Genomic DNA, 132631 nt, shown 5'->3' with positions numbered 1-132631 from the left:
AAGCAGACACAGCGAAATTTGAGAGGGAAAACATTATTTTGAAGTAAGAAAGTATTTTTTTTTGTTCAAATTATTTTTGTGACAGCATGGTCTGCTTTGCAGTTGAACTCATCAAATATATATCATGTTGATTATGTGTCTGTTTAGCTATCTTTCATTCACATTGTTTGTGGTAATGTTTTAGCTGTTAGGTGGAAACCAAGTTAGCTCATTGCTGATGCACTCAGGGACAATTGTAACAAGCTTGCTTGGGGTAAGGTGTAACATACAAAAAATGTTTAAAAACTGTAATAATAATAATAATAATAATAGACTTAATAATAATGATGATAATAAATACAGCCTACCCCAAGCTAAATATGATGGAATGCATTAGTGTATTCCATACTATACAATATTATTATATAACTATACAATAAACTGAGCCACAGGAGACAGAGTCGTCTGATGATGAGAATTTCTGTATCATCTGCATGGAGCACTTCAATAACTCAAAACCAAAAGAAACCAGGGCTAAGTACATGGCATATCATCTGTGGGCCCATGAAGCATGCACTCCAGGAGTGCCATACAACACACACCTACATTCAGTCAGTGTATGTTATCACATTTTGTTCAGTTTTATCATTACAAAATTTTAGTGTTAGACAGCACACACTAATGTTTGATTGTTAAAGGTAGTGCACAGCTGAACCTTTTGTACTGTTTTATTATCAATGTTCAGATGTTAGTGTAGTTTAGGTCTGATACTCTACAGAATCACAGCAGTTTAATTTAAAGGTTTTGCAGAAAAAGCTTTCAATATCTTGAGTCATTGTCATGGTCCTTATTTAATAATGTTAAATTTTGCCCCGAGGTATGTTACAACTGACCCAGACTATGGGGTCAATTGTAACGTTTCACTCCTTTTATTTGAGATCAAGCCATGCATTTTCTGTTGATATTGCACAGGCATTTTCTTGGCCATTTATTAGCAGGCACTTGAAGCTAGTTTGTATAGTAGTTTGAACACACTGGGTTTAAAGAGCTCAAAGCTAGAGACAGAAATTTTAAAAATGTTAAAACTGTCTCCAGTCTCCCCTACCATCTATATTGCAATGATGATTCAATATTTATTTATTGTTGAAAAAACGATATAAACCAGTCTCACAGCTCAGATCAAATATCAACATTTATTCAATGCTGTCTTGCATGCAGTCTCTTTGTCAACCATAAATCGATGGTTTTTCAATCAATGTATTTTCGAGGTCAACCATTCTTCAACTGTTTATCAACACTGGTGTCATCAGATCAACCAGATATAGATGCTAAATCAACCACAGTAGGCCATCATAAATTAATGTTGTTTCCATGTCATAGTCATCAACATCAGGTACCATCTATATTGCAATGATGCTTCAATGGTTGAAAAATCGATATCGACCATTCTGACGGTTCTGATGAAATATCAACATTTATTCAATGTCGTCTTGCAGTCTTATATAAGACGGGAAAAAATGTGAAAGTGCTCAATTCAGTGGCGGATCTTCCGTGGGGGCACTGGTCTCCCCCATGATCTGATCACTAATTCACTAATTCAGGTTTGACATTATGATGTTCTGGACCTTTGCTTTAATACATTTTATCAGACTGGACCACTTTGAATTTTAGTTGAATACCCCTGCTCTACTGGATTGCAATTGGTTTTTTTTTCCAACTTGTCCAGTTTGTTTAGGTCTCTAGGGATGTTTTTGAATTTTTGTTCTGAAAATCTGACCTCTGTCAGTTTTTTGTCATTCAAAAATTAGTGCTTGATTCAGTCAACCGATAATGTTGTGGGTCGGTCTGGGCCAAAAATGCCAGAGCTGATTTTTTGCCCCAGTCCACCCCTGGCGGCATGCCATCCCATCCAATTTGCATTTAGTTGGACCATCATATATTTTTGAACAGGACAATGACCCCAAGCACAGCCCCCCTCCTTCATCGACTGCTGCAGGTTCAGCTCTCTTTTCTCCAGCCCTACATAGGCATTTTTTACTGGTAGTGTACATTCACCCTGAGCCAAATTTAGTTTTCAACTTGGAAAACATATTTTAGACTCACCATTGCCGCACAAGATCTGCATAGAGACAAATGATCTTCAAACATACCAGCTGATGTGTAGCATTGATCAATACTTACTGAAAAGGTTCACATACTTTTTTCATTCACACATTTGTAATATTGGATCATTTTTCCAGTGATGTAATGTTTTGGTCGCATTTCTTTAACTGGACTGGACTTTATTATCTGTAAATAAATCTGATGATGTTTTTGGTAACTTTTATGCAGAAGCATAGAAAATTCTAACAAGCAAACTTTTCACTGCAGCAAGTTAACAGCACAACCAATCAATGGGTCAGTTTGCATCATTTCAGACAGAATTCAGGAAATATGCTGTTGAGAATTGACTAAACCTAAAAAGAAAAACCTTTGAAACTATTTACATGGTTCAAGATCTTCAGAAATAAAACTCCTACAGCCATGAAGTTTGGTGAGAAGAGAGAGAGAATATTTTCCAGCACTTTCAAATAATTAATGGGCCCTTCAGTTACTGATACTTGTGTAACTAACACCTAGTCACTTTTTAGAAGTTTTTTTTTTATAGTGCACAGTGAAGAGAGACACAGGACACTTGGGGAAAGACATGCAGTAAATGGCCAAGGGTCAGACTTGAACCCATGACCACAGCATTGAGGACTATAGCCCTGTTTAGGGGTTACCTGCTCAACCTGTTGAGCTACAGGGGCAACCCAGTGGACACCTTTTTAATCTCTGGCTTTTTGAAAAGGAAAAACGTACCATTATACCTTTAAGGTAAATGGTAAGTTCAGCTGTTTCTGTGTAGTTTCCACTGACAACCAAAGCGATGCAGCTTCTCGTATGCAGATCACACTCTTGTTTCTATGAAGAAAAAAAAAAAAACTGAAAGTGATCAAAGGTTTCGGCTACTTGAATCTGTTTTTTTTTTCAGAATCAAATATGAGGAAATGTCTCCACCTGCTGGATCAAAACAGTCGGCCTCTCCCATCACGTCGAATATTCTTCATCAACCAGCATTCAGTGAGATACAAACACTGCTGCAAAGTAATTGAGTACATATAGTCAGGTCCTGCACTTGAGTGTAGTTTTGAGATACTTTATTTGATTATTTCCATGTTGCACAACTCTCTTCTTTCCCTCTCCCAAATTTCAGAGGGAAATATTGTTCTTTTTGCTCCACTGCCGCAGCCTTTTTAGGGACACAATAGATAAATAGAATGCAAACTTATGGATTTATTCTTGACATTTTTGATGTTTTGATATTTTTTGACGTTTTGCAAATGTCTTTTGAACAACTTTTAAATATTTTTTGATAAAGTTCTGATATTTTGAATTAAAAAGAAAGTTTAGATTTTTCAAATTTATTTCATCTTATTTTTTAATACCATTCACATTTTTAAATATATGTTTTGGAAAGCTTAAAATGTGTTTTAGCAATTTTTCTAATATGTTTTGCTAGTTTTTTTTTTTAATTTGGGATTATTTAAAAGATGTTTTGGTTTCTGTTTTTTAGTCATTGTGTGTTGGTACAAATATACATTCTTTAGACAGTTTTTCTGTTTGTTACCCTGTTTTAGTCACTTCACTGAGATGTTTGGACCAACAGCAGATTCTAATATTTGGTATATTCAGTAAGTAAAGCTAATTTTCTTAATGGTTACCAGTTTTCAAACATCAACTAGAAGAATATCTATGATAAACCAGGAATACACATTCTGCAATCAACCTAAATAAAGAAATAAACCGTGCTGCATGATTAATATCCAAAACAGCTACTCTGATTTGCTAATTTCTCAGTATCACAATGTAATTTCAATTAGAAATTATATATATATATATATATATATATTATATATACACACGTGGACAAAATTGTTGGTACCCCTCAGTTAAAGAAGGAAAAACCCACAATTCTCACTGAAATCACTTGAAACTCACAAAAGTAACAATAAATAAAAATTTATTGAAAATTAAATAATCAAAATCAGCCATCACTTTTGAATTGTTGATTAACATAATTATTTAAAAAAACAAACTAATGAAATAGGGCTGGACAAAAATGATGGTACCCATAACTTAATATTTTGTTGCACAACCTTTTGAGGCAATCACTGCAATTAAACGATTTCTGTATTTGTCAATGAGCGTTCTGCAGCTGTCAACAGGTATTTTGGCCCACTCCTCATGAGCAAACAGCTCCAGTTGTCTCAGGTTTGATGGGTGTCTTCTCCAAATGGCATGTTTCAGCTCCTTCCACATATGTTCAATGGGATTCAGATCTGGGCTCATAGAAGGCCACTTTAGAATAGTCCAACGCTTTTCTCTCAGCCATTCTTGGGTGTTTTTGGCTGTGTGTTTTGGATCGTTGCCCTGTTGGAAGACCCATGACCTGCGACTGAGACCAAGCTTTCTGACACTAGGCAGCACATTTCTCTCCAGAATGCCTTGATAGTCTTCAGATTTCATGGTACCTTGCACACTTTCAAGACACCCTGTGCCAGATGCAGCAAAGCAGCCCCAAAACATTACTGAGCCTCCTCCATGTTTCACCGTAGGGACAGTGTTCTTTTCTTCGTATGCTTGGTTTTTGAGTCTATGAACATAGAGTTGATGTGCCTTACCAAAAAGCTCCAGTTTGGTCTCATCTGTCCAAAGGACATTCTCCCACAAGCTTTGTGGCTTGTCAACATGCATTTTTGCAAATTCCAGTCTGGCTTTTTTATGAGTTTTTTTCAGCAGTGGTGTCCTCCTTGGTCGTCTCCCATGAAGTCCACTTTGGCTCAAACAACGACGAATGGTGCGATCTGACACTGATGTACCTTGGCCTTGGAGTTCACCTTTAATTTCTTTGGAGGTTGCTCTGGGCTCTTTGGATACAATTCCAACGATCCGTCTCTTCAATTTGTCATCAATTTTCCTCTTGCGGCCACGTCCAGGGAGGTTGGCTACTGTCCCGTGGGTCTTGAACTTCTGAATAATATGAGCCACTGTTGTCACAGAAACTTCAAGCTGTTTAGAGATGGTCTTATAGCCTTTACCTTTAAGATGTTTGTCTATAATTTTTTTTCGGATGTCCTGGGACAATTCTCTCCTTCGCTTTCTGTTGTCCATGTTCAGTGTGGTACACACCTTTTCACCAAACAGCAGGGTGACTACTTGTCTCCCTTTAAATAGGCAGACTGACTGATTATGAGTTTGGAAACACCTGTGATGTCAATTAAATGACACCTGAGTTAATCATGTCACTCTGGTCAAATAGTTTTCAATCTTTTATAGAGGTACCATCATTTTTGGCCAGGCCTGTTTCATTAGTTTGTTTTTTTAAATAATTATGTTAATCAACAATTCAAAAGTAATGGCTGTTTTTGATTATTTAATTTTCAATAAATTTTTATTTATTGTTACTTTTGTGAGTTTCAAGTGATTTCAGTGAGAATTGTGGGTTTTTCCTTCTTTAACTGAGGGGTACCAACAATTTTGTCCATGTGTGTAAATAATCATTAATTTCAACAGAATATGCTACTACATGTTTTGTTTGGCAGAGAATCAGAATCACTTTATTCATCCCCGAAGGGAAATTCAGTTGTCAGGGAGAAGTTATTATTATTATATTATATTATTTAATATTAATAATATTAAATTATCAGAGCAGAAGTATGTTAGGCTCTCTGACTTAGCATTTGATGCCTACATGAAAGAAGGTTAGTTGGAACATCAGAATCAAAGAATATTACAATTTGTACTTGGTCAATACACCTAATTCATCAAAAAAATAAAAAAAAATCCTTCTGAGCTACCTAAAATCCAGAACCTGCGCCTCTGAAAGTGACTGCAAATTTTGGTGTCTCTTAAGTATTTTAAATTTTTGCAAAATATTTTCATATTTTTGAAAACTGGGAAACTCCCTTATGGTTCTTTTGGGAATAGTGTCCTCCACTAGTTTCCCAATAGATAGGTTTCACTGATGTCACACTTCCGGCTCAGTAAGTAGCTCAGCGCCATGGTGAGTGGCAAACTTTGTTGAGTCCATTTGTTGGCTATGGCTGCCACTCAGCAGAAAAAGTATATTGACACACTTGCTATTGCCTGGAAAATCCAGACTGACTTTATTTATGTATTAATATAAATACAAATAAAGGTAGTCTGGCATTGCGATGATACGAGACGATTTCAAAAAGGAGGAGCTAACGAATGCAGCTTGAACGAGAAAGAACCAATCAGCGTAACACGGATGTGACGCACAAACAAATCGACCTTGTAGTCCATGTAGTCCAAACAACAATGGCATGCAGCTGAGAAAGTGTCGCGGTGAATGATTACTGCCGTTTTTGTCACAAAAATCTGCAAATACATGGGGTACTTACTCTCAAGTACAACACTTATTTTTGAAAAGGCTACGCAACAAAAGACTCCTTCCGAACGATTAGCGGTGTTAGGAATAACTTTAAATCGGAGCCAAACCAAGTCAGTACGTATGTGTAAAAGTTGATTAAATTTACTCACACGTTTGGAACGGGATTTTCCTCTGTACAAACAATGGCAAGAAGCCGAAAGTAACGAGCCATCCACTGCCTCCTCATCGTCGGAAACGTCAAGTGAAAAGAGGCAACGACTAACGCCATCCAAAACGCCAAGAGACCACAAAAAGATTCGCTTTGGACCCCCTCCTCTCTCTCTCTCTCCTTCTTGTTTCACGGCGGTGGCCGCCCTCCTATCACACTGACCATGCACTTTTTATTCTTTTTAACTGTTTTAACTTATCCTTTTTTGTGATTTTTATTACATGTATCTTGCACTGATGGAGATGCTCTAAATCTCATTGTACTTGTGTATAGTGACAATAAAAGGCATTCTATTCTATTGTATTCTATTCCTCCTCCTCTGGCATCATCTGTATGGGTAATCCAGGCGCTGAAGATGACGCAGCATTAACTCCCGCCTCCCGTGCTATGATTGGTCGTACCAAACTGTACCGGGAGGGAAACGCGATTCAATTCGCACAATGCCAAACTGACTCTCCTGTATCTCCTAACATGGAGATAGGAGATTACATGGAGATTCAGTTTGGATTTTCCAAGCTACACTTGATAGCACTTCAAAAGACCGATATCAGAGGAAGTTGGAGTTAATTGAGTAAGTTTCAGCCGTTTGCGCCCATAATATGAGGAAGTAGCACTTCAGACACAGATTTTTTTGCCGAGATTTTGAACACAGTTTGGTGTAGAATTCGTCCGAAAACAGCATTAATTCAGGTCGCCGATTTAACTAACAATGAACCTAATTATTTTTTTCTATTAATTAGCGAATCATTGGTCTATCTAAATTAAATTAACTGGAATAAACAGTGGAGTCGGGCAAGGATCACGCTAATGTGAGCTAACCTCCCAGTATGGTGTCCTGTTGGGGCAACGCGAATCCTTGCTTTGAGAAGCAGCTATTTTGGAAAGCTCTTTAGGTCAAAGCAAATAATAACGGTTGAAACACCTAATTTCCACAATTTTCTAAGTTATACATTTGTTATCTTTCATTTGGCATACATTAAAACTCCCGAAATGTATTTTTTTTTCAATAAAATAATTAAATTTGAGTAAGACTTTTGGCTGTTTGCGGGATTTCAATTGTGTTTTCAAAGCAATTCATGCACTAAAAGTTTATTTTACCACAATAAGAAGACGAATTGAATGATAGAATACAAAGCAAAAGTGAAAATAATTTCTTAATAACGGACCGCTTTGTTTAACTGGGCCTTCTGCCCTGTTATGGCAGCCGTGGACACAACAGGCATGAACCATTCTTGTCCCCAGTCACACTGCAAACGATATTTATCTTGCTCAATCAACCACTTGTTCCCCCAGGCTACTTCAAACTACTTATCTTGCTCGCTGACTCCTGACCACAACAATTTCAACACTCGCCACACAATATGGCGGACCTAATAGTGTGACGTCATCTGAAACCTATCTATAAATCCCACAACCGTCTCCGCAAACAAGCTGACGTCATCACCAAAGCTGCACTGAAACATTTCTCAGTCTGCTGTCTCCAAGGCGGCCTGCAGGGCGGCCTCTGATTGGTCAGACCAGCATGTCACTTCTCTCTCTGAAGGGGCTGTTAGCTTCAGGCGCTGCTTGTACCTAGACAGAAGGAGGACGGAGGCGTAGTCTGACCTGCCGAATGGTGGTTGAGTCTTTGTTGCATAGCCATCTCTGAAGGGAGAGTAGCACTGATCCAAAGTTCAGCCTCTGCTTGTGGGGAAGGTGATGTGCTGGCAAAGTTCTGGCATCATGTTCCTCAGGTTGGCATTGTTAAACTCCCCAGCCACAATAAGGGAAGCTTCCTGGTGGTTAGCCTGGTAGCTGGAGATAGCCTCATGTAGCTCGGCTAATGTAGCCTGTGGGTGAATGTAGACGGCACTGAGAACGACAGAGGTGAATTCCCAGGGGAGGTAGAAAGGCCAGCATTTGATGGTTAAAAGTTCCAGACTGGGCCAGCAGGACTCTGAGCGATAAACAACATCTCTGCACCAGTTGTTGTTGGTCATGAGAGAGACACCTCCACCCCTAGACTTTTCCGTCTCAGCCATTCTGTCCATATGATGAACTGTGAATAACTCCACTGGTTGAACGGCATGGTCCAAGATTCGTGGGGGTCAGTCATGTCTCTGTGAGGCAGATAATGTTGCAGTCTTTTGTGTCCCTCTGGTTCCATTTCCTGGCTGAGAATACTGTGTTGCTCCAGTGTGACGGTCTGGGGCTGTTTTGCTGGATCCAGGGTCAGTGACTTGTCCAGAGTGAGAGGTACCCTGAACCAAAATGGCTACCATGGCATTCTGCAGCGCCATGCAGTAACCTCTGATATGCACCTAGTTGGTCAGGGGTTCACCTTACAGCAAAGTAATGACCCAAAATATAAGTCCTAGCTATGCCAGAACTACCTCAGGAAAAAAAGAACAAGATGGTAAGCTTGAAAACATGGAATGTCCAGGACAGTCTCCAGACTTAAACCCCATGGATGTGGTTTGGGATGAACTGGACAGAAGAGTGAAAGCAAAAGAACTTTCAAATGGCACACATGTATGGGAACTACTACAACAGAGTTGGGAGGAACTTTGTGAAGAATATTTGATTTCCATTGTAGAAAGAATGCCACGAGGGTGTTCAGCTGTTACAGTGCCTTGTGAAAGTATTCGGCCCCCTTGAACTTTTCAACCTTTCGCCACATTTCAGGCTTCAAACAAAGATTTTAATTTTTTGTCAAGAATCAACAACCATTGGGACACAATCGTGAAGTGGAATGAAATTTATTGGATATTTTATACCTTTTTAACAAATAAAAAACTGAAAAGTGGGGTGTGCAATATTATTCGGCCCCTTTACTTTCAGTGCAGCAAACTCACTCCAGAAGTTCAGTGAGGATCTCTGAATGATCCAATGTTGTCCTAAATGACTGATGATGATAAATAGAATCCACCTGTGTGTAATCAAGTCTCCGTATAAATGCACCTGCTCTGTGATAGTCTCAGGGTTCTGTTTAAAGTGCAGAGAGCATCATGAAGACCAAGGAACACACCAGGCAGGTCCCAGATACTGTTGTGGAGAAGTTTAAAGCCGGATTTGGATACAAAAAGATTTCCCAAGCTTTAAACATCTCAAGGAGCACTGTGCAAGCAATCATATTGAAATGGAAGGAGTATCAGACCACTGCAAATCTACCAAGACCCGGCCGTCCCTCTAAACTTTCACCTCCAACAAGGAGAAGACTGATCAGAGATGCAGCCAAGAGGCCCATGATCACTCTGGATGAACTGCAGAGATCTACAGCTGAGGTGGGAGAGTCTGTCCATAGGACAACAATCAGTCGTACACTGCACAAATCTGGCCTTTATGGGAGAGTGGCAAGAAGAAAGCCATTTCTCAAAGATATCCATAAAAAGTCTCGTTTGACGTTTGCCACAAGCCACCTGGGAGACACACCAAACATGTGGAAGAAGGTGCTCTGGTCAGATGAAAGCAAAATCGAACTTTTTGGTCCCAATGCAAAATGATATGTTTGGCGTAAAAGCAACACAGCTCATCACCCTGAACACACCATCCCCACTGTCAAACATGGTGGTGGCAGCCTCATGGTTTGGGCCTGCTTTTCTTCAGCAGGGACAGGGAAGATGGTTAAAATTGATGGGAAGATGAATGGAGCCAAACACAGGAGCATTCTGGAAGAAAACCTGTTGGAGTCTGCAAAAGACCTGAGACTGGGACGGAGATTTATCTTCCAACAGGACAATGATCCAAAACATGAAGCCAAATCTACAATGGAATGGTTGACAAATAAACGTATCCAGGTGTGAGAATGGCCAAGTCAAAGTCCAGACCTGAATCCAATTGAGAATCTGTGGGCAGAGCTGAAGACTGCTGTTCACAAACGCTCTCCATCCAACCTCACTGAGCTCGAGCTGTTTTGCAAGGAAGAATGGGCAAGAATTTCAGTCTCTCGATGTGCAAAACTGATAAAGACATACCCAAAGCGACTTGCAGCTGTAATTGCAGCAAAAGGTGGCGCTACAAAGTATTAATGCAAGGGGGCCGAATAATATTGCACACCCCACTTTTCAGGTTTTTATTTGTTAAAAAAGTTTAAAATATCCAATAAATTTCGTTCCACTTCACGATTGTGTCCCACTTGTTGTTGATTCTTGACAAAAAATTAGAATTTTATATTTTTATGTTGAAGCCTGAAATGTGGCTAAAGGTTGAAAAGTTCAAGGGGGCCGAATACTTTCACAAGGCACTGTATATCTGCCAAAGGTGGCTACTTTGATGAGTCAAAAGTTTAAAATACATTTAGGCTTCTAAATATTTTTTTTTTAATGTCATGTGTTTATTTGTTCTATGCTTTCACTTCAGAGTACAAGGAGACATTAACATGCATAATTTCCAATATAAAACTGGAAAAATTGGGGTGTTCTAAAACTTTTGACCTGTAGTGTACTTCAGTACATGCTGTCTGGCCAACTCAGTCAAAGTTGAGTCCCTGAAGACAGGAAAAGGTACCATGCTTTGGTTTCTGGTAACTTCATCTTTCTGCTGCTGTGGTTAACCGCACACTTTCCACATATTCTGGGACTTGGCATCATGACAACAGTACTCATTTTCAAACTACACTCCTTAAGGACAAAGGTTTGTACTACGCCCAGAGTGATTGCCGTGTAAAGGTTACTGAATACACACTGTCTTAAAGCCAAACAGATGTCAAGATAAAATTTTACTGTTTGGTAACAAAGAACAAATAATTAGGAGGTGAGGGGTGATGGCAAACTTAGATCTGAATAAGTCAGACAGATGTGAGTATTGGAATCAAACAGGAACCTTTTTGCTGGCTGGCTGATAGAACAGTTGGTTATGTAATGAAAAGATAATGCAAAATGTGTGCAGAGGGTGACAAAACACACATGTTGACACAGAGTGGTGACAGCTTACCCACCCTCTATTGAGTACACACCTATATCAAGAGAATGACGCACATAGGAATAGCATTACAGCAACAGTGTGTTTTCACACACGTTCAGTTGCTGACAAGAGGCGAGACCAGTTGAACAGCTAACATGTCAGTGGAACTGGAAGGCAACATTTTAGTAACTGGGGCCAACAGAGGCATTGGTTTAGAGCTGATCAAACAGCTGGCAGTGAAGACGGGAGGAGAGGCTCACATTTATGCCTGTTGCAGAGAGCCTGAAGGACCTGGTGCTGAGGTGAGACAGCATCAAGACACACACACACACACGCACACACGCGCGCGCACGCATGCACGCACGGTAGTTGCTTTTGACTCATCCATGCATCCAATACCCTACAATTGGGTTATTCCAAGCAGTCAGCTATACAGTCTACCCGTGCTAAGTTGAAGACACTGTTGCTCAATAACAGTGATTCCATTAGCTTGTCCAATTGCTGAGAGATCTTTTCATCAGCTGTCTGAATTTAGCCACTTTCACAAAACGTAACAGACTGACATAGTAAATGAAAATTCTGACATCTGAAAGCGACTGCTGACAGTTATATGATGTATGAATAAGATACAGTTTCTTGAGAGTACTTTTTGTTAAAAGAAGTTCTATGGAGGCACCTTCCATTAAAATTTTGATCATCAGTGTATCCGTGCTTGCATCTCCACAAAAATCACCCTGCACAGATTTTACTGACTATAAACTATATTGGAGTGTTGGGAAATCCTATTAGCCTGTTGTTATGAACAAAGAAACATTATGATTTTTTTGCAGTTTAATTAATAATGGTTTCATTTGTTCTTTACTCAATGCACATAAAATGCAATGTTCTGCTGGGAAACCTTGAGTCCTGGCATTCATGTGGATGGTTAACATGTACCACCCACCAAAACATTGCAGGTCAAGTAACCCCCCTCCAACCCACCAAGGGAATTGGACTGTTTAGATCAGTGTATATTATCAGACATCCAGGTCATATTAATATAGCTCCTGGGATTAGATTGTTGACATTTGCTTATATTTACAGGTCAGCAGGGTTAGACGGTTGCTATAAAAATGTTATCCAATACACCGAATAATTACCAGGTAAAAAAAACATACTGAGTAACCAAGCATCTCAAAACTAAACTAATGCAACTTGATTGCTTTATTTTCTTGATTTTTTTATTACTTTAACACCAATTATTAAAATAAAAAAATGGAGGATAGCTCAAATAGTTTCTGAGTTGTGGGGGTCTGAAAATTTTCAGAATTTGGGCTATAAAAAGCCTCGCCAGGGTTTTTTGCATCTTTAAGTGGTTAATTCTCAATACTGTAGTACTACACTAGTACTACTGTACTAACATTCAAGTTAGTACATGTAATTTGTATGTGTATGTTATAATTACATGTATGCATTGCAAATGGGTGTCAACATGTCATGATATCTACAGGTATGGCTCTAAACTAGACCTTGTGACACAAAAAGGGCATTACACTTTTTGAAGGTAGTCACCTTTGACTACTAACATTTCAAAAAGAACAAAACATACAAAATACTACCATTGGAATACCTGTAGCATCAACCTAGGAAGAATGCCAGGTTACGGAGGCAATACAGCTGAATCTCATCTCGTTGAAGGCAGGGTGAATGATCAGGCGGCTCCGGGAGTGACGTAGACTGGAATGGAGGAAACAGAAAATCAATTGAGAGCAAGCACTGGCGGTATGGCTGGCTGGCTGGCTGGCTGGCTGGCTGGCTGGCTGGCTGGCTGGCTGGCTGGCTGGCTGGCTGGCTGGCTGGCTGGCTGGCTGGCTGGCTGGCTGGCTGGCTGACTGACTGACTGACTGACTGACTGACTGACTGACTGACTGACTGACTGACTGACTGACTGACTGACTGACTGGATTTACAGGGGATGTTACAATCCGGCACAGAGAGGTGGGCAGCATCCGTTTATAAAGCGAGAGACGAAGGATGTGATTGGCTGTCCCCAGCTGCTCCTGTGCCAATTGATCATGATCACGAAATGTGAAACACCTGTACCATTCTTGCCTGCCGAACGAACCTAGAAAAAGAGGGAGAGAGAGAGCACAGAGCAGAGCTAACTAGGACCAGCTGCAGCTGGCCTGACAAGAGGCTGAGAATTAACCACTTACAGATGAAAAAAAAAACCCTGGCGAGGCTTTTTATAGCCCAAATTCTGAAAATTTCAGACCTCCACAACTCAGAAACTATTTGAGCTACAGGCCTACAATTTTCCATAGAAAGTACTTTTGTGACTATCTAATGGCATGCAAATTTAGGACTAATTTGAAGATGGTGCGGCAACACCCCCAAGGAATATCTGGTCATTTCACCTGGAATGACCCTACAGAGAAACCAAACAATTCAAAGTTCCCTTTGAATTCCCTTTGAGCAACCAGTCAGTGATGGAATAGAACCAAAAAGTCCCCTTTGATGGCTAGAAAACAGAATGAGATAATTGTTAGTGATTATATCAGTAACAATTGTTTTAATTCAATTATTTAATAGACAGAGACTGAATTCATCCCAAAATCATGAGTGTTAGCAACACTGTATTATATCATTCTGTATTTTAAAATGTGTTTTATCTGTAATTTTGTTTATGATTCCAATTTTTACTCAATATAAATGTAATATGATTCTGCATTATTTGCTGTAGCTTCAATAGAATACAGTTACCTTTTCTTAGATTGTATGTAATTACTTTTCATGTATTCCATTAGCAGTGTTGGAGGTAATTCTTTCTCTCTTGGAATGCCGACAGAAATGAAGTAGAGCTCAAGATATGAAGTCGGTGGGGACCTGCTTATCATTACATTGCACCATGTATACTCGGTCCAAGCGCCTTAGCTTACCTTTAAACAATGAATACTGTTATTTATGATCCTTTTTTGAGCATTATTTGTGCATGTATGTTTACACATATTGGGTATAGATTACTATATTCTAAATCTCTTTAGAATGTGGTGCCTTATCTGATTTTATTGTCAGGGACCAGTTTTTTTAGAGGTTGTGTGGGGATGCACCTGCTTGACTCCTTAAATATTGACCAACCACTTAATACTTAAATGTACTTGAAGGTTTAGTCTGTGATTCTGGAGAAAGACAGCTGATATTTAACTGGTTAGCATGTACCAGATTTGCCGTCCCTACTGCTCCCACTGTCTTCCCCCCCTTTCCATGCACAGACGACCCTGGAATAGGGTTGCGTTGGGTCAGTCCGAGTCACTGTTTTTTTTCCATTTAGAGAGCTAGGGCTGAGTGCACACGCAAGGATTTTTAAAATGTATAGTTTGCCCTCTGACATTTAGGACTGACAGGTAGTGGACCATTCACTGAATTTGCCAGATTTGCATTGAATGACAACTCACCTAAAATTAAGAGATGAGATCATGGCTGCTGCAGCTTATTTCTTTATTTCTGTCTTTGATATTTCATCTTCTCTTTATCATCGTTCTGACTTTCAAACATCATGCTTTGCTCCTTCTCTGTTCCCTACAGGCACTGAGAGAGGTCGCCACTAAATGCCCAGGAAAGATAACAATTATCAAACTAGGTAAGCACAATACACGCCTCTCATATCTCAACAGAAACTCAAATATATACTTATGGAACTGAAATAAGTGCATTTTTATCGAACATCAATGTGTAGCCTTAAATGACTGTGATGCTGGGACACAGTACATAGACTGGGCGTGCCAGGAGCATTAGCAAAATTCAGCACAAAGTGTTCAAATATGAACTCTGCTTAGGTTTGCACATTGTTATGACATTCCCAGGCAAACTGCTGCTAACAAGCTTATTCAAACATGACAGTTACTGTTGATAACTGATCACCAGATTTTTGTTTTTTGAAACCTGGTTGCAACACAAAGACTGTTAGTCTGAATGAATCAACTCCTTTCCTACAAACTGTCATGTTCCTTGAATCACAGGCCGAGGAGGGGGAGCGGCAGCAATCTACCACTCCAGCTTAATAATGAACCAGAGACATAAACTTGGCTACAGCTCTTTTGAAAGTCTTACTCTTAGTCTTTCACATCCCGATTGGAAAGCTCAGAAACCACTTCTATTTGTTATTATGTACCTACTGTGAGTTTTTATTTGAATTCTAGATTCAACTCAATTTATCACGATTTAACTCGGCACCATTTACTGATAAATTGGAGGGCAGTTATTCTAACTTTACTCCCACAGAAGTGGATTATCTTGTTAATAATGCTGCACTGTGTATGACTCAGTAGTGTTGAAATAGACAGCTATGTCTCAGAGAGCACCTGCTCCTTGGTACAATTCCCAGGAACTGAGGAAGAAAGAAAAAAAGGAAGAAAAATTAGTGGCATTACACTACTTAAGAGGAAGTTTATGTAGCTTGGAAAAACAGACTAATGATTTACAAAAAAGCTCTTCATAATGTCAGGATAGCGTATGACTCATCATTAATAGAGGAGAACAAGAACAACCCCAAGTTTCTCTTCAGCACTGTAGCCAGGCTGACAAAGAATCAGAAGTCTGTTGAGCCATGTATTCCTTTAGCTCTAAGCAGCAACGACTTCATGAGATTCTTTACAAATAAAATTTTTACAATCAGAGAAAAAAAAAATCTCTTGTTTGAAGCTACACCTGTCACAGATGTATCACCGAGTACAACTGCTTTAGAATTGGCTGTAAGACCTGATGGATATTTAGACTTCTTCACTTCTATGCATCTGAGCTAAATTCAGCAGTGTCTTCATTTAAACCATCACCATGTCCTTTACATCTTATCCCAAAGGCTGTTCAAGGAGGCTTTACCTTTAATTTATACTTCAGTGTTAGATTTGATCAATCCTTCTCTAGTACTAGGCTATGTAATGTGGCTTTTAAGGTTTCTGTAAACAAAACTTTACTTCAAAAAGCCTACTCTTGATCCAGATGTTTTAGTTAGCTATCAACCTATTACAAAGGATCGCATACACCCTGTTGTGCTGCGACTCTAGAGAGGAAAGAAATGGCCCAGCATCAGCAGCTTGGATCCAAGACTGACTTTTGGACTCAGTCATGACAGCATCTGGAAACTGCTCTGACGTGTCAAGATCATAATTTGTTGAGTGGGCCTTTGTCACCATACAAGCAGAGAAAATGTCATTAAGTGCTTATGCTGTGCTGTCAGACCCAGAGCTTGATGCAGAGCTGTCTAACACCTTAGAAATTGGCACAAAACAAATTTGCCCCCAGTGAGGTCGTTTTCCTTGCTTTAATGGGCAAGGCGGGTCAGACAGCTGCTTTAAAAAAAGCACCTGACCAAAGGCAACTGAACATAAATGTTGTACAAAGGGGCAGGTACAAAGCTCACCCCAACACCCACAACAACTGCACTTAAAAATGACATGATGATTTAAAAAAGAAAGACAAAATATCTTCCCCAATAATAGACTGGGAGCTTCCTGTGTCTCTTAGCATCTTGACTGGCTGTGGACCTTTTGAATATCAAGTTAGAATGAATGACTGGAAAAAGGACTATCGTGCTAAAAAGTTAATTGAGGTTTCATGTTGTTCCATAGTATTATAGAAGATAAATAGTAGTGGTATTTATATATTAGAAGAAATAAAAAAAGCTCTTCACTGTCACCTCTCCATATAACCAGAATATCATCAATGTATCTTTTCCATTCTGGATTCTGCTTCATGTGGGCATGGATCATCACATTTTTTTTGTTATGTTGCTGGAAATATGTCCCCGCACCACCTGACTCTTGCATCTTTGTTGTTATAACATCAAGAAGTATAATTAAATCACATCTTGTATTTAACTGTGCTGCCCTTTTATATTTCCTGATGTACAATGTGAATAATGGTTAAAAAAAACTGAAAACATGTACTAAGACCTTTAAAGGCATTAGAGGAGATTTAATTTCCTACGACTTTGAACGTAGCATGCACATGCGCACATACAACCTCTCCCTCACCCCCCTCTAACCTCCCCTCTCTTAACATTTACCAAGAAACGCCCCCCTCCAGAAACTTGCGTAGGACTCGTGAAGTTGTCTTTTACGGCTGGGTCCCCCTGGATCTTTATCTGCCATTATGTAAATAAAGATGAGCAAAACAAGTCGCCAGCTAACTACGAAGCTATACCAAAGCAACACATACAGAAAACACGTAAGTTCAAGGCGTACGTAATCTACGTAACTAGACCTGAGCCGGAAGATTTTTGATTGACAGGAAAGGGAGCAAACCAAACGCCTCGGTCCGAGCGCATTGATTGGCTGATGTTTCTCAGGTCCTGCCATGTCCACAGTTATTTTTTATTCTTTTAGAGACCATACATACAAGTCCACTAAAGGTCAGTATATTCATTTTATGTGAATCAGACAAATTAAACAAAAAAAACATCCTCCATAATGCCTTTAAGTAAGCTTTCCATGGATCAGAATGCAAGCTAAGGTGCCTCAAAAGTTGGAACGTCAAACAATTATTTCTACTTTTTAGTGCATTATTCATTGATGTGAGTCATAGACAGACTTGTTAAACATTCAGTGGTCCTTATGTGCACCAAAAACTTTGACATTGAATCTTCTTTTTGACAGTCAAGAGGCTCTGCATGTGATCATGTGTACATGTTATGTTTTCTCTTGTCCACCTGCAGATGTGGCAGATGAGGACAGTATGTCAACTGCAGCCCGGACTGTCAGTGAGAAGATCGCAGCTGGTGGGTTGAACCTTCTCATCAACAATGCTGCTATCAACAAACCGGCCTCACCAGCTCCACTATCCACCACCACGAAAAAGGACATGATGGACGTGTATGAAACCAATGTGGTTGGACCGTTTGTCCTTGCAAAGGTTGTTTTTTCTTATTCGTGTCTGTGCTTGTAGTGTGTTGTATAGTGAACATGTGTGATGGTGAAAAGCACTAAGTCTATATCTGTTGGAATTTCTTACCACAAAATTGGCAAGACTGTAAGATAAGGGAAACACTTACACATATGTCTTTGTTGGTAATCATTAAGTGTCTGTTACAGATACAGTTTTACCAGTTTCACAGTATTAATACAAAAAAACAAAACCAAAAACAACAGATAACACTCAAAATATGAAATGTACGCAGTAGCAGTCACGTTCTGACACATGCACACTGATCAGGCGTAACATGCCAAGGTAGCACTTTAACAAGGTGCCTTATCCTGGTGCATCCCACTGATGCTCAGTAAGATTTGGATCTGGGGAGTGTGGAACCTGGGTGAACGCCTTAGCTCTGTCGTACTTCCCGGGCCACTCCTGAGCAGTGTTTGTGGTGTGTTAGTGGGCATTATCCTGCTGAGAGTGGCAACTGGCATCAGGGACTGCTGTAGCCATTGGGGGTGGAGGGTTCGAGGGGTTGCTTGACCTGCAATGCTTAGGTGGGTGGTACATGTCAAACATCCACATGAATGTCAGCACTCAAGGTTTATCAGCAGAACATTGAGTTCTAACAAGATGATGGATGTTATTCACGTCACTTGTAAGTGGTCATAATGTTGTGGCTGATTGGTATATTTTATAGGGATTTTTCATTATTTTGACTATTTTCTACATCAAACTGTAAAGTAAAACATTTACATTTATTCAGTAATATGACTGAAAAAAAATCAGTTTTAATTATAACAAGAAGTTTTGCCAAACTTGGACCGCCCGGCGACAAAGATGACCCCTGTGACCTTGAAAATGAGGTCACGGTCACCAAATGCGAACTTGACCTGTGTCTTATTATGGTACACCTGTGTACCAAATATGGTGAGGCTACATCAGTATTTTATTGAGTTATCGCGCGGAAACGAAATTGTTACAGACAAACAAGCAAGCAAGCAAGCAAGCAAGCAAGCAAGCAAGAAAATGCAGCTGAAAACAATACCTTCCGGAAAACGCAGTTTTGCCGGGCGGTAAAAATGTACAACGTAGCTTTACACACTCTTCATTCTTCAACCAGCTTCATGAGGTCCTCACTTGGAACTGTCTTGAAGAAATGCTCACATATGCTGAACACTAAAAGCTGTTTGTGCTTCACCCTGCATCCCAGATCATCCCATGCTTCTGAGAATTCAAGTCACAGACACATCTTAACATCAAGGCCAGGTGCAGCACTCCATCACTCTGCTTCTTGGTCAAATAGCCCTCACAGAATCTCTGGGTGTTTTCTGGTTTACTGTCCCTCTAAAAAGAACTAATATATGCTCCACTAGGCACAAATCAGATGTGTGTTCATTTATACTAAAATCCTATGCTCCTGATTTTGGCACAGTAGGTCAATGGTTTAAATCCCAGTCAGAGTGCAGTTGTCCAGTGAGGACACAGGGCAGGGTACTTACTGCTGCCCCACCTACCTACTTCGTGTTGTATCTACTCCCGGATGTATGTCGCTTTAGATAAAAACATCTGCTAAAAAAAAATTGTAACTGTTCAATGAAACTGTAACTCACACTCCAAATGGTTCTCTTCTTCTTGATGTTCCTCAGACATGGTTTGTTGCAGCAGATCCATGAAGATCTGATTCACAACAGTTGATGTTAGGATGTGTCTGTTACTTGAATTCTCAGAAGCATTGATGTTTGCTGTAATTTGAGGTGCTGTTAATTGTTGATTTGGGAGGCACATAACTCAAATTAACTTTCCCTCTGCAGCAGAGAGAACTCTTGGTCTTCCTTTCCTCTCCTCATGAGAGCCAGTGTCATCATAGCATTTGAAGGTTATTGTGACCTCATTTTCAAGCTTTCAAAGTCAACATCCAGAGACACCTACAGAGAGCGCAAAACTATAAGGGAGAGAATTCAATTCAATTCAATTCAATTTTATTTATATAGCGTCAATTACAGTCAAATCGTCTCAAGACGCTTTACAGAACCCATATGCCTGACCCCCAGAGCAAGCCCAAAGGCGACAGTGGCAAGGAAAAACACCCTTTTAACAGGGAAGAAACCTCGAGCAGAACCCGGCTCTAAATAGGGGGGACCCATCTGCCTGCTGGCCGGGCGGGTTGAGAAGGACAGAAGAGGGCAAGGGGGAGGGATGGGAGAAGAGGGAGGGGTGAGAAAGCAAGGAAAACACAACACACATTTGAATACATGCATGACAGGATATGTGACACAGACAAAGTATAAGCTAACATTGAAAACTGACTCATAGTTTACTCTTATGATGTACGGCTCTGACATTAAACATACTCCTTATATAGCTAGCAGTAAAATTCAAACAGTATGTAAGTTAGCATAACAGTATATTGAAGGCGATGCAGAGTTGACTCGTGGAAAAAGGGAATTGGAAGCAGAGGGCTGGTGGAAGGTCAGTAGCAGCATCCCACAGTGGACATGGTGGAGACTGGACCAGCTGGTGGAACATCGACCGCAGATCTGAAGCATCCAGCTCTGGGACCAGGGACACTCGGAGAAATAGCACAGGGGGAAACAGAGTGAATGTACTGCAATAACGGTATACATATTAAATGTAAAGGTAGATAGAGAAGGGCTCAGTGCGTCAAGAAAAGTCCCCCAGCAGCCTAGGCCTATAGCAGCATGACTAGGGGCAGAACGAAGGGACGTCCAAGAGGGGGTCAGCTGTACAATGAAGACACAAGCCGAACCTCTGTGGGTCACCCAGTCAGCCCCAACTATAAGATTTGTCAAAAAGGAACGTTTTAAGCCTGGTCTTAAAAATAGAGAGGGTGTCTGCCTCCCGAACCCAAACTGGGAGCAGGTTCCACAGGAGAGGCGCCTGATAACTGAAGGCTCTGCCTCCCATTCTACTTTTAGAAATTCTAGGAACAACAAGTAAGCCTGCAGTTTGAGAGCGAAGAGTTCTACTTGGATAATAAGGTACTATCAGATCTTTAAGATATGATGGAGATTGGTTATTAAGAGCTTTATATGTCAGAAGAAGGATTTTAAATTCTATTCTGGATTTAACAGGAAGCCAGTGAAGAGAAGCAAGTATAGGGGAAATATGATCTCTTTTGCTAACTCCTGTCAGTACTCTCGCAGCAGCGTTTTGGATCAACTGTAGATGTTTGAGAGAGCTATTTGGACAACCCGATAATAAGGAATTGCAATAGTCAAGCCTGGAAGTAACAAAAGCATGAACTAATTTTTCTGCATCACTCTGAGACAGAATGTTCCTGATTTTTACAATATTACGCAGGTGAAAAAAGGAAGTCCTACAGACTTGCTTTATGTGTGAGTTAAAAGACATGTCCTGGTCAAAAATAACTCCAAGATTCCTCACAGTAGTACTGGAGGCCAATGTGATGCCATCCAGAGTAACTATTTGCTTTGAAAGCGAGTTTCTAAGATGTTTGGGGCCAAATACAATGACTTCAGTTTTGTCTGAATTTAGCAGTAGGAAGTTAAAAGTCATCCAGGTTTTAATGTCCTTAAGACAATCTTGCAGTCTAGCTAACTGATCAGTTTCATCTGGCTTCATAGATAAATACAATTGTGTGTCATCTGCATAACAATGGAAGTTAATACAATGCTTCCTAATAATATTGCCTAAAGGAAGCATGTATAATGTGAAAAGTATCGGTCCTAAGACAGAACCCTGAGGAACTCCGTGATTAACTTTAGTCTGCTCAGAAGAGTTATTGTTGACATGCACAAACTGGAACCTATCTGATAAGTAGGATTTAAACCAATCCAGTGCTGTCCCTTTAATGCCAATTGAATATTCTAGACGCTGTAATAAAATTTTGTGGTCGATTGTGTCAAACGCTGCACTAAGATCTAACAAAACAAGTATAGAGACTAGTCCATTATCTGATGCTATGAGAAGGTCATTAGTAACTTTCACTAGAGCTGTTTCTGTGCTATGATGCACTCTGAAGCCTGACTGAAACATTTCAAACAAATTATTCCTTTGTAGGTGTTCACACAATTGATTTGCAACTGTTCTTTCCAGAATTTTAGAGAGAAATGGTAGGTTGGATATCGGTCTATAGTTAGCTAACACATCTGGATCTAAAGTGGGCTTTTTAAGCAAAGGTTTGATGACAGCAACCTTAAAAGCCTGTGGTACATAGCCTGTTACTTGAGAGAGATTAATCAGATCTAACATTGAAGAATTAATTAAAGGTAAAATCTCCTTGAAGAGTCTAGTTGGGATAGGATCTAAAAGACATGTTGATGGTTTGGATGTAGAAACTGTTGAAATTAGTTCAGAGAGACATATAGGAGTGAAGAATTCTAAAGATTCATCAAGTCTAACAGCCAATTCAAAAGCATCTGTGACATTTGTAGGAAGGGCCAGATTAATTTTATCTCTAATCATAACTATTTTCTGTGTAAAGAAGCTCATGAAGTCGTTACTGGTTAAAACTAAAGGAATACAAGGTTCAACAGAGCTCTGACTCTTTGTCAGCCTGGCTACAGTGCTAAAGAGAAACCTAGGGTTGTTCTTGTTCTCATCTATTAAAGATGAATAATAAGTTGTCCTGGCATTATGAAGAGCTTTTTTATAGATTACTAGACTATTTTTCCAAGCCACATACACTACCTCTGAATTAGTGGAATACCACTTTCTTTCCAGCTTTCGGGATGCCTGCTTTAAAGTCCGCAGCTGGGAATTATACCAAGGAGCAAGTCTTCTCTGAGATATAACTTTCTTTTTTACAGGTGCAACACTATCAAGAGTTGTACGCAGTGAGGCTGAAGCATTATTAACATAATAATCCACTTCTGTGGGGGTAAAATAATAATATTTGCCTTCTGATTTATCAGTAAATGTTGCTGAAGTAAACAGTGAGGGTATTATTTCCTTAAATTTAGATACTGAATTGTCAGACAAACACCTACTGTAATGATATTTGTTCTCAGCTGCTAAACAATCCTTTACTTTAAATTGAAATGTTATCATAAAATGGTCAGAAAGAAGAGGGTTCTGGGGAAATACTGTTAACTCTTCAATTTCTATGCCATAAGTCAGGACAAGGTCAAGAGTGTGATTAAAACTATGAGTTGGTTTATTTACATGTTGAGAAAACCCAATTGAGTCTAATAATGAATTAAAAGCTGTTGTAAGGCTGTCGCTGTCTACGTCAACATGAATGTTAAAGTCACCCACAATAATAACTTTGTCTGAACTGAGCACTAATTCAGATAAAAAGTCTGAGAATTGAGATAAAAACTCAGAATAAGGAGCAGGAGGACGATATATAACAACAAATAAAACTGGTTTCTGAGCTTTCAAATTTGGATGAGAGAGACAAAGAGTGAGATTTTCAAATGAGCTGTAATCAGGTTTAGGCCTCTGGTTCAATTTTAAACTAGAATGGTAGATTGCTGCTACTCCTCCTCCTCGGCCTGTGATTCGAGGAATATGACAGTTAATATGACTAGGGGGAGTTGATTCGTTTAGGCTAACAAATTCTTCCTGCTGCAACCAGGTTTCAGTCAAACAGAACAAATCAATCTGGTGATCAGTTATCAACTCATTTACTAGCAGAGATTTAGACGAGAGAGATCTAATATTTAACAGACCACATTTAATTTTCCTGTCTCTTTGCTCTGTTGAAATAGAGGTATTAATTTTTATTAAATTTTTGTGGTTACTATTTCTTTTGTATATTTTTGATTTGATTAATTTATTGAATTTTGGTGGTCGGGGGACAGACACAGTCTCAATAAAATTAACTGAATTAACTGAATTACTGGAGGGTGACAGCTGTGAGGAAACTGCAGAGAGGTGTGTAAGACTACAGCTCTGCATCCTGGTCTTAAGTCTGGGTTGTCATGCTTTAGGAGTACTAATAAAATCAGCCATATTCCTAGAAATGAGAGCTGCACCAGCCAAAGTGGGATGGATGCTGTCTCTCCTAATCAGACCAGGTTTTCCCCAAAAAGAGCTCCAATTATCAATAAAGCCCACGTCGTTTGATGGACACCACATAGACAACCAGCGGCGAAACGACGACATGCGGCTAAACATGTCATCGCTGGTCAGATCAGGCAAGGGTCCAGAGAAAACTACGGAGTCCGACATGGTTTTGGCGAAAGTACACACCGATGCCACGCTAATTTTGGTGACCTCCGATTGGCGTAACCGGGTGTCGTTACCGCCGACGTGAATAACAATCTTACTATATTTACGATTATCTTTAGCCAGCAGTTTCAAATTTGCTTCTATGTCGCCCGCTCTGGCCCCTGGGAGGCATTTAACTATGGTCGCTGGTGTCGCTAGCTTCACGTTTCTGACTATGGAGCTGCCAATGATCAGAGTTGGTTTCTCAGCGGGTGTGTCGCTGAGTGGGGAAAAACGATTAGAAACATGAAGCGGTTTGTGGTGAGCCGGGACAGCAGGCTTGAGTTTAGGACTGTTTTTCCTACGAACTGTCACCCATCCACCCGGCTGTTCGGGCGCTGCTAAGGGACGGCTAACAGATGCTACACAAGCTAAGCTATTGCGGTCCGCACCGGCTAAGGGGGCCTGGCTAGCTGCTAGCGGGTTATTTTCCATGGTGCGGAGCCGCGATTCCAATTCGGAGAGCCTCGCCTCCAGAACTACAAAAAGGCTGCACTTATTACATATATCGTTATCACTAAAGGAGGCAGAGGAATAACTAAACATGTGGCACACTGAGCAGGAGAAAGAGAGAGAGGGAGAGGAAGAAGCAGAAGCCATGCTAACACCACAACACAGTGCTGAAACAGGAACAGGAAATGACGCAATACGCTCACCGTAACGTCAGACGTCCAGAATCTTTCCCAGGACGTCATCCGTCAGAATAAACAAGACACAAAGTTAGTGACATTTACTGGTGGTGTTTAACTGTATGGAAAATAACAGAGAAAAGTAGAAGAGAGGTGTTAAGTGCATCATGGGAGATCCCCCAGCATTCTAGACTGATGCCATACCTGTTGACCCTGAGCCAATCCTTTTTGAAAAGCTTTATCAAAAAACAAAGTTTTAGAGCTAATCCTACAACATATAAACCAACTAATAGATTTAGCTTTTGTTTTTTCAAATTTGGGTATTAGAGAGTATGACTAGGGTGGCACAGTGGGGCAATGGTTAGCATTGTCACCTCACAGCTAGAAGGTCCGGGGATCTTTCAGTGCATGCTGGGTGTCCTGGCTTCCTTCCACAGTCCAAGGACATGCTGAGGTTAACTGGAGACTCTAAATGATCTTCGGCGTTAATGTGACTGTGACTTGGTTGTCTGTTTGTCTGTGTGACCCAGTGATGGACTGGTTACATGTCCAGGGTGAACCCTGCCTTCACCCTGTGTTGGCTGGCGTAGACTCCAGCCCCCTTGCCACGCTGCAGAGGATTAAGCAGAGTGTAGATAATAGGTGGATGAACGGAGACTATGAGTCTCATTACAAATTATAACAAAATTTGGGGTTTAGGTTGATTAATAAGTTCATCATTTCCATGTTGTCAGGTGTTGCTGCCACTCCTGCAAAGAGCAGCAGAGAAGGACTCATCAGCAAAGGACAATGGTATGTATCTTTTCGTATGCAGTACGAGTACTTTATCTCTGATACAGTTAATAGGTGGGAAATGGAAAGAGCAGATTTGGTGGACATTTCATTCCAAATTAATATTGTAGTAATGTACATAGATTTTTTTTTCACTTTTGTTGTATTTGCCATGCCAGTAGTTTACCTTCTTTATCACCTTGTTCATAAAATGTTTAAGTCTTAAGAGACTTGCAGCTGCTCTGGATTCTGCTAGCTTCTTATACTCCTCTCTCAGAATTAGTACTTCTTTTTCTGTTTTTGGGTCACTTTGCTTATAAACTTTTTCTTGGTGGATTCTAATTTCATCCTGCAAATGTTGCTTTTTTGTTGTGCTTTAATAGTCTTAGAGCTTGTGTAGCTCCTTATATGTCCCCTAAGAAAAGCTTTAAATGCTTCCCATTGGCAGAAGTTTGTGTCACATTAAATGCAAAGAACTCATCTGTGTTTTTTCCAAATAGTCTAATTCTGGTCCTGTAGCCACCTGTGCTGAAGTGACATTAATGCTATCATAACAGTATAGTACAGTATTGGAGTGTAATCCCACAGATATTAAGAAGTAATCAATATTGTGTATTATGTGTTCTTCAGTTACATGAATAAGCCTCATCATCAGTTTTCAGTTCCCTTCATATGTCTATCAGGCCTAGTTCTTTAATAAAACACTGAATAGTTGTTCTGCATCGGACTGAACTATTCAGTAACTGAGTGTAGACCTGTAGACCTGTCGAGGATTGGATCCAGCATGCAGTTAAAATCTCCTGCTATTATATGTTGCCCTGGGTATGTTTAGAGAGTACGAAACAGATTTGTTAAAAAAAAAAAAAAAAGTTTGGATTATCTTCATTAGGGCTTCACACATTTACTAAGTTCAGATTTTCTGGTGAGAGTCAACAAAGCTGTGAATGCATCCCCCTGCCATCTCCTTGTAATCTTAATGCTTTCCTCTTCCGGAATGTGTGTTTCTTGTAGGAATATGATTTTAGAATCCAAATTTTTCTGTTGTCTCGTCAACTTGACTTGTGTGAAAACAATCCCTTTCTTTCCACTTATGTCAGATGTCCAGTTAGCTCATAGGATAAGAAAACTCTTTGTTGTTGCACAATTTGCAAACAACCACGCTTTTATCCAAGCTGCCATCGGGAAGATTTTTAAAAGAAAACTTTCCTCCCAACAAGCACAATGATTCTTATCTTCCTTCCCTGTTTACCAAGCCTTCTTGTGCACTGACATCACTCTTGTGTATCTTCCTCACTGCAGACCATAGACCGTATGCTGCAGACAGACTTTAGGCTCATTACCGCCACCAAATGGGGTGGAGTGTTTAACAGTTTTACCAGTGTGTCACAAATTAAGGGACTGGCAGGTACGATTAAATGCGTTAAATTATTTAACGCGTTGTTTTTCCTGTAAATAAGTCATCGAAATTAACGCGTAACAGTCTAAGCCCTATTTATTATCTAACCAGTCTTTGGTTTATTGTCCTTTCAGTTTATCGGATTGACATACGTAACTTCCAGTGTTTTAGATTTTTTTTGTTCCTCAGGTTCTGCCTTGACCTTTTTTCTACTGGATTGTTGTAGTCTTTTTAGTTAATTCCTGACAACCATCGATGTCACTCACTTAGTTTTAATCACTCCACCTTATAGTCCCTGTGCAGACCTGGAGCAGAGGTGGTTTGGCTCCCTATTGTGGGAGGAATCAACATTTTCACTCAACTCTCTCTCATTGTAAATGCTTATATGCATCCTTATATTGTCACTGTGCTAAACACTGAATGTAGGTTTTATCTTTATGCTGCCACATGCTGTGATTTGCTTGACATATCTGTTTAAACATCTGACCTGCTTGTCTTCTTTGCTGGAAGAAAGCTTATTTCACATGAGGGTCACTCATGTTCTGTGTTGCAGCTTTTATTTTAAATCCCTTTAAGAGTGACCCTGAAAATGCAAGTTATGCTCACAATGGCCAGTACATCCTGTCATTAGACATATGTGTTACTTCCTGAAGGAAAGTCTTTGTGCTTCTGGTGCGTTGTGTGATGATTTAGGGTCAAGGTTGTGCTTCAGGAGTCCGAGGCCTTGGATTTAAGGTCAGATTCTTTAGAGCAGAGATGTAGCTGTGCTTTACAAAATGATGATCTTCCTACTGAAGTGGCCAGGTGACTGGATCTAATTGCAGAATGACTCTCTGTTGTTAGAAAAAGTGGCTGCTCTTTAATCAACATTTTGAATCAAGCCATTAAAGGGAAAGATTTGAAGTTTGAAATGTGTTCTATAGTTTTGATCATTTCTAAGTCATGATGCAAATATCTTGGTCTCTCTTTGTGTCCCAGGTAACAAAATGTCCTGCAGGAGGGCAGCCATCATTAACCTCTCCACCATGGTTTCTTCCATTGAGAAATGTCCAGAGACCTTCTCAACAGCACAGATGTACCCTTATAGAACCAGTAAGGTACTGCTAACTTACATACAGTCTAAATAGGAAGAACTGAGTATGAATTTAAGGAGAATTTTATTTACTTTTTAATAGGGCTGTTAAAATAAATGCCTTAATGCAGATTAATCCATCATCATGATTAATCTGATTAAAATTTTTAATGCAATTAACACATCTGCAGGACAGTATGACTCAAAAAATCTGAAACATCTCCAGCAATGCATTTTGTGCCTTTTGTCCAAGTAGACTTGACGTCGCGCATGCGTAAATAGGCAGTTGATCTGCTCGTGGCAGAACTGAGCAACACGCCATAGAATACAGCAAACAGTAGGACCCGGCTGATTTACCTGCCAGCCCATTAAATTGGCCAGTTCTATTTATATATGAATATAAATATTTCCTAATAAGCATCAAGGGCCAGAGTTTTGCCGATTAGAGGCCAATATACTGTTAATTTCTCATAAAACAGTAAATGATGTTATGTGTCGGACTCGCGCAGAATGACATCTTTGCGCTGTTTAAGCTGCAGCCAGGCAACATTACAGGAGTGGGCTGAGCGGACAGGTACGTTTATAAGCATGTTGTGAAATTAATGATGATTCAACATGTCTCCCCTTTCATTTCAGAGAAGAAGTTAAAATTTAATGATACACATTATTGTCTGTCTTCAGCAACCATCATGATGTCACTCTTAGTTTTACTTTGTCAGAAAATACTATAACGTGACCCAGGTTGTAGCAGCAACTCACTGTGTGTGTTGTTACGGAGTAACATTAGTGCCAGACTATTTGTGACCATTAAATATTTAAAATGCAACTCTGTCAAAGATGACATATTTTACATCTGAGAAAGGTGTCTCTGGTTTTAATTTTGGTTCATGTGAGTCAGGATTTTTTTCCCCCCTACCTTTATTAATGCCCAGAGGGGAATTTCTGATTTTTGCGTATCCCCTCAGTTGAGGGGGTCAGAGCGCAGGGTCAGCCATGGTATGGCGCCCCTGGAGCAGGAAGAGTTAAGGGCCTCACTCAAGGGCCCAACAGTGTCCGCACACCTCACAGTCTTCAGTTCTACAGATTTTTTAAAAGTGTTTAATATTGATTGAATTTTTTGGAGTCAAAATGATTGTTTTTGAGTTAAATATTCTTACAGAGGGGTGGTGTCAGGTCGATTTTGGCATCATTTTCTTCAATCTGTGGAGTAATGCTTGAAATGCCACAACTTAATAAATAATAAGCTAGAGTCCTGAAATTTTGTAGTCTCATTGACATGTACAGTTGGTCTTCAATGGGTCAACACTGCTTTGATAGAACAATACAAACCATTTATATGATGGTGTAAATTTGGTCAAACAATGTCAATGTTGCTATTTATTCCAATATTCAACCAACCATAAAACCTTCCTTTTTCAGCCTCTTAGGCTGAAAATGTTTTCTTTGATTGGCACCAACAGGAACTTTAAAAATATAGAGTATGAGGAAAAAAGGATTAAAATTATGCACTGCATTTATGGCCAATATTAGGACTAAAAATCAGCTGGTATGATAAGTGAAACCACTCCAGGAAGAGCTATGACATAGTTTTTGGGCTAAAAGGAAAATGCTTGTTTTCCAAATCACCGTGCACATAGATCAGATTGCAGCTTTGGTTGTAAAGGCACTGTGGGAGTGCCTTAAACCTGCATTCTTTCTAACAGGCAGCAGGGGGTGACTCCTTTACTTGCTTGTGAGATCCCTACAGAGTCTGTTGAAAGCTCTTGTTTATGTTAAGTGATTGTGGTCAGATTTATCAATATGACATGAAGTTATTTACATAAATTGTTCTTGGCTTTAGTTCATTTTTTTCTGATTGGTTTCAAAAACCTGCATTGTCATGTCAAATTTTGCTAAATACGAACGTAGTGTGTGAACAGCAATGAAATCTGGCCTTTCTGTTGTCACCAGGCAGCACTGAACATGCTGACTCGCTGTCAAGCTTTGGACTTTAAGAGCCACAACATACTGGTGGCAGCCATCCATCCAGGCTGGGTTCGCACTGAAATGGGAGGAGCAGAGGTAAGATGATGGTGATTTTAGACTAGAGCTATATGGACTTAGATGAGAAACACAGTCGGGGAGTTGGTTGGGGGCTGCAGCCTATCCCAAAGGCAGGGGACACCCTGGTCAGGTTGCCAGTCTGTCACAGGGCTACATATACAGACAAACAGTCACACTGGCGTTCACAACTACGGGTAAATTAGAATAATCAATTTGCCTCAGCATATTTTTGGACTGTGGGAGGAAGCCAGAGTGCCCGGAGAAAACCCACGCATGCACAGGGAGAACATGCAAACTCCACACAGAAAGATCCCGAGAAGTTGTTGAAAGTGCTAACCACTACGCCACTGTGCAGACCCATTTTATTTTTGATTTTATTTATTTTTATTTTATATGTACTCTTATTAAGGGAACAAAAGTATTGGTGATTTTTATTGTATATATGTATACACATGAATATGCATGTGTATGCACACACACACACACACACACACACACACACACACACACATGTTTGTTTTTCTATACCGGTGGGGACTTACCATTGACTCCCATTCATATCTAACTCCTAACCCTTACCCTAACCCTAACCTTAACCATCACCAAATCAATGCCTAACCCTAAACAAACGTTTTTGCACTTTTACATTTTTATTAACAACAATATGGCCAAGAAAACGGTGTTGCCACCCGTGGGGACCTCATTTTAGGTCCCCACCGTAAGACAAGTCCCCACCTTTATAGCAAATAGTCAGGTCAAAGTCCCCACCTGTATAGCAGAAACAAGTACACACACACACACACACACACACACACACACACACACACACACACACACACACACACACACACACACACACACTATGTTTTTCTATCCTTGTGAGGACTTACCATTGACTCCCATTCATATCTAACTCCTAACCCTTACCATAACCTTAACCCAGAACAAAATCATGCCTAACCCTAAATAGACTTTTTTGCACTTTTACTTTTATCAGTCACAACAACATGGCCAAGAAAACACTGTTTCCCCTCATGGGGACCCAAATGAGGTCCCCACAAATGACATTTCTTTGGTTTTCATTAGGTCCCCACAACCCCTATAATTACCCGCCCACACACACACACACACACACACACAGGCTGCTTTATTAGGTACACCTGTTCAATTGCGTAACACAAATAGCCAACGACATGGCCGCAACTCAATGCATTAAGATATGTACATATGTTCAAGACAACTTCCTAAAGTTCAAACCAAGCATCAGAATGGGAAAGGAAGGGGATTTAAGTGATTTTGAACGTGGTATGGTTGTTGGTGTCAGACGGACTGGGTTGAGTAGTTCAGAAACTGCTGATCCACTGGGATTTTGACGCACAATGATCCAAAAAAGAGAAATTATCCAGTGAGCAGCAATTGTGTAGAAGCAATAGCCTTGTTGTTTTTATTTTAACCTTTATTTTACCAGGAAGTCCCTTGAGATTAAAAATCTCTTTTCCAAGGGAGACCTGACCAAGACGACTCTTGATGTGAGAGATCAGAGAAGAATGGGCAGACTGGTCACCGTGTCAATCCCTTCATAACTACAGTGTATCCATCTTCTGATGCCACTTGCAGCAGGAAAATGCACCATGTCACAAAGCTCAAATCACCTCAAACTGATTTCTTGAACATGACAACAAGTTCACTGTAGTCTGATGGCCTCTACAGTCACCAGATCTTTATCCAGTAGAGCACCTTTGGGATGTGGTGGCACAGGAGATTTTCATCATGGATGTGCAGCCGACAAATCAGCAGCAACTGTGTGATGCTATCATGTCAGTAAGGACCAAAATCCCTGAAGAATGTTTCCAACACCTTCTTGAAAGCATGCCGCTAAGAATCAGAGTAAGACAGTTGTGAGGATAAACGGGGGTCCAACCTTTTACTGGCAAGGTGTACCTAATAAAGTGGTCAGTGAGTGTGATCTATATCTATAGTTTATTGTTTGATTCTTCTGCTGCTGTGGACATACTGTATGTTTCTCCAGTGATGATAATGTGAAATTGTTGACAAAAACAAATAATTGGATTGTTGAGTGAGGAAATGAATAACTCTTAAAAGACTCCTTCTGTTCTTTGTTTTTTTGTTGCTGTTTTTTACCCGGGGGCTACTCAGTGATGTAGTGGTTAGCACTTTCGCCTTGCAGCAAGAAGATCCCTGGTTTGAATCCCGGCCTGGGCCTGGGATCTTTCTGCATGGACTTTGCATGTTCTCCCTGAGCATGCGTGGGTTTCCTCCGGGTACTCCGGCTTCCTCCCACAGTCCAAAAATATGCTGAGGTTAACTGAGTACTCTAAATTGCCCGTAGGTGTGATTTTTTTTTGTCTGTATATGTAGCCCTCGACAGACTGGTGATCTGTCCTGGATGTCCCCTGCCTTCGCCTGAGTCAGCTGGGATAGGCTCCAGCACCCCCTGTTACCCTAGTGAGGATAAAGCGGTGTATAGAGAATGGATGGATGGATGGATGTTTTTTTACCCCTGTTGTCCTCTCTGCATTTCTATTGAATATTCTTTCTTTCTATTTGTGTTATCTCCCTTAGGCTCCTCTGTCTACCCAGGACAGCACACTTGCTCTACTCCGTGTGATCTCATCACTTAGCAACAAAGACAGTGGGATGCTTCTGGACTGGGGGGGCAACGTGATCCCCTGGTAGTGTCCACCATGGCAAACACACCCAACCCAGGCAGTCCAGATTCTACAATGCATCATTCAGCAGGGGTTAATTTTCTGCAGAAGAAACTGCATTCTTGTCATCTGAAATGTAATACTTGCACTTGTTTGGTTCTAAATACTTACTAAAGATAGCTTGTGGAAATAATAAAATTTAATAAAAAAGCTTCACTAGCATACTCCACTTTGTCATGGAAAAATTATTAGACCGCCCTTGTTTTCTTTAATTTCTTGTTCATTTTAATGCCTGCTGCTGTGGGAAATGGTGTGTTTTATAATTTGCTAAGTGTGCATATTAAAGAGTTTTATTGGTTCTGAGGAATAGAAAGGTCAAGATCATCATTACCACGGTGTGACTGTAATGAAACAAAGAAGAAAAGTCCAGAATCGATAAGAAGGAGCTTATGCTTTATTTTACTTATTACTCATGTGATTGAATGCAAGGATGATCAAGACATAAAGTAATTGATAATCAAAGTACAGACAGTTTTTGATAATAAAGGTACAGATAGTTTTTGACGTAAGTCATAATCAGTAAAGAACATGAGCTTGCTGTGTGTGCAGTTTCTAATCTTGCTTTGCAGGGGTGAAGTCATTCCTACGAGAGCGATAATGACAAAACATCAGCTGTGACCATAGACTGTATATATAATGGACGTAGCATCTGGCTCCAAATTTGAAGCCCACCCGGAAGTGTCAAAAACTTGCAATATCACGCCGTCCGCTAGGGTTGGCTCCAAAAAGCTTTTGCTCCATAGACCCCAATTCATTTTTGGAAAAAATAAAATTTGATAGACTGATTTTCTACAGCTCAGGATTTTTTTCCCGTTAGTTTTCATGGTCAAAATGAGAGATCGGGTGGCCGATCTTAAAATAAATCAATACTGAATTTTAAATAAATCGTTAAAGTTGGCGGAGCCAGGGGGCGTGGCTATACTTGATAGACAGCAACAGAAGCCTCTGGGTGGGATAAGAGAGTCCTCAGCCAATCCTGCCCCTAGTTGCTCTCCGGTCCAGTCTGTTTGATGACGCTTTTTACGTCACTGGCTCCAAAAAATCCAAAACGGCGACCAGGAAGTAGCAAAATCCGGGCTTCATTTTCTCGGCGTTGAAACCAACAGGTGACGTCACGGCTAGTTTACGCCTGGCTGTGACAGAGGAGAGCTGACCAACGCAGCACCGGAAGGGACTATATCTGAGACTAGTGGTGGAGATCTAGTAGTGGAAGGGTCAGAATGTTTCCTTCATCTTGAGGTTGCAGTAAGAATGACAGTAACACCTGACTTGAGAATCACAAGAGCTACAGGCTGTAGTTTAGCTAAATAGCACGCCCCACACCACCCCTGGGGGAGATACAAATAGACCCTATGGCCATGGCCCCAAATGTTGTCAGCCGGGCAGGAGAACCCTCCCGCATGTGGAACCACTATATAACGGGTTCAGACACCCATCCCATCACATCGCCACAGATTCCCACTCATTCCCTCCCATTGAGGTTGATTGGTTTTGCCCAACCTTCCTCACACCAAGAATCGCTGCACAGGGGATGGCTCCAAACACCTTCCATAGGAAAGTAAGTCGTAGAGTTTGCCACGCCTAGGTCCACATCTCCCCCAGCACAGCTTCTCCTAAAACACAGTGATGGTGTGTTTGGATAGCGTGCCGTCGTGATTCCCTGTAGGTTAATTTCATTAGTAGTTATACTAAAATTCCGAGGTGTTCTCCAGTTTGTCAAGTCACTGGCATTAGTGCAGCTTGGCAAATACTAAGTGAATTTTCTAAAGGTAGTGATTGGGGTTGTAATTCGAGGTGTAGATTGCTACAACACATATAATTTCATCTAGTGGAACTGGTCTTGGTGTTAAGCATGTATTGGCCCGTGAATGATGAGGTATGAATGAGCACACATAGCAGTCAGACATATTTAAACTTTTTGAGGTCAGGTTTGCCATCTGGAACCTAACATTATCTCTTCTGTCATTAACAAACATGAAATGAAAGGGTTTTTTGTTTTGTTTTGTTTTTTAAATACCGCAGTTGTTGGGCCCAACGGGGCCGTAGTCTTAAGACGTTGAGTCATGACTGCCACTAAAGGTATATTACCTGAAGAAAACAATGAACACGACAAAAAAATGTAGCTGATTCCATAATACTTCATGCCCTATCTGACATCCATCCTCTATACACCGCTTTATCCTCACTAGGGTCGCGGGGGGTGCTGGAGCCTATCCCAGCTGACTTGGGCGAAGGCAGGGGACACCCTGGACAGGTCGCCAGTCTGTCCCTATCTGACATGCTTAAGCTTAGTTGTATTCCCAGGGCATATAAGAAGCCATTTCATGTCATAAGCAGCACTGCACATGCAAAAGCCTAGAGTGGTTTCCTGCTTATATTCAAGCTGGAGCACAACTCAGAAGTTGTCAGCTCTCACATAATGCCTGAAACAAAAGAATTATGTGAAGCCACAAAGGCAGCCATTTTGGAACTGCTGGAAACTGGCATGAGTGAGAGACAGGTGGCCAAAAACTGAAGATCTCCAAGACAGTCGTTCATTACACCAAGAATTACATGAACATGGTACTATTTGCTCGCTAGTCGTGGCAAAAAACACCTTTTTTACCTCATGAGACGACTGTGCACTCATCCGCTCCTGTGTCAGGAATCATCATCAGACCTCCAGGGACCTTAAAAATGAGTGGGCACTGTGGAGAAATGTGACTTGTTCAGCAAGAACAGTTTGAAACCAACTTCTTGAAGCTGGTCTGAAGTCATACAGGGTACGGAAGAAGTCCTTCATCAACAAAAGGCAGAGGAAAGCCCAAGGATAGGACTGTTGATGACTGGGCTAAGGTCTTCAGTGAGGAATCAAATTTTCAGTTGATGCCAACTAAAGCTAACTTACTGGTTAGGGAGAAGCCTACAAACCAGACTGTCTTGCCCCTACAGTAAAACATGGGGGTGGATCAGTGATGATCTGGGGTTGTTTCAGTATGGGTGGAACAGGGCAAATGAACCAGGTCATGTACAGGGCTACTTTTAGTAACAGTCTTCTTCCATCAGCTGGAAAACTCTTTCCTGTCTCCAATAACTGGATTTTCCAATGAGACAATGCTTCTTGCCACACAGCAAGGTCAGTTAAAGCCTGGATGGAGAACCAGAACACCTGAACCATGTCTTGGCTGCTCAATCACCAGATCTAAATGCAATTAAAAAAACCTGTGGAAAATCATCAAACAGAAAATGGAGAACCACAAGCCCAAAAACAAAGCAAATTTGTTGAATCTGTGCAACAGGCATGGGCTGCTCTGACAACAGAACAATGTCAGAAGCTGGTGGAGAGCATGCCAAGACTGGTTATGCAGTCAATCTCCTGTGTGTATCATGTGACTAAACAGACACAAAAGAAAACGTGGAATGCCTAAAAGTACTCTTTTTGGCAGCATAAAGCCATAGCTATTGCTGTAAGAACTTAACTGATTTTGGTTGTTATCAAGAAAAGCATGGACAATGGCTAGATATCAGCTCTCAAATTAAACTCCTATGAGCTGTTTTTGTTATTGTTACATTTGTCCAAAGAAATGTACCTTTAGTTCATTAAAATGAACAAGAAATTGAAGAAAGCAAGGGTGGTCTAATAATCTTTTCCATAACTGTATGTGTGAGACAAACTTTATTTTAACATATTTACATTCTCACATTCGTCACTGTCCACTAATCCTTTCTATGAATGCAACTTAATAAGGCCAAAATTTGTCCAATGTGAGATGTAGGAGCCATGAATGAATTGTTTAATTATATTGCTAAGGGGCATATTAATTGCTGTTTGTGATTGTCTGGCTATAATATTATTTTGTGATCATGCTGAATACAGTAATACACATGGACATGGGCAGGGATTATTAAGCAACATATTTACCTGTTCTCCTGTTTTGACTTTTTTGGAGGCGGGGGTGGGGTGGGGGTGAGTTGGGTCGCCGTCATTTTTGTTGACCGCTATTTTTCTGTGGTTGCTTCGATTACTTTGATTATGACTTCGTGCACTGTCATGGACCCGTCAACAACTGGGACCATGCAGTGTTAGTATTGGTTTTTTGTCATTTCAAACAAATAATCATTCACACAGTTTGGTTAAAAAAAAAATGTTTATTTAGCTTCTTTGAGTTACAAAGTGTTGGTGTTGCCAATTTGAGTGCACGCATTTTGGTTACATACAGTCATGAGTTTATCAAATTAGTTTAAACAATTAAGTCATTGTACCTTTGTTTCTGCTTCTGCTGCTCCACACGCTGCTGAGGTCCTGGCAAAAGAGGAAGTGATGTTTGAGGCACTCTTTTATGCTGGAAGATGGGAATTGGAAGGCGCCAACTCCCGGTGCTGCGAAGGGGAGAGCGGAAGTGCAGAGGCCTCAAGAAAAGCAGCATTTATGCATTTGTTTGAGTTTTGGGGTGGTATTGTTGTTTCATATGTATAGGTATTTGTATTATGTCTTTAAGTAATAGGTGGGTTTATTTTGGGAGTTTTATGGTGTGAAGATTAGGTTTTTTTCCCCCTGTTGTGTGTTGGTAGGCTAGCCTATGTGTATATATACCCCTCCTTTTGAGTCATTCATTAGGTCAGGTTTGTTTAGTTAACACTTATGTTGAGCTTTTTGTTTGGTTGCCCTCAGTTTATTTTAAGGGCCCAGAATTAGAATTTCTGTTGATACTTTTTCTTGATGCATTTTAATCCCTTTGTAATTTTGAGTATTCTATGGACTGTCATTTTGGCATAATAAAGCCTTAAAGAATTTAAAGACTCCTCTTGTGTCCCTGCCTAGCTGCTTGGTCCCTGACAACATATTTACATTCTCACATTCGTCACTGTCCACTAATCCTTTCTATGAATGCAACTTAATAAGGCCAAAATTTGTCCAATGTGAGATGTAGGAGCCATGAATGAATTGTTTAATTACATTGCTAAGGGGCATATTAATTGCTGTTTGTGATTGTCTGGCTATAATATTATTTTGTGATCATGCTGAATACAGTAATACACATGGACATGGGCAGGGATTATTAAGCAACATATTTACCTGTTCACCTGTTTTGACTTTTTTGGAGGCGGGGGTGGGGTGGGGTGGGGGTGAGTTGGGTCGCCGTCATTTTTGTTGACCGCTATTTTTCTGTGGTTGCTTCGATTACTTTGATTATGACTTCGTGCACATTATCATGAGTTGATTATCTTTTTTCTTTAATAAAAGGTTACATTTATTCTTTGGAAATCTCAGTGAATTCTTTTGTTTAGTCAGACAAACATGCCCAACCTCAGTCTCTCAGTGATTCTTGTTCGTTGAAGTCGCCACATGTGACTTTTGGGTTGTTGTGGAGAAGTGAAATTTGCACTGCCCATGAAGTTTGACTTACTTGCTCAGTAGCTACTCAGCACTGAGATTTCAGTTTCTACATATACTAAAAAAATCTTTGGGTATAGACTAGGAAATAATAGTGAAACAGAGACTTCTGTTCATTTGTGAGGAGGGGGAGCCCTTATTCACTTAGATGGAGGCTCACACATCAGACCACAAACAGCAGAAATTAATTTTTTTTTTTTTTTTTGGGGGGGGGGGTTGAGAAAAAAATACCCCTGGTTAAGACTGTACACATTGTGTGCTGTGGATGTGGATTGTCCAGATGATGAAAGACATGTTACAGCTACCGTACATTTCCTGAATGCAAATGTTTCATGCTGTACCAAAAACTAAATTTCACTGAACCGTCACAGATATCTTAAATCTAACTTCCTAAATAGTCAGGTCCTGTTAGGAAGAAGTCAGTCAGATATCATTATTGCAAAACTACTTGTAAATGTGTATGGAGAGTTGTCTGTCTGTATCTCAGTCTGTGAGATTTGTAAATGTGTAAAAGGATTTGTGAAGGCGTACTGAAATTTGTCAGTGCAAATTGGAATCTGCAAATGTCTTTTCAAAATTTGTGCGTCTTTAATTAGGTTTTCAGATATGTAAAAAGTCTCCTAATCTGTTTTAAAATTTGTACATGTGATATGATTTCAGATATGTAAAAAATCTGCTAATCTGTATTAAAATTTGTACGTTATAAGATTTGTTAATGCATACAAAGATATGAATACATAAATCTAAGCATTTGGCTACAAGTGCTTTAAATACAGGCAAATCACCAGTTACAAGTCAAGCGGGCCTCACAATTGGCTCTTTTACACATGACTTTTGCTCCACTTTTGCCTTGAGAGATTTGAATCTGTAGTAATGGGGCTATTCGCTATTAGCAGCATGCAACTGTGTCAGTAATTGTTTAATATTATGCATTTTAACTTTGCATTTCTATATTGTTATGAAATTGCAACATTGTGTTTGTTTTTAAAAAGGAAAAATGTTGCTTAGCCATTAGTTACTTATAGAGCCAGATGGCTGGCAGGTCTCATTGTCAGCCGCCATCATTCACTCCTGGATGAAAACATGCCCAACTCATAGCATCACGTCTGTTACATACCTGCATTTTTAAACTTGACTGCCAAATGATGAGATTTAATAAATGTTACCCTTAAAGAGAATATTCTACCACAATGTTGCGTAAGGCAGAAGTGAAGCAGAAGTCACATGTAAAAAGACAGCCAATTGTGAGGCCCACTTAGAATACTTAGACTTTTCATCCAGCCATATCTTGGTACGCATTGACAAATCTTACCACATGTACAAATTTTAATGCAGACTGGCAGATTTGTTACACATCTGAAAACTTAACTGCAGACACAAATTTTGAAAAGACATTTGCAGATTCTGGTTTGCATTGACAAATTTCAGTAAATGGTTGTATTTATATAGTGCTTTTATCCAAAGCGCTTTACATGATACGTCACATTTACCCATTCACACACTGATGGCGGGAGCTGCCATGCAAGGTGCTAACCACAACCCACCAGGAGCAATTAGGGGTGAGGTGTCTTGCTCAGGGACACCTCGACATGAGCACAACGGGCTGAGGATCGAACCAGCAACCTTCCAGTTACAAGACGGCCACTCTACCCACTGAGCCATGCCGCCCCTAATCAGTACACATTCATAAATCGTTTTACACATGTACAAATCTCACTACGGATACACGGATTGAGAAACAGACACATTTACATAAATCATTTTACACATTTACAAATAGTAGTTGTTGGAGCCTATTTCTATTAATTGATGATATATCAAATTATTATTATTTAGATGGTGATGATTCAATTATTTTAATCATTTTGCTAATTCTGATTATTATTAACTGCTCACCTGCCTCCTACTTGTTGATCCGTCCCACTCCCATGATTAAGGGAGAGCGATCAGCTGTTGCTTGGAGGGCTCTGCTTTTTGTGTTGAAGGAGTGAGACAGTTTATCAACCACTAAATTACGTTATTTTTGCATTTCTAGAAAGTCAACAACGGAGAATACTTATGTTTACGTAAATAAATGTCAAACTTGTTTTTGAATCATAGTAGATCTCCGAGTGTGCTTATTAAATTAGTGAGTCGTAAACCTCCTCCTCAAAAGACGAATCGGACTGTTTTGGACGTCTTGTTTTTGAAAGCAACAACAGCCCTAACAGTAGTATACCCCCATACCAGAGCATTCTAATGCTAATTGTGTTTTATTCTGTATACTTTCTGTAGCTTTGTGTAATTTCGATGAAACATGTTCAATGAATTTGATGCGAGGAAAAAAGCTGAAGCACTGTGAAGCACCAAATGCTAATAATACAACACCACGGTTATATAGACCTAGACTCATATACACTGCAGTCTCAGACCTTTTTCATAACAATTATTATCATATTAAACTGATTTTTTTTTTTTTTCTGATAATGTTAATGGATTCATCCTAAGCTCAACCACTTTGTTCCCAACAGTTTTACTGTAGAAGTTGTGAATTTGAGCATCAGTTCAGCAGTCGGTTAATAAGGCTACCAATGATCACAATAACATGTCAGATGATGGAAACAATAAGCCACACGCAGCCACGCTCTCAATGTGGAGACACAGATTCTGCTACTGTGCGATGGTACAGCTGTCCAATAAACCCAAAGAAAAACATTCTACATTGATTTTTCTAGTGTGAGACAGTGTCTTGATATGAGATTCGAAGAGTTTTATAGAAGTTGAGGAAACTGAAGGAATTTAACCCATGTGCAAACTGCCTGCACAACATGTTCCAGTGGTTCCAGACATTTCACATCATTTTTGACTGCTTTAAAAATCAAATCACAGAGTCAGAGAAAAAAGAAATGCAGGTTTGTATTTGCTGTCTTTAAGTGTTTACTCCTTTTCTCTATTACATGCCTCTTACAAAACAACATATAACTTTCCAAAGAAAAGCATCTGAGGTGGCACGAAGATCATTTTTAAGTGCATCTGCAGGACTGTAGCTGTACAGTTACGCGGACCCCTTCTGGCAGCAGTCACCTCCTGTGGTGGACTGAAATCAGCATGGAAAACGTGTTGAGCCACAGGTGGTAACGTACTGTTTGAACACAGAGGCGTCATGGTAATAACAGGCCATTATTGTGACGTTTGAAGATGGGTGTGTGCTCCAGTGTGTTTTTTGGAAAGTGTGCCTTTGTCAGGGCTGAAAAAAAAGCATAGACTTAGAACAACATAGGGTCATACATATCATCTGGAATTTACACATCCATAACAATAATGATACAAGGATCAAGAATTAGAGCCATAATCATATGGTATAGCAATATTGATAACAATTATTGATATGGTCTAAAAACTACACTAATGTTTTCATCTTTTCTTTTTTCAAACAAAAAAAGAAATATTTATATTTATATAATGGAAGTTCTTTAGACTCTATTCCTTTAGGTTTTCTGACTAAATAGGTGCTTAAATATTTACAATGATTACTTTACAGCCACTGGCCCAGCCCACTGAAGATAAAATGTTGCTTTTAGTTTATCTAGAGGAAAAAGTGCACAGCACAGACAAAGGTGGGATGACAGAGGAATGTCCTGGTGAAAGGCAACACAGGGAGAGAGCAGAGGATGGATGTGAAGATGGTGTCCCTGGTCCCAGACAGGGTCCCAGACCCCCAGGATTCAGGACCACACAGCGTTTCCATGCTACATGTCCAGGGAGCTCCTGGTTCTCTTATCCTGTACTGCAGAGGCCTACAGGGAAGTCCAGCCCATGTTACTGGGACATCTCAGTTCGTGTCACTGTTTGTTTTCCTCCACCCCCTCGCCTCTCCTACATCACCAGCAGTTGTCCCAGCACCATCCTGAACTGCTGTGTACATCCTGCCAGCTCCTTTACCCGCTCAGTCATCTCTCTGGCTGCTCCAGGCGAAGGATACTGAAGCGCTGCTGTCTTTGTACTGATCACAATGTCTTTGAGTTTTTCACAGAGGGTGTTGCTGCTTTGGGCAACCCGGGCCCTCACCTCAGGAGACTTGGCCTGACGGGACAGTGTGTCGCCAATGAACACCAGCTTATGCGCACTGAGAATGACAAATTTGCTGTGTGCCACAAAGATCTTTGGTGGCTGGTTAGAGTTGATGGCCGTAAAGAAAGCATCGATGGCGTTGGTCACTGTGGTGACATTCTGTTCACACTGCTCCTGATAGAAGAGGAGGAGCTGCCGGTCGCCATGACACAGCTTGGAGGAGGAGGAGCCTCCAGAGCCGTTCTGGGCCAGCTGGTTGGCTAGAGGGTGATGTGGGGATGGAACCCAGCCCGTCATGTCGTTGTTGATAGGCCGGCTGACTTCCTGCTCTAGCCTCTCAAACTGTTTAATCTGGGAAAAGAGGAGAGAGAAGAAGGTTAATCCTTAAAAATAATATGCAACGAGAATCCAAATCATCCATCTTTGGAAAAATAATTGTTTTGTTTAGTTCATGAAGAAATATATTCTCTCATTCCAGCTTCTCAGATGTTAAGATTTGTTACTTTTCTCTGTTTTGATATGATCCTGAACACGTTTTAGTCTGGCAAAACAAGGAAATTACACGCGTCTTTTACTGTATTTTGACAATTTATAAATGAAACAGTTTATTCAAATAAACAGTGTTTTATTTCATTTTTCGTTTCATTTAAATGTTTTTTTAGGGCCAAAATGGCTCCTCACAGAGATAGCGAAACAAGCTCACATAAATAGGTACCTGTTGCTGTTCCAGTTGTGTCTTGTTGTGTCTGATGATATTGCCTTTCTCCAGCAGTTGTCTTTGGTTCTTCTCAAACTCTTCCTTTCCCTTACAGATGAACACACAGTCGTTACACCACTTATACACATTTATATATCTTCACAAATGACCAAATTAAAATCAGGTGTCAAAATGATTAGTGGTACTTTGTAACAACGTGGATTAGCTCATAATAACTGTGCATGTTCCAATCTTGAACATACTGCATTAGTAGTGTAACATGTTGGATGTGCAGGAAACTGGCAGGTGTCAGCACCTGAGCCTCTGCGACAAGGGCCAAATCATTGTTTGTGTGTGTGTGTATGTGTGTGTGGGGTGGGGTGGGGGGTTGGGGGGGTGCTTATTGCCTACTGAAAGTAGTCTGGGGAGGGACCAATCATGAACTGCTGACAACTGCCGAAACAAGTCTGATCCTCGGCAGCTCCAGCTCATAACGTCTGGGACTGCTGTGTATTTGGTGCCAGATACCACAGCACAACTTTACTGATTCCTCCTCAGGTTGGAACCTTTCTGGAGGTATGTGAAATATCAACAGTATATTAGGTAGCTGGTAATACTGTGGCTCATCAGTGTTTTGTAATAACACCTGGCCGTGACCTATTTCATATCACTATGTGGTCCATATAATGAGATTGGAACTCTTTCTGCATATCTCAGTATTCGGGGTGCTTGTCATTACTTCTGTACTATCCACCTAATCCAGAAGGAACATTTGTTGCAGTGTCAGCCCATTTCTCTCTAGGAATTCCTGTTTATTCAAATGTGATGTATCTGCCAAACTAGAACGCACTTCATGGTACAGTAAAGGACTTAAATCTGGTGTGTGTTTGCACCTGTAAATGTACGTAGTCATAGTCCTCCATCCAGCCTTCCTCTGTGGTCTCATACGGCCTGTCCACACCTTCCTCTTCCTCTGCTGCTGTAAATTTTGGTGGAGAGGGGAGTGGCCGTGACTGAATATTCACCTTCTCCCCTCCCTGAAGGCTTCCACTTCCTGACCCTGTCATGTGACCACTGATCTCCCCAGGGATCGGAGGAAGCGGCAGCTGCTGCTGTTGCCGGGTCGACCGTTTGAAGAGCAGTGAGGCGTTACCATGGAGAAAGGAGGCAAGCTGCTTGGCGTCATCGGGGATGCCTCGCGCTGTCATAATTAGCAGATCTAAGTCATCCCCTCCTGGTGGTGGTGTTGTGAGTGCTGTGTGTGACCAAGAAATGCTGTCTAAGCTCTGACTGTGTCGAATCAAACTCTGGAAGACCTCCTCCATCTTCCCCACCTGACGGCCTAGTTTGGTCTGTAGTGAGCGGTCTGTAACCTGCGTAGCATTGGCCACAGCACCCCGGGCAAATTCTAGAAAGTCTCGAACAGTGACTCGCACCCGGTCAGCAGCCTGATGAATAGCCGGAAGATTCCCCTCCAGGTGAGCAGGGTTTCTCCAGTTGCCTGTGATGAAGGACATCATGAGGGAAACACTGGACTCTACAGCTTGCTGGAGGCGAGACAGACGCTCCATGGCCTGATCCAGGTCCAAGATGAGTGGTTTCCCTGGAATGGGGCCTGGAGCAGGAAGTGAGGAGGTGTCACGGACAGGGACCATGTCTAATGATGAAGTAGAGTGGTTGCTCCGTGTGCTTCCTGTGCTTGAGGCAGACAGCCGCTTGAAAGACATTGTCAGCTCTTCATTGGTCGACTGGGCATCACGTACAACCTGCAAAACACATCACAAACACTGCTGAGACGTTCTAGACCAAGACAAAATGTATGTAAGCTCAGTCATCCATCCCGTCTCCTGACTTTGGGCTAGGTGGGCTATTCATCAATAAAAGTGTAATGTTTACATTGATTATCTTATTCTCGCAGAGAAACAAAAACACATCTAAATACAAATAACGTAATATGTAATAAATGCTAAGTGACTGACAGTGATAATGAGTGAGCTGAATTCATGAGGAGTTGAGTGAGGCGTAACATTATAAAGCAGAATGACACAAATTTTGGGTTTGAACTACTGCATTCTGCTTTCAAAAAGGCAAACAGCACCTTTTCTGCTAACCTCATCATTAACAAGATGCGTAGGCTGGATGCACAGAAATGACATAGACTGCACACATTTGGATCTTGTTTCATGGGAAACAAATGTCCATCCATTATCTGTACACGACTTAATCCTCATTGGGCTCACAGGAGGGCTGGAGTCTATCCCAGCTGACTTAGGGTGAAGGCAGGGGACACCCTGGACAGGTCGCAAGTCTACTGCAGGGCTACATATAAAGATAAACAAACTCCATGCAGAAAGATCCCGGGAAGGCCGGGACGCAAACCAGGGATTTTCTCACTGTAAGGCGAAAGTGCTGACCACTATGACACTGTGCAGCCAGCAAATGAACACCTGACCCAAAATATAGATGTGGCCTGTTAACTGTCCTACCTGTGGTGGGACATCATAGACATACTGGCCTCCCCTCTCTCCTCCTCGTTCCTCTCGTTCTCGGGGGAAGTCATATACATCCTGGGTGGGGTACCCTCCAGGATGCAGAATGGCTGGGATGTCGTAGATCTCCTGGGGGGCCTGGCTGAGTCCACTCCTGTCTCTGTGATGATGCTTGTCAGTCAGGATGGGGGGTGGAACGTCGTAGACATCCTCTGGAATCGGCGACTCTTCGTCATCGTCATTGAGGTTGTTCTGCACGTACTGGCCAGGAGTGAATGTGACTTGGGACTTTATTTTGGCAAAGTGGGGTGGCACATCGTAGGTCTCCTCTCTTATTGGCTGAGAATCAGGTATGTCTTTACTGACAGATGGTGGGAAATCGTAAACCTAAAGAGACAGAGGGAGAGAAATATCCTGTATTGCACTGTGTTGTACTTTATTCTTTGCTTGCTTTTACTCTATGTACATATAAATCTGCTTTCTAGCACAGTTAAAGTGTTGCTTTCTTTTTGCCGCTTTTATCAAGATTGATTCTAGTTTATTAGTTTCAAGCATAGATTTGTCATTGTGCCTAATGGCACTAAATCAGTCTTTATTACATTCATAAACTAGCTTACTTTTGTAATTTCACAGGCTGTTTTTGTGTAATGCTATGCGGTATATGCATGATTTCACAGTGCAAAAGTCTTAAGCACTCAACTGGGAATTAGACATCACTTCCTGTGTCCAGTCTGTGACATTAGACAACACTCAATAATTCTACTTAATATAATTATTACCATCATGTGCGTCACATAGGACTGATTTTCTGTCATCAGTAGGGGGTGCTATGACTTAGACATGTAATTATGTCCAGACTAGGACTATCCTCAAGCATGAGAACTTTGTGGCAAACAAAACAATGAATATTTGAGTTACAACATTATTTTTTCACAGTGAGAAATCCATATTCCCCATATCGCCATGGAAACCACATTCAAGTAAAGTTCAAAAGTCTCACAATAGAGGATCACAAAGGTCTTTGAACTATACTGCTCAAATCTGATTTAGATCTGGTTATTTAGTTAAGATTTTAACTATTATGTCTATACATGGCAAAAGAAATTGGGTGAAAACTACACAATAAATTTAAATGGCCCACTAAACACATTAGTTTCAAAAGGGTCTTCACACTGGTTGGTGTCCAGGCCCTCAATATTCTTCTCTGGGAAAGAATGGGTATCTAATCTTCTGTTAACTTATGCCAGGTAGCATATAATATACACATACATAAATATTTTATAATTGCATCAAAAGAATTGAGCTGTGTGTATCGAATTCCTCTAAATGAAGCCTTACAGTCTGTTGTGGGTTCTTGTCTGTGCTTGCTGGGATGTCATATATATCTTGACCACTAGAGGGATCCTTCACCACCATGGGAGGAGTATCATACACCTAAACACACAAAAAAAAAACACAGAAGAAAAGATATACATCAATAGCATGTTTTTTTACACACTATACACAGTCTAACATTCACATATGCGGACATATTCATCAGTAAAATGATGCGATATATTAGAAGAAGGCAGCTCAGTTTCTGATTCTATTTCTACAGTACAATCACTACTGATATTTCCCTGTAAACATTCCTGAACTGACACTAGTAGACCTCAGCTGTCACACATTATCTATAGAGTTTTCAGAATCAGAAAGGCTTTATTGGCACAAACACACAACAAAATTAGGAGTGCAAGTCCCTTGGTGCTTTTTTGACATCACAACAATCAATAATAATCTTTGATAACAAGTCGCCCAAATTCTAAAAGATGATAGTCCTTGCCTGTGTAGAAGTTATCCATGTCATGGTAATCATAGCAGCTTCAGTAGAAGCCAACTGGATTTCTCTTTAAGGATCTTGAAGATGTTTCACCTTCATCCAAGAGGCTTCTTTAGTTCCAACTGACCAATGGGGAGATTCAGAATTTTATACTCACTCCAGCTCACATGGCTAATTGACCATTAATGACCCAGGACTCACCTGTCTAAAGGTGTGAATTGTTGTAAAACCAGGACATCCAAACATTCATGGTGATGGAGGTGCCAGTTTACACAACAAAGGATGTCCTTTGTTGTGTAAACTGGAACCTCTATGGCAAGGGTGACTCAAGAGAATTAACGATGGCGAAACTTTCTGAGGAGAGACATTATCACTGCGTTATAGGTATTCGAGAAGTGGTGCTGCAAACCCCTCTTTTGTTTGGAGATGGCTGTTAAAGTTTGATATAGATGTCTTCCTTTATTCAAACCATCTGTCCTCTTATGTCCAAAATGTATACATTGCTGTCCTCAAAGAAATGTCCTTTATCCTACAGATGCAGGTTGACTGCTGTGTCCAGTCCTGATGAGCTGCTCTCCTGTAGTTTATTCTCTCCTATATAAAGGTGCAGGTGTGTGTGATATTTGGAGAAAATCCTTCTGACTTTTTCAGATACGCCAGCTACATATGGGATAACAGTGTTGTTCTTTATGTTCGTCCTTTCTTCACTGTTTGTTGTGGTAAAGTGCTTTCAAGATTTTCTTGTTGATTTGATGAAGGCTCAGTTGACGTAGCCATAGTTCCTCTGCGTTTTGTTTATTTTTTTAATAGGAGAACGCTTTTTCTCCCTTCCCTCTGCATTGGAAGGAACAATCTCAGCCTGGTGCTTTAACGTTCTGATGACCTCCAGTTTATGTTCCAGTGGATGGTGGGAATCGAACAGTTGATATTGGTCTGTTTGTGCAGGTTTTCTATAGACTTTATTGTTGAGGCTTCCATCCTCCTCAACAACATAGTGCAGTCCAATAATGTCAGTTGGTTATCTTTTATATCTTCCATTGTGAGCTCAATATTGCCGTCCACTGGGTTGATATGCTCTGTGAATGCTTCTACTTCTTGGGCTTTGATATTGACCCATGTGTCGTCCACATATCTAAACCAGTAGCTGGAGGTGTTCCCTTAAACAAGCTCAGTGCTTGGTTTTCCACTTCCTCCATGTAGAGGTTGGTCACAATGGGTGACACTGGAGAGCCAATGAACAAGCTTACCTTCTGTCTGTAGAAACCTTCATTACATGTGAAGTGAGTGGTGGTCAGGGGGACATCTAGTTGGATGCATATCTGATTTGGGTTAACTCTGGTTCTGTCGCCCAGGGAGATGTCTTGCAGGCAGTCTCCATTGCCTCAGATGCGAGAATGCATGCAAAAAGTAATGTGACATCAAATGAAACCATGGTTGTATCCTGGACCAGTTTCACTCTCGGAACCTTTCTGGGAGAGGGGAGTTCTGAATTCTAAATTTGAGGCTAAATTCGATGCTAACCATTTTGCGGTGTTGTGGGTGACGGAGCTGCTGCGGCTGCTGATGGTATGAGGGCAGCTCCTTCCTTGTGTATTTTTGGAAGGCAATAGATACATGGTGTGTGCTCTCCAGGATAAATTCCATAGTAAGGTGGGTGGTCAATTGCTTTTTATTTTTTCAGCTGTTGTAGGCAGTCCATGTCCTTCTTTTTCTAGTTGTTTGCGGGATGTCTTCTCAGGTAGTACTGTCGCAGAGTAAAGTTGTTACTTCCCTGTGGTAGTCGGCTGTGTTGAGTATCACAGTGTATCTACCTTTATTGTCCAGCAGGATTATGATGTTCTTGTCTTTGCCCAGAGATGCTCCTGCTTTCTTTCCAGGGATGTCAGGTTGAAAGGAGGGACTTTAGCATTAGACAGAGCTGCTGATACAGTCAACCTGAGCTGTTCCGCCTCTGATACGATTGCTGTTTCTGATGGCCGCTTCCATGTCTGGGATAAGTTAGCTGGAACTGAAGAAACCTCTCGGATGAAGGTGAAAAGTCTTCAAGAACCTACAAGAGAAATCCAGTTGATTTCTACTGAAGCTCCTATGAGGACAGTCCTTGTTCTTTATGATAGTGGATATAAAAAAGGTACTGCCGATACTGTAGGGACTGAAAATACTGGACAAAAAATTATAATAATATTAGCAACAGCAAATGCATGTGTTGCAAGAGGTCCACTGAGAACTGTTGAAAAACAAACAACGGTGTAAAATACCAGATCATACCAGATCTGCACGCAGGATTCAAGCTGAGAGAGACATGCTGAAATGTTACAACGTTAGTGCTTGTCAGCTGTTACAGGTGCATCTGTTGCAGCAAAGTTCTACACGCAATGCTCACAACTCGTTTCAGTAACAGCTCATTGAGTGAGCTGGGTGTTGCTCATTGGCTACTATCACTACTGTTCTCATCATTTATTGACATCTTGTTGGTTGCTTTTTTTTTTACTCTCCATCTTACAACTCTTTTTATCCTTCCCCTTCTTCTGACTCCTGTTCTCATTTTGTTGCTGTTGTATTTTAGTGACCTTCCCCCTTTGGCCTGTCAGCATCAAGATTTTCTTCTATACACACACACACATATGTTCCTGTATATTAAGCAGAAAATACTGTGAAGATGTATATGTAGAATATTACACCTAAGTTGACCAGTAGACCCGTGTGTGTGTGTGTGTGTGTGTGTGTGTGTGTGTGTGTGTGTGTGTGTGTGTGTGTGTGTGTTTATATATAAAGGGCTCAAAAAGCACACACAGTTACTTTTTCTGTCTTTTTCTGTAGCTTCCTTTCTGGACAGTCTATTTTTGTACATAACACACACAGTGGTGTATATATAGGTTGCCTGTTGGACATGAATGACCTTCACCAAAGACGGATCTAATATTTTGAGAGTGAGAGGCTAAAAGAAAGACAATAAACTATTTGGTGCCAGACAATGCTGTGTGTCTGACAGTGTGTTGTATAAGACACTGCTCAACAAGAGTACAATACTATGATAGTAACACACCACTATTGCAAGTGTAGTCACACAATGATATCTTTACACACAGGGCTACTGTCACGACATGCATTTCATCAGTTAATGCTACATACGCTGCAGCAGCTAGTACATTATTATTAAGAATAACCAAACTTTATTATTACTTTGTTACAGCAGGTTTTAACTGTATTTAAATTAGTAGAATATATAATGGCAGAATGATCAATTTCTGCTATTTTAATAATGATTATATAGTATTGAAAGATGATGTAGCCTTGAATCTATCCTTACACCATGTGTGGTACTGCTATTGAGACATAAGCAGCTGTAATGCAATGATATTTTGGAAATGTTAAAAGAAGAAACACGAGAATGTGACACAGTTATGCACAATATCTTGAGTTAAAAACAAATCAGATTTGATGCACATTAAAACCAATTCAAAAAACACAAAAAACAATTCTGAAATGATATTTAATCAACATCTGCCACTAGAAATTCTGCATGTACTCACAGTAACCAACATAGACATACACGGTATATGTATATAATTTGATTATTCACAGTGTTCACACCCTAACAAGAACATAATCACACACACACACACACACACACACACACACACACACACACACACACACACACACACACACACACACACACACACACACACACACACACACACACACACACACACACACACACACACACACACACACACACACACACACACACACACACAAAGCTGCTGTACCTGTGTACTGTACTGCTGGCGGGTGGGAGGCACGTCATAGATGTCCTGCTGGGTTGGAGGCTGATGTCTTGGTGGGATGTCATACTCGTCCTGGTCTGGTTTTACCGTGTCGTATACATACACCTGTCCAACACGGGTAGGAACAACCACCTGGGGACAGCAGCACAAGGAGCAGACAAGCAGGTCAGTCAAGTCAAGACAATATGAAAAAGAAGCTAAGAGGATATGATTTAAGAGTACCAGCATTATTTTACATTCATATTAACAGATAGATAAAGTACTTTCATAGGTTAACCGAAAATGTCATTGCATAAACAAAGATCAAACTCTTTATATCAACCCATACAGTCTCCTCTTCTAGGAAAACTTTCAGCATGTGGTTATGTGACTACGGCAAAATGCAAGTCAGACAATTTTTTATTGTGTCACAGCAGAGTCTTTATCAGTCTGACTTGTTACAAAACCTACAAGTCTTCCTCACCTTTGAAAGAAAACGTATTGCTTCTTTACTCTGAATGAAGTAAGACGAAAGTTTATTCAGTCTCATTAAAACATGGTGCTGACACACAGAGGCAATAAAAACAGAGCAGGGGTCCTGTCGTAGTTGTCGTGGGAACCAGGCTACTCTATTGTCTGCCTGTTTAAACTCTGTATTATATGGTGTGAGTGGAGAGTCAACCAGCCAGCCTGGGAAACCACAATAGCTGTGGGATAAAACACACCAAAAGTAACCCTGTTCAATGTCCTTTCATCATTCCTCACTTCTTTCTCCGTCATCGAGAAGACCAAGGAGTTGATCATTGACTTCAGAAGGAAGCAGCCCAGTCATTCACTACTTATCATTAACAATAAATCTGTGGAGGTGGTCAGCAGCACCATATTTCTGGGGGTGCACATTACGGACAGGCTGTACTGGTTATTGCACACATCAACTCTGGTCAAACGGGCTCAGCAACATCTGCACTTCCTGCGACGGATGAAGAGAGCACAGCTGTCCCCTCCCATCCCGACCACCTTCTACAGAGGCGCCATAGAGAGCGTGCTGACCAGCTGCATTTCCATCTGGTTTGGCAGTTCCTGGGCCTCAGACAAGAAGTCACTGCAGATGGTGGTGAGGACGGCAGAGAAGATCATTGGGACTTCTCTTCCATCAATCCAGGATGTTGCACACAACCAGTGTCTCAGCAGAGCTCACACCATCGTCAAAGACTCCACACACCCTCACCGTGGACTGTTCTCCCTGCTCCCCTCTGGAAGGAGGTTCTGCAGCATCAGAACGAGCCAGGTTCTGTAACAGTTTCATCCCCTAAGACATCAGACTCTTAAATTCAAATAATGTCAATTTTTAAATAATTTTATTGTTTTTATAGGTCCCATGGCGAGCTTTTTGCATCGAAATTTCAGTCATAATGTGTACCAACTAGTGTATGTTCTGGTTGACAATAAAGTGGCTATTCTATTCTGTTCTATTCTACTCTTTTCTTCTCTTTCCATGTCCTGATTAAGCAAAACACAACCAGAATCAAATGCAGAGGTGAGGCCCCACACAAACCACTGAAATACTGTTTATTATTAGCCATGTATGCCAATCAGGAGTGTGCATGCATTTAGCTATGAGTGTGGCTGCTTTGTGGGAACTTTTGTCTGTTCATCCTGACAATCCAAATGGCTGCACGAAAGGTGGAAAGTAAGCACTAGCGACACAATTAAATAAATCCAAAATGATAATCATTAGATGCTATGTATCTAACTGTTCATTTTGCCCAGATATCTTGTTTTATGATATGATTAAACCTCTGAACCACAAGCAGTTTCCATTTTTTTTAAATTTAAGTCAAAATTGTAACTCACTTTTATTTCACAAAAACTGCACAAAAGGGTAAGTAAATGTACCTTGCATGTACATTTTCCCAAGTGTCATGATTAAACCTCTGAACCACAAGCAGCTTCCAGGTTGCTTAAAAAAAAATTAAGTCACATTAGAAATCATTTTGAACTCATTACTTACTGTAATATAAAGTCCTGCACCTGTGTGGAAGAAGCACAACCATGGCTAGAAGTAGACAGATGAAATATATATATATTTTTGCACCATATCAAAGTCTTAAAGCCATGAATTGTTAAAACAAGAACAAATAAGATGGCTTTCTTTATTTCACGAACTCTGTTAGCCTTTGTTTAGTTTTCTTTGGTTCTTTGATTTAGCAAAATCCATAAGCCTGGTTTTCCTTTTGTTTGATCACTTTTATGTTAACTTTGTCACTGAGCAATAAATTGCTTTACCTAACCAATGACAACCGGTTGTTTTTGCTACACCCAGCTGACCCTAGGAGTTGGGTCATAACACCTCCTATCTGCCATGCGTACGTTTATCTTCCTGTTCAGATGAAAAGTCCCTGAATTTTGTCATTTGACCTACCACACTGACAATTTCACGTTTTGCTGAAGATTTGGATCATGCACTAAGACGATAAAATAGTCCTTTTTTCTCCCCAGTGAATTATAGGTTGTTATCACAGTTCTCTCACTATATGCAAATTTTCCACTAAAACAATTCCTCTGTCACTATTTTGAGAGTTACGTCAGCCAGTCAAACCATACTAAATATAGCTAATAGTATGCCATAAGGTCTATGTTATGTGACATTAGTACATGCTACATTTTGTACTTAAAGGTAAAAAAAAAAAGAAAAAAGATGCAGGGGCATCTCATATGAGCAACAGAACTATGAATGGTAACGAAACATCCCACACTGGTCCATCTGTATTTATAAGCCACATCATTGTTTAATCACACTCAGCCTCAGCCCTGCTTAATGTCAGCTCTTTGATTATATTGACTCAGCTCCCCAGCTGTCACAGGTGCATTATGTATGAGACAGACACAAACAAATGATAAAAACCATTCATCTAACAGCCTATCTACACTAATCTACCTCTGCCTCTCACTTATGTTGTACACTGTATATCCTCTTCATGTTATATGAAAACCTCTTGTACGTATCTACTATTAAGTCCATAAGCAAGAAAGGAGGCATTACAGAATGCATTTCATGTTACTCAGACTAGTTTGTCAGTTTGGGTTGCAGAGGATGTGTCTCCATTAAGCAATACATAAATAAATACCTAAATAAATTCTACTTTTCTAACTTCACTCTCACATTGAATGTACACCACCCTCCCTGCTCAAACAGCACAATTTTCTTATTTATTGTTACACAAAGAGAGCCAAGAAGGAGGACAAATCAACACAACCTAAATACAGTCTGGAGTTTGTAAAAAGAGCAAGTGTTGCAACAATATGATGTGGAAACAGAGTGCAAAAATAATGCAGTTATTACAGAATGTCAACACAACATATTGTTAACAAAAACATACAGTAATGTAATCACATCTTTATTTCCATTACAACGGCCAGACAGCCAGTCACACAGACTGAGCTGTCTCTGTCAATCACACACACACATGCACACACACACACACACACACGTTTGTACTTCTATCTTAGTGAGGACATCCATAGGCATAATGCATTTCCGAGAGCCTTACCCTAACCTTAACCATCACAACGGATTGCCTAAACTTAACCCTTACCCTAACCAAACCTCAATTCATACCTGTTCTCTAAAAACAAGTCTTCACCCTCAAACATGGCTGTTTCAAAGTGAGGACTGGCCAAAATGTCCTCACTTTGTAAAAATGTCCTCACTTTGATAGTTAAATGCAGAAAATGGTACTCACCATGTAGCAAGTACAAGAACACACACACACACACACACACACACACACACACACACACACACACACACACACACACACACACACACACACACACACACACGTTATACCATGTTGCAATCCAGCTCAGTGGGGGTTGAAAGTGTTGGAGGTCTCCCTAAGTCGTGCCCCAGAACCCAGCACTAATCTGTTAAGACCCTTGTACTGCCACTTGGTGCATGTGTGTTGCCCCACATAGCTGGCATGGTTTTCACAGGCTGTGGCTCTCAACTCTAAGAGTTATTTTGTGTTCAGAGAAAAGATTAGAAGCGGCAATGGTCAGCAGTCAAACAATCCGTCAATAGCCAACAAGACTGGATCTCTCCTTAGAGGTCACTGAATTTCATGAGCAGTGCAGTTTTATTTGGTAATGCTTACTTGAAATGCATTAAACTGAGTGGTGTTACACTTACTAAAATGTGTAATAGGATGCTTAAAAAAGATGAAAAGAAAAACGTGTAGTTCAAGAAATAAATGGAATGCAACTGCAGCATCAGAATGTAACATCAAACACTTGAGATGGCAAACCAGATAAAATAACACAACCACTGTATATAAGACAACCTGAGCACATAAACACTTCCTATGTGCATACATGACTGTATGCATGTATGAGTGTTAATATAATTTATGCATTCAGTGTGTTCCTCTGCACGTACTATGGACAGTTGTCCATTAGAGACTGACATTTTTTCGGGATTCCCGCGGGTCACTAGCCTAGCCATGCTACACCCATGTTTCTGACGGCACAAGGGTCTAGGGAAGCTCGACAGGGAGGGAGGCGGGCTAAAAGGTTGTCTATCAAATCCCTCTGCAGTAATTGGGTAGGTATACAACCAATCAACGCAACGAATAGGCTGACGTAGTTCCGAGAGCACTGGCGGATTGTGGCTAAGTCCCATTAGCTTCCCAACCAGCGGAGCCGCGGAGCCAACTGGTATATTAAGGATTTGCCATATCCCGTCGGCATAAGTCCAAATACGTCTTTCTTCTCAATGAAACACTTAAGTGCCGTCCTTTGTTTATCTTTCAAGTTGAATTTTAGCTTCAAATCTTTAAGGGCTGTGGCCAAAGCCGAGTCGAAAGATAACTGTTTATTGTGCACTGGTTGTTTCTGTCAGAATCGTCACGCCTCTGTCGTCACTTAGTTACGCCCGCCTTCTGACTCTACACTTCATGGTGATTGGTCCGGCCAGTTTAAGGAGAATCCAGCCTCGAGCCTTATGGAGGGTAACTAGACCCACCCTGGCAGAGAATTAAATTCGTTGCCGTGGGTTGTCTAGTGCGGCTAGGCTAGCGGGTCACGGGATTCCCGTGGGATTCCCGCGGGATGGGAGTCAGCTTTACTATTGATGACGTGATTGGGACGGTACAGGATAAAAAGTTAACGGGAGCAGACGGGAGCGGGAACCAATCAATAAGACAAAATATAATTTATGACATGCGCCGCCATTTTGTAGTTTTTTTGCCAATAAGCCTACACTGTAATGGAAGTAAAAAGAACTACACGGCCCAGAAGCCAACAGTGCTTCCGGCCGCTGCTCTCCGCCGTAATTCAAAGAACAAGAACAGCAATGGAGGGAGTTAACACTGGCGTAGAATCTGATGTGCTAAAAACTGATTTGCAACGCAAAGTAAGAAGTAAGGACCTATCTATTAAGCTGACAGAAATGGCAGGGAAGTCGGAAATATTGCTCAGCTTCACGAGAGTCGAGTGTGACGGCGTTAACACGCCGTATGCCGCTTGCAAAACGTGTACCACTCTTGCAAAACTTGGAGTGGTACAGAAGTGGGAGTCATTCTGAACGGGAGTGGGAGCCATTTTACCAGGAGTGGGATGGGACAGGATTTTTTTTTTTTTTACTCTGGCCTGGGATTGGGACGGGACAAGATTTTTTTCTGTGGGAGTGGGACGGGACAGGACTGAAAATCCACTCCCGTGTCACTCTCTATTGTCCATACAGGTAACTGCTGGGCATTTGTATGTAGACTTGTGTGCATGTATTTGTGAATGACATAAGCATAAATGAATATTCATGTTCATGTTTGTACTCATACATTTGTAAATGTATGTTTTTCAATTCTCTTTTTGAGATGTGCACTATATACAGTATGTACACATGTAATTATATGTTAGACACCAAATCTTTTTTTCTCTGCATCATCAGACATTCACAGCAACTCTTGTACAAGTCACTACCTACAAAGAACAAGAAGCGTGTGAACAGTACAAAACACTTTTAGTTTTGCTGTAAACATTTAGTATGCGATGACCAAAAGTTAGGAACTATGCAGCTCATGCTAACATCTCTTCCACCCTAATGACTGTGTTCTGGATCTCTCCATTAAAACAGGCAGAAACAAAGTAGACAGCAGAGTGAAGGAACAGAATAGATCAGAATGTGAAAGAGAACAGCTGGCCCACCAGTCAGACAAACCACCCAACCCTCCAACTGGAATGAGGTCTCTATTATTTTTTACTCATTTTTTCCCTCTGAAATTCACATCAAGACAGTAAAGATTTTTCTCCCTCCATGACTTAACTATTCTATGGTGTAGCTACACAAAACCTACACTCTTTTTCTCCTCAGCATAAAGCTAAGAAAGAAAGAAAAGGAAGAGAGGGAGGGAGTGGAGGGTGCTGTTGGGTATAATGGATGGACATTGTTTGGAGTGGAGGTCATCTGCTGAACAATGACTTCTGCTTGATGTGATCATGCACACAGAACAAAAGAATGAACAGCCAAGCTTATGTCGCACATGGCCCCCTGTCATAGTGCATGTGCTTATCTGCATATAGAGGAATTCTCCTTAACTGAACCCTCATAACTAAATGGGTCTGAAGGTGTTGTTGGTAGATCAAAGTAGCTGCCACTTTTATGAGGCCACAGATTTATTCTGAGATAAGTTTTCTTTGGTGAATATTTAGGTCAGTACATCTAACAGTATACAGTCATCTTCAGGCCAGTATTCCGTTTTAAGATGTAAGAAAAAAAATGCAGCACAGAAACCAGAGGCCTATGTATTCAGCTTGTCAGAGGTTCAAAATCAACAGCAAGACAGATTTCAAGACAGACCCAGTCCAGTAAAGCTGTAAGATACAGGTGTTACCAACGCAAAGGATGGCAATGATCAGCATGAAGCAACTTTCCACAGACATAAAGTGCCTGAGAGCAAGAAATCGATTTATCAGATAATTGTTCCTAAAAAAAATGAGGACTTAAAAAAAGTCTTCACAATGTAAATGTGACGGTGTGTGATTTATGTCTTTCCAACATGAGCAGTGTAAGTACAAACACACTCATCTTCTCTCTTTACACAACACCAAAACAGAAAATTCGTCCACTGCAGATCATCACACAGGATCCACACAACACCCATGTTTACCTGGATAATAGTGCTGGTCCATGTCTATGAACCAACAACAAATTTACTCCTGACACTTGCGAGGCTGCAAAGAGATCAGCAAAAAAGGAAGAAATCTTTACAGACTGTTGTATTTTACATATTTTTTTTATCATGTTAACACAACATTTCCCTCAAATGACTGTTACTGCATCCTCTGCTATCCTGTGCAGGTGTCAGATGGCTGACTGACTACAATAACAGTAACATACTGTTGTTCACAGGTACAGTGTCTGTCTGAATAGGCTTAGAAATGGACATTTGGTCATAAAGCTGAGCTGGAGCCTCTTCAGCATCTGGAGCTCCATCTGCATGCTAAATTTGTAAAAAATACACTTTTCATCACCCTTCAGTTACAACTCATGTATGAGTGTATGGGTGCATGATTTAGTAAATATAAAGTGAGAAAGACAGAGATTGGTTGGAGCAGTTTATCAGCGAGAATTCCTTATCTTGTACTAAGCAGCAGAAATAAAATATGAGAGGTGTGTACTAAGTAATGAGTAATGAGGGGGTATATGACGGGATTGATGTGAGCAAGAGAGCAACCAGGAAAGTAAGAAGTTTCTGATGTGGTCAGATTGTCTTACTATTAGGAACATGACAGTTGTAGCTTCCTTCCTGAAGCGGTCTTGTGCTTGGTGGCTATTGATGCACTGACACCAGTCTCAGTCCTTGTGTCCACCCGTCCAACTTTCCATCAATATGCTTCAATACGTCACTCTGCCAACAGCAAGCCTTTACAGCAATGATCTTCTGTGATGATTATCTTCTGGACAACTTTTACTGTGGTTTCGTGCACTGAACGAGACTGAGAGTAACATGGTATTTATACTGTTTGAATAGTAATTTGGGCAAACTTGAAATTAAATATTCTAATAGTTTGAGTTAACGGGATTTCGGATATTCATGAGATACACATGGCCATTCAAAAGTTTGGGGTCATTTCAGAATGTCCTTATTTTTGAAAGAAAAGCATTTCCCCCCCAATGAAGATAACGTTAAATTAATCAGAAATATAGTCTAGACATTGCTAATGTGGTAAATGACTATTCTAGCTGGAAATGGCAGATTTTTAATGGAATATCTACTCAGGGGTACAGAGGAACATCACTCCTGTGTTCTAATGCTACATTGTATTAGCTAATGGTGTTGAAAGGCTCATTGATGATTAGGAAACCCTTGTGCAGTTATGTTAGCACATAAATAAAGGTGTGAGTTTTCATGGAAAACACGAAATTACCTGGGCAACCTCAGACTTTTGAACAGTAGTGCAAGCAATAATCCTCAAAACTAAAACTCATTTTCTTTTTAACCGCACCTGTATACCAATCTAGAAATTGGGGGGCATTATTACAAATGGGCATTATAACCCCAACTAATATTACTAACATGGCACACTAACATGCTTCAATATCTAATGTATTTTTTGAAAAAAGTTACATTCTGTTGCTTTTTACATAGGAAAAACATGCATAACAATAATGCTTCATAGTTTGTAAGAGAGGATCTGCCGGGATGTCATTAGATGTGGTCACTCTGTCGCCATTTACCTTCTAACCACTTTGCAGTTTTGGCATCTGACTAAAACTATGAACACAACGTCACATCCACTCGATGTTAGATTGAACAAAGCTGGGCTCAGCTGCTGCTGTTCATGAGCTACACTTTTATCTTGCTTTGTGCTGTGCACAGGCCACACAGCTGACCAGCGGCCGCTACACATTGATGGTATTTCATCTAATGCTGCGTTCACATGCACTTGGATGATGGCATTGCGTTCACTAAAATTTGGAATTCCAAATGAAGAGTGAACAACCTTGATCAACTACTTATTGGATTCAGGATGGAAAATCAGTCATGTTATGGAGTATCTTACATGGACTTTTGGAAAAGGTATAACAGGCCAAAAGATCACTGCAATCAATAAGGATCATCAAGAGAACTCCTCCACAGAGCATTAAAGAAAGAGCAGATGTGGCAGATACCTGTATCTCCAAATATACTTTCTGAGGATGTGTGATTGTAGATTTCAAAAAATGTTGTCTGGAGAGAAACACTGAACTGTTTTAGTACATGTACAGAGAACACAACACAGCAAAGCATTTCAGTAGTTGTGGTGTTTTTGAGCCCCTGCATATTAATTTATTATGACGCCTTTAGAGACAGGGAGGACACAGAGGAGCTCATGTGTAAAGAAGCAGGGAAGCAGCTGGACACCGTCATTCCAAACAAACACACAACCTCACAATGGTGCTTACCCATATGGCTCAGTGCATCACACACAGCCTGACACAAGCTGGCATATTAAAGTGCATGGTCGCCCAGCCCACGATCAGAGCTGAATTATGAACAATATTATTACATTACTCGTCTTCCACACACATGCACATATGCACACATGCACAGACTACAGTTTATTTTGTCGCTGTTCCTTTGTTACACTTGCTCTTTTCCTTCTCTACTTTTCTGCCTCTCAGCTCTCTGTACATTCTGCTCGGTCTCATCTTTTCCATGAAGGGGAACTGTTCGTCATGTTGTTTTAGTCCAGCAGGAAACTATGATGTGAAGTGAGGATTCAGGCTACATTCACACTAATATAATTTCAATTTAAATCATCGTTTTTTTTAAAAACAACAACAACTATTGTCTGGCTGCAAGAGTGTTTCAGCAAAATGTTGGAAACAATCTGAAATGCATACTAAAAAACCTGAAAAGGCAGATCACCTCATCATTCATGGAAACTGGACATGCACGTGTAAGTGTAAAGAGGAAGTAGAGGGCTGCTTGGTTAACTGAACACAATACTATGATGAGAACACTGCAGTGGTGACCTGTAATACCAGGGCTGTCTTTGCTCGGACTGGTTACAAGGTGGAACTGTTGGAACAGCTTCTACCACAGACAACAAGATCAGCAATGCTTTAACTTCTTCAGTAAAGTTCCAGATAAAGTTTCATGTGATAGCGCTATTAGGAATGAGGGATGACACATAGTGACTAATAAGAACCAATCCGTAGGAGTCTGTACCGTCTCAAGAGGGAAGTGGGTCTGCACTGAAATGGGATCAGATGTGTTTCTAACATCTCCATTTAAGGGGTCCTAATATGCTGAAATAGTGGGAGCGATAGGTGTGAAAGGAGCAAAAGGTATATGTTTGAAAACAAAAATGTATTGGTGTGAACTAGCCTTAAAATGATTTAAGTATTGGTTGAACCCATACATCAGCACATCACACCCACTGGTTTTTGTTTATTAAAAATGAAGCATTTGTTTCTGTGGTTTCCCCATGTGCTGCAATTGAAATTACTCCACTCTAAAATCTGCTTCAAGAAAATGACAACTACATGATGTAACAAGAAAAGCACTCAGAGAGTGCAGTACTCCACCAAGGCTGTTCATTCCCCCATATGGCATTGTCAGAAATGCAGCATTTCATTAATACTGTTATTATTGATGATCAGAAATCATGGACTATATGTTGTCATTTCATATAGATGTACCCACAAACTGCGCTGAGCACAGGCGTGTGTTATGCGTGTGTACATTATGTACGGATACTGAATCACGTGTGTAAGTTATTCTAAAAAAGGCCTGTTGATCAGTTTATCATTTTTCATAAGGCTTTGTTTTGCTGGTGTTAAAATAACCGTTCCTTTAATGCTTTTATTTTGAAGGCCTTTTTTTTTAATGTTACAGGCAACAATTTAATCAATTGTTTCTTGTATCATTTCCAGCGGATAAGTCCCAATAAGTCAATAGTAGGATCACAATCATGTGGTCATCAGTAGGTAAGTGAAGAAGCGTTCACTTGTTGCCATGGTTACAGTGACACCGTGCCTGCCACTATATCTGGCAAAGGGAAATCCTTAACAAATCTGTGGATCCAGACTATAAGCCGCGTCACTGCCAGTATCTAATCACTTAGTCCTTGTGTCATTTCTGACCTTTCCTGAAAATTTCATTCAAATCTGTTGGTCCGTTTTTGAGTAACGTTGCTAACAGAGGGAATGGGAAGGATTTGCATACGCCGATCCTTCCCAGTTATCCTCACATAACTCATCGCGTTCCTAGGCAGAGTAAAGGCTGAGTTATACTTTCCGCACGAACGAGCTAATAAGCCACGTGGAAATCCACGCAAGAGAACGTGTGTGCACTTTTACTCTGTGCGGTGTCTGCTCCCAAACTGCAGGGGGCAGTGTATCGCAAACACACCTCACCTGGTCTACTCTAGTACTAAACTAGAGTAGAAGAAGTTTGTCATTGTTTACACCACTTACAAGATGGCATTTTACCGAATAGTTGCGTTTCAGCAATTAGAAGATGAGACAAGAAATCAACATTTCAGCTGTTATTTCCAGGTATTTACATCTGGATCTGATACACAACTTAGATTATAACACCTTTTGTTTGAACCCACCCATTTTTCATGTGAGTAAAAGAATTGGAACATGTGACTGACAGTTGTGTTTTGTTGCCCTGGTGTGTCCTATTACATTGTTTATTTAAGCAATAAACAGCACTCCCTGTCTACATTCAGTTTCAGATTTGAGTCTGGCTGTGCAGACTGCATCTATAGTTTGAGGTGTAAGCAACATGAAAAGCTGTCTATGAGTGATAAACAAGGAATTGCGAAGCTGAGAGAAGATTTGGAAAAAAACAAACAGAGCCATTGCACAAACATTGGCCATAGCCAGTTCAACCATTTGGAATGTCCTGAAGAAGAAAGAAACCATTTGTGTACTAACAGACTTCGAACGGGTAGACCAAGGAAAACAGCCACAGTTGACGACAGAAGTGTGAGAGCAGTAAAGGAAGACACTAAAACAACTGTTAGTGACATCAGCAACAACCTCCAGAGGGCAGGAGTGAAGGTGTCACAATCTACTGACATATCTACATCAACAAAAGTGCAGAGGCTACAACAGAAGATCAAACCACTCAAAAAAAAAAAGAAAAAAAGAAAAAAAAAGGCATTCCAGGCTGGAATTTGTCAAAAAAGTACAGAGATGAGCTTAAAAAAAATCTGGAATTAAATTTTATGGACTGACTACAAAGATAAACCTTTACCAAAGTGAAGTTTGGAGACAGAAAGGACCTGCTCATGATCCCAAACATACAAGATCATCTGTGAAACACAGTGGAGAAAATGTCTTGGCTTGGGCTAGCCTGGCTTCTTCTGGGATGGACTCGTTGATCTTCATTGATGATACAACACATGATGGCAGCAGCAAAAATGAACTCAGCCAATTTAAAGAAAGATGCAGCCAAATTGATTGGATCATTCATCCAGATCATTCATCGTGCAGCAAGATAATGATTCAAAACTCACACAGCCAAAACAACACAGAAGTTCATCAGGGGCAAGAAGTGGAAGGTTTTAGAGTGGCCAAGTCATTCTCCATACATAAACCCTGTAGAGCTGCATTTTGCCTGCTAAAGAGACTGACAGGAGTCACCTCCCAAGACACATAACTGAAAGAGGCTGTGGGGAAAGCCCGGTAAAGCATCACAAAAAAAGAAAGCAGAAGTTATGGTGATGTCAGTGGGTCACAGGCTTGATGCAGTTATTGCAAGCAAATCTATTTTAAGTCTGTTCCAACACTTTTGCTCACCTAAAAATGGGGTGTTCTGTTACAAATAATGCTATCTTGTTGTAAGTTGTGTATCAGATCCAGATGTAAATGCCTGGAAATAAAAGCTGAAATATTAATCTCTTGTCTCATATTCATTGCTTGATGTCAAACTGAAATGTTTTCAGTCTACAGCAAACATAAAGCAACTGGTCTCACTGTTCCAGTACTTTTGGAGGGGAGTGTATATGTAATAATTTTAAAGTTAGCACAACGATGAAAAACACACCGGTAAAAATATATCAGGATAAAGGAATGATTTTATCTTTACACACCTAAAACAAAGATAGCAAGTAAAATCCAGCGGTACAAGGAGGGCGACCAGGATGAAGCTGCTGCACTGTGTGGGAGGATACGGTTAGAGTGACTGGCTTAGACCGAATATCACCAGATGGACACCCCGAAATAAAATCCATCAGTCTTAGAGTTATAGTGGGGAGTGGGTTGTTTAGGTGGAGGTAGCGAGGAAGACAGAACACAGGGCCATGGGTGGTTGCAGAACACAAAGCTATCTTGTATCGTGTCAAACACAAACTGTCTGTGGTTGTGGACAAAAGAGACAAAAGGCCAGTAGCTGCAGACTAGCATGCCTCAGAAGATCTGCATGGCAACCACAGGAGAACAACTGAGGAAAAACAGGCTCTGTGGTCAAGGTAAGACAGGCTCACGGTACTAATCCCTGAGAATTATTTAATAAAGGCTATTTTTGCCCTTTTATATGTAACACAAAATAAATGTAAAAGCTCTGTGATATTAAATATATAACAATATATAACAAATATCAGTACCTCACCACTGCCAAAGACCAACCCTAACTTTTTGGTGTGACAGAAATCAGCCAGACACATAAAAGCAAAGAGTGACAACAACAGAAAGTGGGTACATGTGTGTGCTTGTTACAAAAATATCCACAACGACTCAAGCCAGGAACGGTGACCGGAAATGTCTGCATCTGTCAAAATTAAGTCAGCTATAAGTTCTCTCTTTCTATTTTCTTTCATGCTCATTCAATTTCTATGAACTGAGAGAGATATTCATCTAATATTACTTTTCTTTGTGTAACTGGTGTCTTTCTCCATTCTTTCTCTCTTACCTTGCCAAGAGGCTTGTTGCTGCTCTCCCAGTTCCTCTTATCCAGAGTGGGGGGCACCTGGTACACATCCTGGACAGCTCCTGTACCCCCAGCTGGAGCTGCTCCATGGCCTGGTCCTGGGCCGACACAGGGGGCACCTGATAAATATCCTGTCCAGGGAGCTGGTACTGTCTTTGTCCTAGAAGTGGAGCCTTGCTGGGGGGTCCTGGCTGTGCCTGTGTAGGGGGTCCAATTGGACCAGAGGGAACCTGGTATAGGCTTTGGGGGCTTGGTTTTGAACCATGGGAGGGGGGCATCATGTACACAGAGTCAGGGTTGGGCTGGGCAGGGCTGGGGGTGGAGTAGGCTGGGTGCATGGACGTGTACTGTGTTGAGGGAAGGGGCTTGGTGGCAAACCCAGAGGACGTAGCGATGGCAGCGGATGACAAAGCAGGTGGTGGTTTGGCGTAGGCGCTCTGAATGGGGAGGGGTCGCTGAACCTGGGAGGCAGGACAGGAAACAAGTAGATCTGGTGTGGGAGGAGTGGCCTGCTGCTGCTGCTTGCTGTCATACATGCCCACCAGAATCTTCAGACGATTGCCAGGGACGATGCCTTGGCGGCCGTGGAGTGAGCAGAGCCACCAGCCGTCCAATCCCTGTGTGTCACGCTCCAACACGGTCATGATGTCACCTTTGCGGAAGGACAGTTCATCTGGAGACTCAGCCACGTTGTCATACAAGGCCTTGGCCAGCACGTTCTGAAGAAGATGAACAGACAGACATATGTAAATATAGTGCAAATACTCAGAATGGTTCTTGTTCCTACCTGTTGTTAAATGAAGCTTTAACAAAACATAGCCACAGGAAGACACCCTATGACCAGTTTGCAGGACACCTTCAACCGTGACATGGCTGAGGTTCAGGTATATGGGTTCTGTAAAGTGTCTTGAGAAAATGTGAATTGCAATTGGTGTATATAAATAAAACTGAATTGAAATTGAAATATAATTGAATGTTATCACTGTGTAGAAAAAGAGGAAATAAAGAGAAAGCTTTTAAACTCTTAACTATCTACACCAAACATAACACAGACTAAAGTTAGGAGACAAAACATGAATGTAATGTGGAATTTTGCACATGAAACTAGTCCAAACACAATGGAAGACAGATTTGTTGCAATATGACTCATACAAACCATTTCTGATTGCCCAAACTTATAGGTACGTTGTGAAAGGTGTGTGCACAGAGAAAGAAACCAACAGAGTGGTGGTAGAAAATGTGATGCAAACTGTGGTTTCTCGTGTCCTCACGAGCTGAACAGTTACACATTTTTACATACATCTTACTCACCATCCTCAACAACTGCTTTTAATTTCCTAAAGCTGTGAGTAGCTTTTCTATTTCTTTTGTGCAATTTACCAACAGTAGATGCAAAAACAAACCACATATATGCATTCTCACTTTCTAAAGATTTGTATTTTGTTTCTTTTCCAGTCTGCAAAAAATGATGTGTTCAGAAAAAGTGTGATTCATGGAACTGAAACACAGACACTATGTTAAATATCTTTGTGCTGAGGTATGGAGAGTGTGCCTGTCCTTATGTGTCAGAAGTAGAAAAAAAACCCCAGCCACAGCTGTGCACATAAGACTGCAGGTGATTCTTCTACCCAACCAATTAAATTGTAAACTATACTAGCTGTTTCATGTGATTTAGCATACAGCCAATGAGAGGGCAAAGTACAAGGACTATGACCTGCTGTTAGTGTTTAATCATGGAAAAAGTCCGGGATCCAATCTGGACAAACCAACATAATGCCATTCATTAAGTTAATAGTTCTGGTAGTCGTGACTAAGTCACATCACATTTCAAAGGCATCTCAGCTACAGTTTCTCAACACTTAATGAAAAGAATGGAGATTACATCACACTGGTGTGGAGGTTTTGCATAAAACTTCATTATTTAGTGCTGCCTGGCAAAACAAACACACTCACGCTACAGTCAAAAACTTACATTCTGTATATTGTATAAGATGGTAATGGTTACATTTAGTAATAATTCAAGACACTTCTTTACCATAACAAAAGTGTAATGTGGTTAAATGTTACACAGACAGACAGACAGACAGACAGACAGACAGACAGACAGACAGACAGACAGACAGACAGACAGACAGACAGACAGACAGACAGACAGACAGACAGACAGACAGACAGACAGACAGACAGACAGACAACACATTACGTCTTCTTTGTGGAGAACCAGCATGCAAACAGAAACACCTCCTCTCAGTCTCTGTGGAAATCTTTCAAACTAAACCAATATTTGCCGTCCACGTGGGACCTCGGCTCTCCTCCCTCCCTGTGTGAGTCCCACCCCAGTTATCTGGGACTGGTACAGCCTGTACTAGCTCTGTGCCAGCTCCAGACAAACACACAGGCACACCACCCTCAGCACAAAATACTGCCCATCGAAGCCAGGCCATGCAATTAGCTTAGGACTTGGAGTAGGATTTTCCTTTTTACTGAAAATCTGTTAATGGCTTACGATCGGGCCTGTAAATGAGACGGAGAAAGACATCTGACTCCAAGTTAGTTATTCATTTAGCCGTATGATCATGAAGAGGACTGCCTTTAAAGGGAAAAACTACATTCACACCCTCAAACTTTTAAAACTTTGTATCCACTTTTCTTCAGGATAATGTGCTTTGTGGGTCAAGTTCCCTTCAGTTTTGATGTCGCTCTCTTATATGGCTGTCTGAAATTCAATGTTCAGGATAATGTATGTGCTCACCTTCAATGTGAAATATGTTCTTTCACTAGTGGTCTCTTAACAGGAATACCAAACAGAAGAAGAAATTTGATGTCATTGTAAAGTAGTTTGGGATCGTAAGAGTTGTTTTCTTCACCACAACTATGGATGGAAATTTATTTGACAAGACTCAGGCAGAAAGCACGGTCGAGGTCAAATTTTATTCACACTATGTTCAGTCATGTATATTCATGTTATGTCATTTCATTCTCATGAAACAGCCACAAGTAACATTCAGAAACATTATGCTAAATGTTAACTTTGCATTCGATGAGCTGACTACCCATTTAGCTTCTGTAGCTAACATTATGTGGGGAATTCAGTCAAGGGGTATCCAGTGCTGCTACTTGTGTTTAAAACAATCATACTAAAATAATTTCTGGTCATTAACTAAGTCATCAATTTCTTAGTTTTCCTTCTTTCCACTCTGACAAGATCTAGGTGATTTTAGACTGTTTAACGCATAAATGTTACAATATACTGATTAATACACTGGGAGGACTTAGGACTTGGTCTCAAAACCAGCGCACGTCAATACTATGCACGCTTACGTTATGAGCTACCAAAACAGCATCTACAAGCAGAAAATCACCCTCGCGAGAAAACATTTCCATTCTGTGTGCTCCACTGCAGTGCATTTTACGTGACTCTCCATACACAATCCCAGAAAATACCCTGTTCCAATTAAAAGTGATGCATTCATATTGTTATGAAAATACAAGTACAGAAGTATTAGCATGAAAATGTAGGTTACTGAAAGTGCCAAAAGTAAAAATGTTAATTGCACAGAACGGTCTATTTCTGATTAATTCTATTATATTATTGTATTATAATACAGTTGGTGAAAATGAAGCTTATTTAACGCATTTCTGTCATATGCCTGTTCAAACTTGGTGCAAAATGAAGGACTCCAACATCATGGTTTGGGAAGGTACACCAACAGCAGCAACAATCTGATCCTGCATTAACAGCTTGAACTGTACATGCCTTATCAACAATATGATACAATGGCTCCCTTCTAAAGACTTGTGTGACTCATGATATACATAGAAAGATAATGAGCAGATACATTTGGATAAAGTCAGACACTAAAATCTAGCCACATGAATGACAGGTTGGATGTGGAGCTAGAAACTGGAATCGTTGCCCCTCAGGCTACTTGAAAGTCGGTATACCGAACAATATTATGAAACTATTTAGACATACGCTACATGTCCGTCTTTCTCTGTTTTATTCTTCCCCTGGGTTTCTCTAGAATCATAAAATGTGTACTGTATGTGCACACACTGCAGAGCTGCTGCCCAACAGTGTTGATGATGATGAATGTCTTCTCTGTTTGCTCTCTTCTCTTCTCCCACCAAGTCTCCAAAGAGAAAAGGACACAGCTCCTCAGGTCTTACTAGATCACTCTCACAGACATGCCCTAACCAACCTGTGTGTGGAGGCATGTGGCTGGGTGTAGGCCTGGCTGAGGAAAATGTCCTCATCTGTTAATCAGTGTGAGAAAGTCATCAAGCAGACACTTGTACATCTAGCATAGCCGCGCTACACCCATGCTCTGAAGACGCAAGGGTCTAGGCACGCTTGACAGGGAGGGAGGAGGGCTAAAAGGTTGTCTATCAAATCACTCTGCAGCAATTGGGTAGGTATACAACCAATCAGCGCAACGAATAGGCTCCTAGAGCGCCGGAAATCAGAGGATGCGGTAGTTCGGTGAAGCCTTATTTATACAGTCAATGGGTGAAGCTCAAGTATATTACAGACATGTTAACAGAAAGATTATTCAGAGTCGGTGCTAATGGAGCTCAACGACTGTTGTCGTTTTTGTTGTACCCTGGCAGAGAATTAAATTCGTTGCCATGGGTTGTCTAGCACGGCTAGGCTAGTTGTTTCCCGTTGTTTCTGTCAGAATCGTCGCGCCTCTGTCGTCACTTAGTTACGCCCGCCTTCTGACTCCACACTTCATGGTGATTCATCGGCCAGTTTTAGGAGCATCCAACCTCGAGCCTTATGGAGGGTAACTAGACCCACCCTGGCAGAGAATTAAATTCGTTGTCGTGGGTTGTCTAGCGCGGCTAGGCTATTGTACATCCACTCAACAGAAGACAGTCTGTGAGAGTGGAGATATCAAAACACAAAGGGAGCTAATTTTATTACGCTGACCGTTTAGGATAAATCCCAACAGCCACATGTGCCGATAAAATGATCTTAGCATGGCAAGTGATACCAGAACAAACACCTGGCACTAGACACCAGCCTTTCCATGAAACCTGTCAAAGGCCACTGAGGATACTGCAGAGAGAGAGAGCAGAGGAATGACAAAAGAGGATTTTAAAGGCGTTTTTGGACCACTGGGATAATCATTTCACATAACAAACCAAACATCTCATTTGAAACACTTTGAAACCCACTAAATTACTGTTTACTCTTTAAGCACTCTATTCTAAAAGAATTGGTGCATTTTGCAGTTTTCAATTTAAAATGATTTTCAAAAAAAAACTGTAAGCAGAGCATAAGTTAGGAAGTTGATAGCAAGACTTTTCTACTTTGTTTCACTTTAGTGATGTCTTGCTATTGTGTGGTTATGCCTGTTATGATCGCATCCTTTTTGTAAATCAAGTGTTGTGTCAAAAAAAAAGTCCACTTTTTTTCCTCTGCTATTACAACTGAGGTTATTGTTAACTCTGATCACAATCACTTGGGTTGTTTTAGTTCTCTTTGTGTTGGTGGTTGCCATATATTTAAGCCAATAATATGCATATATCATACATAACAACTTTTTATTTCATTTAGAAGATTATGAACTATTAACATTACATTGACAACAATTACAGCAGACCCCATGTTCACTTTGATGGATTATGTAATTCAAGAAATGCCTGCTTGGTTTTAAGACGTATTTATATTAATGCAAAGAAACATAATCCCGTGACTACCTCAAAGGTAACTGAAACACGACAACTGAGTTTATCAGGTGAAATGACAAGCGTGTAGCAGTTATTCCCTGTTTTATGTCACTGTAAATGGAATATCTTTTGATGTGTGGCAAGTACTGTTGAAGAGGTCCTTAAACTTTTAGAAATTATTTTCAGGAATTCATACATTTAAAAAATAATCAGTAGATCAATAAATTATAATTGAAAATAAATAAATGCATAAAAGAAAGCATGTAAAATATACTGACTAAATTTACAGACTACTGACTGCCAGTTACTGTGATAATGCATTAACTATCAAGGCATGAATATGTAAAGACAACATTAATACAAGTTTTTGGCATATTTCATCCAGCTACTCCTACTGCAAACAAGGACAGAAAAGAGGCAGAAGAAGCAGAGAGATGCCCACTGAGGAGAAAATAATGTGAACAGCTGGTGACTGTGTGTGTGGCATAATGTCCTTTGTCACTTGCCTCCTATTTGACCCCTAGGGACAAATACTAGCTCGCCACAAGAGGCCTTGTGTATTTGAGCTTGTGTGTGTGTACATGGAACAAATTAGTGGAGATACACAATGAATGCAGGTGCTTCCACAAAGATGCACTATGGCCACGTTTACATGAGACCTTTATTTCCTCTTTAATTCGGAATTTAAGTTAATTCCGCTTTAAAATCTCCTCATAAACACTTAATTCCAAATTAAAAAGTTAATTCCGAATAAACTAATTTCTGTGTACGTTCTGCTCATGTATACAGTTACTTCCGCTTTAGTTAATTCCGGTCATTCTGCGTATGCTTGGCTCCTCACGTAGCGATGATGTAGCGACAGAAGTAGAATGCCATTGTTGAGTTGCTGTTTCAAAATGACAATAAAAAGCAAAGCGAAAAGCGTGCTTATTAGTTGTTCCTTATGTTGTTGGGGAAAAGAAATGCCACGGCAAATGGAGTTTGCTTTCTACCGGTAAACAGGGATACGTCACGTCCACTCCCTGTCCAATCAGAACCCTTTCCAACGTCCAAGCGTTACAGCGGAATTAAGGAAGGGGAATAAACGTGCGGTCCATGTAAACCTTAATTCGGAATTAATATTAATTATTTCCATGTAAACACGAAGCACAAAACTTTGATTCCGAATGAGTTAATTCAGAATTAATAATTCTGAATTATAAAACTTAATGTAAACATGGCCTATGTGATACAACTAAACAATTACGATCCAATTACGGTCTGTGGCATGTATGATAAAGCTAAGTAGGCCCACTATGTATCAAGACAGAAAGAGGAAAACATCCAAATGATTTTGAGAGAGGGTTTAATTGGTAGCGCACAAATAGCAGGCGCTCCAGTCACACTGTAGCTGGCTAGTTTAACTGGCTAGTGGTTCAAAAGGAATGGTTACTACAGTGACACCTGCATTTAGATCTGTGGGAAAGACATCAACAACAACTGAGACAACAATCAAGACAGATGACCATATTTTCAGTCAGTTTCTGCTGAAAGACAGTAATGCCAACGTGTACATAAAAATGCATGACAATGTCAACTGATGATTCCTTGGCACAAGATACAAAACCTACGTAGAAGCTTCGAAAGACACCTGAGAGACACCTCTGATATACTTACTGTCACCTTGCACACAGGACATCCTTCTGTAAGGGGCCCAGCTGAGAAAGACAAGTGTGTTTGTATGTAAAGATGATGGTAAAACATTTTCAAATAAAGTGTCTCTGGTTGAGATCCCACAAGTCAGAGGAGCATGTGAGAGGGACGTGTGTTTGCACTTCACTGTTTCCCAATTCAAATTTTGTCTTATTTGTTTGACTCAGGTACCAGAATAAAAACATGTCTGGTCTGGCATACATAATTACAAGTAATATCAAGCTTTAAAAAACCTGGCAATGTTGATCAAATGTTCCTTCTAAGTTTTGTTTCTTAGTTTTTCAGATCAGACATTTGAATCTGGACTTTACATTATTCTGTAAATGTTTGATTGTCCTGGCACAAATTTCGGAAATCCTTAATAAAAACACAACAGGAAAAGAACCCGAAACAAAACCAGGTCCAACAGTCCTATATCAAGGGGTCCAAAATGGATCACCAGACCAGCATCATACAAACATCTGCTATCTGAATGTGGTAACAGTCCCACTGACAGTCATCCACAAATAATGTGGAAAACATAAACAAAGTCCTCCTGTGTATTAAAGCACTATGTTAATTCTGCTTGGTTTTGATTCGGCAGAGTGGACATGAAATATGAAGAGATGCTTTCTCGGAGTATAGACAAGGCGTGTGTGTGTGTGTCCCTGTGTAGGCACACCTCAGGTGAAGCATGCCTGGATCTGCACAGAGAGAGAGACAGAGAGAGAGAGAGAAAGAGAGAGAGAGAGAGAGAGAAAGAGAGAGAGATAGCGCTCTGCTTCATTACTTACACAGCATTCCACACAACACGACACTCCTCATATTCCTGAGGTGTCATAACAGAGACACAGCCTACAGTTCACAAACCAGCAAGCACAAGAGAGCAGCCCTCATTTCATTTCTATCCCCCCTACACTTCTTTACTACCTGTCCTTCTCCTTGAGATAGTCCTTCTCTTTCCCCATTCCCTCTTTCCTGTCGTGGCATGTCAGACAGTTCTTGAGAAATAGTTGTGGGTGCATGGCTGATCTACACCAGCAGAAAGAGTCCTCCACCCAGCGAAGCACCTAGCTGGAGATGTACTGGGTGTACTGCAGGACACCACCATTAACAACATGTTAACAGGCCCAAAGCACAAGAAAACAGCTATATATATTCCTTATATATAATTTCTAAGCTAATAATACTTTAGGAACAATAATGCGTGAAAATTATGTTTCGTTTTGTTTTAGTGTGGAGTTCTGGAGTTCAGTGACTCAAATACGCTCTGAGGTGAACCTTCAAACCTACATTTTTGACATAGATGAAAATAAAAAAGTCATGCTTATCAAACCTAAAGCTTAAAGAAGCCTAAAAACAGAAGAGTGAAATTACATTCCATGAACCATACATAAACACTCCACTGATTAAAGATCGGTTTCCTGGCACTCAGCCAATAAAAACAGTTCTATAATGTCTTCAATGTCTCCGGAGCAACTTTATGAAGTCTGGAACCAGTAGACTCAATCCTATTTCTTGAATTCTTTAGGTACTTTCAGGACTAATTCCAAATTATCCATGATGACCATTTACAGGAAGAATTTAAGTTATGCTTTTAAAATCCTATTTTTTAGGTTGCACAGTTGAAAAAAGAAAGTTGCAATGGGCAATTCTTTGCATTTTTTTGTTTCACAAAATACAACAAAACTGAATATTCCAAACAGCCCCAGCTGCTCCGTCCTAGGCCTCAGCTTTCGGGAGTGATCATCCCAGCTAAAAAATTCCTGCCTTCAGGCTATGACTAACAGCAGAAACAACAGAGATTGTGCAGCCTGGAGCACAGGATAGATTCTTGTAGGTGTGGCTTACCTGTTATTGCTTAACCTGTTGACAGACAACCCTTGTAGGAACTTATAAAAAGTAGCCTGGCTTTTTATTATAGATAGTTAGCTGGTAAAAAGGAGTGGACTGATTAAAACATAAGCAGACATGCTTTACTAACACAGATATGGGACTGTATTTCAGACTACTAACTTTTTTCTTTTGTTACATTAAAAAATGATATAATTCTATTTTTGCTTTGCTAGGCTTACAAAACTGATTGACCAAATGTTACTCAAACTAGCTGAAATAGACAAAATACGACATATAACAAAATGCACTGGGTAAAAAATATACATACAGAAGTGCTGATATCTGGTTTAACATCCCTTGGCTATTTTCACCTTAACTAAGCACTTTTGGTGGCAGGTATGTGTCAGCTTAGAGATCTGAACCCAGGTCAGTACAAACTAGGACTGTAAACACACTCATAGTATTCAGTAACTGTTTCTTTAGTCTGTGATGTCTTCAGCTTTGCACATATATTTTCTTTTGACTTCAGACTGGCATTTCCATAGCGATCTAGCTGGCCAGTCATCCAATAAGATTCAACATACAGAGTGTAGTTTTAGAAATTTGACACAATCAGAAATTATTATGTGCACTGCATAACAGAGCATCCACAGAGCACCCTGTGTTTAAAGGTTTTACTAACCTGCACTGGCAGATAGCAGAAGCCTAAGCTAAAACCTGCTGACACACCGATTACTCTGTTTCTCTATGGAGAACATCCTTATGTTGAACTGCTCTCGCCCTCAGCTTAAAACTGGAATATAAGCCTCGAAACACAGAAGCTGAAAACAGCTACATGAAAAGCATGAGTGCATCCATCCGTTGTTGGGCGACATCTCCACAGATACACTATGGTAAAAAGTAATTAAAGGTTTAGTTTAAAATAGTTTCGCAACGACGGGAGCATAAATCTCCACACTAGTGAAGTGTGGCACTTTGATCACTCACATAAATCTGCTCAGAAAGCTGCAGCTAAGACTGCATGGTTGATAGTATGATTCAGCACTGAGCAACGGGGAAAAACATCCAGTGATTCATAGCTTGTTGTTTGTCTGCTGGCTGTGCTTCCACTGTAATGTGAAACCAATGGTAAAAACATAATATAATCATGTAGGCATACATAGTCTTGTTATGAGTGTTCATTTCTTAACCACACTAATACATTGATAGTGAGGGTTAACTATTTAACGAATCTCTTATCAGAGTTGTAAAATTACAACGCCGACAGGCTTAGAGATTACCTTAGCTTTATGGTGTTTATCATTTGGTGCAAGCATTAGCATCTGCCAGAATCCAAAGTCACATAGGAACAAAACTAACATGCTGAAGCTGCCACTAGTTTTGATTAGAGCTTGAACATGCTGTATATTCGATTCTTTGAATTCTGTTGTTCTGCTAGTTGCTGAAAGCTACAGCAAGGGCTTACCCTGCACACACATTTTAGCACACAAACTTTTAAAGTACAGCCTCACTCACCAGGTGTACACCTGCCATTGGCTGATCTCTCCTTTAGTTTCTTCCTGTTGTATTGTGATATTTTCCACTGTGTGTTTGTACTTACTCTTGTGTCATTGCCCCAGTGTATATAATGTTTTTTGTCAGTTTGTGTTGTGCCGAAGCGTCAGTATCCCGGCCATTTCTCTTTGTTCTCTTGCTAGTGTTATCTGTGCATTTTTGTGACAGAGACTGTCCTGGATGACTAAGCTTGCTTTAAAGAAGAATCTTTCTCAACTGTGAACATAATCAAAATTAATATGGTTCCAGACTCGCCAATGAGCAACTCCAAATGTGTCTGAGAATGACCCTGACACCATTCAGACCACGATTCAAATACTAGCATGGCAAGCTGCAGCTCAGTTCTCCCATCAGGCAGCAGGGGATGTAAGGGTGATATAAGACAGGTAAAAAATGTGAAAGTGTTCAATTCTTTAAATTTTATGTGATTTAGGAATCGTTACATATGTATAAACGTTGATTCAGATTGTTCAGTCATTATTTTTTCAAGCTCTGTGCTGTATTTTCAGATGTACAGTTATATCAAAAGTTATTTATTAATAAATGTTGTCAAAATGTTTTTGAATCGTACTGAATTCATTTGATTTGGCGGTCAGTCATTGATGACATGCGGATGCTAATAAAACTACTAGGCTACATCAACATATATCACATGAATTCAAGTTAGACTTTATGATATTCCAGACCTTTGCTTTAAAAAATTTCTCTGGAACGCTTTGAATTTTAGTTGAATACCCCTACTATTGTGTCCCTTCAAGAAAAGTGTGTGTGTGTGTGTGTGTGTGTGTGTGTGTGTGTGTGTGTGTGTGTCAGTCATGCAGGACACAGACGGAAATTCCAGCTGCAGGGTATTCATGACTCAATGATTTAGGAGAAAATTCATGGTGAAAAAAATGTGTTCTAACACAAAGAGGATCTCTGACAATCCATATTCCTATGCTGGTCATTTCTATCTATCTATCCATTTATCTATTCATCTATCCTGTATATAGACAGATATGTATGTAGACAGACAGACGGATAGACAGACACATCTGTACAGACGTTATGTGCAGTCTAAACATGGAACAAAAAGACAGCATGGCATAAGAGTACTTCACAAAATCCCTGTCCTCACCAGAAAACATCATAGGAAAAAAATGATCCTTGCATTATTTTTTAACATAGTCTCTGTTAACTCCAATACACTTGGTCCACGAACGTTCAAGCTTCACTATACCTTTGGGTGACTTATTCGTCACTCTAATGATGACCATGCGAGTGTTGATTACATTTTGGGAAACAGAAGTAAGACGGTGCAGGCTGGGTAAGTAAGGTGCATGAGGCAACAGTTCAAAGTCATATTAGGCTGCTTTTGCCATCAATGCTGTGTAGACGGACACATTTTCCTGGAGCAACAGCAGCCACCTAAACTATTTCCTCTCCTTCTTCTTTGATTGATTCTTTCAGTTATCACAGCTTTGATGTATAGTCGTCCCCATTAATAGCATAACAAAAAGTCAATCATGAGCATTACCTCACTGTCCTAAAACAAAAGCCATCAGCCTGCTGAAAGATGTCATTTGCTTTAACTTTTTGAAATCCAGAGAACAAGTGTTCCGATGTTTACTTTGATTCAAATCAAAGTAACCTTGCCTAATGGGTTTGCAGTGTGATTGTAACTCAAAGGGGTTGTAATGTGTTACATCCCACATGCTACATTCAGAATCTGTATGCCATTGTAGCATATGTATCAGTGTCATCCTGTGGTCAATATTTGAACCTGCCAAATGTTTTAGTCTGCCAGGATCCAGTTAGATACAGGAAAACATGGTTGTTAGGATGAATGACTGTAGCTGGCATTCTCTCACTTTAATACACACACACACACACACACACACACACACACACACACACACACACACACACACACACACACACACACACACACACACACACACACACACACACACACACACACACACACACACACACACACACACACATACACACACACAAACACCAGTGCACTTACACACTCCTAAGGATTCCTCAGTGGTATGGAGGGAATCCTCTTCATCTATTTAAAGCCAGTTGTGTTTCCTGCCCCTGTTAAATGTCCTCACTTCTGAGACCGAGGAAGACAGAGGAGTGCTGTGTGCTTGTGTGCCGGACTATGAAACAGTGGAATGCTGTGTAAGTAATTTAGCTGAGCTCTGTGTGTGTGTGTTTGTATGTGTCAGCGCTATGTCTGAATGACTACCCCGGTAATGTTTCTATAAAAGTGGTGTTGCAGATCTTCCTTCTTAGGTCTTAGTTTCTTCCTAAGAGTCTTTCCACTGGGTTTGTTAAATACCTGCAGCTTCAAACAGAGGGAGGACAATACACGAGTGTCTACAAAACATCCAGTTTACAAGCATTCATCTATGTGGCATAGTGGGGACTTCATAAAGGACTAATCAATTTTTAATTTATAGCTTTTTTGCCCACACATGGAGACATGATTGATCAGAATCTAAGGACAAATCACGCTTTTCCTTACTTCAAACAGGTGAGCTGTTTATAAGCTGATGCTACTTTTCCCCAACATTTGTTACGTAGCAGCCATCCTCAGGTTGAGTCTTGAGCTCACAGCTGTCAGGATATTTTTACTTTATTGTTAACAAAGTGGTAGGTTTGTTATCATCACACAGAATTTTCAGAATTTAAAAAAAGTTTTAGTTATTTTGATAGTTTTACAAGCTTGCTGTTAGTTGATATGTAACCATTTGTTCAGAAGTGTTCCATTACATGTACATCAGTTGATGTGTTGTCCAGTCTTGCATGTATGACAAATATCACATACGTACTGTGGTTCTCTGTGTCACTGTGATATGTATGTCTGAGTAACACGGTGAGGAACATTAACATAAAAGCCATGTATGTGTAAATGACACAACGTTGTCACTTTAACAGATTGATAAAACCTACAGTGTTGTCTATCCCCCATCTTTATACCAGTAATGGAAGGGTTGTGGAAAGAATCATTTCATGTCATAAGTACAACTCAAGCTAAATCTGCTAATTTGAAAGAGCGTTTTATGATGTGTCTGAGTTCCACAACACTGGAATGTTATTTTATAAAGATTACACACTAATTACTGCCATGTAATTACTCGTTACACACACAGCAATCTGCTATGCAATATTTGACAGTGTGCCAACTGTGTAGTTATCCCAGACACACACACTAACAGAAATCCAAACACACACACACAGTGGAAGGACATGATCTGTGAGCCAACAATGATGCAGAAGTCTGTCAAACAATAGCAAGGAAGGAGTGTTACTGCCAGTTTCTCTTTCTTTCTGTCTTTTCTCGTCTCTTTGTTCCATTTTGTCTAAATGATTTTCTCTCCCTCCTTACCAAACCATTGTTTTCTTCCTCCACTCAACTAGTCCCCTCTGTCTTAACTAAATCAGTCAGATTCAGTAACTGTGCATATCATCCTGTTTCTCTTTCTCCACTCATTTACTTATGGGATTTCTTTCAGCCAAGTGATCGCTTCTCTCTGTTCTATGGTCATAAAACCTTAATTTCTTTCTACTTTCCTCAGAAAGACAGACCGACGACATCTTTCTTTCTTTCTTTCTTGAGTCATAAACCTTCTCCCTCTAAAGTCCGCTGGCCCTTATGTTTAAACAGTTGAGAGCAACAAGCAGAAAAAAGAGAAAAACAAACAACTAAATGTGGTGAGGACTCCCTTCTGTGTTGTGTCCTGATTCTTTGCAGTTACGTATGTGTTCAACATAGAAACAGTGAAGAGAATGTGAGTTTCCTGACCGAATCCTCAATCTGTCTTGCCATTAATGTGTGTTAACTTTACACAAATTGGGAGAAGTTTTTGTGACCTTTCCTTGTCCCTTCACATTCCATTACAGGACAGCAAAGTTTCCTTAACCTGTGTACACACTCACAGTCTCACACACGGACACACACACACACAAACACACACTGCTGAGAGCCAACAAAAGGCAGGAATTCAAAAAAAAAAAGAAGTGAACTCCGGCTCCTCTCTCCTCCCCCTTCACATTTCCTTTCCTTTTCTTCATACGCAACACCCCCTCCAATTCACCACCCGCTACCGTCCGCCTGTCTCAGTCAATGCACAGTTAGGATATAAAACACTCACAGACTGAACCGTGGAAGATAAAGGAGTAGAGCAACACCAACACAAGCAGAGAATTTCTGGAAAAGCCAACATGCCATAGAGGCTGTGATTTTAGCATGCACGCAAACACACACTCACCAGATAGTTCATCTTGTTCCTGCTGCAGTCAAGCGGCTGTGGTAACTCTGGGCAGGGCCTTAGCTCAGCCCGTTAGATACCTTTGCCAACTAGATCCTGTAGGGAGAGCAGATCCCACAAGATTCCCAAACTCCTTCAAATTTCCTCCTCAACCCTCTCCTTCCCTCCGATATCCGTCCGTGCCTCCTCCTTTTCTTGTCTCTGCTTCTCTTTTTGTCTTGTTCAGTCTGGTATTCAGTAGTCAAGCAGATCCCAACACATTCTGCCGCTCCGTGATCTCACACATCAAGAATGAGAATGCTGCTTGGCCCACTTACTTCTACCCTACATGCCCCGTCTTTTTCCCTTGATCTCTCTCTCTGCCTGAGGAAAAGAGGGAGGAGTGTGTAACCCGACCCGTCACTTCCTCTTGGATTCAGATATTCCCTCCGTCCTGTAAGGCCATTGGCTCAAGCAGCTCTTATCATGCAAATAAGTTTTGCCCTCTCACTGCTCTCTCTCTCTCCATCTCAATTTGAAATAAATTAGTTATTTCAAAATCTGACTATAAAATCAACACTACAAACTACACAAAAATAACTGTCACAGCTCTGTCCAGATTGAAATTTATCAAAATGTCATTGTCCTCAAGGAAAGACCGCAACTGCGTAAAAGCAACTTTTTCTCAAACCTTGGACAAAAAAGTTAATGTGAAACAGGTCTAAAATTTGATAAAACTGAAGGATCAAACTGAGTTTTTCTGAGGAGAGGCCGAACCACAGCATGCTTTAAGGCAGCTGATACAAGTCCAGAACTGAGACAAGAGTTAATAAAAACCAGCAAACTACAATCAACAGTGTTAAAAACTTCTACCAACAGATTGGTGGGAATAATAGTTTGGTGGGCAGCTTGTAGGTTTCATATGTTGGACCACTTTAGTAAGAGATGACAGTGAAACCTCTTTAAACTGCTCAAACACAGCAGTGGGTATGGTTACATGGAGTTTTTTATTCAGAATTAATTCATTCGGAATTAAAGTTTTGTGCTTTGGGTTTACATGAAAATATTAATTCTGAATTAGAAGGTTTAAATGAACCGCACGTATTTTTCCTCTTCCTTAATTCCGCTGTAACGCTTGGACGTTGGAAAGGATTCTGATTGGACAGGGAGTGGACGTGACGTATCCCTGTTTACCGGAAGAAAACAAACTCCATTTGCCGTGGCATTTCTTTACCCCAACAACATGGAGGAACAACTAATAAGCACACTTTTCGCTTTGCTTTTTATTGTCGTTTTAAAACACCAACTTGACAAAGGTCGCAGAACGTGTACATCCCTATGTCATCGCTACGTGAGGAGCCAAGCTTGTGCAGAATGACCGGAATTAACTAAAGCAGAATTACCGTAACTGTATACATGAATCGAATGTACACAGTAATTAGTTTATTCAGAATTAACATCGGAATAAACAGGGTAGTTTATTCTGAACAAAGTTTAGTCGGAATTAACTTTTTAATTCGGAATTAAGTGTTTACAAGGAGATTTTAAAGTGGAATTAATTTTTATTCCGAATTAAACAGGAATAAAATGTCCTATGTAAACGTACTGAGTGTGTCGGAGCAACGGGCAAGTCAACATCCAAATATCCTGTGGTGAGCTGCCTGATAGTGGCAACTTTATCAGAGAGAAGACCTACAGATTCTAAAGGAAGCAACAGTGTACAGCTATATCAAAGCCATTCTAAGACAGGCAGGGTGGATTTGGGCTCTTTGTCTTGTTCCTTCAGTTGTTCCAGAACAGTTTTTAGCAGTATGGCAGACCACACTGTCCTGCAGGAGGAGGCTGCTGCTGTTGGAGAGTGCTGTTCGAGCTGCAAAGTGTGATTCATCCATCCATTCTCTATACACCGCTTTGTCCTCACTAGGGAGCAAAGTGTGATGTTTAAACATATTTAATGATGACTCTGGTGTTATTCTGGGATTGTCTTTTTGTAGCAAGTTTGTGATGACCCTCCACCACTACTTCAGAGCTGAGGGAGGGTTGTCAGCTGATGGAGCAGTACCAGGGATCCAGTGGTTCAACTGCATAAAACCTCCCTCATTTTCCATTCCAGCTCTCTCTCTCTGACAGGAGCTGCTTACTCCAGGAGTCCCTGGAGCATGGTTTTTGAGTTTCTGTTTGGGGACTGTATAGCTGTGATTGTTTTTGTGTAAAAAAAAAATCAATTTTAGTCACCATACAGTTGTTGTCTCCATCTAAGTAAGCCTTTCACTACAACATCTCTTAAACTAAAACTTCTCCTGCTTGTGGATTCTAACTCCATACTCATTGAGTTGCACTGAAGATGTTCACAAGTGACTTCCAAAAACATAGTTAGAAAAAGTATTTGAGGGACAGAATGTGTTTATGGCAACGACAAGCCTTGATACCTACTGGAACAGTTTGTCTCCCCGATTTGTTGTAATAGTTTCTGGACAATATGTGAGCTCTATTGAGCAGAGGATACATTCTGTAAATAGATACACACAACACTTGTTACAGTTGTCAGCAGTGACTTGTCTTGACAAGAATTACCTTGGTTGAGCATGGTAGATATGTTGTGGCACCCTATGATTGAGCAGTGTGTTGAGTTAGTGCTGTTAGAGACAGTGCGATACACAAAAGCACCAACATGTCTGGAGACCTGTTCTTGTCTTAGCCTTGACCACTCTCCTACACTTTCAGCCATTTTCTGTTCAGTCTGGATTAACCACTGCTAGCCATCTGAAATTAATTTATCAATTAGATGAATGAGGAATGTCTACCAAGTGTCTGACGGATATAATACAGGAGTACTTTTGTCCACATAAAATGTACAGTGGACACTGTCATATGCTGTCCAGCCCTCTCCGCCTCTCTTCTAATATTTTGACAATAGTTACATTGTGTGTGATGCTTACAGGATTAGTGCCAACAATCCAACAGAGCATACCACGCAGCGACACATACACACTCTTCATCATCTATGACCAGAGCACTGCCCTCCCTGACAACAACAGCCTCTGTCACATTGACCTACAAATGACACACACACACAGAGCTTGAGATGCTCAGGTCAGACTCCCATAGAGCCCACAGTTTTGAAGCTGCTCTGACGCTGTAAATTACAGCGCTAGCAGGCAATGAGGTATACACTGTACTGTTGGTTTTCAGAAGTAATGAGATTTCTTAATCATCATGCAAATGAGAAATGTGGTTTCTGGTTTGATTGCTGGATGAAGTTAAGTTCTTGATTACATAAAAAAACAAAGTCACATTACTTGTGTAATCTGTATGGTTTCTGATGCAAATATTCTCACTCTCACTGATTTTTCTCTCACTCGCGTACAGAAGAATCCTTTTTCATTCATTCCATAAATATTTTTCATATGTACAGTTAACAACCAAAGTATGATTGTTGTACAAGAAAGACTGTGTGAAAATGTATGCCAGTATTCACATATTCATTACACTGTTGCATGTCCTCCATGCTCTGTGACGGTCAGCTGTTTACACATATGATCTCCAAAATGATCCGTTTTAAAAGAAGTAGGTCTGAATGTGTACGTCCCAGTCCAAAGACTATACCAGTTTTCAGATATGGGACACAACATTAACTGGTTTCATCAAAATTTTCAGATGATGTCATTCAGACTAAAAATTTTCATGGTTTTATTAAGACATTCCTGTGATGGTGATGGAGACGTCATTGTAGGTTAACGATACTTACAAAACGTGTGACACTGGACAGTTCATGATGCGATGCAAACTCATGAATTTGTGTTGCAACTATGCATAATGATGTCTTGTACGTTGCAGTCTTGAGCCTGCCTTTCCTTGAAGGCAACTGTGTGCAGGCCCAACTGGTGCTTTTGAAAGTGATATGTAAAAGTTACATATCAAGTAAGACACCTTTAATAGAAGGGAAACTGGGGCGTGAGGCATGAAGCTGGACGTCTGAAACAGGCTGTAACAAAAGGCTATGTTAGTTGACAAGGCACCTTGGCCAATCAAATACAGTTCAACGTTTTTCCGGTGGCCACCAGCAGATTAGTGTAGATGTACTGATCAGCTCCTACTGGAAAGGTATAAAGTCAAAAATGACACATGGGATGTTTCCAAAGATGTAATTTGTTTTCTTTGATCAAAAAAATCTGCTACCGATTACCTCAATCATCACACTGTACTAATTTTTTAATGTCTAACATTAAATCTGTTTGTCATCGAAAAATGTGTTTATGGAAGAGATCTAAAAATGATGTAATTACATTAATGATTCAAGTTTGACAACAGAATAATTCATCATGCATGTCTAAACTGTTTAAGTAGATTGCAGGATGATTTTTTACATAAATCAATCAAACTTTTAGAAGCAATTCAGAGCACAACAAAATTTCTACAACTGACATGGCCATCAATGAATAACATTTTAAATTTGTAAATTCAGACAAAGTTTAGGAACAACTTACGCAGTTGTATATATACAATGTTGAATCATAAATTGGGTTTTCATAAATTTGGTTTAGCATCTTTGCTTTGATTTGTTTGAATAATTCATTTCAATTAACCTCTTCATTTGTCTATTCTCCTACATGAAACAGACGTCTACAGTGCCCTTTAGCCAAGTCATCCTGAAAAATAATCATTTGATGTGTCTGTGTTCATTAAAGAGGCTGCTGATGATGTCTCTTGTATCTACCACCATGAGGACAGAAAATAACATTAACTGATGGGTTTGGTGTGTGTGTGTGTGTGTGTGTGTGTGTGTGTGTGTGTGTGTGTGTGTGTGTGTGTGTGTGTGTGTGTGTGTATGTTCATCATTTAGACTGCAAATAAAACAGTATGTGTTTTCCCTCAGTACTGAACACAAATTACAAATTGCTGCTGCTGAGTGAAAATTTTGTATGTCTTTTTTTTTGTTTTTGCTTTCAGGTAAGAACGATAAATATCTTCGCAAGATGATATCCACTTACAACCTAAAATACATGTCAAACCAAATCAATTAGGTTGATCCGCTTGTCAAGGTGGTGGAGACACAATGTTTTCACCTGATAACTGCGAAATGTTTCTCAGTCACCACATGCAGCCCTGTGCATGTTTTAGTTCTAATGAGAATGACATTTAGTCCGAAAGCATTAGGCCAAACATGAGGTTCATTCTTTTCAATTCATCAAAAGCAGCAGCTATGGGACAAAAAGTCGTTGTACTGACACAATATGTCACATACAAAGAAGCATGGTGTGTGGTCTGATATGAAATTCATTTCCTATGATTGTGTATGGTGAGTCAGTGATTTTGAATACTAAGCTTCTATTGTTGGGTTGTGTAATCCAGCAAAAGCCCCCTGTGAACCTGACAGACAGAATGCATGAGTGTGTGAGGAGTGTGTAATCATGAATGGGAGGAAAACTGCAGCTACAGTTTGTGATGACCTGCAGTTCATTTGAATTTTTTCACCATTTTTCTCGCCACCAGTCTAAAACCAGATTTCTTGAGCAGTACAGATGTAAGACTTTGATGATAGCAAACTGCTGTGATCTTGTTCTTAAGCAGGAAAAAACACAGTTTGTGTGTAAAAAGAAATTCCACTAAAAATCAGCTTCTGCTATTTTTTGGAAAATCTAGGTATGCATCTGGGAAAATGATGCATCACTGTAGACAAGAAAATCAACACACACCACATTTAAATCGCAGTGTATATAAAGAGACTGATTAGTTGGAAATGAACCTCAAAATCAAAGTAAAGACAACATCCAAATAATGTGTTTAAAGCAAGCACATACGACAAGTGATGAAGCTCGTCTGCTCCAGTGAGATACGTCAGAAATCTTTCTGAATGGAACACCGTGTTTAGAGTGTGCCTCAACACACACTTCAGCTCCGCAACCTAAAACATTATTGAGCTAATAATATAGGAAAATGATTTAAACTTCCACTGTTTACCACCAAAGCATCCAAAAAGCATCACAGAGTGTCAGGGCCCCCTCCCTGGTCAATGCTTCAGCCTCCATCTAACCCCTCTTTCTCACTTTGTCTCCCTATTTTCTTTATTCATCCTCTTCTTCATTCTTTTTAGTTCTGCTCTTGCTCTCTGCAGCGGCTGTTTGCAATAACTAATCAGTCTCATCAGCTTCATCAGCAGATCTTCGGGCAGCTGCGGCGCTGCACATCTGTCTCTCATCCTCTGCAATAAAAGCCAGTTCCACACTCCACACCCTGCCAGATAGTAGCTTCAGGTCCTACAGTCAGTTTGGCTCCTGCACTTTTTGCTCCTGTGCTTGTCATGCTTTTGACTAACGTCTTTTCTCTGTTTGCAGTCACCGGCTGGCCACGCTGCCTGTGGCTGCATCCCTGCCTTGCCTCTGGAACCCTGGCCTTGCCCTGGATTTCCCCCAGCTCCATCCTCCTGCTGTCTTGTCGGACTCCCACCGGCCTCACTCAGTGGACCAGCTCCCTAACCCTAACCCTGGACATTCTTCTGACCACCACAGCCACTCTCCGGCGCTCACCCACAATCGGTGCTGCGCTCCTGTGCCGTTGGTCTCCGGAAGCCTGTCCACCCATTGCCCAGCCCCATTAGTAAACCTTAGTCAGTTTAATCCACTCTAGTTTACTCTTGGCTTCAGTTATGAGTAATTCTTCCCTTAGTTAGATTCTCCATTAGTTCGTTCTGGTATTTCTTAACTATTGAGTTAATAAATTCATTGAATGTTTAACCTGATCCTGTCATGGTCTGTGTGTTCTCTGCTTGGGTTTACCACTGCGCTGTGACAGAGTACTTAATATATAGTTTGTGTTCCAAATCCCACACCTTTCTCACTCACTTGTCTCTACAATTTCAAATCTTTCAGGCTACAAGACGAAGTGCCAGTGATGATAAAAGTTACTCAGGTGAAAACAGTTAACACACTTACAACTTGCTAGAATGTAATCCGAGTTTTTATCCCACAAGACAAGCTAAAGTTTGTTGCTTCCAGCTGTTTAGAACATTTCACTTTGAGTTTTTGGAATACCTGCAGCAGTAGGATCCAAAAGTGAGTGTCCAGTGTGCCTCCAAACAAAGAGAGTTATGTGCATTTGTCTAAGGGGAACAATTACGGTAACAACAACTTCATTAAATTGTAATAATGCACAGTTATCCCTGAGAGAGCTGATCAGTCCAAGCCAGGATCTGCTGGCAGGTCACACTGTGTTAGCCAACATGTCTTTACATCAGACAGATGAGCTATCACACTCAGAATGGCAGTTCAGTTTCCAGCTATTTAGGACTATTTCTTCACAGTTTATTACAAACCTACAGCATCAGACAGTGGTAGGATCCACAAGTGTCTCCAAGGAGAGAGAAAGCCATGCGCAAGTATGCACAGAACAAAAGTCATAACATGATTACCTAGAAAAGCATTCAGAGACGGCAGTACTCTGCCAAGGCTGCTCAGCTGACATCATTTCCGATGGATGAACTCTTTAATAAAAAAATGACCTTGCGCTGAACACAGACATGTGTTATGCATGCGCATGTTATGTATGAATACTGAATTGTGCGTAAATTATTCTTATAAAGGCCTATTGATCAGTTCATCACTTTAGACAAGCCTTTGCTTTACTAGTGTTAAAATAACTGTTCCCTGCAGGCTTTTGTTTTGAAGGCGTATTTTTAATGTTATGGACTTTTATTTTGTCACCATTCCAGCGGCACAGGAAGCGTTTATCTTAGACGCAGTTTCTTGGCATGACGAAGATGCTGCCAAACAGTCTGAAAATTCACATAAAGAAGAAAGAAAATGGTTCCACACTGTTGCTGTCTAGCAAAGGATGTGTATAAACTTAGAAGCACCTAGAATGGAGACATGCTCTAACATTGTTTCCTGAAGAAAGGAGTAAAGGACAGAAAGGTGAATTTGTATTCAAAATAAGACTGATGGCTGACTGTAAATAAAGGCTTTGTGAAACACCAGGAGCTTCACCATTGTCTGGCTTGGGGTTTGCTACATTGCCTAACCTAAATATGTAGCGGGCAGCAGGAACTGATGGGACTCAAACACCCCACAGTTTCATCATTTGCTCCTTGTATGATTTCCAACTGATAAATCACAGTCAATTTGTAGTAGGACCGCAATCATGTGATCGTCGGCAGGTAACTGACACAGTGTTCCCTTCACGGTTACAGCGACGCTGTGCCGGCAGCCATATCTCCCAATGGAAAATCCTTAACAAATCTGTGGACCCAGACTATGAGCCGCATCACTGCCAAAATCTAATCATGTGGTCCTTGTGTGGTTTCTGACCTTCCTTGAAAATTTCATCCAAATCCGTTAGTCCAATTTGAGTAATGTTTCACACAGACAGACAGACAGACAGACTCATAAACGTACGTCGATCGTCACATAACTCCACTGTTCCTTGGCGGAGTAATAATTAGTTTTAATTCTAAATGATCCCTGACATGAAGAAATGATCGATCATGATGTAACATGATGTACCTTGCTTAGACAGGTGAACTGTCACACAGAGTCACAGTTGTGTGTGGTTCCCCAGCTGCACAATTGCACAGAAGAAAGCGCTCCAGGGGGTCATCAAGGCAGCACAGAAAATCACAGGCTGCCCTCTCCCCTCTTTGGAAGAACTTCACAGTTCCTGCTGCCTCAAGAATGCATGAAACATCCTCAGGGACTTAACTCACCGGTGCCACTCTCTGTTTGAACTGCTGGCATCAGGCAGAAGATACAGGTGCTTCAGGGCAAAGACAAATAGATTGAAAAACAGTTTCTTCCCAGTGGCAATCAACGCTTTAAACACTGCTATGAAATATATGTAAATTCTCAGCCATTCAGGTCATGATATCTTCATCTTTGAGACTGCTATGAAAAATCACGAATATGTAAGTACAATGGTACTGTTAGGGGTTGTGCAATATCTGTTGAATGTAGATGTCTGTTTAGGCGTTTCTGAAATGTGTGTTTTTTAGTATATATTGTATATTATGTGATATTTATTACCTTTTGATTAATTTTTTTAAACTTGCATTGCTTCTCTTAAGGTTCGACTTAATTCTGTTGCACAGGTTAAAATAATAAAGATATTGAATTGAACTGAAGTTTCTCAGCTGCAGTTTAATATTTTTTTTATATACGGTCATCCTCAGAATGAGTTCTGATCTTTCAGTTTCAGTTTTTAAGAAACTGGAAAAAGGCTATGCTGATATTGATTTGGACCCTTTGTTCAGCTGGTATGCTGTTGTAATTAGTCTGCTATTGCATTATTTTGCACTGTGCAGCTTGTCTCGTCATGAAGCCAGGAGAAACAGAAAACAGAAAGCGAACTATGTATGAAAGACTAGAATGCCTTCACTTAACAGTTTGATGAAGCCACAATAAAACCATATCCCTTGTCTGAAATGGGTTTTTGTTTTCTGTTTTCAAAGGGGCGAGGAAGTGATTCTCAAACAAAAAAAAAACAACAAGATTCTTACACATTTTCAAATCACTCAGAAGCAGGTTTAACGATTCATAAGAAAAGTTTTGAACAATAATACACAGAGAAATATTATGTTGCAGAGCTGTTGGCAACAGTAAAATCTGAAAGCTGCTAATGTTTTCCTTAAAGTCCTATGGAATTTCAGCATAAAAGTTACACATTTCTGAATGACAAAGTAGTGTACTCCACTTTAACAGCTTGACCAAGCAGCAGTGTAGCATATTCCATGTCTGAAAAGGGAAGTCTTAGTAAAGATGAGCGAATGGGTTGAGACAGATTTCCTGCCCTAAGTGGGGGGAAGAAAAAGTCCAGAACAAGGGTTCATCCACGAACACACACACACACACACACACACACACACACACACACACACACACACACACACACACACACACACACACACACACACACACACACACACACACACACACACACACACACACACACAGGAAGAGAGAGACTGTAGGGCCTTCTGCACAAGCAGAGCCTATGTCAGGATGATGTCAGAGCTGAGGCCAGGGGTCACCAACAAAAATGTTCTGAATCGTTCTCACGCACACACACACGCACAGTTATTTACTGTACAATTGATTACAGCACGCTACAGTACAATATAACGTTTACAGTCTAAAACTGTAGGCTGACTTTCCAATAATATGCTGTATTTATATAGTGCTGCCACTGTAACATTACCTCTATCTGTAGTTAGCTGTAAACTACAATATTTTCTTGTTTTCAAATGTATTGTGAATTGGAAACCGTTACCAAAAGTAACACTCTCTCTTTACTTTTTAGGATCCAGAACTGACTATGATTAACATTTAAAAATGCACACAGCACTAAAACACCTAAAATAATAAAGGATAATGGTTGAGGCAAGTTGCATTTTTAAGGATTTGAAACATGTATTGGAAAGCAGCAATCTGGAAAGTAACAAACTGAAGTCGGATAAATATATTTCAGAAACCAAGGGAAATAATTTACATAATAATGCACAATAAATCTTATTGTGCAAAAATAAATACATTTTAAAAATTGGAGAAAATGAAAATGGCTGATCACAGGCATCACTGTTAAGTTATCACTAATACTTCTAAACAGCAATTTGTGAATGTTGGGTCAAAATTTATTGTTCAATTCACACTCAGTTTCTTTAGTAGCCTGGTGTAATTATGACCACTAACATGTGAAGTGAATAACAGTCTCGTTACCATGGCGCTTGTCGAGTATTTCCCATCTGCAGTCCGAGGAAGGAACAGTGGTGAACCAGGGACGGGGTCATGGACGGCCAAGGCTCACTGATAAATGTGGGGAGCAAAGGCTGGCCAGTGTCGTCCGATCAAACAGATGAACTACTGTTGCTCAGATTGCTGAGGTGGTTAATGCTGGTTTGAATACAGTGTCAGGAGGTGTCAGACTACACAGTGCATTGCAGTTTGCTGCACAGCCACAGACCAGTCAGGGTGCTCATGTTGATCCCTGTGCACCGCCAAATCTCCAACAATGGGCACGTGAGCATCAGAACTGGGCCACGGCGCAATGGAAGAAGGTCACCTGATCTGATGAATCATGTTTTCTTTGACAGTACTTGGATGGCTGGGTGACTGTGTGTCGCTTACCTGAGGAACACACGGCACCAGGATGCACTATGAGAAGAAGACAAGCTGGTGGAGGCAGTGCGATGCTTTGGGCAATGTCCTACTGGAAAACCTTTGGTCCTACCAAAGAACTGTTGCAGACCATGTATGTAGGAGCCATAAATTAATGGTTTTATTGTAAGGTTAAGGGTCATATTAATTGTTGTTTGTGTTTGTTTAGTTATAGTATTATTTTTTTTATCACATTGAATAGATTGATAGCGGGTCACACGCATATGGGCGAGGATAATTCAGTGAATCTATTCACCTGTCTTGTTTTTCATTGTCTGAGAGGGAGTGAGATGGGTCGCCGTATTTTATTGTTGACTGCTATTTTTTCTTGAATCGCTTTAATTACTTTATGACATTGTGCATGTTATCGAGAGTTGATTATCTTTTTTCTTTAACAAAAGATTAAATTCATTCTTTGGAAATCTCAGTGGATTCTTTTGTTTAGCGTGTCAGGTAAACATGCCCAGCCTCAGGCCCAACCTCTCTCTGCAACTCATTTGCTGAAATCACTACAATGTACACTCTTTCATGGAAACAGCATTCCCTGATGACTGTGGCCTCTTTCAGCAGGATACTATGCCATGCCAAAAAGCATAAATGCTTCAGGAATTGGTTTGAGGAGGACGACTTTGATTGGTTGACTTGGCCTCCAAATTCCCCAGATCTCAATGTAATCGCGCATCTATGTGATGTGCTGGACAAACAAGTCCCATCCATGGGGGCACTACCTCACAACTTAAAGGACTGCTGCCAACATTTTGGTGCCAGATACTACAGTACACCTTCAGGGGTCTAGTTTAGTCCATGCCTTGACGGGTCAGGGCTGTTCGGCAGCAAAAGGGGGACCAACACAGTATTCAGCAGGCGGGCATAATGTTACGCCTTATCAATGTACATGTGGCACAAGTTCATTCACATTTCTTCACAAACACATTCAATAATAAAACAAATAGTAGAACCATACAGTCTTTACAAACTGAAAAAAATCAAATCAAACAGAAACCCAAAAAACGAACATTCCAGTGAAATTATAAAAGATGCTCTTTGTGGACAAGGCTTATATCTGCTTCTATCCTGGGGGTCAACAGCCTTTTTATCAGCTGCAATCTCTGCTTCAATATGGGACTGCACCATTTGAATGTGTACTGTTCACTGCACAGACAGAGTCATTCAGAGCTTTCTGGACCATTATCATACAACTGTAGCATGAATACCAGTCTGTCAGCACAGTAAAAAGGAGACAAAACATACTGGACATCTACTGCAGAGAGAAACACACTAAACTGTATTTACAACCGTATTTCGTGGAATTATGGAGTTTGATGGATACAGCACTATGAATTTGAGGATTCAAGCACATTAAACAGTAGTGATTATCAGACCTCTATATTTCTAGGTTCAAAGTATCAAAAAATGTCAAGTACTGAACAATTACCATTCAGACACTCTTTCAGTAATTTGTTAAATAGCTAGCCGTAGCAATAATTTCACTGAACTTGTGTCTGAAACCCTCAACAAAATGTATTTAATTTTTTCGCAGACTAACCTGGCAAAAAATCTGTTCTGCCAGAGGCAATACTTAATTATACTATGACAGACAAGCAGCTCTTTGACAGTGAAGTAAAATGGCAGGCACTGTAGGGAACTTTACACAAGGCCTATGGGATGTGTCACTTCATCTTTCTGTTTCACACACCACAAAGATTCTCCCTCCGAGGAGAGCATTCTCTTTTCTTGAAGCCAGCACACCAAAGTTCGCCCTGCACTGCTATTATTAGTGCATGTAGATACCAAACCACTGTGATTTACTGTGCTACGACCTGTCTCATCAGTGCAAGAACCATATACTGCTGCTTCTGAAGGCTGGAACATGCCTTGGAGTGGTTCAGTAAAGTTTCACCGTGATTTAGGATCTAACATCAATATGAAGTTTTCTGCAACCCTGAACCCAGTTTCTCATAGGCACACAACACAGGAAGATCAGTGACCAAATAAAAATCAGGAAAAACGCAGTTTCAGTAGTAATCAAGACATTGAAAACAAGTATCACGAACCAGAGCTGCAGTGTTTGTCCACCTGAAATGACACCACATCCAGCACGCTACTTCAATAATGTAGCTCTGAAAACAGAAAGTGCTCCCAACTTTGCACAGGGGTTGTAAGGAAATCCACATTTCTGTGACAGAACACACAGTGTGAAGGCCATTGCATGAGATAAGCCAACATATCTGCAGTGAACCTGGCCAGAAGTACCACAGTGAAGGTGGTGGAGAAATGACATGTACAGATTACACCACAAATGGCTGGGGCTATACCAAAATACGGGCTAACAAGATAACTTTCAGTCTACAGATTTTTTGGCAGAAAAGTAATTTTCAAGACACAGTAACCATATAGTTTTTTAAAATTAAAAAACAAAGAAAAGAAAAAGCATTTTACGAGCAAATTTGCTTACAAAAAAATCTACTTGAAAACAACAATAACACAAGCCAGAAGAAACACAGGAAAGAGGGAGGAAGGCAGAAGCGGAGGGCAGAAAGGTGACCTTTTATTCTACTCTGGGAGGCATACTGCCAATATCACACAAGTTTAAGCTATGTTCTGGCCAACAGGCCAGACTTGGGGTATTTTAGATAAAAATATGACAGGACAACAAGGGCAGAGCATCTCTCTCAAGACAACACTGGTGTCTTCCATGCTGTAGAGAACTGAGTCCAAGATAAAAGTGGACATATAAAGTATTGAACAACCCGAAGATTTGAAACTCAGTACTAAAACGTATGCTGACTTTTGTTGCAATGAGTGCCAGCTGTGGGGCCTCGACTTTTCACATTGTAAATCTGTTCGTTTTTAATTTATTAACAGCAAATACCCACTGTTCAACTCATAAATAATGCAACTACAGTGAGATGATACAGTTTTGAATGATTTGACAATTACGTAATATTGCACAAAAGTGTACTCATTTTTATTATATTATTATATTGTAATAATATACATTGTAATTGGCAATGAAGGGAGGCAGTTGGTTTAGTGGAACATGCACTTGCTACCACTAACTATGTCTGTCATGAGATTTACAGTGTATACTCATCGTCTCCTGGGGCTAAGTCAAAATATTTTCGTTACTGTCACTGTAGCACCACAACCGGACCAAAATTTCTACCTGCACATCAGAAGCAGTGAAACATGAAGTCCTTCATCACATACACGAAAAACTTAAAAAGTGCACTCTTGAAGAATTCATTGTTGTTTGTTCAGTAAGACTAGAGCTGGTTTTATGCTAATGGATCAGTGTTTCTGTGGTTTGACCGGTATAATGTTCTAAACTAAGACCGACAATTGGAAAAAAAACAAATCATCAAAGCAGTGCAAATGAAATGACAGCTACTTCACAGCACTTCTTTGGCAGCACACAATGGTTAGTCAGGGCTGAGTCCACTATAAAGTTATAGAAACAAGGTCAAGAAATTAGACAGACGTGCATTTTAGATCATGTATATTTTAACGAACACATACAGTAACAATGCACACAGCTAAGTCTCAATGTAAGCTTAAAGATTAGTTGTCCATTTACAGTGAATGTTTGCTTTAACACTAGAATACTTATTATGAGGATCAAACATATTTTTGTCATCAGTTGCAAAATTACTAGCTTGGATCATTTGATTGAACCTTGTATAAAAGAAAGTAAAAGTGTGTGAAGGTCATCCTAACTTTCTAAGTTTCACTCCATATATGCAGGACAGTCTCAGGCCAAACAAATATCTATAGTCACTAATAACTCAAAATGTTTCATTAGACATTACTAAAGTGAAAATTATACATATTTTAAAGTCATTACACATAAACTGAAATATTTCAAGCCTTTCTTTAACTTTTATGATGACAGCTTACAGCTCATGACCCCCCAAAAATATTAGATATGATATATCAAACACTGCCTGTCCAAAAAAAGTCACCATCTGTATTTAACTAAGCAAATAGGTAAGAACCTTCCATTGAATAGTTACTGCAGTGATGAATATGTTTCAGTAATGATCGCTACTGATGCTGTGAGTAGCTTTTCATTTCTTAAACAACCATGTTGGACGACGTATCCTGTGGCCGTGAAAAGGATGCTAATCTGTTTCAGAAGGGTGAAATTATTGGCCTGCTTCAAGCAAAGAAAACAACTAAGGAGATTGCTAAAACTACTAAAATCAGGTTGAGAACCGTCCAATGCATCATTAAAACCTGGAAGGATAGTGGAGAACCAGGAATAAATACGGTCGGTCATGTGTTCTGACAAGTCCAGATTTATTCTTTTCCAAAGTGACAGGTGCATCACAGTAAAGAGAGGCAGATGAATTGATGCACATGAGCATATTCCAAGATGACAATGCCAGTACTCTTGGCGCTCACATTGGGAATGAGTGGTTCAAGGAGCACAAGATATCATTTTCTCATGCTGATTGGCCACCACAGAGTCCAGACCTTGGCCCTACTAAGAATCTTTGGGATGTGCTGGAAAAGACTTCGCGCAGCGGTCCAACTCTCCATCATCAATGCAAGGTCTTGGCCAAAAATGAATCCAACTCTGGACAGAAATAAATGCTGTGACTTTGCAGAAGCTCCTTGAAATGATACCATGGAGAATGTGTGTCATTGTCAAAGCTACAGGTGGTCCAACGAAATATTAGTGTGCAATGTTTTTTTTTGGACGGGCAGTGGATTTTACCAAGGGCCATAGAGATGTCAATCAAGGACCCCTAGACACTCCTACACAGTCCAAAGAAGAGCTCCAATCTCCAATCACCTACTTAACTCAATACACCTGCAAACAGACATTAAGTTTTTAGTCTGCTTGAGTATACACAACCAAAATCATGGAGAAGACCGCTGATGATCACTGACGATCAAAAAGACAATTATTGACACCCTCCACAAGTAGGGTAAGAATCAAAAGCATGTTGCTGAAAAGGGCTGTGTCTCCACAGAGTGCTGTAACTGGAATGAAAAAGTGTGGTAGGAAAACGTGCACAAGCAAATGGGATGACTGCAGACTTCAGAGGAGGATCAAAAAAAAAAAACAGATTCAAGAATGTGGGGAAGATTCGCAAGCAGTGGACTGAGGCTGGAGCTAGAACATCTAGCACCACTACGCATTGGCACTGCTGCAAAGAGGGCCCAGACCTAGCATTGACAGAACAGACATGAACATACTTTTCAGAGTTTGGATATTTTTGCATTATAATTTTTTTCCTTGAACTTGAAATATTTCAGTTTGTGTGTACTAAGTCAAGGATACATTTATTTCTCACTCGGAGCAATATCTGATAAAAAAATTAAACATTTCCCACCATTTTCTAATTATGAGATGCATTTTTATTATCTGGTTCTAACTTTAAAGACTGAAAAGTTGACCTTTTGAAAATGTGTTAATGTTTCTTTATATCATCTCTTGACTTAAACCACTGCAACTTTAATTTATTGTCATAAAGCAGACCGTACCACATGAAATCTACATCACTGAAAGATGAAAATCAATTGAAAGTTGTATAAAATTCTTGTAACTAAACAACTTCTCCAGTTCTCATTTTCTTGCTAAAAGAATGCATACTTTATTTTTAAAAATACATTAGTTTAATTATTAACTATACTGACATTCTAATAAAGTGTGTGGCACTATGCCCACAAAGTCGAAAATCATGACATTTGTGAAAAACATAAATCCTACAAGTAACTAAACTTTGCTGCACTATCAGAGTCTGTTCTCTTTTGTCACGTCGAATAACTTGTTAGAGTAGATGCTTCATGCAGACTCCATGCTTGAAGACCTACCTCCACCTGTGGTGACCCCTGCAGGCAGTCAAATATCCTACAGAACACCTGGAGGACAGGGAGGGACCACAGAGTATACGGTGTATACATGAGCTTAGGAAACGTACAAGGAAAGAGTCTTGTCTTTAAATTAGTATATGTAACAGTATACTACCAGTCAAAAGTTTGGACACACCTTCTCACTGAATGGTTTCTCTTTATTTTCATGACTATTTACATTGTAAATTGTCACTGAAGGGATTAAGGCTAAGAATGATGTGATACAAATGTGTATATATATATATATATATATATATACATATACACACACACAAACACACACATTTCTCCAAATGCAAACACAACATTTACACTGGTAACATTAACTGATGTTACTGCAAGCTTCTTAATTCCTGCAGAAAGAGTGAAAGCAGGTGATTCAAATGCACACTGCTGTGCTGTTTAAATTCATGTCTGCAAGAATTTCACTTTTCCTAAGCAGCAGTGTGATGTGAGCATGAATTGAAGTGAATAAGTTCATTTTAATGGAGCTTTCCCCCAGTTATGGTCACATGCTACTGTGCAGTAATTTCCTCCTGGTGTTTCATGGCTTCATTTTTACATCCTCCACTGCCTTGCACTGATATTGTCAAATTCTTTGTATTTCTTTTAATTGATTAAAAAAAGTATAAAGTTTAAGTTCCATGTTTTGCCATATATTATTCATTAACTTTTCCTTATGTTTGAGTTTTTTGCTGTCATATTCTTTCAGTATTAGTATCAATATATTCATGTAGGTATCATATGTATCAAAGTCAGAAACTACTAACCTGGTCATACATGTACATGAAGCGACTGCTCATCCTATTTTACTAAATAATGCCAGGCCTGTATAGGGTGCTAAAAATGTCCAGTAAATACACAATTCCATTTACATCCTGTCATTGCATGGCAGAGGAGAAGCAAGAATGCAGGTCAGTCCCAGTGAGTTCTCCAGAGGCTGCGCTATCTTTTTAGAGGCCACTAGAAGTAGAGTAGGCTAATTAGAACTCGGCCCCAATATAGAGCAGCACAACACTCAGTGATGTTCTGCAGTCTCTACACCATATTGCTGGAATGGCATAAATCTTTCAGCAAAAGATCATCACATGTTACCCTGGTTGCCTGTTGGCTTCTAAAGCATCAAGCAGCATCAGGGATCTTTCGCCCCAATGAGAGCTCCTACTATCTCTTCTTTCTTCTCCGTTTCCTTTTGGCTTTTCCCTTTAGGGGTCGCCACAGCCAATCATCTGCTTCCATCTAACCTTATCCTCTGCATCCTCTGCTCTCATAGCAACTTACTTCATGAGTTCCTACTAGCTGTTCATTGTAAACCACATACATAGATGAAAAAGATTTGCATGGATTATAAATTAATTTTGAATATCAACTTACACTAGTAAAACCTACACAGCTTCCCTGAGGTATTCCAGCTGTTACTACTACTACCAATAATCTCCAACCAACAATAGTTCCAAAATAACATACAGTGATGATTAAAGCACAGACTGTGATGGCATTTTGTTTGAGTATGAACCCCAGAGGAGCCTTTTTTAACCACGTTAATGGGACACTGGATTCATATTTTAAATAAAAATTAAATCTTCACTAATTCTGTCTTGAGATTACTGTTTTAATTAAAATTTTATTCTATATGTAACACGATCCATTCAAAGAACCCCTTAAGTTAAAATGTTGTTTATACAGTTCCTTAAATGTCTTTAAACAATGATGAGCTGAAATACAGTAAACAGCTAAAATGTAGGTAAGGAGTTGACCAAAAGGTCAGCTTGAATGATGTACAAAGTAACTGCCCTACATTATCCTAATGGACCAGAGGAGAGGAGAGTGAATAAAGAACTGTAATGCTTTTTCAGTTCACATTAATCCATTCATATTTATAAGTTTACTCTCATTATAAACATGGAAGTTATAGTGATTCATTTGTATAGCATATTTAAACTTCTGCTAGTTCAGCTTTACTGTATACATGGCTGATGGCATTTAATGCTTACTTATTTTATAATTTGGTAAATTATATTTTTTCTCAAAACCTTATAGTAATCTCCTAATGCCTATATTATGACCTCATGTGACACAATGGTTTTAGCAGTTTTCTGTCCTCTCATGACATTGGTGAACTAAATTTTAGGATTTAAATGATATGGAGGAGTTGGATGCTTTGTGGAGGTTTCTGAAACGCTGGCAGTGATTTGGGGCTGTTTACATGATATAGCACCTAATTCCAGACTGGGCAGACTGAGCTGACATATCAGTACAGACTGATGTCAGTAATTATTCCTGAGGTGTGACAAAAGGCTGTGCTAAAGTTTGTTGCCTTCCCATCTTAAGTGCAGAGGACAGACAGCACAGAATTTCAGGAAAACTTCCAGGTTAAAAACTTGTGTGCGGGGGCCATCAACTGAAAGCATGTACAAATCAAAAGACCTCTTCCAGGCAGTGACAATTTTTATTACAACCCTTTAAGGTTCTTTGAGATGCGCTAAAGTATTTCGCTTAATTGACCGACGCTGCAAACTCGATAATAGAAACATTATACACCGATGGAAAGCTTAGATTGTCATGAATCCGCCGGTATAAACCACTTTCAGATGCGATTACCACAGCGGGTAATATAAACACATTTGTCCGACAAACAACGAATATCCATCCATCCGTTCTCTTTCCACGGCTCTAACGTACACACCGCGACTCACATTTGCGGGTTCATTATTACACAAAGATGAAAATATTCCACAAAAAACAGCCATAATCCAACCTTGGACATCCAGACGACACAAGCCAGTAAAATATTTTGTCCAAAACATGTCTTGAAGTCGGTATATAATCCACGAATAGGTCGTTTTCGAGGAAATGCACCTCGCGATGCGCGTCCAATATTCTCTGTATTTCTCGTCATATTTTTATTTACTAATAAAATATTAGCAATTTTTTGTACTGAAAATGGCTGGAATTGACTGTACCTTATAGGGCTACAGGATGAATTATAAGGTAGGGTGTGGATGACCTTGAAACTCCTCACAAAGGATTTCACCAGAATAGGCATCTGATTTCTATTCCTGGGACATGTTCAGTTTGCACAGTTGCAGGGCATACAGTTCACATATTTTAAGCTTCGTATAGGTGACGGATCTTGTTGGTCAGTGCAGATCTTGTTGCAGAAATTTACATCACACAGAATGAAAAAGGACACCTTTATCTGATAGATTCCAACTCTGATAAAACCACTGGTACACTAGAAATTAATGCTATGACATTTGAGGCTCATCTCGTTTCTCAGTTTGGGCCTGCTGTCACGCCCTCCACCTCTGCTCTGTGGCAGCCTTCCCTCTTCCCCGCCTTCTCCCTCCTTTTCTTTTCCCTCAGGTGGGCATGTGTGAGGTGTGTCTGTGGAATGTGTGTAACTACAACTCATTAGATAATCACCCGATTGATGACACCTGCAGTGGTGAGTGGTTAACCTACAAGTAACAACCTCTCACCATTAATGCCGAGCTCAGACCACCACTCAACACTGGACCTCCATTCTGCACCCCTCCCTTCCTGACTGCACCTCCTGCCTCCCCTACCCAGACCTGGTTCATCTCTGATTCCATTACAGATTCCCACCTGGCTCTTCCACCCGTCAAAGCGGCCATTCCTGCAACGCTACACGTACCTCCTCCGCCTGCATTCTCTCAACCACTTTCCCAGTCAGCTAAGTTAGATCACTCTCTCAGGCTTGTGTAGGATTCTGTATAGTGTTTATAGGTTTACCGTCACGTTTTACTCCACGCCTTTCCAGAACAGTATCATGCCGTGTCTGTGTTTTGTAGCGTGTCCGTATCACGCCATCAGACGCACCATTAAAGCGTCTTGTTGCAGCATTGTGTGTGCGTTTCTGATCCTGACCTGCCCTAGTTCTGGCAAATTTCTGCACCTGTAAATACAATTGTTTTCATAAGGTTAAGTCTGTATTGTTGTCTGTAGATCCATGATTCCAGTTTCCTGTCCCACCTTGACTTCCATAGGCATTTCCTGCTCTGTGCATTTCCCCCTCTGTTTCCTAGTAGTCTCCCTTGGGAGAAGTCTGTCTTGTATGTGCCCTAGTGACATCAGTTCCTCTTCCATTCCTCCGTGTGTTTTATATTTTTGATATTCATGTTGTACATACATGTATTGTTTGAACCGCTGGGCTGCTGTGTCTTGCTGTCTGCACCTGAGACTCAGATCCCCCTCTGTGCTCCCATCTGTGGCTCAAAAATCAATTTAAGCATGCCAAAATAAGAAATATCTTGAACCCTAAAATGCACCTCGAGGAATGAGGCACAAGGAGAGAGGAGGCTTGAAGGAGGAGCTGAAAACAGCAGGTAGGAGGGACAGGGTTATCCTCGATGTATTTGTGGAGGTCTCTCCGGTACCCATGATATATAAAATATGTATGACAAAAAGCAGAAAAATACAAACCATGCTGGGAGCAAGATTTGACAAATGTATCTGTGTAACTGAGTCATATATACAGTGCGTATAGTTGTCATTTGTGTGTCACGCCTCTTTTATGTTCCAAGGCAGGTGTGTGTGGTAGATATAAAAAAACATAACATTCGTACATTTACCCCTTGTCGACCAAAAAGAACCAGCTGCTAGTTCAGTGCTGGTGCTGAGTTGGTTCAAATCTCATGTCTCCTGAAAACTGGTTTGCTTTTCCATTGGAAAGGAGCCAAATTAGAGCCATGTCATTCCATCACCGTACGTGTAGCCATGCAACAACATTCAACAACATAGCGCATCGCAAGCATGCAAATTCCATTACTGATTTGGCAAGTCTATACTGCGTTTCAGAAACAAACAAACTGTTAGCAGCTACCTGTCTTCATCGTAGTCACAGGCAATGCCGACTATGTTTGAGAAGACAGGCAATTGTCAGAGATGTTTTTTACAGTGAACGTGTTAGCATTGACTTGGCTTCAACTACGTTTGCATCCAATACATAGCGGTTAAACAAGTACAATAAGTTGATATAAAGTTTATATTTATCTTAACAGATGGTGGCAAGGCTAATAGTGAGGCAGAGGTCAGCTGTTGCCTGGGCATATCCGCGATCTCACTACCGGCGGGACACAGTTGTACTGGATTTCAGCTGAATACATGCTTCTATTCAAATTGTCATGACACGTTGACATTTTTTATCGTGATATACCTAACCACTGGTGTTAGCTTTTGTTTCAATAAATTGTTTGACATGATGAAATCACTACTGCATGTTTCTACTTAAATGCCCCACGTACATGATAGAATATCACTTCAACATGAATTTTTTACATTTTCCATAAATGTCACCAAGAAGTTGAATATTTTTTTATGTGTAGTGTATGTGGACACGTCATGCAAGCTAAGCACACTTAAATAATATATCTGCTGCAGTAATGCAGTTTATCTGTCTAGCTTGGTGTGACAGTAAAAAATAACAAATGCTGTTATATGTTTAGCATCAGGTTGAAAAACAACTGATTATCTGTCAAAATGTGTGTGTATATATACAGCCATGGCCATAAGTTTGGACACAGCATGACCTACTATGTCTGTTTTGATGTCTATTACGGAACATAACTAATATTTTTTGACAGCACCAGTTTAATTAGTCAACAAATCAACAAGGGATATAATATTATCAATAAATTCCAACAATTGGAACAACTTTGTTCCCAAAACATAATATTAGAAGAAAATAACAAAAAAAAATGCAGTACTTTCATAACCGAATTTGATAAGAATAACAAAATGACACCAAACTCTTTTGATGTTTTTTTTAAATATGAAACTTAATATAGTTCTCAGGAGTTGTGTACTGTATTGTAAGTGACAATTTTGTGGTATTTTCTAAGATTCACAAGCGTCATGGTACTTGTGTCCAAACTTATGGCCATGGCTGTAGAAGTGTGCACTGAACACTGAATAAAGTCTCTTTAGATTATAGAGAAAACATGTACTGTTCATCACAGCTTTATTTTTATTCACCCAAAGTGCAAGAGTAAAAATACAAAACAGGTGAATTTAAATAACTAAAAAGTAGGGCTGTCAAAAGTAACACATTACATGGATTACTCCATTATCATGATTAATGTGATTAGAATTTTCAACGCAATTAACGCATCTGCAGTGCAGAATGACTCAAAATCCCTGAAAAGTTTCTGGCAATGCATTTCAGGCAGTTTGTCCAAGTAGATTTGCCATCGCACATGCGCACATGGGTAATTGATCCGGTAGTGGCAGAACTAAGCAACTCCATAGGACGGTAGTAATACGCTTTGCAGTGTCTACACTGCCGGGATGAAAGAAGAATAAGAAGCACCTCCACATGGAAGATGGTAAATAGTAGGGCTCGGCTGATTTATCGGCCGATCGATTAAGTTTTCAAAATAATCATCAATGGCCAGAGTTTTCTGGATTAAACGTCAATATATTCTTCATTTAATGTAAATAACAGTAAATGCTGTTAAGTGTCAGAGTGACCCAGCCCTTGTGCCATTTAAACTACAGCCAGGCAACATTACATGAGTGGGTTGAGCCAACAGGTAAGTTTAAAATGACGCTGTGAAATAAACAATGATGTAACATGTCTCCTGCTTCAGTTGAGAGAAAAAGTTAAATGATGAACATTACTGTCTGTCTTCAGTAACTGTCATGATGTCACTCTTAGGTTTACTTTGTCAGAAAATAACGTGACAGGCTGTAACAGCAACTCACTGTGTGTTGTTATGGAGGAACATTAGTGTTGGACTATTTGTGACCATTATACATTTAAAATGCAACTCTGTCAAAGATGACGTTTTAATACACCTGAGAAAGGCATCTCTGGTTTTTATTTTGGTTCGTAGGAGTCCTGACTTCATGACAAAGAAAATAATGGAATACAGAAAATGTTGATTTAACGTTGAAGGGCATCAGAGAGCTGCAGAAATAACATTTTACCAGCAACTTCAGTCATTATGTTGATTACATACAATATACATTTATATATTATTGAGTAGGTCAAGGCTCCGTTCGTACAGGGCTGCAGCCATCTCCCGCTGGATCTTTTCAAACACTGGCTTGGTCCACGATGCTCTCTCTAACTTCAACTGAATTTCACTTGAAGACCGCAGTGCCAGGAAGCACTGGGTTTCCTCCTCAGACCACTGCTGCTTGGATGGAGCATCCATATTTACTGTTTGAAAACACTAACACTAAACACTACTACTACTACTTGCTCCACTATTTAAAAATGACGGTTCGGCATTTCTGTCGAGAATTGGTCACCACAACCCCGCCCCCAGCCTGTGACATACTCAGTTCTTAACTCCAGCCCAGCAAAGAGTTGATGTCTGAAAAGCACCTGTTTTTGGAGCCTGGAGCTGATATTTAGGTGGTGAAAACACAAAGAACGGGTGCTAAGTCAGGCACTTGGTACAAATAAGCACTGGAACCTGCTTGGTTGAAAAGGGGCCATTGTGCATACTGTAAGTAATCATGAACACTGTTCTATTCATCTGACAGAAAGCACAGCGGTAGACTGTAGCAGCAATGTACCAATTATGCAGCTGTGTCACAGGTCATATTTAATGTAAAATGACGCCCTGAGGCAAGGATGTCTTATTTTGTTGCCTTGACTCCTCTGTTCTTGTGTCTCTTCCTCATTTCTTCCGCTCACATCTCTGGTGGGTGGGACTACGACATAAGGAACGAACTAAAGAAAAGGGATCATGGATGTACAAAATGCAAAATGAGCAGGAGGGTCAACACATTCACAATTACTTTAGTCTGAGTTGATACATCAATGTTGTACTTTCAGTTGTTCTCGTATGTCAAGATTCAGTACCTGGAATTACAACTGTGTCCATACAAGCAGAATTTATTTCAATCTGTGTCTTAAACTGAAGGACATTGTGAATTCAAGATGTGAAGGTCATGTGATAAAGATCAACAAAAATCAACAGTCTCTCCCTATTTGGAAGCATGAACATTTGTTGAAATGCAATAGTAAACAAGCCCAAATCTGTACTAAATACTACAACATCTGGCCAGTGGTTAATAAGATACAAAATCTTGCTGTGAACCATGTACAATGACTGATATTGCTCATGCCAGGAACTTAAAGCCTTTTCTCCCTAACCCATGATTGGTGCCCATTAAATAAAGCAGAAACGCTATATATAGTCCAGTAAGAATGCAAGAATGATGTGAAACTACTGTATAAATGGAGCCAAAGGATCTATTTTGAATTCTGAATTAACAGCTGTTTGAGGAAGCTGGTTTCTTGTTACATTAGGCCTGGTGGGAGACTCTTGTAATGTGAGTTGGAACAAACCTGACCTTATTTCATAGCTACACTCTTCCGGTGAGGCCAAGAATGTGTTTGAGAGAGGTACAGAACACACACTTAGGACGAGTGGTGAGTAGTTTTACTCTATCACGTCCTCTCTTTCTCTGCCTACATACACACACATATTCTGGCTTGTGTCCCAAACTTCCCCCTCTGTCTGGCAAAAGGAATGCTCCATTTCCTGTATGTTGTGATCACTGCATGCCGACTGCTTCCCAGATCTTCAAACAGATCTCAGCAGCTTGATAAGGAAATAATCTTCTCTGGTAGTACAGCAACAGTTAAAACCACTACCTTCTTCTTTATTTTTCAACTTGAAGCCATTTTTACACAATTGTGCCTTGCTTTAACAATATTTTCACCTGTACCTTTAGGATAGCTAGATAGCTAGAAAGCTAGATAGCTAGCTAGATAGCTAGATAGATTCATAATCAGAATCACTTTATTCATCCCCGAAAGGAAATTCAGATAGTTTTCCACAAATATCCAAATATTCGGTCGTGACAGTGGTATCCGAATATTTATTTTGAGATCCGAATATTCAGAGTCCACCCAGCTTGTTGTTAGCGGAGTCAGCCCCGTACACTGCATCCTCCTCCGGTTAAAGCTCGTCATTTGGCCTATTGTTAGCCTTTGTAGCAGTAGCTTTAGCTTCTTTTTTACATTCCTGTTTCTTCCTCTTGCCCTGTCCAGACTGCACAAAAAATGTGTCGAGTGGCATTGTAAATCTAACATGCACCCAAGTCTCCTACTGGTACAAAATTGGTTCAAAATAAAGTTTATAGCAATCCAGAAGGGAGCTGAGACATTCACATCTGCTCAGGTCGGTGCATCACGTGATTCTGACAATTCACAGTCGATGTATGGTCGTGGGCTGCACAGTGGCGTAGGTGGTTAGCACTTTGCCTTGCAGCAAGAAGATCCCCGGTTCAAACCCGGGGGTGGGCCTGGGATCTTTCTGTATGGAGTTTGCATGTTCTCCCTGTGCATGCGTGGGTTTTCTCCGGGCACTCCGGCTTCCTCCCACAGTCCAAAAATATGCTGAGGTTAATTGATCACTCTAAATTGCCCGTAGGTGTGAATGTGAGTGTGATTGTGTGTCTGTATATGTAGCCCTGCGACAGACTGGCAGCCTGTCCAGGGTGTCCCCTGCCTTCGCCCGAGTCAGCTGAGATGGGCTCCAGCACCCACCGCGACCCTAGTGAGGATGAAGCGGTGTATAGAGAATGGATGGATGTATGGTTGTGTGTATTTTCGATTTTTGATAATGATGATGACAAAAGCGCAAATTTCCTTTCTTTTTAGAAACTACAATAAAATCCTACCGTATCTGCACTCACAAACAATTTGATTTTGAAATTAGATAGCAGCTGCTTCGATGCAATATGAAGAAAGAAAGAACATTGGAGACAGAGTAACAGATTGTTGAATAGAAAAAATGGAATGCATAAGTAGGGACGAGGTAAAAGGGAAATACTGAAAGATGAATGAAAAAGTGTCTGCAGGGCAGATCACATAAAGGCCTTCATCCTTCGGTCTAAGCACAGTAATATGTACCTCTTCACATCGTTAATCTCTCTGTCTTTCCCCTCCTCCTCCATTCATTTACCATTTCATTTTCCCCATTCATTCCCTCTTTCCATGGTTTTTCTCCTACCCCTCCCGTACTCCTTTTCCCTCTTCACAGAGTGTAAATCATTCAATCAGGGCTGATGTAGACCCCATCATGACAGAGGCCAGAGGTCAACCACAGACAAACCAGAATGATGCATTGCCAACTAGAAGGATAGAGGAAGGGGAGAATGGTTGGATAAGTGGTGATATTAAGCAAGTCACAGAGAAAATGAGAGAAGAAGGGGGTGAGAAAAGGCTCTGCATTTTCAAGATGGGATCAGAACTGAAACTGTCTGCTTCTTGTTTTTCTGATTCTGTTTGAGTAATTATTCATCTCTTAAAAAGTGCATCTTTTAAAAAACAGATGACCAGATCACAGAATTAAAGTAGGCCAGCTGTGCATAATCAGCATATTATAGTGATATTCATCTTTTTTGTTACGCTTCAAGTGTGTAATAATTCAGCTCCTTAATGACTGTATACTCCTGATAGCACAGCCTTTCTGTAACCTTGACCGCAAGCCCTGAAGGCCTTAAAAGGAGCTTAAGTTGCGTGAGAAATTGTATTGCAAGATCATATGATTTGGCAGAATATATCACTTAACATATTTTAAATACATTCAGAAACACAGGGTATTACAGTAGTGACACAAACTATATTATCAATAAATGTATTGACTGAAAGATGAACTAATTTTCAATTATTTATGCAAGTGCTATATTAAGCAAAAATTTAACTATTTTTTTTCCCCTATAGCAAAAAATAACAGATTGTAAAATCGGTACATGAGAGAGCAGGCTAACAGAACACATACAATGCAACTAATTTACATGAAACAATGTAATAGAGATAAATAAGGCAGGTAGGTAATCAAAAAGGCTGCCTTGCCTCTAAAACATTACCCCCTCGGATTCTAGAGCAGATAAATGTTGAAAACATGAATGTGGCAAATTGAGGAGGACCTCAACTATTGAGCATTCTGAAGTAAACACAATAATATATTCCTAATAAAGGAAATCGTGTTTAGGTAGTATATTACATCGATGGTCTATTTAAAGTTTGTTTATACAGCTGAGAACGTGCATGAAGGGATTATTATTCTATCAGTCTATGATGCCCTCCAATCCCAGCAAACCTCCATGTCTGGGGAAAGAGCAAGACACCTTCCTGCCTTCTTTGCTCTGGCAGAGGTTCTTTAGAACATCTTCTCAACTGCTGGCCAAAAGCTCTGGCAGATGGCCGATCATTGGAAACATGATCAGGTGACTTCAGGCAGTTGCTGAGATCACAGCCTCAGCCATCAGTGCCAGCAAACACCATGCCACAAAGAAGGCAATTACCTTTGTTTAGAGCTGGAGAGACACTCCGTTTACAGCAAGAAAACAGCAACAGGCCTCCTCCACACAGCTTCTGACAGGCAGCTGCAGGTTGACCTGGATAAGCAGCTGAAGTTTCCTCAGCACATCACAGCAACATCACTCTGGCCAGACATGATCATCACCTCTGAGGCTTCAAAAGATTGCTTTTTGTGAGAAATAACACAGTATTATCCACATTACGACATACCCACACTGTGACAATTTTTAGTGTCTGCACATCTTTGTAGTGTCGCATCTCAAGTACACAACTGCTTTTACAGTGCTGGATTACAAATGTCTTACACAAATAAATAATTTTCTGGCATGATACGATGTTCTTTCTACTAATTTACTAATCTTTTTTCTACTCATTTTTTCTAATTTCTTTACACCCCTAATCAGTACTAAATATTTAGGACAAATAGGGCACAGATCTACCCATCACCACAACAACCCATCACACAATATCAACAAGGTTTCTAGAACCTGGCCTTTAGCATCCTTTTTCACCGTTAGCTATTGCTGATACTGGTATTTAAAGGTTCAACATATATACAGGGTTTTGTACACAAACATAACTTTACAAAAAACTTTTTGCAATATAAACATACAGTGTAACTAGACCAGCCCTCAGCAGATGGCAGAACCACGCCCAGATATCTGACCTTGACCTTGATCTGCTGACCTCTAACTCCACAACTGAGCAGGGGACCTTAGACCGATCTTCTAGCTTGGAAAATCCAAACTGAATCTCCATGTAATCTCCTATCTCCACGTTAGGAGATACAGGAGAGTCAGTTTGGCATTGGGCGAATTGAATCGCGTTTCCCTCCCGGTACAGTTTGGTACGACCAATCATAGCACAGGAGGCGGGAGTTAATGCTGCGTCATCTTCAGCGCCTCGAAGATGATGCCGGAGGAGGAGGAGGGGGGCCAAAGCGAATCTTTTTGTGGTCTCTTGGCATTTTGGATGGCGTTAGTCGTTGCCTCTTTTCACTTGACGTTTCCGACGATGAGGAGGCAGTGGATGGCTCGTTACTTTCGGCTTCTTGTCATTGTTTGTACAGAGGAAAATCCCGTTCCAAACGTGTGAGTAAATTTAAGCAACTTTTACACATACGCACTGACTTGGTTTGGCTGCGATTTAAAGTTATTCCTAACACCGCTAATCGTTCGGAAGGAGTCTTTTGTTGCGTAGCCTTTTCAAAAATAAGTGTTGTACTTGAGAGTACCCCATGTATTCGCAGATTTTTGTGACAAAAACAGCAGTAATCATTCACCGCGACGCTTTCTCGGCTGCATGCCATTGTTGTTTGGACTACATGGACTTCAAGGTCGATTTGTTTGTGCGTCACATCCGTGTTACGCTGATTGGTTCTTTCTCGTTCAATCTGCATTCGTTAGCCCCTCCTTTTTGAAATCGTCTCCTGTCATCACAATCCCAGACTGCCTTTATTTGTATTTATATTAATACATAAATAAAGTCAGTCTGGATTTTCCAGGCAACCGATCTTCAGTGCCAAGCTTGATCATCCTGACTTCAGCACTTGCAGAGATATCTGAATGGACATACACACATACATACTTACCCAGCCAGTCAGCCAGACACCGAAGCGAATGCAGTAACCCCGCTGACGTACACGTCAGGCGTGGTTAATAAAAGGTGTTCTGAGCAGAGGATGACGTTAACTGTTTATTTAGAGACAGAGTGACCTCCCACACTACATTGGAAAAGGGAATGGCAATGCACATGGGATCCTATGTAATAAAACAATAAAAGCATCACAAATATGTTGAGCAAGAGTGACAGGTGCAAAGTAGACGAACATACAATTACTCTTCCTTCAGACATGTACTCTTTTTCATTAATCTGAGCCTGCTGGCTTCCCATCTGAATGAGTAACCTGGTCACTTTTCCACAAATGTTTAGACCACAGTCTTACTAGGCTGGACCTCGTGATGCCTTCTTGTCACTTTTTGAAGTGACGAAAGACTCTTCCACATTCAGTTCTGATCTTGGTCCAAAAAATACCAGAGAGCAAAAGACACAGTTTGCAGCCAAAAATCACACTACAACTTTTCCATTCACTTTTTCACTTTGTTCTACAGTTTCACATTCATTACAATTTCGAAAGCCCATGAAAACAAAACTTTATAGCGATTAAAATCAAGACTGTAACGGGTCACATTACTGAGACTTAACAGTAATAAATGTAATCTGTTTTGACATGTCTGACAAGTTTTGAGTTCATGAATTACCTTCAACATCAGACAGCAGCACTATTTATGAGAGTATCTCCAAAGAAACAGAGTTGTGCACATTAATGCATGTGGTACAATGGAACAGCAGCTTCAGTAACTTCATTAATTACTTATAAAAACAAAATTCTCCCCTAGATGGACACAGAATCAGTCCAGGTCAAGATCTGATGCCAACTCACACAGTCTACTTTTCTTCACCACAGAAAGCAGAGCTGTCACACAGAGTCACAGTTTGTCAACTGCAGTCAAATCATTTGGTGGACATCCTCAAGTTGAGTGCTGAGTTCCATCACAGCTGTCAGTAAAAACACAGGCGAGCTGAAGGCTATTCTCAAAGCAACCTGGGATTCAGTAGCACCTCAGCAGCGCCACAGGTGATCCTTCATGCCATGCTGCATTAATTCTAATAGAATATTCTAACAGTCTGAGATGCTGGATTTCCGATTTTCATGAGTTACAAGCCATAATCATCAAAATTACAATAGAAAATGCTTGAAATGTTTTACTTTACGTATGCCGAGTGTGGAATATATAAAAATTTCATTTTCTTCAATAACTGATGGAAAATATTTACATTTTTCCACAATGTTCTAATTTGATAAGAGGCACTAGTACAGTATATCTGCAATTAATATTTTGGTACTGTTACCTTAGAGTTCTCTGCCTCTCAAACATGAATACAGAAAACATGTAGAAAACCGCTGCTATAGTCCACGTACTGAATTGTGAAATTTGTGGCTATGGCAACACTACATAGTTAAGGCATTTTCACATGCCATCTTGGTAATTGTCTTCAGAATTATTCTAATAAGCAACAGAGATGTGAAAAGAAAATGAATTCTGAATCATGATAAGCTGTACAGGGCCAGGTCAGCAACCTGAACGTGGCTCTTTCATCCCTCTGCTGCGTCTCCATGTCGCTTTGGAAAATAAATAATGAGGATTTGATTCAAATTTAGTTTCGCTTAGTTTGTTAGTTTTTAAAATGTAACTCTAAATTTGAAGATTATGGTGATATTGTATTATCAAAGTAAATGTGTTTAATTTTTTGTTGCATCACAATCGCCAATGTGTGCCACCAACTGGTGCACGAGCATGCATTTGGAGTCCTGTGGATCTTTGGATCCACATACCTATCTGAGCAGGTCTTCTCCAACATGAACTACATTAAAAATCACTCCCGTTTACAATGCTTACAACCCTGTGTGAAGATGAAGGTGACATCTTACAGCCTGAAGCTGTGCGTTGAGGTGCAGGAACAAAAATCACATTTACCAAGTAAAATAAATATTTCAATTGCCTATTATTTTACATATATTCATATTTTTTCTTTGTTCAGTGAAATAGTCCTTTCTTTTATTCAGGCTGACAGCTGACTGCCTACTCAAGTAAAAGGATAACAGCATACAGAAGAGGACGGCAATTTTGGCTCGCTGCCGGTGGATAATTTAAGTTCAGCTTTTTTTCCTAAATATAAGAAGAACTCAAATTGACATTGAGTACTTTTATTTGAGCATTACCTTCAACCCAGGATCTTTTTTTCAGAGTTCAAACTGTTTTTGTTGCATGAAGAAATGTAATTTTGTTTTCTCTGCAGCAGTTCATTGATTTCATAAAAGTAACACACTTTATTTTTTTGAAGGTAAAAATGCAATATATGCAGTGTTATCTTCTTTTTAAATGTCAAAAAGGTTTTGTGGCTTCTAGTGTTTTCTTTTTTGTGGGAAACAGGTCCAAATGGCTGGTCTAGACAGAGCAACTGAAACTAGTTCCCCTTAAACTGAGCAGCTCTCACCTCAGTATATGTCACTGTACCTCTTGCTAGTGTGTTTATTTTTGTGTCCAACTTTATATCACAAAACATACACGCCATGTGTGTTTAGCATGACAGAAACACTAAGTGGACCCCCCTGTTGCCCCTAGCAACCCCCTGCAGAGAACACGGATGTGTGGGAAATTGAGATGTCAGGTGGTATGTGTGTATGCATGTGTTTGTATTGAGATGGGAGGAAAGGCTTCCATCGCTAAGCAGCGATGACTAACAAGTGAGATGGCTGACTACAGTGCACAGAAGCACACGCAAACTAACACCGCGAGGACTGCAGTGGCCAAGCAGCCCAGCAGTCCCTGTACATTCTATGAGGAAACCCCACCATCTGTGTGTGTGCAGTCAGGAAATAAACAAAGACAAAACTCTGTCTTACAGGCATGGATGACACAATACCGTAACACACATTTTGCATTCTAAAAAAAATAAAAATCTATCAATTAGCATGTATGAACACACCACATTTATGCGTACGTACTTAAATCCACCAAACAGGCACAAAATTAAAACCTCACGCCTAATACTGTAAAGGTCCCACTGGTGCTTCACAATTTCTGCCAAAGATTCAGTTCAAATCGTGATCACAAGATTAGCTGTTACTTTGTATCTTGCTCCAGTAAGTTTTTCATGTGTTGAGGCCTGTTTGGATTTTTGGTTAACCCTTAATCCGTGTATGGTTCGCTCTATCGTTTTTCTGTTTCAAAATAAAATGTGAAACAAGAACAAATCTTTTTTTTTGTATTTCAGTTTTTAAAACCTAAATGTAGAAATGTATTATTTAACTAATAAAAAAAAAAACACGGTGTTGGATTTTTTCTCTAGCTTTTTAAACCCGAAATACAAAATATGGCTGTTTTAATTTGTTGCAACACTGGAGGTCGTCGAGGAAGAACAGTTTTGAGCTGGTCTCAACCGCGAACATGTCTAGAATGACTGTACGAGCACTTTTCCAATTTCATGAGCAAGCTCTTTGATAGTGGCAAAAACCATGCAGAAATCAGCGACACTTTGCAACTCCACGGAGCTCCACATTGCTCTATAATAAGCGTCAGAAGGTTCTGCATGGAGAACAATTTAAGACGATGCAATCATGTGTCCAATACTGATTTAGACAGAGCTGTAATTTGCTCTGTTAACCATGTACAGTGGTGGCCAAAACTTTAGACCAAAGTACAAAACAGAATGCTATTGCATCAAACTATTCCATACAGTCTTGACATATTTATTGTGAATTACCCAATCAAATTCACATTTATTAACATCACAATTGAAATTTTGTTACACATAACTAAAGAGAAAGAAAATGTTTTCTAAATTCCAGGTGGTCTAAACTTATGACCGTTTTTTTGTGCTTCAATATGTAAAGAAATTTAGTCCTAAATTGAGCTCAAACCACATTTTTATTTAACAACTACCAATAATATAGTCTATGTCAATAATCTGTAGGGTATCCCTTCTGCTTGATGACTTCTTGCAGCCTGTGAGGCATAGACTCTACCAGTTTTCTGCAGATGTCTCCAGTAATTTTTGACCAGGTTGACTGACAGTCTTCCCACAGCTTCTCTTCATTTTTTTATGAGTGGACTTCACTACTTAATAAAGTCTACAACATCCATGTAAATATCAACTCTAGACAGTAAAAAACAATGTGCTTCTCAAAATTAAAAACACATATTTTTCAAGCACGGTGAGATGATTGGAAACGATGTAATCCAGCGATAAAATTAGAGACCACAGTCTCACTCATCATTGCCACAGATCAGTCCGAGAAACATCCCACTCCATCCATTTTGATCAATGTCATTCTGCCAGGTGTTTAACACCAGATGATTGTTCAGGAAACACGCCCAGGTTAACTGGGGATAATCAAAACTTAACACATTCTGCTTGGTTTACAACAAGCTACAAAACAAATTATTGTCTCACCAAGAAAACCCACAACATAGAAGCTCAGATAATTAACTTGACACCTCAAAACATTCCCAAAAGGTTTCAGCAGCTCCTGCTTGGAACACCAACTTACAAAATCACCAAGAAGCACAAATAGGTCAAGAGACCTGAACACATTTCTATACACATATTTCTTTGAGCCAGCATCGACTATCCATTATTGGAGCTACAACCTAAAACACCAACAGGCTCTGTCCATGGCTGGGGTTGGTCTGCTCTGCGGGCACCAAGCCAAGCAAAGATGTGATGGCATTTGTTTCCACTACTGCCTCCCAGCAGGCGATGGACACACAGTGCAGCTGTGGTCCTGCTTGCTAGAAGCTAGTAGCTGACCTGTAATTTTCTTCATTTAAATTCAGACAAAATTGAGATTACCGAGGTACCTCAGAAACACACTGTCTAACCAGATATTACTCTAGATGGCATTGCCTTAGCTTCCAGTTTTACTGTAAAAAACCTTGGAGTTATTTTGGATTAGGACAAGTCAATATGTCAAACAAATGTAACAAGTTTGTAAGACGGCCTTCTTTCATCTATGTATTACTGTAAAAATCACAAACATCTTGTCTCTGAGAGATGGTGAAAAACTAGTCCAGACATTTGTAACCACAAGGCTGAACTACTGTAATTCCATATTATCAAGATGTCCCAATAATTCTCTTAAAAACCTCCAGCTGATGTAAAATGCTGCAGCCAGAGTTCGGACAGGAACCATTAAGACAGATCACATTTCTCCCATGGTAGCTCCTCTTCATTGGCTCCCTGTAAAATCTAGAACAGAATTTAAAATCCTGCTCTTAACATATTAAACTCTTAATGGCCAAGCTCCAGCCTGTCTTAAAGACCTTATTGTACTATATTATCCTAGTACAGCCCTTCACTCACAGACTGGAGGTTTACTTATGGTTCCCAGAGTTTCCAAAAGTAGAATGGGAGGCAGATCTTTCAGTTATCAGCGCCTCTGTTGTGGAATGCTCTCCCAGTTTGGTTTCGGGAGGCAGACACCCTCTCTACTTTTAAGATTAGGCTTAAAACTTATTTGATAAAGCTTATAGTCACAGCTGCTCAGGGTCACCTGAGCTATCCCTTAGTTATGCTGCGATAGGTTCAGACTGCCGGGGAATTCCCATGATGCACTGGGCTCCATTTCTCTCCTGTTTTTTTCCACACAGTTGCACTACGGTTCAAAAGCTTGGGGTCACCCAGGCAATTTCACATTTTTATTCATATGCCAACATAATTGCACAAGGGGTTTCTAATCATCAATAAGCCTTTCAAGACAATTAGCTATCACAATGCACCATTAACCATTAGCACACAGAAGTGATGTTTGCTGGAAATGGGCCTCTGTACCCCTATGTAGATACTCCATTAAACATCAGCTGCTTCCAGCTAGAATAGTCGTTTATCACACTAACAACATCTAGACTGTATTTCTGATTAACTTAATGTCCTCTTCATTGAAAAAAAATGTGTTTCTTTCAAAAATAAGTCAACCCAAATTTTTGAATGGTAGTATACACATCACCATTACAAATCATCAACCCTGTGTTTTCCCTGAGGTCTTGTGTCCTGTGCTTGTCCTCACCATGGATGTCTCTGGATCTGGATCTCTGATCTGCTACTGCTGGCCTCACCTCCTGCTATCCCCACCCCTCTTATCCCTACTCTCACACCTTAGGACTTGCTCTGGAGGTTCAGGCATATGGGTTCTGTAAAGCATCTTGAGACAATATGATTTGCAATTCACGATACATAAATAAAACTGAATTAAATTGACTGCTGCCTTCCCTGAGCCTGGTTCTGTCAGAGGTTATTGGCCTCCTTATTCTAGAGGGTTTTTTTCCATTCTTTCCCACCATCGCTCATAGGGAATCCAAAGGCAACTTTTGGATTGTTGGGTTTTCAGTTCTCTGCTTATAATTCATATGGTTTGTACATTACCATGGTAAGAACTTTTAGATGACGTGTGTTGTGAACCTGGGCTATATAAATAAATCGAACCACCAACTATGAGTCTCCAGCTGCCTATAAGAAGAACGCACCTTGGGATGCTCATTTCAGACATAGCAGAGATTAAGGGACAGAAAAGGACACTGACAGATGAGGTTACAAAGAGTATAAGACAAAGAGACCAAGCAAGCGGATGGAGAAGACTAAATTTCAGACTGGCTTTTAGATGTTGGTGAGAGATTTGTAGAACAAAAAGCTACAAGACATACACCAAGCCTTTTTGCCGTTGGATTAGCTGACTTGCCATGTCTGGCTGCGCTTGCTCAATGATTGGCTGTGTAAGCAAAGTTATTGACTCACTACTTTTTGATCCTGATCAAAATCACTTTATGTACAAGACACAGACGGAGTTGTTGACAAGCTGGCTCAGCATGTAAACAGCAAAATGAGCAAGGAACAGGAAAGAAACCCTGAAAAGGAAAATCGGGTTGCAAAAACAAATGCAAGTTGTGTTAATGGTTTTTGACCATTTTGATTCAGCACCACAAAGCTCTTCATGATAAATGCAAAGCCAGATGTAAATGTCATTCAAGACCAAAAAAAACGACTATTCTGAATGGTTTTTAACAGTGATACACCAGATCAGAAATTTTCCAAATGGCTTTTTTGTGAATGCACATTTACTCCTCTACAAAATCACTCCAGTCACTCTAGAAAAATGATTTTTTTCCAGATAGTTCTTGAAGTCATCTGGTGAAAATGCCTGTATTTTTCAATGTGTACTGCAAATATCATCAATATCAATCAACCCTGGTAGTACAACAATACATTTTCCATTGGTGGTATAGCTGAGACTGGCAAGAGTAACAAACAGGCGTAACATAATACTGGCACACACAGAGCTGACAATCAAACCCTGAAGGCATAATTTGGAAACAGAATCTGAGGAATGTGATGAACAACAAAACAACCTCCATCAAGGCCATTTGGAGCAGCCTGCACTAAAACATCTCAGACTGTGTGCAGAAGTAACATCAGCTATCTAAGAGCGTGGACAGGTCAAACCTGCCAGGAATGGCTGAAGCCCTACAGATCCAGTATGTGGCCTTAAATCACTTCCCACTGACTCCCTCTGCTAATAGGTAAGCCTACAGTAGCTAGCTAGAAGTGCATCTAACGCTAGCCAGTCGGATCTGCCAAACTGAGCACAGCATTTTTTTCTGGGAGCTAATGTACATTCTGCTTTACTCAGCTTATTACAGTAGCTCGCTGTTTTAACGACCGACACAGTCGCTGTAGTTGTGAAAGCTGGCAATTTAACAGCCGAGGTGGTGCCTGCTGTGTAGCTGGGTGTGTACTGAAGAACCAAACAGCGACGTACAGAAAGTGTCCGCTGAGCGTCGGGGCTGACATACTTACAGGGACAGACATTTTGCTGCTGCTGCTGCTGTCACTCTCCTGGGTTCGGGCTGTGAAAGGCTCGGTGCTGCTCCTCCAGAGGCCACTTTATTAAACAGGGAGATCTGAACGTCAGTCCTCCTTCATCCCGTCCATGGTAACTCTACAGTACAGGCAAACATCCGGCAAAAGAGAGGGGTCGTGGTTTGGTAGACTTGGGAGAGACTGTCGGCAAATGTGTGTGCAGCAGAAGCGGGGATTTGCGGCAGCAGCTGTGCGGCCGTCTGGATGTCCAGATACCTGGCTGTCTCCCTTCTCCGTCCTCCGCCTTCGTTCTGTGCAAATTCCTTTAAGGGTTTTTGAAAAAGCCTAAATCAAAGGCTTAGCAAACGGAGTAGCGACGACTCGGGTGGTCAGACGTCTTTCTACCGCCCTGCGTCCAGGTCTGTACTGTTCTCTAACGGGAAGAGAGCGCCGCCTGGGCCGCTGCCTGCTGCCGTGTCTCCGCAGGGAGGATCCGATCCGGCCTTAAAGGGACCACAGTGCTCCGTTCCAGCTGTGGTTCTCCCTTTGGCATGTTTTGGAGCAAAAGAAGAGCTACCACTCAGTACAAATAGCTTACATTTGATATTAACCTATAGATCATTATTTTATCAGTGACATGCACTATATATTCTTGATGCAGTGGTGGCTTAGGTCAGCCCATTAGTTTTAATTAGCCTGGTAAATGCACATTTCAAGTTATTGAGGAGTATAATAAAAATCAAATGTGAGACACTGCTAGGGTCATGCCATTGTCTAGTGAGGGCTGGAAAACTGGACCAGAGGCTCTCAAATTGTATGATTTGGAATTAGTGTTCTTTGTGATAATTTACAAAGCTAAACGTGTGCTTTGAAAGTTCATGTTTTTCCTAAATTTCATTTCATAGTAATTTAGGTAACTAACCGTTTAAGTAGTCCAGCAGAAGAAATGTGAGTTGTGGTGAAGGGAAAACTTCACTCATGAAGTTCCATAACTACATAACCAGTCATAGTCAGGACAAATGTGCACTCTGTTTTGCTGACATAAAATGCAGAAAATTCTGTCCATAGCTTATCTAAGCACAGCAATTTACTAAATGCAGTAGCTTCATACAGTGACTCTACTTTGAATTTAATGATTTGTGAAATAATGTCTATATTCTGTGCAATAATGGGGACGCATCCATGCACACAAGAATGTGAATGCCGCAGATGCCCTGCTGTGAGACTGAAACAAAAAATCTCCCTAATAAAACGCATGATGTGACAGAAAAATATTTTATCTTTCATAAACAGATCAGAATGTCACTCTTAAATAACATCCCAAAATGTGAGGTTTATGGTATCATATGATATTCAAGGGCTTTAGTGCATAATTGGAATGACAGATTAATACATCTAGGGCTATTGTTTCATCATTTTTACCACATTTGTAAAATTACGAATTTGATGTGGTGCCATTCATAAGGTTATTTTCCACTGTACTGTACAGCTCCATTGCTAGTACATCATGATGAAAAAAACAACAACCACTAATACCAGACAGTCGGTTGAAATCATATTTCATCATAATGAGATGAATAGATAGAAGACTGGATTGTCAGGATGGTGTGCAGTATAAATCTATTTATCTGTCAGTGTGAAGCCTTGATATACTCCTGTGGCATGCACATACAGACAGCTGTGGACACGAACAAATTCATGGTTGTTATTACATTTCCAGTCCACATGAGTCAGCTTAGAAGATTCTGTCCCATGCGTGTGCAGTAGGTTCTATTTATGTATTTTGAGCATGAACCACTGCCAAGCATGGTTATTGTTGCCCTTGTAATGTAGTTGCGGACACAAATTTTAATCTGAGCAGGCTCTTGGAACCCCCAGCAGACACTTGTATACTTGCAGAGCAGAAAGTAGAACACTGGTCTTAAATACTTTCTGGGCCCACAAGTACTTAATGATCCACTGAATGGGCCAAGCTGTGCTTTCTAAGCTTCTGTAAGACTACACGTAATGTAAATTTCATCATCCACCCACGTGTACATCCACATGTTGGCCCAAATTGGTAACTATGCAGGCTGCACACACTGCAAGTCACTGACTGCACATGTGCCAACATAACAAATGGTGCTCAAAACAAATGCTTGCAATGAAGACAGACTGTCTGAGATGATTCTCTGCCATCCACATCTCATCCCATCGGGGGCACGGTGTTAGAGCCCGATGTGTAACTGGCTGCTATATCCAATAAAAAGTGCAAAGTCACAGCCACCCTTTTCAGAAACATTCGTGGAAGCCCTTTGAGTATTACTGTATTTAGTGTGAGGGACAATGTGACTGTCTGCAGAGAGAGAGACTGAAAGAGACATAGCACAAAACCTAATTTGGGCACAGCAGGGGTCTGTATGAAGCATGTACAAACTAAATCCAGATTTGCCTACACAAACCCAAAGGCATCGATTAAGAAAGGGGCAGGATGGTGAACTGAGCTGGCATCTGGCAGGCTATAGAGACGTGGGCTACTAGAACAAGACATACATGCACAAGGACAGAGGATAGCGAACTGGTAAATACTTCCACAGCAGCAAACCCAAGGGAGAGGCTTCATGCAACACATCTGGCAACTATTATAAGCAATAGAACAACATGCATATTGGTAGCTGGAAGCCCAAGCCCAAGTAGAATGAAACTAGTATCACCTCTGTAGATTGAGACGCTCCAGTAGATTTAGAAAACTACTGAGCAGTAAGGCGATACAGTATGACCACCATTTTGCCATGACCACTGGTCATACAGCAGTCATCACTGGTGCTGGGGTGACATGTAGGTCCTCAACTCAGCTCTCCTGTGTTGGGGTCAGCTCAGTGTGATATTGCTGCTCAGTAGTGTTCCCATTCTGTTCAAGTGTCTTCAGTTCGACATATGATAGTAGTTTTTATTCTATTCATGTCACAGCTCTGACCTGCCAGCTATTAGACACTTGTGTAGTGGCAGATGCAGACACTAGAACAGTGGCCTTATGTACTTTCTGCGTCTGCAAAAAATCATTGTTTATACTGCTTGAAGATCAATTTATGCTCTTTTCTGTACTTATTACAGCTCTTGTTGGTAGCTTGCCAAAGTTCTGCCAGCTACATCCCATGTATTCTCTATTTTTGGGTCTGTTGTTTTAGTAGCATTTAAATAATTCCTTATTCTCAGTCCTTATGCATGTGTGTCTTGTTCCAATAGGCCATTTTCATCAGGATGTCTTGATCCCCCAACATCTGATGTGCAACTTGATGTCTGTATCGTTTTGGCAAAAGTTCTACTTCTCTTGTTGCAGAGGCTATAAGACTATACATATGCATATATACATCCCTCCATGAATTTCCAATGTTACAATCACACCAATTCACGCAAATTCAACCAATCTCTGCAAATTCTGTGCAACCTTGCAATTTTGTCCAATCACCGCAACTTTTCTGCAATTTTAGCCAGTCTCCACCAATCCTCAGTGCAAACGTAATAGATGTATGTTATGAGCACTGAAAGAAAGAAGGTAAGTTAGAAAAATTACTACGCCAAGGAATGCGACGGAGTTATGTGACGATCGGTGTATGTGAATCATTTCTCTCTTAGCAACATTACTCAAAAACAGAGAAATGGATTTGGATTAAATATTCAGTGAAGGTCAGAAACAATTACATAAAGTGTTTAGTAATCTGCTGCATTTTTTGTTGTGCTCATTGTATTCTACAGGAAATATACCTTTAGCGGTCGCAGGCATTAAAATGAACAAGAAATCGAAGAAAACAAGGGCGGTCTAACCATTTTTTCCATGACTGTATGTTGTGAATTGGCACTATCCAGGTAAATTTGAATTGAACTGAATTGAAATGTTGCACTATAAAGTCTTTGTTGAGCATTTCTCTGTTTGTGTCCCACTGATAAGACAGAATGGAATCCATGACATCTTAGCTAACATCAGTTTAACAATAACAATAACAATGATGAAATCATGCTGAAAACTCTGATAAAAAGCTACTAAGTGAACCTTAAGTAGCTGATTATTTACTATTAAATGAATTAGATATTTCTATTTTTGACTGTTTCAAAGGCAAATCATATGGACATACATAAGACCACAACCCCCCTCCTTCTAGATACAGGAATTTGACATCTATATCATATTACATAATTACTGGTGCTAGTTAAGCTTTAGATCAAGAGAGTCAGCAGTAGAATTGCTCAAAGTGATGGAAGAACAGTCCTCACAACTTGAGTTTGAAATCTCAGACATAAAAAACCCCCACTCTGATTTGTTTGTGTTATGTGTAATGGTTATTTCAACATAGAACAGTACTGAGACTCTACAACCACAAACAATAATTCAAAACTCCCCTAATCGCTGCCATGGTTGGTATGAATTCCCCCAATCCCCACTCTTCCTCATTCCGTTCATATGCAGGACAAAAAACACCCAAGGAACAAATCAAAGTCATCCATCAGATCTGCTCATGGCAAAGTAGTCCTCCTCACATATGAAGTAGAAAACGCACTTGGATTGATTACATTTCTGTGGTGGTGTTGATCAACATCTGTACAGTGTCTACAAAAAGCTTCTCATCTGAATGTATGAATACACGTTTGAATTTCAGCTGTCAGGAGGGTGTTTCAGTTTCTCACAATGGCTTCAAAAGTATGAAAATGTTCAAAATATTGTACATTAGTCATATTTTTCCCAATTCAAAGACATAATCAGTGATGACTGAATCCTGAAACAAAATGTAACCAAACTCTATCAACCCAAGGAAGTACGAACCCTACATTTCATACACATTATTTCCTGTGTTTATGAGACGCCTCCAACCGAGAGTCATTTCTATCAGCTAATTAAAGATGCTGTCATATTAACATATGATCTGTCCTTGTGTAACAGCATGAGAAGAACAAGTGTTCTTATCTTGATTCTGCCCTCATTGTGACTGGATGCAGTGCAACTATTGCAAGGCTCTACTTTTTCCCCTTTGTAGACAAAGATGATTTTTAGCTTTTGGACACAGGTTAAGATTGTAAGAAGAGGCGGGATTTGAGGTGACCCTTTAACTACAAAATGTAGTTGTGAGCTGACATATTCCATTTGCTTCTATACCAACATCATTCAGTGTTTTTTCTCATGCAAGTAAGGTATCCAGGTACAGCTGTTACTGCCAGGGGGAGACAAAAAGTTAACTTTCAAAGGAAAATGTGAGCGGTATCAACAAGTATTTCCATTGCAGTCACACTGCCCACTGTACTATCAAATGTCAGCCTTTACCCTAACTTAAAACCTGAGCCTTATTTTGAGTTTTTATTGTGGTAATAGACTGTCTGACTGTCTAAGTCTCTTAACCTGTCAGCTTTGATTTTAGGGATGCCACCATGCTCCCAAATCTCAATTATGAATGTGGTGAGAGAGGCATAATTACAGACAGACATTATGTTCAAAATTACAAAAATAAGACAAGTTGTAATAAACCAGAATTTCTTTTTAACCCATAATTTAAGTCCTGGCCCAAAATCACCCCCTTGAGAAAGCAGTGAGCTCACATTCCAGAAATGTCCTCAGCATGGAGATCTGAAACGTAGTTGGTTCTCACAAGGATGAACACTCAGCACCCCTAATTACACAAACTCTATCTATTAATATACCCATCCAGAAATAGCTTAAAGCACAGCACCAGTTTGAGCTCACTTTACTTAAGGAGTAGTAACTGTGTCATTTGAGAAGAGAAAAAAACTGGTTCAATTCTGTGCGTTTGTTCTCAGTCAGTGTCATTGTTTCATGTTGCTCAGTCGCACTGCTTTTTCTAACTCAAACTGCCGGTGGTCGACGCGCTCTAAGAAGTTCTTCCGCTCCACATACCTGAACACAGACACAAAGAAAAGAAAAGACAACATTAGAGCTACTTTTACTGTCACAAGTATGGACACACACTGAAGATACAGCTAAAGACAAAGTGCAGAAATGTTGCACAGATGCATCCAGCCGCAACTTTTCAATGGCCAAATTATAATTACAAAGTCAGCGCTTTCTGCGGGGTTTGCTCATTGTGGTTGATCCAGTTTAACATTTTATTTGCATGCCCTCTACTCAAAGGGCTGTAATGTAGAATAGTACTGTCACTAATCAGTAAAGATCCACACTGCTTACTTACAAAAGATGCCTTGTTTAAAATATGTCTCAGACACCTTTATATTTCGCTTTGTATGTATCAGCAAACACAAAATGCTTAAAACATTAAGAATACAGCATATATTAAAAAAAAATAATTAAGTGACACCTATGTGACTTGATGGATATGTTGCAGTTTTATGGAATACTATGAAACAGGTTGCAGAATAATTTTTGCATCCAGTAAGGACAGGTAGTTTAGGGTTGGTTCAATCACTTAAACTGGGATATTTTGTATTATGTGAAGTTTGTCACTTACATAATAATTTATTTAATACATAATGAGAGCTACATTGGCACAGTCCTTGACCAGTACAGCCGCACTCTGGCAGTCTCTTACCCCTCTCTGCCTCTGTTGTGAATGGCCAGCTCCTCTGTGATGCCCTCTTCTGATTTAAAAGCATCCCAGTCCATTTTTGACTTTTCCAGCGTGCTCATTTTCTGTTTCTTTCCTCCAATGCGACCCAGGATGCTTGACATGCCTGCTGGACGCTTAGCACTGCAGCCACAAAAAGGGGACATACTGTATATACACATTTCAGGTTAGGCTCTACAAAGCATGTTTCTGGTACCCCTAGCAGAGGGCAGAGGGTTTTTTTGTGAAGGATAGATGTAATGCATCCCAACCGGACCTTTGCAGCCAAAAATACCATTTCAGTACCACATAAACAAAACTGAGATTTTTCTAATATACACATTTCCAACAGGGGCACAACATTGGAGAGAAATGTAAGTCATATAAAATTAATACATGCAATATAGTGCAAAAAACAGGGAATTATACTTTGCTCATTAAATAGTTGGCTCTGTAACGTAAACCACTTTTTCACCTAAGTCATCTATATACAGACATGGCAAAACTCAAGTAAGAAGAATTCATAATTCTTACTTGAGTAGTGGGTGTAGATTTCGGAGTTGGCGCAGGAAGCACAACCCCTTCAAAATTTAGAAGACGTGCTATCTATGAGATGTTATTAAGGTAATTAGAGGTTATATAATGAGTCACAGTGCCACTCAGCAGAGCCACAGTGGCTGTAATCCTAAAATAATACCAAGGAGACTGTGCTACCTGTGCAATCTAGCTCTACAGGCTACTGACTACTGAAAGACTCGGCACAGGGGTTTTCTACAGAAATCAAAATACACAGAAATAGAATTTTGTGACAGGATTTTGCATAATGCCAACTCTACACATGGCACCCTTTGCTTGCTCTTCAACTCACAAGTGACAGATGTGGTTCTTTTTCGCTCAAGAACAGTTCAAGTAAAGTTGAAAGTCCAACTTTCCTTTCTGTTTCTACAGTTTCTGACTAATAAATAACAGTTACAGTAACTGTGATCCATTTAATCACAAGTCATTTTGGTACTCTACAATTACATATAGCCATAGAAACTTTACATTAATATACTTGAATTACACTATGGTGATGATGCCTGGTTTGCTGCAGCAGTTGAAGCTCAGCCAAAGGTTAACTTTTCAATACTTGGTAAATGGTCTGTATTTATATAGAGCTTTACTATACCTGCAAGGTACCCAAAGCGCTTTACATGATACATCACATTCACCCATTCACACACACATTCACACACTGATGGCGGAAGCTGCCATGCAAGGCGCTAACCACGACCCACCAGGAGCAATTAGGGGTTAGGTGTCTTGCTCAGGGACACCTCGAACACGACAGGGCGAGGATCGAACCGGCAACCCTTCGGTTGCAAGACGGCCACTCTACCCACTGAGCCATGCCGCCCCGCATGCCGCACTTATACTAAGCAAACTAAGGTTAATCATGGACTTCCTCAGGGTTCTGTCATAGGATCATTATTGTTTACATTATACATGCTTCCCTCAGGCAATATTAATAGGAAGCACTGCATTAATTTCCATTTGTTATGGTTATGGTCCTGCTTTTGCCCTTTTTTCCAGTTTTCCCTCCTTTTCTCATTTTTGCCCTTCTGTGTGTGATTTGGCTTGTGTGTCTCTGTCTCCTTCTGTCTGTTGTCTTCCCCTTCTGTCTCTCTCCCACTCGCTCGTCCCTTGGCTCTGTCTCCTCATTATCTGATCACTATCAGCTGCAGTCAATCAGCTCTACTCATCTCACCTGGTCCCCTTCCCTCCTATTTAAGCCCTGCCTTTCCTTCAGCTTTTTGCTGGTGCATAGTTGGATCTACATGCAGCTTCAGACTCCACTCCCCACTTTCCCTACCCCGCTGGATTACATCAGTTTGTTGGACTTCGTCACTTTTTACCTTTTTCTGGATTTACCCCCTTTGGACTCAATGGTTTGTTTGGACTCTAGTTTGCTCTTGCTTTAGTCGTTTGTTTCTCCATACGCAAGTACTTTTTTAGTCTTGTCATTTGACACAGTCTAGTTTTGTTTTTTGTCCACTTTAGTCCCGCTTTCAGTTTTGTAGTAGTTTTGATTTTGTTAATAAATCCTTTTAATTATGCCCGGTTGCCTCTCTGTTATGTCTGCACCTGGGTTCTCCACATCCCACAATCCTAACACCATTGTTATGCTGACGACACTCAGTTGTATTTATCTATGAAGCCAAGTGAAACTAATCAGCTAGCTGGACTGCAACATTGTCTGAAGGACATAAAGATCGGGATGACCTACAACTTCCTATTATTAAATTCTGAAAAGACTAAAGTCATTGTATTCGGCCTCAAACATCTCAGAAACTCGCTATCAAAGTATATAGTTGCTCTGGATAGCATTACTTTGTCCTCCAGTACTAGTGTGAAGAGGAACCTCTGAGTAAGTTTTGATGAGGACATGTGCTTTAACTCACACATAAAACAAGTATGTAGGACTTCCTTCTTTCACCTGAGAAATACTTTAAAAGTTGGAAACGTCCTGTCTCAGAGTGATGCAGAAAAACTAGTCCATGCATTTGTCACTTCTAGGCTTGACTATTGCAATTGCTTACTATCAGGATGTCCCAATAGCTCTCTGAAACATCTACAGTTGATCCAAAATGCTGCAACAAGAGTACTGATGGGAGTTGGCAAGAGAGATCATATTTCTCCTATACTGGTTTCTCTTCATTGGCTTCCTGTGAACTCTAGAATGGAATTTAAAATCCTTCTCCTGACAAACCAAGCTCTTGACAACCAATCTCCATCATATCATAAAGACCCTATAGTACCATATTATTCGAGCATAACTCCTCACTCTCAGATTGCAGGCTTACTTGTAGTTCCCCCTCCTCCACCTCTTCTGCCCCTTAATTTGATGATTAAAAAAAACATACCGTTCAAAGAGTTTAAGAAATCTGACAAAACAATTGTGTATAATAATTCATTATAAGTACAATTGAATGACTTAGGAACTTATACATATGGAAAGAGTTCCTCTGGATTTGTTGGCTGAACAGTTTTTCATCACAACATTAGAAAATGTTACCAAACACACTTTAAAACACAAGGAATTCACGCTGCTCTGTTCCTAATTTTCTAATACAAAGGGAAACTTATTAGACCTACTGTCAGATGCCTTTGTTTTGCAATAAACACGATACGATTGCTGTGACATTACATAACAGAATCGCACAATCTTTTCAATCTGCAATAAATACACACACATTTCAGTCTTGTCCCAAATTTATGAGGGAGTGGTGCTTATGGCTCTTTCCTGTTGTACATTCCCTTCGTCTCACACACACATAAACAGTTGGATGAACAGCAAAGTGAGATAAATAGAAAATGAGTTGTAACATTAACTTCTGACTGTTGGAAGATGATTTCCTGCTTCTCGTCAAGGGTTTCTTCTTTGGGAGGAAAAATAAGCACGTCCCAAAACTAAGGTGATGAGGTTTGTGACTGATTTGAGTCTTGATCTCATTTTTCTTTAACTGGAGGCTAATAGAATATATCTTCACTCACGGGCTACTTTATTAGGCACATTTTATTAGTACTGTGTTACCTCAGAACTGCTTTAATTCTTTGTGGAATAGATTAAATAAGGTGCTGGAAACATTCCTCTGACATGCTTTTGAGGACAACAATTGAAATCTAAATCAGATGAAATCTCTTTAAATCTCTGCAATATATGCCTGTTTTTTGTCTCAGAAGATAGATATTTGCACCAGAAAGTTTCTATGTGTGAGGATTTCCCTTGTTTCAAGCCTTTTTGTGCCTAATTATCTTAAAAAGATGTTGTTCTTTAGCACCTTAACGCATGCAACAACAATTAACAGGATTAGAAAGCCATTTAACCAAAGCTCACGGTTACAAAATTGTTTTGTTAAAATCAGAATGTGTTATTTCAAACATCTCATCTCTCTCTGACAGAACAATTTATCTTTCAATTATATAAAAAAAGAATGTCTTGACTAAATGTATCAATTCTATGTGACGAGTGTGACAGTTCAAATGACCAATTAAGTGTACTTTTGGCTTGCACCACTGGAAGAATATGCCTCCCTAAACTTGTAAAGGGAATTAGAAATTCAAAATAAAAGACCTTAATACCCAGACACAACTGTCATGCTTTGTACAAAAATTATCTACTACTGATTCTACTTCGAAAGTATAAAAGTATTTTAACTGATACGACAGGCCATGGCTGTTAACTTTGTAAACACTTGTCTTTTTCACCACATTTTTAAACTCTCAGATAACGTTTGACCTCAAGTACTTACATGACCCACAAAGTGTTGTATGCAGCATCACTGTCATTCCTTCAGTGCACAGAATATGGTGCTAATTGTTCAAGAACGGTGGGAAAGACAATTCCTCCTCTTTTTGTTTATTGTCTCTTTTTTGTTTTAATTTTGCTTTATTTACAGTTTCTGTTTGATAAACCCACTGGCAGGTTCTGGGGTTCAGAATGTTAAGCATGTTAAATTACATACTTTTCATTACTTGTAATAACCTCAACTAGTTTAAGTCTCTCTCTCTCTCTCTCGTTTTCTACACATTTTAAGGATCATGACTGTTTTTAAGTGGCTAGACTTAGGAAAAAATTGATTTTAGAATTTTAGCCCTGCAAAGTTCACTGACCCCGTCTTAGCATGCTTTTTTGCTCAATATAAGTACATTTACCGTAATTCTGTTTAAGAATATTTGGCTTCTTTCTTGTAGGGCTGTAGTTGCATGTGGACAGACCAGTCAAAAAGTTTCAGCCAGACCAAAAATAGTTTTCCAGGAGAAGAACTTCATACCATACAGAGTGTACAATGTAAACTACCAAATATCCACAATTATGCCATAGGCCATCTCTGTAAACTAGTACCAGTGAAATTCCTAAAGTAAATCTGGAGCTCCTTGTAGTGTTCTATGCAAACTAAAAAACTGTTAGTCAACAGATGATTCTCGTCTAATCTAATGTTAACGTGGCAATGAACATTATGTGACAAGGTGTGTGTGTGTACCTGGGACCAGGAAGAGTGGCTTGGCTTGCTGATGAGGTCTTTTCGTTGTCTCCATTCTCCTCCGTTTTAGCATTCTGGGCCTTCAGATAACTCTTTGCTTCTCTGGAGTCTGCTGATACCTCTTTATTCACCCTGGCAGAGGGACACAGTTTCACATTTTGCTTTACTCTTTGGAAAAAGAAATGGTGATGGATAGAAGTAGTTTACAGTGTATACAGTATATGTCTATGGAGCAGCTTGAAAATAGTGCAGTGAGTCAATCAATATTACACCTTATATGTGTGTGTGTGCTCGGAAATATCAAAAACCCCTTGGTAAAAGGGAAAGTGTAAAAAAAAAAGAAAAGAAAAAGAAAGGGACAACTTGTGATTAGTCAAGTGAATTCTTACATTTTTATTGCCTAAAATCCGAATATTCGGATCTCAAAATAAATATTCAGATACCACCGTAACGACCGAATATTCGGGTATTTGGGTCCAGCCCTAGTACAGATCTAGAATAACAACTATGTAGCATAGTAACAACTGGCTATCATGTCTTCAAGAGGCTCGGTACACGGACTGTCACAAGTTAGCAGTGGTGAGTTCTTGGAAATTGACATGAGTTGTGAATGTGTGAGTCAATACCTGCGATAATGGGGAAGAAAAATATGCTTTACATACAGTGTTTACTCCAGAGCAAGAAGCACTGGCAACACAAAGTAAATATATAATCAGAAAGAATACAGCACAAGCACTCTTGTTTAAGCTCTTGACCTACAGCACACCCTTTTCTCACCATAACAAGCATTTGTTTTAGAAACCATTTGTTTTCCTGGTGCATGCATCGCGTCGGACAGTCCAAGTAGCTACAAATGTTAGACATGCAATGACTACGCTGAATGACAAAATTTTGGCACACTGGCCCACAGTGGATACAGAAGACATTAATTGTACAACATCAATGCTGTGAAGGCATTAAAACGTTAACAATAAAAATTCTGAGGAAACTGAGGCCTATATTTGTGAAAGAATTCTGGCACATTGACATTCAATGATTCAGCCCACTTAAAACACACACACACACACACACACACACACACACACACACACACACACACACACACACACACACACACACACACACACACACACACACACACACACACACACACACACTTCATTGTACGATTAGATACGAAGGCTATATGAGGAACAACCGCTGGATCCTCTGGGAACATCAGCACTACACAGACTCCACAACCACTTGCATCCATCATGGCAGCACTGAGAGGCTTTCTCTGTTAAGCATGATAATTATATACAGCCCTAATTACACAGAGTACACAGTTCTGTAGAAGATGAGAAAGAACATTTTGAGAGGGCCAGTCTCATGTCACACAACAGACCAATGTCTCAGTAGCAGAGAATACACTAAATAGACAAAAGTGCACTAGTAGGCTCAGGTGAGGGGCGTCTGCATACAATTTAAATCTAACTGAATTTGAAGCCGATAGACATCATCACTGAAAGTGGCAAAAACTGTCTACAATATTAATAGCACAAAAGCAACATTTACTGTGGCTTGGACGTGGGTTATAGACATCATGATGATTACATGGGTGTGTCTGTCTGGGTTATGTACAGTTTGTTCATCATATACAGTAATAATTATGGTGTTTTCACGGGAAACACTCGGATGTTTGTGTGACTGATTTAGGAAATGCCATGGGGTATGATAATTACTTGGGCTCTGCTAGAGATATGATTGGAAACTAAGACTGTCCCAGGGGCTCTTAAAACTGCTCACACTGTCAGCTATGCTTTGTATAATTAAAACATAGAATTACTGCTACGTTGTAAGACCAGTTGTAAAGGTCTGGTTTACTACTTCGAACATCTTACATGACTAAATAATTTGTTCTCCATTCTCCAGGTAAGGAAATGTTTTATTATATTTTATGCATCACAGTATACAATAAAAGTAGGTAAACCCCTGTGCAATTCTCATTTAAATGTCAAATATTAAAAAATCTACACTCCTACAAAATTCCAAGTTGAACATTTGAGAATATTCTCTTTTGAACAATCTAAAAATAGATGAGTTAGAAACACCACGTTGAAATACAAGTCCCGAAGTAGAAACTCAATGCCGCAAAAGCGAATGTCTCTGTCATTACTGACACACAAGTTAGAAAGCATGTCATCACTGTAACAAAAATGAGTTAGCCTGCAAGTCCCAGTCGGCCAAACTGCACTAACATGGTCAAAAAGACTTACTTTCTTAAGTTCTGACCTATGAGCTGTCTAACTGCGTTTCTGCATTCTGGCTCCACATGGAAAAGAATTGGCAGAGGAACTCAAAAATCTGATTAAGACTTACAAATATGGAAACCTGACTGCAACCTGACAGTGCTTGAGCAGTTTTGTAAAAAAGCATGGGGTCAAACTGCAGTGTCCACATACACAAGGCTGACTGATGGTGTGTGTCCACAGGATTCGGCAGTTTTGCGCATACCATTCACTGTACATGTGAAACCATCCCGTCTCGTGTTCTGGTAGCGTCACGGGGCGTTTCCGAGCAACGGGGCGGTGCATCACTAGCTAGCAGCCTGTAGCTCATTTGCATACAGTTCACTTAACTTCATACTTTATGCAAATGAGGCACAGGGAGCGGAGGTCTGACCCCTTGCGAAACTTTCATCAAATGTAAATTAGCCTTCGTTGAATTAAAATGAGGGTTGATTCAGCAACTGCATAGCTTATTTCTCATCTCAACGTTTTCAGAAATACTTTCGCTTTTCATAATAAAAGAAAAAGGTTGCTACCAAGCCGCCATGTTGGTTCAACGCCTCTTCAGGACTGGTAATAGCGTTTGTCATGTGACCACATAGCAGTCTGCCACAGCGTGCCCACCAAGCTGCCGAAGAAGCAAAAGCCCCTGTGGACACCAACCTTGTGACCTAAGTATGAGGACTGAAGGCTAGAACTGCAGCTTAAGGTGCATCCACT

General features: G+C 40.2%; 3 protein-coding genes across 4 annotated transcripts in view; 1 reads left to right on the top strand and 2 right to left on the bottom strand.

Moving 5' to 3' along the window:
• Nucleotides 1–11581: 11581 nt before the first annotated feature.
• zgc:158868 (uncharacterized protein LOC791147 homolog) lies at nt 11582–33394 on the top strand. 2 transcript variants are annotated; one of them, XM_051951932.1, is made up of 7 exons: nt 11582–11806; nt 15069–15123; nt 18196–18392; nt 25954–26011; nt 28365–28483; nt 30409–30519; nt 33085–33394. In XM_051951932.1, the coding sequence occupies exons 1-7, from the start codon at nt 11660–11662 to the stop codon at nt 33196–33198; spliced, it is 801 nt and encodes a 266-aa protein (XP_051807892.1). In that variant the 5' UTR covers nt 11582–11659; the 3' UTR covers nt 33199–33394. The 2 variants fall into 2 exon arrangements, with proteins under 2 accessions (XP_051807892.1, XP_051807893.1); XM_051951933.1 differs by lacking the exon at nt 11582–11806 and adding an exon at nt 13135–13186.
• Nucleotides 33395–41481: 8087 nt separating this feature from the next.
• bcar1 (BCAR1 scaffold protein, Cas family member) lies at nt 41482–80728 on the bottom strand. Its single transcript, XM_051951924.1, is given in 9 exon segments — nt 41482–43005; nt 43370–43459; nt 44245–45117; nt 45838–46227; nt 47179–47274; nt 51433–51582; nt 65340–65467; nt 65470–66076; nt 80363–80728. Coding segments are annotated over 9 exon segments (2892 nt in total). The 5' UTR covers nt 80375–80728; the 3' UTR covers nt 41482–42459.
• Nucleotides 80729–122366: 41638 nt separating this feature from the next.
• The window catches only part of cfdp1 (craniofacial development protein 1), a 15381-nt gene continuing 5116 nt past the window's right edge, over nt 122367–132631 (bottom strand). Inside the window, exons 5-7 of the mRNA XM_022216539.2 lie at nt 129642–129773; nt 124603–124761; nt 122367–123953 (exon numbers count right to left, since the gene is read on the bottom strand). Of these exons, the coding sequence (XP_022072231.1) occupies nt 123863–123953; nt 124603–124761; nt 129642–129773 (382 nt within the window). The 3' untranslated portion in view covers nt 122367–123862. The remainder of the gene's footprint in view (nt 123954–124602; nt 124762–129641; nt 129774–132631) is intronic.

The sequence above is a fragment of the Acanthochromis polyacanthus genome, chromosome 8, assembly GCF_021347895.1.
Source record: "Acanthochromis polyacanthus isolate Apoly-LR-REF ecotype Palm Island chromosome 8, KAUST_Apoly_ChrSc, whole genome shotgun sequence".
NCBI classification, from domain to species: domain Eukaryota; kingdom Metazoa; phylum Chordata; class Actinopteri; family Pomacentridae; genus Acanthochromis; species Acanthochromis polyacanthus.
This window is presented reverse-complemented; position numbering and strand designations above follow the sequence as displayed.

What these genes read in the sequence shown, in the direction of transcription:
- zgc:158868 (XM_051951932.1), top strand. Translation starts at nt 11,660, where the DNA reads ATGTCAGTGGAACTGGAAGGCAACATTTTAGTAACTGGGGCCAACAGA. An exon ending in CTGAAGGACCTGGTGCTGAG is followed by an intron (nt 11,807 to 15,068) that starts GTGAGACAGCAT and finishes TGTTCCCTACAG; the next exon opens with GCACTGAGAGAGGTCGCCAC. An exon ending in ACCCTTATAGAACCAGTAAG is followed by an intron (nt 28,484 to 30,408) that starts GTACTGCTAACT and finishes TGTTGTCACCAG; the next exon opens with GCAGCACTGAACATGCTGAC.